This window comes from Aquarana catesbeiana, linkage group LG02, assembly GCF_042186555.1.
Source record: "Aquarana catesbeiana isolate 2022-GZ linkage group LG02, ASM4218655v1, whole genome shotgun sequence".
Taxonomy (NCBI): domain Eukaryota; kingdom Metazoa; phylum Chordata; class Amphibia; order Anura; family Ranidae; genus Aquarana; species Aquarana catesbeiana.
This window is the reverse complement of record NC_133325.1, coordinates 680,630,366-680,774,544: the sequence shown is the minus strand read 5'-3', so window position 1 is coordinate 680,774,544 and position 144,179 is coordinate 680,630,366.

The window sequence follows — 144,179 nt, the reverse complement described above, 5'->3', positions numbered from 1 at the left end:
AGCTGGCATCAACCACCTCTGAGCCTGCCCCTGCAGAGTTGCCAGAATCTCTGCCCCAGTGTGGCTCCTGTCCCCTAAGCAGACCAACTCAAGCACCGCATGGCATCTTTTTGCCTGAGTGCTTGCGTAGTCCCTTGAATGCCTATGGAGCACTGCTGAAGAAGAGGCCATAGAGGAAGAAGAAGAGGAGGGGGTGGAGGAGAGAGCCCTGGCAGAATCACCACTACTACCATTTTGGAGGAGTGGTGGCGGAACTAGCTCCAACAATACTGAACCCTGTCCTGCATCCTGCATCCCAGCTGCCAGTAGAGTTACCCAGTGCACTGTGAAAGAAAGGTTACGTCCCTGTCCATGCCTGCTGGACCACGAGTCAGCAGTAATATGCACCTTACTGCTGACTGCCCTGTCCAACGAGGCCAAGACATTGCCTTCCACATGCTGGTAGAGAGCCGGAATGGCCTTCCGTGAAAAGAAATGGCATTTGGGAACCTGCCACTGAATGAATGAAAGATTTGTATAGTGCTACAAATGCGAACTGAATCACCTCAAGGCACTTGATCCGTCCTGTGTTGTCCTGTTTCTTAGAAGAGATGGGTCTTGAGTTTTTTTCTGAAGGCCCAATGGTTTTCTTCCATGCAGATGTTTGAGGTACCGCACATTCCACAAATTCACAAAAGGGAGCAGAGCCTACCAGCTGAAAAGGCAGCAGTTGCAGTGCTAGCAATTTGGCCAAGCTAGCATTCAGACGCTGAGCATGCGGATGGCTGGTACCGAATTTCTTTCGACGGTTTAGCAACTGGGGTAGGGAAATTTGCCTGCTAAAATCAGATGTTGGTGTACCGTTAGCAGATTGACCGCAAGTACTTGGGACACCAATTTCTATACCTTCATTCCTCTCAGTGCAGGTTTCTGAGAGGACTGGAGGTATAGTGGGGTTGGAGATCCCAGCTGAAGAGGAGCAAGGAGAGGTCCGCCTTGTTCTTCGATGTGGGTCCTTTAAGTGCTGTTGCAAACGGACTGCATGGGAGGTCATCATATGTCTGGTGAAGCATGTGGTGCCCAAGGTGTTGGTGCTGCTGTTTTGGCCACGCTTGATACGCTTCAGACATATGTTGCAAACAGCAACGGTGCGATCTGCTGCACACGTGTCAAAAAAGGCCCACACCAAAGAACTTTTCAAAATATGCGGGGAGTCAGCAGCGCCCTGCACCTGCTTAGCTCTGCGGAGTGATGCAATAGGGTGGCTGCCCTGAAGCTGCCCCCTGGAGGGCATCCTACCTCGAGATGTGCCTCGTCCTCCTCCTCTCTTCTATCAGGCACCCAAGTAGAGTCAGTGACCTCATCATCCCCTCCCTCCTCATCACTGGAGCAAACTTGGCAGTATGCTGCAGCTGGGGGAACATGACTGCCAGTTTCTTGACCTTCTTGGGCACCCCCTCTCTCTAGGCTCACGTTACTCCCTTCCTCAACCTGGGTACCATCATCAGACCCTTCAAATCGCTGCTCATCCTCCTGCAGCACGTGAAAAAGAGGGGATAGGTATGGCATTGCTCTTATTAACCAGTTGACGACCGCCTCACGCAGATATACGTCTGCAGAATGGCACGGGCAGGCAAAATCACGTACCTGGTACGTGATTGCCTTCCCGCAGGCGGGGGGTCCTATCGGACCCCCCCCCCCGGTGCCTGAGGCGGTCGCCTTTGGTCTGGCAGCGATCAGAGATGAGGGGGAGGCCATCCAATCGTGGCCCCCACCTCGCGATCGCTCCCAGCCAATGAGGATCTTCCCCTGCCTCTGTGTAGTACTGATGGTGATGTCATCTCTCCTCAGCTCGGCAGTTTCCGTTCCGGCGCCGAGGAGAGAAGACATCTGAGTGAGTGCACAAACACACACACACACAGTAGAACATGCCAGGCACACTTTACACCCCCGATCCCCCCCCGATCGCCCCCCGATCACCCCCCAATCACCCCTCCCCCCCCGTCACACTGACACCAAGCAGTTTTTTTTTTTTTTCTGATTACTGCATGGTGTCAGTTTGTGACAGTTGGAAGTGGTAGGGCAGTTAGTATTAGCCCCCTTTAAGTCTAGGGTACCCCCCTAACCCCCCCTAATAAAGTTTTAACCCCTTGATCACCCCCCGTCACCAGTGTCACTAAGCGATCATTTTTCTGATCGCTATATTAGTGTCACTGGTGACGCTAGTTAGGGACGTAAATATTTAGGTTTGCCGTCAGCATTTTATAGCGACAGGGACCCCCATATACTACCTAATAAAGGTTTTAACCCCTTGATTGCCCCCTAGTTAACCCTTTCACCACTGATCACCGTATAACCGTTACGGTTGACGCTGGTTAGTTTGTTTATTTTTTATAGTGTCAGGGCACCCGCCGTTTATTACCGAATAAAGGTTTAGCCCCCTGGTCGCCCGGCGGTGATATGCGTCGCCCCAGGCAGCGTCAGATTAGCGCCAGTACCGCTAACACCCACGCACGCAGCATACGCCTCCCTTAGTGGTATAGTATCTGAACGGATCAATATCTGATCCGATCAGATCTATACTAGCGTCCCCAGCAGTTTAGGGTTCCCAAAAACGCAGTGTTAGCGAGATCAGCCCAGATACCTGCTAGCACCTGCGTTTTGCCCCTCCGCCCGGCCCAGCCCAGCCCAGCCCACCCAAGTGCAGTATCGATCGATCACTGTCACTTACAAAACATTAAACGCATAACTGCAGCGTTCGTAGAGTCAGGCCTGATCCCTGCGATCGCTAACAGTTTTTTTGGTAGCGTTTTGGTGAACTGGCAAGCACCAGCGGCCTAGTACACCCCGGTTGTAGTCAAACCAGCACTGCAGTAATACTTGGTGACGTGGCGAGTCCCATAAGTGCAGTTCAAGCTGGTGAGGTGGCAAGCACAAGTAGTGTCCCGCTGCCACCAAAAAGACAAACACAGGCCCGTCGTGCCCATAGTGCCCTTCCTGCTGCATTCGCCAATCCTAATTGGGAACCCACCGCTTCTGCAGCACCCGTACTTCCCCCATTCACATCCCCAACCAAATGCAGTCGGCTGCATGAGAGGCATTTTCTTTATGTCCTCCCGAGTACCCCTACCCAACGAACCCCCCCAAAAAAGATGTTGTGTCTGCAGCAAGCGCGGATATAGGCGTGACACCCGCTATTATTGTCCCTCCTGTCCTGATAATTCTGGTCTTTGCATTGGTGAATGTTTTGAACGCTACCATACACTAGTTGAGTATTAGCGTAGGGTACAGCATTGCACAGACTAGGCACACTTTCACAGGGTCTCCCAAGATGCCATCGCATTTTGAGAGACCCGAACCTGGAACCGGTTACAGTTATAAAAGTTACAGTTACAAATAAAAGTGTAAAAAAAAAACAAAAAACACAAACAAAAATATAAAATAAAGAAAAATAGTTGTCGTTTTATTGTTCTCTCTCTCTCTATTCTCTCTATTGTTCTGCTCTTTTTTACTGTATTCTATTCTGCAATGTTTTATTGTTATTATGTTTTATCATGTTTGCTTTTCAGGTATGCAATTTTTTATACTTTACTGTTTACTGTGCTTTATTGTTAACCATTTTTTTGTCTTCAGGTACGCCATTCACGACTTTGAGTGGTTATACCAGAATGATGCCTGCAGGTTTAGGTATCATCTTGGTATCATTCTTTTCAGCCAGCGGTCGGCTTTCATGTAAAAGCAATCCTAGTGGCTAATTAGCCTCTAGACTGCTTTTACAAGCAGTGGGAGGGAATGCCCCCCCACCGTCTTCCGTGTTTTTCTCTGGCTCTCCTGTCTCAACAGGGAACCTGAGAATGCAGCTGGTGATTCAGCCAGCTGACCATAGAGCTGATCAGAGACCAGAGTGGCTCCAAACATCTCTATGGCCTAAGAAACCGGAAGCTACGAGCATTTTATGACTTAGATTTCGCCGGATGTAAACAGCGCCATTGGGAAATTGGGAAAGCATTTTATCACACCGATCTTGGTGTGGTCAGATCCTTTGAGGGCAGAGGAGAAATCTAGGGTCTAATAGACCCCAATTTTTTCAAACAAGAGTACCTGTCACTACCTATTGCTATCATATGGGATATTTACATTCCCTGAGGTAACAATAAAAATGATTTAAAAAAAAATGAAAGGAACAGTTCAAAAATAAGATAAAAAAGCAAAAAAATAATAAAGAAAAAAAAACCAAAAAAAAAAGCACCCCTGTCTGCCCTGCTCTCGCGCTAAGGCGAACGCAAGCGTCGGTCTGGCGTCAAATGTAAACAGCAATTGCACCATGCATGTGAGGTATCACCGTGAAGGTCAGATTGAGGGCAGTAATTTTAGCAGTAGACCTCCTCTGTAAATCTAAAGTGGTAACCTGTAAAGGCTTTTAAAAATGTATTAATTTTGTTGCCACTGCACGTTTGTGCGCAATTTTAAAGCATGTCATGTTTGGTATCCATGTACTCATCTTTTTTATTCCATCAAACATTTGGGCAATATAGTGTGTTTTAGTGCATTAAAATTTAAAAAAGTGTGTTTTTTCCCCCAAAAAATGCATTTGAAAAATTGCTGCGCAAATACTGTGTGAAAAAAAAATGAAACACCCACCATTTTAATCTGTAGGGCATTTTCTTTTAAAAAAATATATAATGTTTGGGGGTTCAAAGTAATTTTCTTGCAAAAAAAAAAATGTTTTCATGTAATCAAAAAGTGTCAGAAAGGGCTTTGTCTTCAAGTGGTTAGAAGAGTGGGTGATATGTGACATAAGCTTCTAAATGTTGTGCATAAAATGCCAGGACAGTTCAAAACCCCCCAAATGACCCCATTTTGGAAAGTAGACACCCCAAGCTATTTGCTGAGAGGCATGTCGAGTCCATGGAATATTTTATATTGTGACACAAGTTGCGGGAAAGAGACAAATTTTTTTTTTTTTTTTTTTGCACAAAGTTGTCACTAAATGATATATTGCTCAAACATGCCATGGGAATATGTGAAATTACACCCCAAAATACATTCTGTTGCTTCTCCTGAGTACGGGGATACCACATGTGTGGCACTTTTTGGGAGCCTAGCCGCGCACGGGACCCCGAAAACCAAGCACCGCCTTCAGGCTTTCTAAGGGCGTAAATTTTTGATTTCACTCTTCACTGCCTATCACAGTTTCGGAGGCCATGGAATGCCCAGGTGGCAAAAAAAACCCCCAAATGACCCCATTTTGGAAAGTAGACACCCCAAGCTATTTGCTGAGAGGTATAGTGAGTATTTTGCAGACCTCACGTTTTGTCACAAAGTTTTGAAAATTGAAAAAAGAAAAAAAAAAAAAATTTTCTTGTCTCTCTTCATTTTCAAAAACAAATGAGAGTTCTTCCCTACTTCCTTCCTTGCCTCTGATTCTACGGGCAGGGCGGGAGTGGCAATTTTGATCAGGAAAACATGTCCTATTAAGGTTCGGAAGTCCCATGCAGATCCTCACGGGAGATTTCTTGTTCTAGAGTGTGAGTACATGTCTACCTCCTTTACACTGGTCAATTTGTATGCCCCGAACACGGGCCAGATTGATTTCCTTGACAAACTCTTTGATACCCCCCAATATTGCTCACAACCTTTTATGATAGTTGGTGGGGATTTCAATCTGGTCATGTCACCCACTAGAGACAGACAAACACTTTTTAGTCCTACCCCATCTAAAAGAGTATTGTCTCAGGCTAACGCCTTCCGTAAATGTATTAGGTCACATAGACTTTTCGACTCATGGAGGATAAAACACCCTTCTGCTAAACAATTTACGTTCTACTCACCAGCTCACAATATGTATTCCCGTCTAGATCATTTCTTTATTTCAGCCCCACTTATCCCTTATTTAGTTGATTCAGATATTTCTCCCATTACATGGTCAGACCACGCACCCATTATGCTGGATTTAATGTTATCTCAGACCTATACCAAATCCTGTCATTGGCGTTTTAATGATCATCTCTTGCAGTCTGAAATCTCACGCTCTACTCTAGCAAATAGCTTGAGTGAGTATTTCTTACTCAACACTGGATCTGTGTCTCGGATTTCCACACTATGGGAAGCACATAAGGCTGTTTTCCGAGGCACATGTATTGCTGAAGGTTCTCGACTGAAGAGAGATAGAAATAACCTATTACAGTCACTAATGTCTGCTCTGATAACTGCTGAGCGGAGACTTTTGGGTGGTCCCACAGTGCCAAAACTTCGCAAAGTCATTCAACTTAGAGAACAAATTAGATCAACAAAACTTAACAAAACAGCTAGATCCATGTTATGGACGAAGCAAAAATTTTATGAATTCTCCAATAAACCTCACAGAATGCTAGTCAATAAGTTATGCCCTCGTCCGTTTAACTCCTTGCCCGATTTTCTTATACGACCAGACGGATCTAGAACTCATTGTCCTCATGAGATGTCCAAAATTTTTGGCAACTTTTACAATAAACTGTACAATTGCCTGAATCCGGAGAGTCAATTTGAATTCACCCAGGAAAATTTTAAGTCTTTTTTTTCCAATATAAAGCTACCGAAACTATCTACAACGGATTTAGAAAGCTTAAATGTAGCAATTACAGCTGAAGAACTCTCTGCTATAATTAAAAATCTCCCATTACACAAAGCCCCTGGCCCGGACGGGTTGCCTTATTCATACTATAAATCTTTTATCGATATTTTATCTCCTCACATGCTAGCTTTATATGCCTCCTTTCTCAAAGGTACTCCCCCTCATTCACAGTTCTCCCATTCTTTCATATCAGTTATTCCTAAACCTGGAAAGGATCCCTCTCTCCCGGATAACTATAGGCCCATAGCCCTCTTAAACTCGGACTACAAGATTTTTACTAAAATCCTTGCTACCAGACTTTCTGTATTCATCCCCAAACTGATACACAGGGATCAGGTAGGTTTCGTCCTTGGGAGACATGCGGGAGATAACACCCGGCGTACTATATATCTGATAGATCTCTTGGACAGAACCTCCCGACCGGCACTGATCCTGAGTTTAGATGCACAAAAAGCTTTTGACAGGCTAAGCTGGCCCTACATGTTCGCCACCCTAAAGATATATGGTTTTGTTGGCCCTTTTTTAACAGCCCTAGAAGCCTTATATTCCAACGTCTCTGCGCAGGTACAAATGTCGTCTTTCCTGTCTCCTGGCTTTCCCATGACAAACGGAACTCGACAGGGTTGCCCCCTCTCGCCATTGCTTTTTATTCTATGCCTAGAACCCCTGGCTGAGTATATTCGGGTTCACCCAGATGTCAGTGGGGTGGTGATGAGACAGGGGGAATATAAATTATCGTTATTTGCAGACGACATTTTGCTTACAATCACTAACCCGCTAATATCCCTTCCCTCACTACATAAAGTACTGAACTCTTTTAGTGCTATCTCCGGGTACAAAATCAACACTTCTAAAACTGAAGCCCTTCCTATACACATTCCATCGCCATTAATATCTCAACTTAAAGAATCTTTCCCCTATAAATGGTGTAACACCTCTCTTAAATATTTAGGTGTATTACTTACTCCCTCTTATACTTCCCTATATGATACAAACTTCCCGCCCCTGATACTAGATATTAATAAATCTCTGTCGAACTGGACCAAATACCCCCTGTCTCTACTAGGCAGAATTAATGTTTTGAAAATGTCTATACTGCCTAGATTACTTTATTATTTTGAAACCCTTCCAGTAGCTGTACCTGCCACACAATTAAAAGCACTTCACAGAACTTTCCTGAGGTTTATATGGAATGGCGGAGCGCACCGTATAGCAAGCTCAGTGGTGTTTGCCATTAGATCCAGAGGGGGCTTAGGAGCTCCTGACATCACTAAATATTATTATGCTACACACCTGAGGGCCATTACCTCTTGGTCTTCCTTACATGCACCAAACCAATGGTCTGCTATTGAAAAGGGGGTACTTTACCCGGTCCACCCGGGATCCTTGGTATGGGGCGCTCCCCCTGCTCTGGATCCTATATATAAACGTCAGTGTACTGGACCAATGATACTGACTCTAAATATATGGCGTAACTGTCTTAAACGCTTTTCCCTTATGTCTCCCTGCTCCCCTCTTATAAACGTATTATTTAACCCTCTCATTCCGGATAGTATGTCCTTGGGCAGGATACTCCCATGGGTGAACGTTCACCTCTTTCAGCTCAGGAACCTTGTACATCCCATAACAGGGAAACTACATACCTTTAACACTTTAAGTGAGAAATTTGGCCTTACACCACATCACTTCCACTTCTATATGCAAATTAGACATTTCTTACATTCTAAATCACCATCCCTAATTCTAGATAAACCAACTACTTTTGAATATCAATGTGCCCAAGGCCCCCATCAATTACATTTAATTTCCTGTATATATAGTATCCTCCATGGGTCGTCTCCCGTCACAGAGACATTACATTTTTATATGCGCAAGTGGTCCCATCTAGTGGGCCGTCCTGTTACAATACAGATGTGGGATAGAATCTGGTCCTCTACATTTAAATCTTCCAAATGTGTCACCCAGAGAGAGACAACCATTAAAATTCTCATGTTCTGGTACAGAACACCCGATGTAATTCATAAGTATGACCCTTCAGTTTCGCAACATTGCTGGCGATGTGGAACTGAAATAGGCTCACTATTCCACATTTTTTGGCAGTGCTCTTTGATTCAACCTTTTTGGTGTGATGTACATTTTCTTATACAAAAGGTGACGGGGGTGTCCCTTCCGATGGATCCCTTGACCTATCTATTGGGCCTACCTCCTTCAGGGATATCTAAAAAGACAAACAAATTAATATCCTACATATTACTAGCCGCCAGAAGACTTATTCCGTTATTCTGGCTATCCAATGCTCCTCCCCCAAGGTCCAGATTACTACACCTGGTGGCTGAGATTCGGACAATGGAGTTTTTGACAGCCTCGGTACACGATTGTAATTCCAAGTTCTCTGAAATATGGGAACCATGGGATCTTTCGGAGTATGGGACCCCCATGACACCAGGCTCACCCTAATCTTAAGTCAACCCTATACTACCTGTGTATATGGCCTGAACTGATCTCAAGGATCCAGACTCCCTCCAATATTATGCTTATTTTCACACCATAGGGAATTGACCTAAATATATCTATGTGTTTTGTTACTGTGAACACTTTTTGTCACCTATATTTGTTACTTTATACTTTGTTTTTCTTTTTTTCTATAATGATTGCTGTATAATGCACATACATTGACAATGTAATGCTAGTTCTGCTAAAACTTTGTACTTAATTTTTGAAAATCAATAAAAAATACAATTATAAAAAAAACAAAAAACAAATGAGAGCTGCAAAATACTCACCATGCCTCTCAGCAAATAGCTTGGGGTGTCTACTTTCCAAAATGGGGTCATTTAGGGGGGGGTTTGTGCCACCTGGGCATTCCATGGCCTCCAAAACTGTGATAGGCAGTAAAGAGTGAAATCAAAAATTTACACCTTTAGAAATCCTGAAGGCGGTGATTGGTTTTCGGGGCCCCGTACGCGGCTAGGCTCCTAAAAAGTCCCACACATGTGGTATCCCCATACTCAGGAGAAGCAGCTAAATGTATTTTGGGGTGCAATTCCACATATGTCATTATTCAATCACTTGGGACAAAAAAATGAATATTCAATGGCCTCAACATGCCTCTCAGCAATTTCCTTGGGGTGTCTACTTTCCAAAATGGGGTCATTTGTGGGGGTTTTGTATTGCCCTGCCATTTTAGCACCTCAAGAAACGACATAGGCAGTCATAAATTAAAGGCTGTGTAAATTCCAGAAAATGTACCCTAGTTTGTAGGCGCTATAACTTTTGCGCAAACCAATAAATATACACTTATTGACATTTTTTTTACCAAAGACATGTGGCTGAATACATTTTGGCCTAAATGTATGACTAAAATTGAGTTTATTGGATTTTTTTTAGAACAAAAAGTAGAAAATATCTTTTTTTTTCAAAATTTTCGGTCTTTTTCCGTGTATAGCGCAAAAAATAAAAACGGCAGAGGTGATAAAATACCATCAAAAGAAAGCTCTATTTGTGAGAAGAAAAGGACGCAAATTTCCTTTGGGCACAGCATTGCATGACCGCGCAATTAGCAGTTAAAGCGACGCAGTGCCAAATTGGAAAAAGTCCTCTGGTCCTTAAGCAGCATAATGGTCCGGTCCTTAAGTGGTTAACAGGTGACCTATAACCTCTAAATACTTAAGGGGTGTGTGTCACGAGTGCATTTAGTGCAAAAAGTGATAATAAAAGTGCAGAAAATAAATATTTGTATATTCACAAAAATCCACAAAAAAAATCCTACTTTGTAAACTTCCTAACCGCTTATACATAATACATATTGTTATGTTCAAACGAAAATAAAATAAACACAATCCTGTGCAAAACCTGCAATTCAAAGTGGCATTTCTGTGCAAAAAAATCCAACATATATGTCTGATATAGATTGTTGCTGTGAAACTGGGTTCAGAAATATGCATATACCGTCCTTAAACCCTGATGTATAAAAAAAAAGTCCAAAAAAGTGACAATGTGCTCCTTCAAATTGTCCTGTGCTTCTTGGAAAACAGTGCCCCATAGGAAACGCACTCACTGCTATTATTTACCCCACAAGGAGGTGTTTTACCTTCACAGTATGAGCCACTGTGCAGCCTGTGGAGTGGGAGGAAACTTCCTGTCCTGTGTTCTCCAAGTACCTCCTTGTCTGCGATGTAAGTGGTCTCCTCACTGTTTACCTCTTAGATGTTGCCCACATGTAGAGAGGAAAGAGACCCCATAGTGTCATACTGTACAAATATCCAGAAATGTATTAATAATACTGATGGGCACTCACATTTAATAAAAATCATTAACAGCGAAAACAGTGTTTAAAAACAGGAAACTGGAGTGATCTGCGCTCCACGGCTCAAAACCAGAAGTGATGCAATGACGCTGTACAGTCTCATCCTATGCGTTTCGTCAATGGGACGTCATCTGGAGCGGTGACTGCTCATCTGGGGTGAACGGTAGCGTGTACACCACCAGAAGTCTATTGGCAACTATGGGAGCACTGTATGTATTGTGTACTGTGTACACCACCAGAAAAGTAGTAGCAACTGCACTAGGGGTGCATGGTACTGTGTACACCAACAGAAGTGTAATAACAACAATGGGTGCACTGTAAGTATTATGTACACTACCAGAAAAGTAGTAGTAACTGCACTATGGGTGAACAGTATTGTGTACACAACAGAAGTCTAATAGCAACTATGGGTGCACTGTATGTATTGTGTACTGTGTACACCACCAGAAAAGTAGTAGCAACTTCACTAGGGGTGCACAGTATTGTGTACACCACCAGAAGTCTAATAATAACTATGGGTGCACTGTATGTATTGTGTACTGTGTATACCACCATAAAAGTAGTAGCAACTGCACTATGGGTGGACAGTACAGTGTACACCAACAGCAGTGTAATAACAACTATGAGTGTACTGCATGTATTGTGTACTGTGTACACCACCAGAAAAGTAGTAGCAACTGCACTATGGGTGCACGGTACTGTGTACACCAACAGAAGTGTAATAACAACTATGGGTGTACTGTATGTATTGTGTACTTTGTACACCATCAGAAAAGTAGTAGCAACTGCACTATGGGTGCACGGTACTGTGTACACCACCAGAAGTGTAATAACAACTATGGGTGCACTGTATGTATTGTGTACACCACCAGAAAAGTAGTAGAAACTACACTAGGGGTGAATGGTATTGTGTATACCACCAGAAGTCTAATAGCAACTATGGATGCACTGTATGTATTGTGTACTATGTACACCACCAGAAAGGTAGTAGCAACTGCACTATGGGTGCACGGTACTGTGTACTCCAGCAGAAATGTAATAACAACTATGGGTGTACTGTATTGTGTACACCACCAGAAAAGTAGTAGCAACTGCACTATGGGTGCACGATACTGTGTACTGTGTACACCACCTGAAGTATATTAGAAAAAGTACACCAGAAATGGCCTGCAGTCAAATGATGCTATATATATATATATATATATATATATATATATATATATATATATATATATATATATATATATATACATATACACAAGACTGGCTGTATATATATTAAATACACTGCAGCTAACTGAATAAACTGTCTGCCTGAAGCATATTAGAAAAAGTACACCAGGAATGGCCTGCAGTCAGATATAGGCTTGGTAATCAGCCAAGCCAGAGTTCAGTATCCAGATCGGGTAATCAGCCAGGCCAGAAGTCAGGGATCCAAGTAGAGGAACAGCAAGCAGGATAAGGAGCCAGAAGGGATGTCAGCAAAGCCAGTCTTTAAACAGGAACACAGGAGATGGTTTCTTGTGATGTGACCAAGGCTAAGGCAGAAATGAAGTGAGCTGGAGATCTTTAAGTAGCCAGGACTGACGAGCAGATCCACAACAGCTGGTTAACTGTGGAGAGAGATGAGAGCTGGCAATTAGCCGACAGCTGAGCGGCCAGCTCAGAGAAGGAAGGGCTGAGCCAGCCCTGACAACACTGCAGCTAACAGAATAACCTGCCTGCCTGAAGTATATTAGAAAAAGTACACCAGGAATGGCCTGCAGTCAGATATAGGCTTGGCTACACTGGATGCAGTGGATATATATATATATATATATTAACCACCTCAATACAGGGCACTTTCACCCCCTTCCTGCCCAGGTCATTTTTCAGCTTTCAGTGCTGTCGCATTTTGAATGACAATTGCGCAGTCATGCTACACTGCACCCTAATGAAATTTTTAAAAAATTTTTCCCCACAAATAGAGCTTTCTTTTGGTGGTATTTGATCAACTCTGCGGTTTTTATTTATTACGCTATAAACAAAAGAAGAGGGACAAGTTTGAAAAAACACAATATTTTTTACTTTTTGCTATAATAAATATCCAATTTTTTTTTTTTTTTTTTTAGTTTTCAGTTTAGGCCGATATGTATTCTTCTACATATTTTTGGTAAAAAAAAAAATCGCAATAAGCGTATATTGATTGGTTTGCGCAAAAGTTATAGCATCTACAAAATAGGGAATAGATTTATATCATTTTTATTATTTTGTTTTTTACTAGTCATGGCAGCGATCTGCAATTTTTATTGTGACTGATATTGAGGCGGACATATTGCACACTTTTGACACATTTTTAGGACCATTCACATTTATACAGCGATCCGTGCTATAAAAATGCATTGATTACTGTGTAAATGTGACTGGCAGGGAAGAGGTTAACACTAGGGGGTGATCGAGGGGTTAATGTGTGTCCTAGGGAGGTGATTCTAACCGTGGGGGGAGGGGACTGACTGGGGGAGGTGACCGATCGGCGTCCCTATGTACAAGGGACACATCATCAGTCTCCTCTCCTCTGACAGGACATGGATCTGTGTGTTTACATACACAGATCTACGGTCCTGCTTGGTTGCTGGGCAATCGCGGGTGCCCGGCGGACGTCCCCAGTGACGCGGCAGCTAACTGAATAACCTGTCTGCCTGAAGTATATTAGAAAAAATACACCAGGAATGGCCTGCAGTCAGATATAGGCTTGGCTACACTGTATGCAGTGGATATATATATATATATATATATATATATATATAGACTCAATTCTACACTCTCTATTTCACATTTTCAATCTCTCCCTCTCTTGTGGCATCTTCCCAAACTCTCCAAAACATGCGGTAGTCACCCCCATACTTAAAAAGCCCTCACTGGACCACGCCATTCTTTTTTTTTCAATTAAAAGTTTTTATTGGTTTTAAACATTAACAAGGTTATAAACATAAAAGTCATAGCATATACAGACCGAGACATAGTCATGAAATATAGATTATATCTGTCTTATACGTACATTTGCTTTAAAAGACAACTGTCTGATTTAGATATCTGTATGTTGACCTTGTAGAAAACAAACTACATCTACTTAAAGAATATGGTAAAGAGTAAACAAATGGATAACCGTGAACAAATAAAAACAAAAAAAACAAAAAACATGTTACTACATCATAGTAATCATTAACTGCAATCATCAGTTGCGTTTATTAGACCCCCATCTTTTATCTGCAATCTGTAGTTTGCTTGCTGTTTAATAACCTGTTAGCGTGAAGTGATATCTTAAAGGAGATTGGTCAATTTATAAGTCTTAATCCATATTTCCCAATTTTTATTGAAAGTTTCCTTATTTCCGTGAGTGTTAGCAAAAGAGTATTCATATGGGCATTGTAAGGTTACTCTAGAAACAACATCTGTAGTAGTAGGAGCTATATCTTTTTTCCAATGACACATTATGGACATTCTTGTCACTATTAGAATATGAAGAATTACTGTTCTAAAATTTGTGGGAAAATTTCCTATAGAGAGACCTAGTAATGCCAGACCTGGTGAGGGTTGAGTTATGATCCCTGTAATCTTTGAGATCAGATGGAAGATTGACCTCCAAAAGCTAGTTATTGACTTGCAGTACCATAATATATGGATTAGGTTTCCTGGTTGTCCACAATTGAGCCAACAGTCTGGAGGATGTTCTTTAGAAATTTTAGCTAGGTGGACTGGTGTCATATACCATCTATAGAGTATTTTATAAACATTTTCCCAATGTAATACACAATGTGAGGCTTTTAAACTAGTTTTAATTGCTTGAGACCATTCTTGTGCAGATTAAGATCTATTTAATTCTAATTCCCATTTCAGTATTATTATTATTATTATTATACAGGATTATACAGTATTGCTGGTGATTGTTTTATTAGGGGATTGGGCTGCAGTAGCGAATAAAGGAATGAAATGCCTTTCTTTTGGGTAGAGTCTGTGTGGTAGAATTCCCATGATTTTTTGTTCAGAGTTATAGTATTAGATTTAAAGCGGGGGTCCACCTATCTATCGTTTTTTTTTTTGGAGTTCATTCACAAACTTTTCTTCTCATGATTATCTACTCACATGTTCTGTGTAATAAGTCCGCCTGTGTCTGATTTTGTTGTAAAGAATAACTTATAAAATTCACTGAAGGCAGTTTCCATCTTCAGTGTGGGAATTTGAAGCCCACAAGCATGTATTTCCTGGATGCAGTGAATGCTGTGCTCCCAGCATTCACCGAGATGTTGTGATGACGCTGTTGCGCAATGCATGCTGGGAAGCCTGAGACTAGCTCCCAGGGGACTGTGGGAGGTCTGGGAGAGGCTAGAAACATGCCTACTCCCATGGGAGGAAAACCAGGAAGTGCTAAGAAGATTAGAAAAAAAAAGGTAATTACGGCGATTTAAATTTTTTTACACAGCATGTCAGCATCTAGGCAAGGAAGAGAATGCATAGAGATAATGTTCAAAATTTGGGTGGAACCCCGCTTTAAAAGTGCGTAGGAGGTATTAAATTTGCAATATTTTAAATCTATCTTTATGTTTGATTTCTTCTGGAATTTCCCATAAGGTGTGATATCCCGCTTTTATCCAAGGTAAAACTGAAAGGTTTGGTATTAAGAATGTAAAGGACTGAAGCGGGATATCATACAGGGCTATATGTATGAATTCTTGACTTCTATTCAAAAGATCTTTCCAAGCCCCAAGAGAGGCAGAGATAAATGGATGATCTGTTATGTATAGTGGTTTATTAGTGGCCGCTGCTATTATCCACGATATTTCAAATTTAGCCAGTTGTATAAGTTCGGTCTAAACTGATTGTAATAGCTTTTTATAATTGACTTCATAAAGGTGGCTAGATTTAGCAGTTAGATAGATCCCTAAATATTGGATTTTGCTATTGTCCCAATTACATGGGAATAAAGTTTTCATTTTTGTCCTTATTTTATGATTAAGATTATTTGTGAGGACTTGACATTTAAATACGTTAATCTTATAGTAAGATATGGCACCAAAGGTTTCCATTAATTTACAAATTTCAGGTAAAGAATTAGTCACATCCGAAAGCGTCAAAATAACATCGTCTGTGAATAATCCTATTTTATGATTATTGCCATCTACTGTAATGCCTTTTATTGTGGAGGAGCTTCTGATGGCAGCCGCAAATGGTTCCATAGCCAGTGTGAATATTAAAGGTGAAAGGGGACAACCTTGTCTTGTTCCATTAGTTATAGCAAAGGCATTGGAGAGTACAGAGGAGGTATAAACTTGTGCTGATGGGTTGTTGTATAGCGCTGATATGGCCGATAGAATAGATCCTGTAAAACCACATTTTTTTAGAGTAGCTTGTAAATACCTCCAATGTACTCTATCGAAAGCCTTTTCAGCATCCAAAGCTATAAAGGCAGTGGGTAATTTGCGGCTTTCAGCTATACGAAGTAGATTAAGTATTCTACGGGTGCCATCAGGAGCTTGGTGTCCTTTTACAAATCCTACTTGATCTGGGGCTATTAAAGACGGCGTTACTGCTGCTATTCTATTGGCAATAACCTTTGCATAAATTTTGTATTAAGGAGAGATATTGGTCTAAAATCTTAACCAGCTACATCCCATCTCCTTACTCGCCTTCTCCTCCAAACTTCTTGAAAGACTGGTCTACAACCGACTAAGCGACCATCTGACCATGAATAAACTTTTTGATTCCCTTCAGTCCGGATTTCACCGACAACACTCCATGGAAACTGCTCTCCTTAAACTCTCAAATGACCTACTAACAGCTCAATCTAAATGACACTTTCTCTCCGTCCACGCCAATAACACACTACACGGGGCCGACATGCAGGCAGCCTTATATAGTGTGGGGTGTGGACTTAATCCCCCTGAGTCATGATTGGCCAAAGGCACCCTGCCTTTGGCCAATTATGGCTCTTTTAGCTGAGGGTGCTGGGATTGGCCAAAGCATGCAGGTCATGGTGCTTGCTTTGGCCAATCATCATACAGCAATGCACTGCACTCCGGCAGTGCATTATGGGGCGTCATGCGATGCTTGATTTTGTCTCGAACACCCTCATAATGTTCGTTTTTTCAATGAACGGTGAACAGCCCATGTTCTTGTCGAACTCATGTTCGACCCAAACATAAAGCTCATCCCTAGTCAGGGGCATATGGTTGTAATTGCGCAGGTTGTATGGCCTCAAGAATTCCATGGATTTTAACATTATTCCTGCATGATCTGTCCTCAAGGTCAGTTACTTTAGCTTTACGCCAGGTTACTTCATCAGACTGATCATTGTGGGCATCTACTAGGGAGTTATAGGAGGAAGCGTATTCACCCATTTTTTTTTCAACATGTCAGTTCTTCCTCCCAGCTCTCCCACTTCAGCTTTAAAGTTGCTCATGCATTCCATCATGTCCATCATGCATTCCATCATGTAATGAGCTGCGGAGGGAGACAAGCATGTCCTTTAAGGTTGTGTCTGAGATGGGCTGATTTGCAGTAGGAAAGTCATTGATTGTGTCCTTGAGCTCTCTTGTCCTTTGATTCCTGATATGTGCTCACCTTTATGTGCTGGATGTCAGCTGGGTTTGGACTTTGCTGGGCTGTGGGAGAGCGTTGTGGAGGTATCAGGAGATTTCCTAGTAGAGTCGCCTTGTGAGGCTTGGCTAGGAGTAGCTGTGATAGAGTCGCCGGAGGAAACAGGAGATCCGGCGCTGGTGCCATCTTGGCTTGTCCGCCGGCAGGAAGAAATGTTGTAAATTCTTTCCTCTTGCAGGTCATCCTGGAGGGTAGTGTCTGCTATCAGGCGGATAGCAGCATGTGTGGGCTCGGTCAGAAGCACCCCTGGTTGCTGTGATTCCCATCGCTGGAGCGGATCACACGTCCATACAGCAGCACGGTAGCCACGCCCCCATGTACAAGTTTTGTTTTGATGGACCCAGAATGGATTTACCTTTTTTAAACTGAAAGTTCAACTGGGATTTAAAAATGACAATACAATCTACTTATGGACTTATTAAATTAGCTGAGGACAGACAGTCTCTAAGGCTAGCCATAGAAGTATACATTTTTTTTCATCCAGCCTACAGGCTGATTGAGATACAGTAAATTTTACATTCCTCCATTCACGCTAAACATTATGGATGGAGGAATCTTCCCTGTGGGTCATTGTATTCAGCCAGCCAGCACCAATGGAATATCTGAGCAGTAACTGTCTGTAGCTGATTGGATGCAGTCACTAATCGGCCTGATTCTTTGATTTTTCAGTCAAAGTTTGTTAAACAGGGCCCAAATTTTGTCCGATTCCTGAATAAATTTGATCCATATATTACAGGGCTTATACTCTCACATGTCTTTAAAACTCACTAAAACTCACTAAAACACAATATATCACATTTTATCCCACAAAACACTTAAGCTGGCCATAGATGGATTGAAATTTGGCCAGGTGAAAAGCTGGCGGAATTTTGATCAAAGTGTGACCATTGGACATGTTGAGAACTTTTGTGGATCGGTGGCTGCAGCAAATGATCAGTGTTATTCTGATAGCACCAGGTCTCACTGTCAAAATACAATTTCCCAGAGGGGGGTGGTATTCCTTCATGCATCTCTGTGGATGGAAGAACCTGTAAATGTTTTTCTTATTCAGCCCACTGGCTGAACAAAAGAAAAATATACTTTACAATTTCACTAATTATTCTCAACCAAAAATAATCCCCCCAAGCAGATGGAACTGGTGGGTGAACTGATAAACTTCTGTAGCTCTTGATGCTTCTTTTATAATAACCTCAGGCAATTTTTCCCCTCTACAACAGACAATTTTCTTATCTTGTGCTCATCTTTACAGTCAGGGTTCCTACGCAGTGAGCTCTATAACACCTTAGTGAACTCCAAAATCAAATCTCCTTAGCTATGAAGTGGACACAAACAAAAGATAGCAATCCTAAGGCTAACCATACATGTATAGATTTCCCATGGGCTGAATGAGAGAAATATAATAGATTCCATCATCCCTGCATCAACAGCAGGGATGGAGGAATCAGGAACCTACGTGAATGGATGCAGGCACTGTGTGACTGACAATTTTCCACTCAGCTCCTTCAATAAAAGTTGATTAAAAGTTGATTGAAAAATTGACTTTTGTCGAGCTGGATGGTGGCAAAAGGTCCCCCCAAAGATCAGATTTCAGCAGGAATCGTCTGAAATTTGAACCATCTATGGCAGTCATAAATCCTTAGGCAAATTTCTGGCAAAACTTGTACACATTAGGGACTGTTTCTGCTAAAATATGTCAGTTCCTAGGTCTTCACATGAGAGATATTTTGCTTAGACCTGTGATTGGACCAGAAAATTAACTCAAAAGTGGCAGTGGCACAAAATGTTTCAAGAATTGTTCCTCCTACCTTTTACTTTAGGACATTTGATTGCAAAGTCATCAATATAAATGCTTTGTGCTTTTATGCTTAGCTAGGCCCCTATGGCATGCCTTTATTCTCAAGCCTTTTATTAACAGAAGTGGCTCTCCTATGTTATCTACAATGGCAAATATTAGATAGAAAACATAGGAAAACAGAAGGAACCAAGCAACAGAAACTTGATTCAATATGAAGCCAGATTAAGATTAAAAGCTTCATCTGAAAGAAATGAAGTATTTCATGTTATAAGCACAAAGAAAGGCTACAGGAAATGTTTCTGATCTAAGATCTAGTAATGGCAGAAACCTATCCAGACAATATAAAAGTAATCTGGTTTATACCATGCGATACCCTTATAGTCCAGTTAATATCCTTTGCTGCTGATAAGGAGATACAAATCAGTTTTTTTCTATGATTATTAATTATTCCATGGTTGATTCTTACTATCCTGCTCTTGGGGTAGATCATTCTCCAAATCAAAGAAGCTGCAAAGTGAGTATTTGGCGCCATTTAATAATTATTTTACATGCAGGACTTATAGTTCTGACCTTCGCATTTTAAGCTTGATGTTCTGCCATTAGGCTCTTCACCTCACCTGATCATAAAAAAAAAAATAAAAAAATAAAAAAAATATTTAATATATTTAATGCTTTGAAATGCACCTATTTTAGATCTGCCTGAACAGACTGGACAGACAGTTGAAACTTTCTAAGATAAATTATGCAAGTGCTGCCTAAATGTTAGAATGTATATAATTATAATATGTGTAACACATTATCTATATTGAATGCTGCTCAAGGTATGTTAAGCATTCTGGAAAAAGATAGGAGCACTGAGTGATAAGAAAATATATGCTACATTAGATGGGCAGAGACAGAAGTATTTCTATACCTCTTAGGAGGTTCAGTAACTAAATCTCCCTGCCATAATTACCATCTCTGTTCTTACCAATCATCTGATTCATTAATTTTAGGTAGAATAAATTAAAATTCCAAAATGTGGAATGGGACCACAGTATGTAGACACAGAAAATAAAGCACACAAATTTCCCATCTGCCTCTAACAGCTCAAACACAGGAATATTCCTGCTAAATCTCCCCAAAACATAAGAAACTGTAATCTGGAATAACTCTCTAGTAGATTTGAGCGAATGGTTCGGGCTGAGCAAAAGTTGTGGCATGTGGCCTGGTGTGGTTCAGGAGGGGGCACTCGCTCGTCCCCCCCCCATCCTGACCTCCTGGCTACTTGCTCGGATAAGGGTCTGGTATGGATTTTGGGGGGACCCTACACCAATTTTTTTTAAATGTTGGCGTGGAGTTCCCCTTAAAATCCATACCAGACCCGAAGGGCCTGGTATGGACTGGGGGGGGACAGGACCCTACTCATCTATATTGCTGAGAACCGGCATAAAAACATAAACATATACAGGTTAAAAATTCACAATTAAAGCAAGCTTGTATTGGCACCCTATGTTGGAAACTTGACGCGTTTCATGGCATGCAGCCACTCATCAGAAGTTTGATGCATTGTTAAACTAGAAGGTTAAATGGATAATAAATCTATTAATATATGATACCCTCTAGGGGGGAGAAAACAAGCCAGTTCTCAATTACTCACAAAGCAGCCCTTAGGACCAGCTCTAATGGGGGAGTGAGCGGTGGTCCTGAATAATGAGCATTGATTGGCAGCACTGGTGGGCATTGATAGGTGGCACTGTTGGGCAAAGGTTGGTGACACTGGTGGGTACTGATAGGTGGCACTAGCAGGTGGCACTGGTAGGCACAGATGAGGAAGCACTCTGTGTGAGGGGCCGATGTCCCTCTGACGGAAGCCATTGATCAGCTTTTTTCCCCCTCATGCTGACAGCGTGAGGGGAAAAAAATTATTACCGATTACTGATCTTCTGTTTACATCACGTGATCAGCTGTTGGTTGACAGCTGATCACGTGGTAAGGGGCCTGAAACAGCCCCTTACTCCGATCTGTGATCAGCCGAGTCTCATAGACTTAGGGATCACAGAGCATGCCGCGCATGCCACACAGGGGGGCGCACAGATAGCTCATGCACGGGAGAACATCATATGACAGCCTCCCAGCAATTAAGATCCACGCTGTAACCGTCATTCGACTATAGCGCAGACGGGAGAAGGTTAATGATTTTTAACCTAAGGATGTGTTATAAGTACATGGAGACCATCTTTAATTATAATAAAATGATGGTACATTTACATAAATATAAAATATATAAAATGCTGTCCAAATCTTCCTGCCTAATACACATTTCTGTAAACATGATAAATAGATAAGAAAATAAACTCTGTAGCAAGGTGTAAACAAAAAAAGAGTAAACTCTGTAGCAAGGTGTAAACAAAAAAAGAGGTCAGGCACTGATGTTGGACGAGAAGGCCTGGTTCACAGTCTCAGTTCCAATTCATCCCAAAGGTGTTCTATTGGGGTCAGGACTCTGTCCATGTCTTTATGGATCTTGCTTTGTGCACTGGTCCAAATAATTTGGTGCATGGGGTGGGGGGCATTATAGTGGGGTGTTTTTTTTTCAGGCATTGGGCTTGGCCCCTAAGTTTTAGTGGTGTCCACATACAAAGACATTTTGGACAATTTGGGGGAACAATTTTAGGGAACAGTTTGGGGATGGACCCTTCCTGTTCCAACATGACTGCACAAGAATGCACAACGCAAGGTCCATAAAGACATGGATGAGCGAATTTGGGGTGGAGGAACTTGACTGACCTACACAGAGTCCTGACCTCAACCCAATAGAACAACTTTGGGATGAATTAGAGCAGAGACTGCGAGCCAGGCCTTCTCGTCCATATCAGTGCCTGACCTCACAAATGCGCTTCTGGAAGAATGGTCAAACATTCCCATAGACACACTCCTAAACCTGGTGGACAGCCTTTCCAGAAGAGTTGAAGCTGTTATAGCTATAAAGCTATAGCTATAGCTATAAAGGGTGGGCCAACTCAATATTGAACCCTACAGACTAATACTGAGTTGCTATTAAAGTTCCTGTGTGTGTAAAGGCAGGCGTCCTAATACTTTTGACAATATAGTGTATAGGAACGTTCAGCATCAGAGCACTGCGATGTGTCCAGTATAAAACCTGTGCAGCTGTAGCTTTGGGCAAAAATATGGATCATGCTGCAGACATTCTGGAAAATCAAATACCACTGATGAGGGATAATATCTGGCCACTCTCACTCCTGTTAACTCACAAGGCATCCTAAAACTAGTTTTCAGAAAAACCTCCCCTTCGACTGGGGATGATAAGGAACTTTCAGTCTTGGCAAAAATGGACCACAAAAAAAAGGACAGGGCTGCCTTGGCTGTCAGTTAAAACATTTATTCAATTAAAAAAGAATGAGCGCAAGATGCCGAATGAGTACCATTTAAACAATCAAAATGTTTCCCATCTTAGCAGCATATACAATTTTCCAGGTAGCTGCTGCTTGCTAAAGAAAGCTGGTAAGCACCAGTTCCACCAAATTGTGATATTCAATTGCTTGTAGGCATGAACAAATTGGAAAATCTACCATCTTCTTAGATCTCTTGATAACTCAAGTGTCAAGATTTTAACTCAAGTTTTGTGTCTCTGCTGCTCCGCAATTATCTGTTTCTTTTGCAATATGAAAAATATGTAAGACAATCATAAAATAATCAATCGGTTTTATGATTACTGAGACAGCCAGGACAAAAACTCAACTCTTGAGTGTATATTTATATATTCATGCCAGCAAAACCATCCTATTAACATGTAGTCATATCTGTAGTGTACATAATTTAGCAGAATTCCACTTCACTCAATTTGTGGTCTTTAGTATAGCCTACATAATCATTTATATGGTTTTTGACCCTGTGTATGTGTTTGTGTAGTATATCAATCTCAAACAAGACAAGACCACTAGAAAAAAATTCAAGGCCATACCTCACTAACCTTTTGGAATCTGCTGTCAAAATGAGCAATGATGTCACCATCATCGAGAAGGCAACTGATAATAATTGATGTGAAGGATACAAACACCAATCCATATATCTGCATAAACAGAGTTTTGACAGTTGCTCCTTGATGGTTTCTTTTTAGTACTGTTTGCTTACACAGAATTTAACTTCAGTAAAACCATGATGCCAAGTCTATCTATCTATATATATACAGTATCTCACAAAAGTGAGTACACCCCTCACATTTTTGTAAATATTTTATTCTATCTTTTCATGTGACAACACTGAAAAAATGACACTTTGCTACAATGCAAAGTAGTGAGTGTACAGCTTGTATAACAGTGAAAATTTGCTGTCCCCTCAAAATAACTCAACACACAGCCATTAATGTCTAAACCGCTGGCAACAAAAGTGAGTACACCCCTAAGTGAAAATGTCTAAATTGGGGCCAAAGTGTCAATATTTTGTGTGGCCACCATTATTTTGCAGCACTGCCTTAACCCTCTTGGGCATGGAGTTCACCAGAGCTTCACAGGTTGCCACTGGGGTCCTCTTCCACTCCTCCATGACGACATCACGGAGCTGGTGGATGTTAGAGACCTTGTGCTCCTCCACCTTCCGTTTGAGGATGCCCCACAGATGCTTAATAGGGCTTAGGTCTGGAGACATGCTTGGCCAGTCCATCAGTTTTACCCTTAGCTTCTTTAGCAAGGCAGTGTTCATCTTGGAGGTGTGTTTGGGGTCGTTATCATGTTGGAATACTGCCCTGCGGCCCAGTCTCCGAAGGGAGGGGATCATGCTCTCTTTCAGTATGTCACAGGACATGTTGGCATTCATGGTTCCCTCAATGAACTGTAGCTCCCCAGTGCCGGCAGCACTTATGCAGCCCCAGACCATGACACTCCCACCACCATGCTTGACTGTAGACAAGACACACTTGTCTTTGTACTCCTCACCTGGTTGCTGCCACAGACGCTTGACACCATCTGAACCAAATACGTTTATCTTGGTCTCATCAGACCACAGGACATGATTCCAGTAATCCATGTCCTTAGTCTGCTTGTCTTCAGCAAACTGTTTGCGGGCTTTCTTGTGCATTATCTTTTGAAGAGGCTTCCTTCTAGGGCGACAGCCATGCATGCAGTGTGCGGCTTATGGTCTGAGCACTGACAGGCTGACCCCCCACCCCTTCAACCTCTGCAGCAATGCTGGCATCACTCTAGATATGACGCTGAGCATGTGCACTCAACTTCTTTGGTCTACCATGGCGAGGCCTGTTCTGAGTGGAACCTGTCCTGTTAAACCACTGTATGGTCCTGGCCACCATGCTGCAGATCAGTTTCAGGGTCTTGGAAATCTTCTTATAGCCTAGGCCATCTTTATGTAGAGCAACAATTCTTTTTTTCAGATCCTCAGAAAGTTCTTTGCCATGAGGTGCCATGTTGAACTTCCAGTGACCAGTATGAGAGAGTGAGAGCGATAACACCAAATTTAACACACCTGCTCCTCATTCACACCTGAGACTTTGTAACACAAACGAGTCACATGACACCGGGGAGGGAAAATGGCCAATGGGCCCAATTTGGACATTTTCACTTAGGGGTGTACTCACTTTTGGTGCCAGTGGTTTAGACATTAATGTCTGTGTGTTGAGTTATTTTGAGGAGACAGCAAAATTACACTGTTATACAAGCTGTACACTCGCTACTTTACATTATAGAAAAGTGTAATTTCTTCAGTGTTGTCACATGAAAAGATAGAATAAAATATTTACAAAAAAATAATTACTGTGTATATAGGCAGGTGCCAAATCCAAACCCTATTGAAGTTAATGTAAAAAAACAAGCAAAAACAGTAATGCCCATTTTCTAGCCTAATAGGTAAGGGATGGCCAAACAAATGACATGGGGAAGGCCTCTACTTTTGGGAATATTTACAGAAGCAAGGAATTCCAGTTTGCAGGAAGCAGTGATTTTAATAATGCATAAAGGGCAACATTAAAAATGCAAAATTCATTTAAATTACATGCCTGGGGGATGCTTTTAATTTGCTGTTTGCTAAATGATTGCACAGAGCAGGTAAGTATGACATGTTTGTAATTTAATTTAAAAGAAAATTCAAAATTTACAATCAATTTAAGGGGCTGATTTTCCACAGAAAGTAGTAAATACTAACCACTCTCTGTTATGCTATGCAGTATTACCCAATACCGTGACCTGCATTTTGCGGGATCCTATGGAGTGCTCCTTATTTAATGTAGTAGACTTACTAACTGGACGAGAGGCCTTCAAATAACTTTGGAGGTCAAGTGACCGGGCTCTCCTGTGGGCTTTTTTATTACCATGGAAAAGAACAACTAAGCACTTTGAAAAACACAAGATTGTGCTTTATAAATGTATTTTAATCCCATAAAAGTATTAGTAACCCCACCTCCTAAGAATATTGTGCTTGGTGTGCTAAGAATTCCCAACCTAAAATGATAAAAGATATTATTGGAGTTTACTCAGATCATTCTCTCTAATTTAATTCTACTTTTCGTAAAAACTGTACGTGAACAACTGATTTTGAATGTGGAAGAATTGTTCCACTTCACAGCTAAAAATCCTTTTAGAGCAGATGGCTAGGCTTTAAAATAAACACGAGCATTGGGTATAGAAAATGGCTTCCGTATTTTGATGTTAGTGTATACTGGTCTTAAATCTGTTCTATTTCGTATACCTGAAGGTTTATCACATCTCCTTTCAAGCATAATGTATTTCATATATGATATGAATTCATTCTTTTTCTCATTCTCATTCGTATCATTTTCATAGCTATAATATGCTGAAAATGATTATGGCCAATTAAATATGGTCTTCTAATATACCTCGCCTTTGTGTGCTTCATGCTTCTCGTAAACTACTTCATGCTTCCTAATTTGCCCATCTAGTTATGCTAATTAATGAACAAATACTATTTACTAAACAATGTTTTAAATAATGTAGGAATAATTTAATCAAGCATTTAAATGGCCCTGTAATTAATCATTAGTCTGTTAATGAACCAAGAGGCTCCATTCTGGAGTAATCTGATTTACTGCGTAGGCTTGACTTTTGAAAATGAACAAATGCAGAGCTTGATACTGAACTGACATGTTTTTAATTGCAGAGTGACCAATTGCTCCCTGCAGTATTCAAAAAAAGCCATGAAAAGACATTGTAATAACATATTTGTTGCTACTCTATACCTACATGGCAATATTTTTATATCTTCAATATTCCTTTAAATACTGTATGTCAATGTACTGCCAAGTTCCAATGCCCTGAATGACAACTGTGTTTTAAAGCTCCTACTTACGTTATGTGAAAAGTTGTACTTTGGCTTTTGTTTAATTGTGCAATATTTGTCATGATGTGAAATTATGCTTTGAATAAGAGTATTGTTCTTTTTTAGTCATATATGGATACAGATACCAAGAGAAATTTGCACAGCAGTGTGTCATTTATTCAGTGTTATAATGCAGCATTTGGTTAATATGAATCATGATGTTTATTTAACCACTTCCAGCCAAAGCCAATTCTGACACATGTAAAAATCATAATTTTTTTGCTAGAAAACTACTCAGAACCTCCAAACATTATATATGTTTTTTTAGCAGAGACCCTAAGGAATAAAATGGTGGTCATTGCAACTTTTTATGCCACATGGTATTTGCTCAGCAATTTTTCAAACAGGTTTTTTTGGGAGAAAAATTTCATGAATTAAAAAAAAAAAAAAAAAAAACACTAAAGTTAGCCCGATTGTTTTGTATAATATGAAAGCTGATGTTATGCCAAGTAAATAGATACCTAACATGTCACACTTTAAAATTGCGCACACTTGTGGAATGGCGCCAAACTTCACTACTTAAAAATCTCTATAGGCGATGCTTTAAACATTTTTACAGGTTACCTGTTTAAAGTTACAGAGGAGGTCTTGAACACCATTTACATATGCAGGCACGACATGCATACGGGGATGGGAGCACTTTAATTTTTTAATTTTTTTTAATTGTTTATTTTACTTTTTTTTTATTTTTAGACTTTCCCTTTAATTTTTTTTTTGCAAACATCCCTTGCAATAGGAATAGGGCGTGATAGGTCCTCTTTACAGAGAGATCTGGAGTCTATAGGACCCCACATCTCTCCTCTAGGCTGGAAAGCCTGAGCTCAAAACAAAAACAAGTGATCTCAAGCTCTCCAGGTAAAAACATGGCAGTGTTCACATCTGCCAAGGCCAGACGTGATGTCATAACATCACGTCCGGCCTCCGAAGGTCATAGAGATGACCAGGGGACACCTGGCCCTCAATCAGCTCTATAATAAACTTCCGCCGATGGCTGATTCATTATCCGGCTTGCAGATTGCACGGGTGAGCCGGTAGATGCACTGGACTGCGACGGAAGGGGGGGGGGGGGGTCGTTCCCTCCCACCGCCTGTAAAAACAATCATGCGGTTGAATAGCCTCTATGATTGTTTTTACTGTGCAGAGAATCGTCGGCAGAAAAAAAAGATGTCTGAATGATGCCTGCAGCTGTAGGCATCATTCAGATATCCACGCTCAAATTCCAGGATGTCATATGACGGCCTATGGGCTGGAAGTAGTTTAAATGCCAGTAATGTAAAGTGACTGACAAAAAAGAAAAAGCAGCCTGAAATGGGGGAGGAGACATTCTTATCTGTCTTTATGCACAACCACTAATCTCGCAAAGTCACACTGGCCATACTTCCAAAGTGTCAGACACCTGGGAACACCAGGGATTTCAAACAAAGGAAGCAATGCAAAGACAACAGGATTCATTCTCATACAAGTACATGGTACAGCTAGCACATATCAGGAATATGAAATGTTGGGGAAACAAACACTTTAAGGACCGGTTCACACGGGGATCACACAGGAATGCACACGTTTGAACATGTATGTTCAGTCTGATTCCCTCATGTTTCTGTGCATTGCGTTTTGACAGCTCATTAATATGAATGGGCTGCAAAATGCACCAAACTGTGGAAAATGTAACGCTTGCACTAAAAAAATGGATTGCACCAAACCACAAGCCATTTGGAACCTGCAAGCAGACTGCATATGCAATTTGTGTTTGGGGTGACATTAACAATACATAGGCACCTGCATGCAGATCGCAAAGGCAGCATGTTCACCTGTGGTGTGGGAAACATGCAGGTATTGTGTGTTTCCAGCACCGCCTTCTGATGTGAACTGGCCCTAAAGGAGAGTTTTTGTTTGAGTCACCTGTGTTGTTTTATTTATTTCTTTGGCATCTCTTAAAGATTTGGTGGCAAGGTTCCCATGCCACAGTTTGGTTCCCTTTCTACCCATGTCAAGGTTTTAGGCATTCCTTGATATTCCAGATCTAAAATTTCATACAGTTGCTGGTTCTGTTATTATTCATACCTTGCTGCACCAAAGCATTATCACTCTTCTTGTTGCACTTCTCTATAATATATATTATGGTATATAAAAATGTAAACAGATACAGTGGGAATCCTCGTAAAAGCCATGTTAATTGTGCAGACTTGGGAATTCTAAAGCAGAGATGTTCCTACATTAGTCAGAAATCATTAAGCCTTCCAATCTCTACCAACAACTGAAATATTAGTTCTGGTTAGCTTGACCTTTTTAATAGTATCAATAGCAATGTGTTATGACCTCTAACAGCCAATCACAGATAGGCTTCTTGTTAGTTTGGTGTAATCAAATAAATGGAAACTGATCTGTGATTGGTTCTTATGGGCTACTTCTTCTTGTATCATGTCAATAAATAAAACCCTGCAGATAATTACATTGAGAGGCTTTAAATAAATGCAGAATTTGATTAATATTAAAACTAGATATTGATTTTATTTTAATAAATGATTGGCCTTGGCAACTGTGATAATGCACAGTTTTGTTTTTAATAGACAAATTTAATAGATCAATGTATTAGAAAAACATTGTACAATAGCACAAGTTTGATTTCTGTAGGATAGCCTATATAATAGTTGATCTGTTTTCTGGTCCAGTACATATATGTAGTATATTAATCATAAACAAGACAAGTAAGACTACAATAATGCAAGGCCATACCTCACTAACCTCTTGAAAGTGACTGTCAAAATGAACAATGATGTGACCATGATAGAGAAGGTAAGTGATTATAATTGATGTGAAGGATAAAAAACACAGTTCTATCTGTCTGCATAATAAATACACGTTTGACATTTCTCCTTTGTGGATTCCCTGTAGTACTGTTTTCATCATTTCCATAGAGCTCTGATCACTCAAAGGATAAAAATACCTTAAACTTTCCACAATATTCAAAGTTTTAATCATATGCTGTTTTTGCTGTAGAGTTTTTCTAAAGTTGTGTTAGACAAAAAGAAAATATTTTTCACCTCTCAGTGCAAATTTATTGTTTCCTGATGAAGTTGTGGATGTGATGGGAAAAAAACATTTTGCTAAGAACAAAAACTGCCATTGGTTAAATACATCTTTTATACCAAGCTAGAGTAAAGCTGTCATAAATCTACGCAATTCAAACTGAGCATATGGTGAAAAGATGCATGAGCAGAGGTTACCTTCACTGAAAATGATCAGAGGATTTCACAAATATAGGCAGGGAAAGTTTTGTGTAAATCTCAACTTTTCCTGGAAAAGTAACATCTGTTTATGTATTTTTTTTATCATATGCTGTTAGAATTACTCAGGTTTATGGCAGTTTTTCTTTTAATATCATTTTTTTAGTGCCATGTTTTTAAGACAGCCAGTCACAAAATGTAAAGTCTACATTCAGATACTATACTATAATAAGTTATAGCACAGTGTAGCATAATTGAAGGCAGTGTGTAGATTGTACAGATAGAAGCAACAGTACAGTTTAAATGTAGTCAGTCAAACTGATACATAATAACAAAAGAATACCGTCTGCTTGTGTTACAAAGTACCCTAAATATTATGTGATTTCCCAGGGGGTTCTCTGTGGTCACAGATTTATATCACTAAAGCATATCTCATGAGATAACGGAAAATTGAATACTCACCTTTCCGTAATTTTCCTTTCCTGGTGCCTACCCATGGCAGCATACCAATGGTTGGTGGCTCCGCCCTCATCCAACCCACAGCACCACAAAACTCTATAAAAAAAAGAGTTACTCCCCCCCTCAGGTATTCTTGTAACTAGTCTTCAGAACTTTAAGGATTATTGAAGGGAGGGTGTATGCTGCCATGGGTAGGCACCAGGAAAGGAAAATTACGGAAAGGTGAGTATTCAATTTTCCATTTTCCTGGTGCCTCCCATGGCAGCATACCAATGGTAAATAACTCGCTTACAGGGAGGGTACTGCAATAATAATTTATAATGAGTTTACAGAACAGACAGTTCGACATGAAGGTATTGAAGGATGACCAACTAGCCGCTCTGCAAATTGTCTCGGGGAGACCCGAGCCAAAGCTGCCCAAGAAGAAGCCATTCCCCGCGTTGAGTGATCATTCACCACAGATGGGACCGAGAGACCACTAGCATGATATGCCTTTTGAATTAGTTTCACGGCCAAGGTCGTTTTGGAAGCCCCCATTCCTTTCCTTGCGCCCTTGGGAACAACAAATAGCGCAATAATCCTTGCGTAATTGTTGAGTCAGTTCTAAATCACGCCTCAGGGACCTGGCCACATCCAATTCATGTAGTCTTGAAGAGGTTGGATCTTCTCCGAAGGCCGGGAGAACCCATTCTTGATTGAGATGGTAAACTGAGGGTACCTTTGGGACAAACTGATGAATAGGCTGCAGCACTACCCTGTCTGGAAAAAAGGTGACTTAAGGCTCCTGTGTCCTTAGAGCTTGAATTTCTGACACCCTGCGCCCTGATGTGATGGCGATCAGAAAGGTCGTCTTCCAGGTAATATTCTCCAATGAACATACTGCAAAGGGTGGATTGGCCAAGGCATTGAGGACCACTGTCAGATCCCATTTGGGAAAGAGGGTTTTCCTGGGGGGGTGTAATCTTAGGACTGCCTTCAGGAAACGGTCTATGAGGGGATTTAGTGCCCACCGTGTGTCCATTAAGGCTGATAAGGCTGAAACCTGAACTTTCAGTGTGTTGAGGCCTAAGCCTAAATCTAGGCCCGACTGCAGAAAGAGAAGAATATTTTGGACTCCAGGCTCCAGCGGATTGAAATTGCTAGATTCTGCCAGCTGAGTGAATTTTTTCCATACCCTGTAATAGGTGGCATTGGTAGATGACTTCAAGGCTTGTAGTAATATTTGGATTACCTCATGTGAGCACCCTAAGTCGCCCAGCCTCTTCCGCTCAATTTCCAGACCTTCAAGTCCAGGATTTCCGGATGTGGGTGAAAGAAATTGCCCTGAGATAGGAGGTTGTCCGAGTGGGGAAGCAAAAGTGGGTCGCACAGAGCCAATTTGACTAACAGCGGAAACCATGGTCTCCTTGGCCAGTATGGGATGACCGCCTGGATAGTGACCTTCTCCGATGTCAAGCGCTGGAGGAACCTCAGAATCAGAGGAACCGGAGGGAATGCATACCCCTTCTGGAAGTCCCAGGGCTGAATTAGGGCATCCACCCCTGCTGACCTTGGGGATGGGAATCTCGAGAAGAACAGAGGGGTCTTCGTGTTGAACGGGGAAGCGAAAAGATCTATCTGTCGAGTTCCCCCCTGTTGGCATATCCAGTGAAAAACTTGAGGGTCCAGTGACCATTCGATGTTGTTGCGGAAGGATCTTGAAAGGTGATCGGCTAGCTGATTCTCGGGAGCTGGGAGGTACACAGCCCGCAGATCGACCAAATTGCTCTCGGTCCAAGATATAATTGGGGCTACCTCGCTGGTTAGGGACCTGCTGTGTGTCCCTCCTTGGTTTTGAACATAGGCCACTGCTGCTCGGTTGTCCAGCTGGAGCAGTATGGACTTGCCCTTGAGAAGTGGAGCTAGATGTAAAATTGCCATCCATGCTGCCCTTAGCTCTAGGATGTTGGAAGTCATCCCTTCCGCCTTGAACTGCCATCTTCCTTGTACCAGCTGGTTCTGGTAGTGTGCCCCCCATCCTAGTTGACTTGCGTCAGATGTAAGGACAGACCATGAGATGGGTCCCAGGGAATGATGGGTTAGAAGGTTGGGTGGTCTTGTCCACCACCACAGGCTGGCTTTCATGGCAAAGGTGATTAATATTAATTGGCTCAAGTGTTTCCTTCTCCACTGCACCAGAAACCCTGACTGGAAGTCTCGTAGATGCCACCTGGCCCATTTCACCATTGGTATGCAGGATGAAAGAGACCCTAGGAGGCTCAGGCAGTCTGATGCTGGTATGGAGTGGCTGCCTAATGCCTGCTTGACCTTCTGTATCAACTTCGGGATCTTTTCTGGAGGGAGTGACACAGCTTTCTCCGGGGTGTTGAATAAGGCTCCCAGGTATGTCATCTTTTGTGTAGGCGTCAGCTGACTTTTTGAGTAGTTGACAAGCCACCCGAAGCGGGACAAAGTATTCACGACTAGCTGCACTTGTGCCTCCAGGGTTCCTCTGTGTTGTGACAGAATTAGAACGTCGTCTAAGTAGTGCAAGACCCTGACCCCTTTCTCCCGGAGGGGAGCCAGGATGGCTACCAAAACTTTGGTAAAGGTTCTGGGGCCTGATGAAATTCCAAATGGGAGGCACTGAAACTGGAGGCGCAGGTCACCCACTTTGAACCTGAGAAAAGGCTGGAAATTGTGGTGGATGGGGATGTGAAGGTACGCATCTTGGAGATCTATAGAGACCATGCAATCCCCTGCTGCACCGACAGGATGACCGTGTTCAGGGATTCCATTTTGAAATGCTCTACCCGAATGTAATTGTTTAGCCTCTTCAGATCCAGTACGGGTCTCCAACCTCCTGATTTTTTTGGTACTAAAAAGATTGGGGAATAGAATCCCGAGCGCCTCTCTGAGTCCGGTACTGGCAGAACTGCCTGTTGGTGAAGAAGTATTTGGATATATTGAAAGAGGGCCTGCTTCTTTTCCTTGGAGGTCGGAATCTTGGTGGGCTGGAAAGAAAAGGGTGGAGGATGGCTTTTGAATTTCCAGAAATGTCCTCGCACAACCGTGGAGATTGCCTATGGATCTGTGCAATTTTCCACCCAAACCTGGGCAAAAGACCTGAGTCTTGCTCCTACTGGACCGGTTTGGGTGGGTAAGGAGTCAAAAGGACTTCTGGCTCTCAACCGCTGATGTTGAAGCTTTTGGTTTCCCTAACTTAAAAAAAGTGGCTTGTGAGCCCTTCCAGCCTCTCCTGTATTCCTTACCGGGACTGTATGTTCTGGCATCCCTAGATCTCTGCTGAGTGAATGGACGTGAAGCAAATCTCCTTTTCCTATTTCTATCCCTTAATTTCGTCTATTAGGGGAAAGTTTGAGACCTTCTTTGTCAGGTGAGGGAAATATTTTTTAGTTTTGGACGGAGGTTCTGAATCTTCCTCCCACTGAATCGCATCCTAAACAGCGATAATAAATGGATCTACTAAAGCAAAATCAAATGATGATGAACTCTCTTCGGGTGTAATGGATTCGTCCTCCGAATTGGCTTCCGAATTGGGTTGGAGCAAAGGCGTCTCCACTGCTCTCTCCTCCACCGGTGGGATCGGCTGATCTTGGGAAAAGGCTAGTTCCCGGATGGCTATAGCCTTATTCATTTTGAAATTGTAACAGTAGGTGAGCTATGATTTCAAATTATTGATGTCTGTTAGGATCTGATGTTGTGTATGACCATTGTATAATCTGAGACTGTTTATTATTTACACAGTTTAAATGAATCAATTGCATCGTGTCTAGCCCTGATGAAGCGAAATTTCTTTTGCGAAACATGTTGGCTTTAGTCACGCACGAATTTTGGATTCTACTACTGGATGGTCATATGTTTGTATATGTATTGATAATACTATCTTTTATTATATTTCAATAAACACTGTTAAAATTTTATCAAACCTGTTTGATTCTCACCTACGCAACTCAGTCTTTTTCCTTTAAAGTCCCATTTATTTTAGGAGGGGGATTGCCTGTTTTTTCCTCCCCCCCCCCCTCTTCCTTTCTATACAAGTTATACTATAACCAGGGATGGAAAAACTTTTGTTGTTTTCCTGATATAGTCCAACCATCTCTCCTTTATTACATAGTTCCCGGATGGAGTCTTTAATCAAATCTTTGATTGACTCTATGGACCCTTGCTTATCCGCTGTGGCTTCCAGGAGGCACTGACCACATACCAATTTTTACAGGAGGGCTTGTTTTCCACAGACCCAACAGGCCTTCATCCCAGGATGCGATGACCTGCCCCGGGAGGCATGCCTGCTTGAGATGCGCTGGTGTGACTTCCGACTGCTGCGGGAAGCATGCGCAGAAGATGAGTGTGAATGGCCAGAGCTTCTGTGACCTCCTGATCTATCAGCAGAATCTCTGTGGGAAGATCTGCGTGATGGTTCTCGGTGCGGGCTGTGGAAATAAAAAGAGTAATAAAGGATATTTTCGTATGCCCCCGAATGCTCTTTTAAAAGAAGAAACTTACCTGCTTGTTGCAGCCCTTACCTAGTGGTATGTTGAGGATCTTTCTTTGAATGCGGCCTTATGACGTCAGAGACAGCTAAGGTGTAAGGTGATGCAATGAAAATATATAAATATATACCCAAATACATTCATCCTACCACCAATGTAACGAGCCCCTGCTCGCTCGGTTCCACTCTCCCGACACTCCTCTGCGACCATAGAATCAGATTGCAGATCGCAACATCTGATTGTTCGGTCATCCGATGCTCCGGGATTAGAACTACAGCTATGTGCCTTTCTAATCCAGTTGTGTAGCTCAGAACAAACACCAGACAGGCTGTATGTAAGTTCAACCAGGAATCTCTTTTATTGAAAGGAATACAGGCTCTTTTATACAGTAAAAGAGGAGGTGCATACCTCCTGCTCATATTACTCTGAACGTACACCTGTGACCAGAAACCTAATTAACATGGGCTAATTAACTAATCCCTTTAGACAGCCTACATGACTCAGACATGACCTTTAGGCCAGACTGGCCGTCTTGTAGCTCAGAAAACCCAATCAACATTATCACAAATCCACACCGAACTCTTGTTCACACAATAGCAGAGTTAATTAACACAAACAACAATGGGGATCTAATGACTCTTAGATCCCATACTTGACTTATTTACAATACACATTCTAGCAGGCAACAGACAGACAGGTGGCTGGAATTGACATCAGCATCTCCTAACAGTATTTGTCCCAGCATTATGAATCAGCCACTATTTCTAATATGGAAAATCCAGGGTCCCCAGAGTCTGTGTGTCCTGGGGGACCAGGACCCCAATCCACAGTAATACCACCTCAAGGGTCCCCAGGCATACAGCTCACAAAGAGCACCATTCCCCCAAATGCCAGGGCCCACGATCAATCGGCAAGAGGCTAGCATTCAGTCCCCTCCAAAAGTCTCTCTCCCGGCTAGGTCTGTCACAACATACATATATATATACAAATACATACACCCAAAAGAACTCCCACCTTGGCCAGGATCCATCCTTAGGTCAGTAGGGGAAATAAAAGAGTGGAGAAGACACTGGGAGATGTCTTCCCTCTGACAGCCTAGTTCAAATGCTATCCCAGGCTGTTTAAATAGAGAAACCTGATAGGCTGTACCAAGATGGCCGCCGTTAAGCCTCAAAAGGTTACTGCGCATGCGCCGTGCGTTCCGCCGAAGCCCCGCCCCCGAGGTGAAGAAAATGCACCCAGAGGCGCGCGCGAAGTGTCCACTTCCACTGAGGGGGGGGCGGGAAGCAGAAGCTGACACAGGAACCGGCTGTTAGGAGCTGCTAATAGGTTCAGAAGGCATGCTATGGCAGGGAGAGCGGTACCTGCCTGGATGGAGGTAAAGACAGGCATGCAGCACTGGAGAGCCTATAAGATACCTCAGGTATAATCAGCCCCGGAGACAGAGGAGAGATCAATGCTCCTGGGTCTCTGCATATGCCCCAAAAAGATCCACAGAAAAACGGGCTCCCATTCTTATATGGTGCATTTAGCAACCCAAGACATGGGACTCCATACTGCAGGAGAGCATGAACCTGCAATGGTCGCACCATATGTCGGTGAGGTAGCGCTGGCTGTGATCCTGCAAGGATGAGGACAGGAAAAAGAAAAAGGATACCTGAGGGGGGAGTAACTCTTTTTTTTATAGAGTTACGTGGTCCTGTGGGTTGGATGAGGGCGGAGCCACCAACCATTGGTATGCTGCCATGGGAGGCACCAGGAAAATTAAATTATGTAACACATATTTTCCAATTATCTCATGCAATGCTGAAAATGTTAATTCACTACTACCTTATGTGGTATTTACCTCAAAAAGCAAAACACTTGGTAAATACCTCTTAAAACAGCGTTCACTAAGGAAATAAATAAATACATGCATGAGTTAAATAAGTAGTGGTACAGGCACACAGTATTTAACCACTTGCCGGCCGCGCTTTAGCCAAATGATGAAACACCTATATTACCCAATTGCTTCCAGTCGAACAGACTCCCACAGCCATGAGCCCGGCAATCTAGAGCATACATCAAAAATGAGGCAAATTAAAACATAAATCAAAGCCGTCAATCTGGTATTAGCTCAATACACTTTACATAAACAACACACAGGGCACACATTAATTCAAAAACAGATCATTATTGTAAACACTTACATTAAAAATCATAATTCTGATATCTGGCGCATCTGTAACCCTAATATTAAACAATTTTCTTGGTTTTCTAAGACACACGGATCTCCCTCCCGCATAGATCTTTATGTAGGCTCATCCAACATCATTAGTTATACGTCCAAAACAGAATATTCTCCTCGAGGGGTGTCCGATTATTCCCCTGTGGCTCTCTGGTTGGTTACTCAACCCCTTACCTCCCTACCCAGAGCTCCCTGGAAACTCAGTGCCTTCTGGCTTCAGCTTTTTCCCTCCCATGAGCGTATTGCTCACCAAATTGATAGCTTTTTTCGTACCCACCAACAGTATGATGATCTCCCGCAGAGATGGGAGGCCTTTAAAGCCTGTCTTAGAGGCACGTTCAAAGCTGAGATTAGTATAATTAAAAATAATTCATCAGCCCTACTTGAGCAGGTAGAGGACCAGGTACGACTGTTGAAGCTGACGTATGATTGATTCGGCGAGGGAGGCATGGATGTCGGCCCAAGACTCTCTGGATCGCCAGATATCATCTGCCGCAGAACAGAAATATTTTTTACAAAAATTGCATTTTATAAAGAGGGAGAAAAAATGGGCCACCTATTCGCTAAAATCGCCAGATCGCAAAATCCTCTCCTGCTATAGGGGCTATCCGCTCCCCCAATGAGTAATGAATAATCTTGAGCTAATTGTTACGGAGCTGGCTTCATTTTATACTGACTTATATAGTTTATGAAATACATATTCTGATGAGGCTTTGTTGAGCTACCTTCAGGATATACTCCTACCAACTCTATCTAGTACAGCTTGTTTAAATTTAGATGCTCGGCTGATGTTGGATCAACTGCAGAAGGCAGCCTGTTCTTTTCCCACCTGTAAAGCTCCCGGTGATGAGGGTATCCCCATGGAAGTATATACTACCTATGGGGAGACAATCCTGCCTAGATTGTTAGAAGTTTTCAATGCCTCAGTTGATGCGGGTCACCTCCCTGCGTCCATGTCCAGAGTGAATATCATACTGCTACTTAAGCTAGATAAAGACCCTGTTAGACCTTAGTTCATATAGACCAATTTTGCTACTCCAAAGCAATGTTAAAATCCTAGCCAAGGCACTAGCTCTGAGGATAGACAAGGTTAGTTTGCCCATTATTTATTCTGACCAAGCAGGGTTTATGCTGCGGAAATCTTTTGCCACCAATCTCAGGCGGCTCTTTCTGAACATGCAACACTGGCAGATAATGTAAGGCATTATCCCTCAACGCCAATAAGGTGGTATTACCCACTTTGGGTTTGGCGCCCGCTTTGATTGCTTGGGTCCCTTTATTGTATAGTTCACCTCAAGCAGCTATAAGGGTATCTGACAGAATATCACCCGCTTTTGCATTATGCAGGGAGACCAGGCAGCATTGCCCCCTGTCCCCCCTGCTCTTTGCTATAGCAATTGAACCCTTGGTGGCCCTGATTTACAACTATTCTCACATTACCAGGTTTAGATATGGCGAGTTAGAGAAGATCATGCTATATGCCGATGACATGCAACTTTTCCTGGGGGATGTCTCCACTTCCTTATCTAGGGTCATGTCCATTATCTCTGATTTTGGGCATTACACTGGCCTCACCATCAATTGGACCAAATCCGCACTGATGTTGCTGGATGATGCTGGATGATGCACCAGAGCAGACAATGGCAATTCCCTGTTCCATTCCCATTCTCCTCCTTCAGATACTTGGGCTTTAGATCTCTCTCATGCTTACTTAATATTGTCAGCTTATTGTCTATCCCTTACTAACCCGATCAATACAAGATACGATTAATATATGGAACAAACTTAAAATGTCTCTTGCAGGGAAGACTAACCTACTGTAATTAAAATGATACCCATGCCTCAATTTTTATATCTACTTCACAACTCCCAGGTGGTTATTCCATTAAATATATTTAAATTGAAACAATTGCAGTACCCCAAGGATGGCGGTGGACCCTAACCCCTGGCTTTACTATATAGCTGCCTAATTACAACATTTAATTGGTTCCATGTCCTTCACTCCTGCGGGTTTCCTCTGCCCACCTTATGCTCATAGGTTCTAAAGAAGATTCCATTCCAGAAGGCCCGGAAGCCCAAATGTTTCAGAAGACCAATAAACAGATTCCCACATTTGCACTTCTCCAATTGAAACAGGTGTCAGGATTTACCAGGTACAGCCCTATCTGGGGTAACAAAACCTATAAAGAACTGGCTAAACTACAACAGGGATCCAACAGGGATCAAGGTGGTGTGCTCTGGGAGTAACCAACTTATAACATATCTTTTCTGATGGGAGACTGCTATCCTTTCCAGATTTACAACACAGGTTTGCTTTGCTTCCCACCAAGTTTTACTACTATTTACAGCTTGGTTTGTGCCCATGGTGAGGCAGTAAAATGGGTGCAATCACCCACCCCTATTTTCCACATGCTTCAATCTATTACTAAAACTAAAGGTTTTATATCCCAATATTATTATATGCTTCTAACAAAATATTTACAGGCTTACCCTATGAAGGCCAGTGGGATTACTGGGAGTCCTTGAGGAGGCGATTCCAGAGGAGATGATTAGAATAGCCTTCTCACAAGCATTATTTCAGGAAAGGAAAGTGATTGTTATTTACTGAAAATCCACAACTCAACCAACCATTGAAACCTGGGTATGAGGAACACTCTTCTCCTTGAGATATATATATATATATATATATATATATATATATATATATATATATATATATATATATATATATATATATATATATATATATATATATATATATATATATATCAATCAATACATAGGTAGGCCGGGTACATATGGGACATATCCCCTTGGCAATATAACCCAGAGATACGTCCCAGAGAACACATTATGATGAGACTTTACAGTGACCTGCTTTATAAATCTAGCTAATAGTTTTTAATATTTATTAGACTTTATATGCTGTGTTTTTAAGGCCTTAAGTTTGCACTGAATAGTTTGTCTTTAGTATCCTCATTATGGACTTTATATAGTGTGTATGATGTATCTGGGTTTCTTTTTATGTCATGGTACATCAATACTTTTATTGTGACACATTTGAATGTATACTGCTTTCTTTCCTTTCCTGTATCATTTCACTGGACTTTTTTGTATTCTCAATAAAACCTTTTCAGATATAATTTTTTTTAATTCATCCATATATAATAGTAAAATATACTACAACATTTTGAAAAGCTTTCTTTTATTACCTGAGTCTGGGTAACACAATTAAAATAAGAGGAACGATTTCTTTTTACCAGCATAGTATGGCCCTAAGGTACAGTATCTCACAAAACTGAGTACACCCCTCATAATTTTGTAAATATTTTTTTATATCTTTTCATGTGACAACACTGAAGAAATTACACTTTGCTACAATGTAAAGTAGTGAGTGTACAGCTTGTATAACAGGGTAAATTTGCTGTCACCTCAAAATAACTTAACACACAGTCATTAATCTCTAAACCACTGGCAACAAAAGTGAGTACACTCCCTGGTTTCATTTGACTCATTAGTGTTGTGTTACAAGGTCTCAGGTGTGAATGGGGAGCAGGTGTGTTAAATTTGGTGTTTTCACTCTTACTCTCTTATACTGGTCACTGGAAGTTCAACATGGCACCTCATGGCAAAGAACTCTCTGAGGATCTGAAAAAAAGAATTGTTGCTCTACATAAAGATAGCATAGGCTATAAGAAGATTGCCAAGACCCTGAAACTGAGCTGCAGCACGGTGGCCAAGACCATACAGCGGTTTAACAGGACGAGTTCCACTCAGAACAGGCCTCGCCATTGTCAACGAAAGAAGTTCAGAGTGCACGTGCTCAGTGTCTTATCCAGAGGTTGCCTTCGGGAAATAGATGTATGAGTGCTGCCAGCATTGCTGCAGAGGTTGAAAGGGTCAGCCTGTCAATGCTCAGACCATATGCCACACACTGTATCAAATTGGTCTGCATGGCTGTCATCCCAGAAGGAAGCCTCTTCTAAGGATGATGCACAAGAAAGCCCGCAAACAGTTCGCTGAAGACAAGCAGACTAAGGACATGGATTACTGAAAACATGTCCTGTGGTCTGATGAGACCAAGATAAACGTATTTGGTTCAGATGGTGTCAAGCGTCTGTGGCGGCAAAGGCAAGTGTGTCTTGCCTACAGTCAAGCATGGTGATAGGAGTGTCATGGTCTGGGGCTGCATGAGTGCTGCCAGCACTGGGGAGCTACAGTTCATTGAGGGAACCTTTATTTCCAACATGTACTATGACATACTGAAGCAGAGCATGATCCCCTACCTTCGGAGACTGGGCCGCAGGGCAGTATTCCAACATGATAATGACACCAAACACACCTCCAAGATGACTAATGCCTTGCTAAAAAGCTGAGGGGAAAGGTGATGGACTGGCCAAGCATGTCTCCAGACCTAAACCCTATTGAGCATCTGTGGGGCATCCTCAAACGGAAGGTGGAGGAACGCAAGGTCTCTAACATCCACCAGTTCTGTGATGTTATCATGGAGGAGTGGAAGAGGACTCCAGTGGCAACCTGTGAAGCTCTGGTGAACTCCATGTTCAAGAGGGTTAAAGCAGTGCTGGAAACGAATGGTGGCCACATAAAATAGTGACACTTTGGGCCCACTTTGGTCATTTTCACTTAGGGGTGTATTTACTTTTGTTGCCAGCAGTTTAGACATTAATGGCTGTGTGTTGAGTTATTTTGAGGGGACAGCAAATTTACACTGTTATACAATCTGTACCCTCACTAGTTTACATTGTAGCAAAGTGTCATTTCTTCAATGTTGCCAATGAAAAGATATAATAAAGTATTTTCAAAAACGTAAGGGGTGTACTCACTTTTGTGAGATACTGTATATTCTTCAACCAGAGTGGGTAATGTCCACTCTGTAGAGGCAGGTAGCTATTACAGTCAGTCAGTTTAAAGTACATCTTAGTGCCCAAATTTTTTTCCCTGTCTATAAATGCTCACATCCAGATAATTGATAAAATCATTGCTCCACTGACACTCAAGTTTAATATTGTTATGATTAACATTTAATTCAGTTAGAAACTCCTGTAAAAGAGCTTTCTGTACCTGCCCAAATCAGAAATAAATTGTCAATAAATCTTCTGTAAAATACAAGTTCTTGTCTCCTTTCATCAAATAGAAATATATCTTCCCATAAAGAGATTCACGACACCTCTTCTTTGGGAATAAAACTGATTACTATAACAAAAATAGTTATGGGATAAGTAAAAGTCCCAAACTTTTCTCAAAAAACTTTATGGGCATGTGGGATATCTTCCCTCTGGCTAAGAGCCCAATTTAGGGCTAATGCCCTGTACACACGGTTGGATTTTCTGACAGAAAATGTGTGATAGGACCTTGTTGTCAGAAATTCTGACCGTGTGTGGGCTCCATCACACATTTTCCATCGGAATTTCCGACACACAAAGATGAGAGCTTGCTATAAAATTTTCCGACAACAAAATCCGTTGTTGGAAATTCCGATCGTGTGTACACAAATCCGACGGACAAAGTGCCACGCATGCTCAGAATAAATTAAGAGATGAAAGCTATTAGCTACTGCCCCGTTTATAGTCCCGACGTATGTGTTTTACGTCACCGCGTTCAGAACGATCGGATTTTCCGATAACTTTGTGTGACCGTGTGTATGCAAGACAAGTTTGAGCCAACATTCGTCAGAAAAAATCCATAGATTTTGTTGTCGGAATGTCCGATCAATGTCCGACCGTGTGTACGGGGCATAACAATGCGTCTTCATGTTGGATTATTGTGTATATAAAGACAAGTCAGCCGTCACTTAATATATATCACTGATATATCCAACAAATCCAACCCCTGCAATAGCTGTAAAAGATTTCTAGTGTCTTTCAAATGCACATTAATCTTTACGACACCGATTTGTAGGAACTTGTCTAAATACTGATACAATCTGGCTGTCACAGACCCAATACTATTTACAATAAGTTGAGCATTTATAGACCGGGAAATCAATTGAGCACTAAGGTGTACTTTAAACCGACTGATCATATTAGTTACCTGCCTCTACAAAGTGGGCATCACCCACTCTGGTTGAAGAATATACCTAAGGGCCTGAATATGCGGGTAAAAAGGAATTGTTCCTCTGATTCTGATTTTGTTACTCAGTCTCAGGTAATAAAAGAAAGATTCATGAAAAAGGGCTATAATGTCCATCAGATAAATGAAATTATACAAGAAGTTTTAGAAATACCACAGGAAGAATGCTGTGAATTCACAGTATAGGGAAGTAAAGGCCATATTAAAGAAACATTGGCATGTTCTTTGTATGGATACGGTGTTGAATTGCGCTCTTCCAAATAACCCTACTTTTATTTATAGGAAAGCCCAGAGTTTTAAGGATAAAGTAGTTAAAAAAGTCTTTGATCCGCCAGCCAGACCCCAAATGTTTTGGGATAGGGCTGTTTTTTTTTCTTGTAGAAAGTGCAAAGCATGTCGGCAGGTTAATAACACCATTAGAGGCTTGACTAACCTTAGATCCATGGTTAATACTAGGGAATCTAAAATTACCAAATTTATATCATGTAATACTACATATGTAGTTTGCACTTTGGAATGCCCTTGTGGGCTAAAAAAATGAATTGTTGAGCACATACATAGTATCCAATTTTGATTGATAGAACCCACCCAACTTGGAGAGGAGCAAATAGAGTAAGAGAACCATCCAGGAGAGAAACCAAATGGATATATATTTATTTATATGAACTCCAAAAGGAATGAATGCAGAATTAGGCATAACTTTGAAGGCTTTGATGTATGTTTTATATTGCCCAGTTTTCGATGTATGCTCTAGATTGCCCAGGCTCCTGGCTTGGAATGCTTCTAGTGTGATCAGCTAGAAGCAATTGGATAATATAGGGTTAAGTGCTATAACGTGCGTCTTACAAATACTGGTGCGCCGTGCCATATCTCCACACACTCAGACAAAGTCGTAATGATGAAACACTTCAGGACATGACCTTATGGCGACTGGAAGTTATAACAACACGCCACCTGAAGTGAGAGCACCTCCATTTATGGAGGAACAAAGTGTGCTGAGATGCCTAGTACAGACACCCAGTGGAAATTTGATTATGCTAGATGTGATTAATGCCTATTTCAATCGATTGTTTGTAAGTGTGTTTTTAGGGGAAAGTTTTATTAATAAACAATCTGAACAGAATTACGCTATGGAGTGTTGTTTTGTTTTGGAGAAGATTAACAGCACTTGATGCTGCCTGGGAGGGTGACCTACCAACCCCTGTTGAAATCTTAGAGCAACACTGCGAACAAATGTTTGTATATACTGCTTTCTGGTGAGTGTTAAAACTAAAGGGAGTATGACTCTTGTGGTCTGGTGTCGGTGCTTGGTTTCACGGAACATCAGAGTATCATCCCACTGAAGCAGTGGCGTAACTACCGCCATAGCGATCCACGCGGGCGCTATGGGGCCCGCAGCCGAGTGGGGCCCGGCGGTGGTGTACTAACTGGGGAGCGCACGCTGGGGGAATGTCAGGCGGCGTATGAAACAGTGACGATGGGCAGGCTTGGTAGCGGTAGCGGCGATGTGCGCAGGGACTGACCCATTGGGCATAAATATAGGGATGTCGGCTGTACTTGACACACTGCTGTGCATTCTACATTACGTTCTAACAGCCCAGCAAGTACAACTCCTCCCCCCCTCCACAGAAATGGAAGAGGCTGCATCGGCTCTGCCCCCTCCCTCCCCTCTGTTCCTGTGTCCGTCCATGCTCCGTGCAGCCTGTGTGCTGTGTCTCAAGGGAATGTGGGGGCGGAAACGTTTACACAAGTAGCCGACAGCTACAGAAGCTAGTGTGAGCAACCTGGGAACATCCAAGTGAGTTAGCAGCACTGTCAGTGTCCAGATTCTGCTCTCTCTCTCTCCCAAATCTCTTTCTCTCCCCCTCTTTCCTCTGTTACATAGTTACATAGTATATAGTTACATAGTAGGTGAGGTTGAAAAAAGACACAAGTCCATCAAGTCCAACCTATGTGTGTGATTATGTGTCAGTATTACATTACATATCCCTGTATATTGCGGTCATTCAGGTGATTATCTAATAGTTTCTTGAAGCTATCAATGCTCCCCGCTGAGACCACCGCCTGTGGAAGGGAATTCCACATCCTTGCCGCTCTTACAGTAAAGAACCCTCTACGTAGTTTAAGGTTAAACCTCTTTTCCTCTAATTGCAATGAGTGGCCACGAGTCTTATTAAACTCTCTTCTGCGAAAAAGTTTTATCCCTATTGTGGGGTCACCAGTACAGTATTTGTAAATTGAAATCATATCCCCTCTCAAGCGTCTCTTCTCCAGAGAGAATAAGTTCAGTGCTCGCAACCTTTCCTCATAACTAAGATCCTCCAGACCCTTTATTAGCTTTGTTGCCCTTCTTTGTACTCGCTCCATTTCCAGTACGTCCCTCCTGAGGACTGGTGCCCAGAACTGGACAGCATACTCCAGGTGCGGGCGGACCAGAGTCTTGTAGAGCGGGAGAATTATCGTTTTATCTCTGCAGTTGATCCCCCTTTTAATGCATGCCAATATTCTGTTTGCTTTATTAGCAGCAGCTTGGCATTGCATGCCGTTGCTGAGCCTATCATGCACTAGGACCCCCAAGTCCTTTTCCATCCTAGATTCCCCCAGAGGTTCTCCCCCCAGTGTATAGATTGCATTCATATTTTTGACACCCAAATGCATTATTTTAAATTTTTCTACATTGAACCTCATTTGCCATGTAGTCGCCCACCCCATTAATTTGTTCAGGTCTTTTTGCAAGATTTCCACATCCTGCGGAGAAGTTATTGCCCTGCTTAGCTTAGTATCGTCTGCAAATACAGAGATGGAACTGTTTATCCCATCCTCCAGGTCATTTATGAACAAATTAAATAGGATTGGTCCCAGCACAGAACCCTGGGGGACCCCACTACCCACCCCTGACCATTCTGAGTACTCCCCATTTATCACCACCCTCTGAACACGCCCTTGTAGCCAGTTTTCAATCCATGTACTCACCCTATGGTCCATGCCAACGCACCTTATTTTGTACAGTAAACGTTTATGGGGAACTGTGTCAAATGCTTTTGCAAAATCCAGATACACCACGTCTACGGGCCTTCCTTTATCTAGATGGCAACTCACCTCCTCATAGAAGGTTAATAGATTGGTTTGGCAAGAACGATTCTTCATGAATCCATGCTGATTACTGCTAATGATATCATTCTTATTACTAAAATCTTGTATATAGTCCCTTATCATCCCCTCCAAGAGTTTACATACTATTGATGTTAGGCTAACTGGTCTGTAATTCCCAGGGATGTTTTTTGGGCCCTTTTTAAATATTGGTGCTACATTGGCTTTTCTCCAATCAGCTGGCACCATTCCAGTCAATAGACTGTCTGTAAAAATTAGGAACAACGGTCTGGCAATCACCTGACTGAGTTCCCTAAGTACCCTCGGATGCAAGCCATCTGGTCCCGGTGATTTATTAATGTTAAGTTTCTCAAGTCTAATTTTAATTCCGTCCTCTGTTAACCATGTAGGTGCTTCCTGTGTTGTGTCATGAGGATAAACACTGCAGTTTTGGTTACTGAAGCCCCCCAATTCACTCGTGAATACTGAGGAGAAGAATAAATTCAATACCTCTGCCATCTCCCCATCCTTTGTAACCAGATGTCCTTCCTCATTCTTTATGGGGCCAATATGGTCTGTCCTCCCTTTTTTACTGTTTACATACTTAAAGAATTTCTTGGGATTTTTTTTGCTCTCCTCCGCTATGTGTCTTTCATGTTCTATCTTAGCCATCCTAATTGCACCCTTACATTTCTTATTGCATTCTTTATAAATTCTGAATGCTGTGGATGATCCCTCAACCTTGTATTTTTTGAAGGCCTTCTCCTTTGCTTTTATATGCATTTTTACATTGGAGTTAAGCCATCCAGGATGTTTGTTCGCTCTTTTAAATTTATTACCCAATGGGATACATTGGCTAATGCCCTTATTTAATATGCTCTTAAAGCAAACCCATCTCTCCTCTGTATTCTTTGTTCCTAATATTTTATCCCAATTTATGCCTTTTAGCAAGGTTTGTAGTTTAGGGAAGTTGGCTCTTTTGAAATTCAGTGTCTTTGTGTTCCCTTCATGTCTCCTATTTGTGTGATTTATACTGAAACTAATTGACCTGTGATCGCTGTTACCTAAATTGCCCCGTATTTCCACATCTGTTATCAGGTCTGTATTGTTGGTAATCAGTAGATCTAGTAATGTTTTATTTCTAGTTGGTGCGTCTACCATCTGACCCATAAAATTGTCCTGCAAGACATTAAGGAACTGGCGAGCCTTAAATGAATGCGCGGTTCCCTCCGCCCAGTCTATGTCTGGATAATTAAAATCCCCCATTATGATAACACTTCCCATCCTTGCTGCTAATCCAATTTGTGATAGGAGATCCGTCTCCACTTCCTCCCTCAGGTTAGGGGGCCTATAGCATACTCCCAGTATTATTTTCCCCTTAGCTTCATCCCTTTGGAGCTCTACCCATAAAGATTCCACCTCCTCCCTAGCCCCCTCAGTGATGTCATCTCTCACATTCACTTGTACATTATTCTTGATATATAGGCATACCCCTCCCCCTTTTTTACCCTCTCTATCCTTGCGGTATAGGGTATACCCTTGAATGTTTGCCAGCCAATCGTGAGAGCTGTTGAACCAGGTCTCTGAAATTCCCACAAAATCCAAATCCTCCTTGTACAACAGTATCTCTAGTTCACCCATCTTGTCCGCCAGGCTCCTGGCATTGGTGAACATGCCACATAGTTTAGACCGGTCGCATATTGTCCTCGTATTGGGTGTTTCAAGATTGCAACTTCGACTTGCTACTATACTCACCTTGTGTTTTTGTGCTTTGGTTAACCTACCACTAATGCCCCCAATACTACCCTCTGGAATATCTTCCGCGCTGGCTATCACTGTCTCTGGACCCTCCCCCCCATCGCCTAGTTTAAAAACCCCTCTAACTTTTTGGCCATCTTCATTCCCAGCAGATCTGCACCCTCCTCATTTAGGTGCAGTCCGTCCCTTCTATAGTACCGGTTACCGACTGAGAAGTCGGCCCAGTCCTCCAGGAACCCAAACCCCTCCTTACTACACCAGCTCTTCAGCCACTTGTTTACTTCCCTAATCTCCCTCTGCCTCTGTTGTCCTCCAGCAGAATGAACTCTATCCATAACATTTTCTTTTAACCAGCCCATACTAATATTTGGCCCATCAGGTTCCTTTAGCCAGGGTTTTCACTAGTGCGATCACAGATATTGCATGTGATTCGCACCGCATTGCTGTACAAATCACATGTGATGTCTGTGCAATGCAAGTTCAGCCATACAAACTGTATGGCTGAAATCACATTGCATTTGCTCCAAAATGGTGCAGGACCCTTTTTTTGGTCCGCACTGGAATCGGATCACATGGGTGTTCACACCTATGCGATCCCATTCCTGCACCATTTTACAGTTCGCACTGCGATCTGCAAACTGATCTGGGGATGTCATTAACTTTACATTGACACCCGTAGCAGTTTGCAAAGGGCAGCATGGTTGCCAGCAAACGACATGCAATGCAGGAATCCGCAGTAGAATTGTGCTAATTCCTGCATCGCATATATGTGAACCAGGACTCAAGTGGGTTCACACTGATGCACTGTGGTTCAGTTGCAGTGTTGGTGTATACGCAGTTTTCCTGCATTTAACTCCATTTTCACTACAGTCCCACAGACTTCTATTAGGTTACACATTTTTGCAACATTTTCTAAAAGCGCACCAAATGTCCTCTATACTGCAACTTTGGTGCGCTTTCAGAAAACACTATACCATTATACAAACTAATAGAAGACTGTGGGACTGCAGCTAAAAATGGGGATAAAATGCAGAAAAACTGCGTATACCCCAGCACTGCGACAAACTCCAGGACACCAGTGTGAACCCAAAGGCTTCAGGGTGCTGTGTAATGTAAAGGGGTCCAGATGTGCAGGGTGCTGTGTAATGTAAAGAGATCCAGAGGTGCGGGGGGCTGTGTAATGTAAAGGGGTCCAGTGGTGCGGGGGGCTGTGTAATGTAAAGGGGTCCAGATGTGCAGGGTGCTGTGTAATGTAAGGGGGTCCAGAGGTGCGGGGGGATGTGTAATGTAAAGGGGTCCAGAGGTGTGGGGGGCTGTGTAACATAAAGGGGTCCAGTTGTGGCGAGGGGGTACAAAGTAGTATGCAGGGGGCACAGTGGGGTGTTTTTACAATTTAAAGTTGGGGGGGTGCCAGATATAGGATCTGCCCCGGTTGCCAAATGCTCTAGGTACGCCCCTGGGGCCTGATGAGGAATGTAGGTTAACTGTTTACTGTTAAGCCTCCCGGGTCCCGACACATGCAGCCGCATACAGCGGGAGGCAGGAGCAGAGAGCAGAGTGGGTGGGAGCAGAGTGGGCGGGGCAGAACGCTCGAGCGTGCCTGCGAAGGGACATTGTTTTCGGCACATGAGGAGGCTCTGGAGTCTGGACAGAAGGTAGGAAGGGAGTGGGAGACTGTCATCTGTTTTGCACTGTTTTGCTATTTTTTGGGGGGGGCCATAAGACATTTTGCTATGGGGCCCTGTGATTTCTAGTTATGCCCCTGCACTGAAGTTACTCATTTGGAGACTGTTTTCCACTTTTTGGTTTTGGTGGACTTTATGTAAATACAAGACACCATCAGAAGTTGTGTGCATGCTTGCACAACGCCTCTTCATGGTTGAAGCACTGCTACTAGTGTTTTATGTTTTTTCTAGTAACACGTGTGTATGATTAATTGTTTATAGTTTATAGCAGCAGCTAAATTATTTTATTTTATTGTATTCTATTTTATTTAAACTTCCTGCCTGTGTGCACTTAGTAGAGTGTTTACATTTTTTATCTAGTTTGGAGATCATGTAAAAATATAATAGCCAATTTGGAGTAGGCTCTACTACTTTGGATTAGTTCCCTCAACACAGTAATGCATATAAACCTAAATATGGAAAGACAGTGGTGAAGGATTTGAATCCCTGTCAGATTCTTATCACTGTCTGTGTCCCTGTTAGGGAGATTCAACCTCTCTATTTTTCCTGTTTACTGTTATCATTGAAAGTGAAAGTAACAGAAAATCACAAATTTTGGGCTGTCAAAAGTAATAGAGAGGAAATCTTCCAATGAGGACGCTAACTCTGGTGACCTAGGGGTCCCCAAGGGATTTTTTTTAATTTGTAGGGATTTCCTCTCGCTTCCTGTTTTGGCTATGTGACAGGAAGAGAAGGGAGATTTCCCCAATGACAACATTGTCTTTTTTATTGGTGGAAGAAATGTATTTACATATGTGTGTGATTTTTTTTTATACTATTTTCATTTAATATTTTCCTTTTAAGATATTTTGTAATTACTTAATTTAACTTAGTTGTTTTTGATATGCTATGTGTGTCCTGTGAAAGCAGCTTCCATTTGACTAGTATTCCGGTCACCTTTTTACTTTTGTATTAATACATCTGCTGTAGGGGCTGTACTGACTTAGTGAGTTGGTATATATATATATATATATATATATATATATATATATATATATATATATATATTTTTTTTTTTTTTTTTAATTTCACATATTTTTATTAGAGTTTTCATGTAGAATGAATAAAAAAGTACAATTACATATCAGCCTACTAGGCAACATAGTATTACTGCAACAAAGTACCAACGCTAGTGTAATCTTGGAACCCAAGAGGAGGAAGTAGACCAAGGTTTGCATGTGCTTGTGTAGTGCATCTACCTTACGGTTCAGGAAAGCAATAGTGGGATCTTGAGGTATCGCCGCTCCAGAAATTTTTCTTAGGAGATGGAATACCTTGTTCCAGTAGGTTCTGACGCGGGGACATCATCACCAGACATGGAATATGCATCCCACCAGACTGCAGTTTCTAAAGCATACGGAAGAAGCATCTTTGTACGTTACTGCCAGTCTAGCAGGAACATAGTACCATCTGGTAAGGAGTTTAACATTGGCTTCAATTAGTGATACATTGAGGATTCCTTTGTATGTGCGTTGTAGAGCCTGAAACCAGGTATTGCTGTCCCAAGAAATCTCCATGTCATGCTCCCACACCCGGAAATATGAAGGCTTGTCATCCCTGTATGCCAGCAAGGCATATATAATCGATATGCCCCCCTCTGATCCATAAGGCTAGCACACCATTGTTCATAGAGAGTAGACTTGGGGGGTTTCGTTTTATTTGGCCAGGGAGAGGTTAGAAAGTGCCTAATTTGGGTGAGCCTGAACCTCTCTGAGGCGGGCATTTCCAGTTGCCTCGTGCAGTAGCTCAGGGAGAGTGGGCCTGTAGAATTGAGAAAATGACCTATGTGGAATAAGCCTTTGCTCAGCCACCAACGAAAGGCCTGTACGTTTATCCCGGGGGGGGGGGGGCAGGTTTATTGAATAAATTAGCTAATGGGCACATATTAGAGGTCACCTCGTGATGTTTGTGTTTGGTGTCGTATAGGGCTATTGAGTGAGAAAGAGTGGGCGATAGGATGGGGAGCCATGCTTTCGGGTTACACCACAGCAGGTAGTCAATTGCGTGTCGGGGGACTTCTACCCTTTCTATAGCTACCTAGTTAGGTTTGGGTCCTCTGGAGTATACCGCTGATATTTGTGCCAACTGTGCTGCCTGATAGTACCACCAAATATTAGGGAGACCCAGTCCCCCCTTGTGTTTTTAATCGGAAAAGTGTGTCTTTGGAGCATCTGTAACCTTTTCTACCCCATATAAAACATGTGATTCGGGATTGGACTTCAAGGAGGGCTTTTTTTGTTGATGGATATCGGGAGTGACCTAAAAAGGGAAAAAAAACGTGGCAATAATGTAATTTTGACTGCAGTTATTCTGCCCAGCCAGGATATACCAATCTTTGACCAAGCCTTCAGGTCCTCCCCACACTTGAGGAATATGGGAGGATAATTGGCTCTGTACAGTTTAATCCCCAGGTACGCTACGGAGTCAGATGCCCAGGTGAATGGGAAATGCTGTTTTAATTGCTCTACCAATTAGGGTGAGACAGACACATTTAGGGCAAAAGATTTGGAGACACTGACTTTAAGGCCTGAAATGTTGCCAAATTCCTGGAGCAGTTTGTAAACGTTTGGTGTAGATGTTAAACAGGACTTGAGGAATAGAAGCAAATCATCTGCGAACAAGGCACATTTATGTTCCTGGGCGCCACAGAGGACCCCCTTAATGTCGGGGTGAGATCTGATCACTATAGCTAGGGTGTGACAGACCTAGCCGGGAGAGAGAATTTTGGAGGGGACTGAATGCTAGCCTCTTGCCGATCGATTGTGGGCCCTGGCATTTGGGGGAACGGTGCTCTTTGTGAGCTGTATGCCTGGGGACTCTTGAGGTGGTATTACTGTGGATTCGGGTCCTGGTCCCCCAGGACACACAGACTCTGGGGACCCTGGATTTGCCATATTAGAAATAGTGGCTGATTCATAATGCTGAGACAAATACTGTTAGGAGATGCTGATGTCAATTCCAGCCATCTGTCTGTCTGTTGCCTGCTAGAATGTGTATTGTAAATAAGTCTAGTATGGGATCTAAGAGTCATTAGATCCCCATTGTTGTTTGTGTTAATTAACTCTGCTATTGTGTGAACAAGAGTTCGGTGTTGATTTGTGATAATGTTGATTGGGTTTTCTGAGCTACAAGACGGCCAGTCTGGCCTAAAGGTCATGTCTGAGTCATCTAGGCTGTCTAAAGGGATTAGTTAATTAGCCCATGTTAATTAGGTTTCTGGTCACAGGTGTATATTCAGAGTAATATGAGCAGGAGTTATACACCTCCTCTTTTACTGTATAAAAGAGCCTGTATTCCTTTCAATAAAAGAGATTCCTGGTTGAACTTACATACAGCCTGCCTGGTGTTTGTTCTGAGCTACACAACTGGATTAGAACGGCACATAGCTGTAGTTCTAATCCCGGAGCATCGGATGACTGAACCATCAAACGTGCGATCTGCAATCTGATTCTATAGCAGCAGAGGAGTGTCCGGAGAGTGGAACCGAGCGAGCAGGGGCTCGTTATATAGGGTTTCCATAGCAATGGCAAATATTAAGGGGGTAAGGGGGAGAGAGGACACCCTTGCCTTGCCCCTTTTCTAATCACTAGAGATTTGAAGTATTTGCCCATCAGGCGAACCTGTGCATTGAGAGTTGATTAGAGGGAGGTAACTATACCTCTGAAATTGGGGCCAAATTCCCATCTTTCCAGGATCTCAAAAAGGTAGGGCCACAAAAACCGAATCAAAAGCCTTCTGCAGGTCTACAGAGAGCAGGAATCCCTTTTGTGGGGGGGTCCCCTTCCCATTGGGAGTGAAGTATGGAGATTATGTCTATGGCTCTCCTGATTTAGAGATTTATGTCTATGGCTCTCCTGATTTCCAAGAATGAAGCCTACCTGGTCCTTATGGATGTAACATGGGATACAACTAGCCATCCTGGAGGCCAGGATTTTGCTCATGATTTTAAGGTCATTATTGATAAGGGATATCGGATGGTAGTTGCTAACGTCAGTCGTGCATTTCCCTGGTTTGGGGATTGCCGAAATGTATGCATTGTTTAGGTCCTTATCTATTGGAGTTCCATCCCTAAGTGAATTAAAAAACCGAGCTATGTAGGGGGCTGAGGAGGGGCCAAATTTTTTATAGTAGCAGACTGAAAATCCATCTGGGCCTGGGGAGGTGCCAATTTTAAGGGTTTTGATTGTCTCTAGAACCTCTGCAGTGGATATAGGGTAATCTAGCAGATCTCTATGACTCTTCAATATTACAAAAATAGGGAGATCTTTAAGGAAAGAGTTAATCGCGGCAGATGGAGGAGGAGGGTCTGCTTTATAGAGTCGCAAGAAAAACTGTTGAAATGATTCCATAATCCGAATTGGGTTATGGGTCAGGTCGCCTGATCGGGTGCAAATTTTGGGGAAGGCTATGGTTTGGGGTTTGGGGGTTAGCTTGGCTGCTAGTTTGGAGCCAGGTTTATCTTTTTGAAAGTAGAGTTTCGCTCCTGTCCATCGCAGATGCTTCTCAGCTTTGGTTGTTAAAGCTAAATTAAGATTAATTCGGGCTGTGTCCAAGCGGGACAGAATATCATGCGTGGGGTTTCGTTTGTGGGTTTTGCTCAGTGAAAGGAAATCCTCTGTGCATTTTTGGATATCCGCTCCATGTTCGCGTTTCAGTTTGGACTCTATCTGTATGAGTTTCCCTCTAATCACAGATATGTGGGCTGCCCATAGGGTTCCGGGTTTAACTGTGTTATTGTCTTTCTCCTTGAAATAGTCTTTCAACGTCTTTTCCAGTACTGTGCACTGTATCGGGTCACTTAGAAAGGCTTCATTAAGTCACCATTTAAAAGGGATGCATGTTCCTAAAGGGTGCTGAGTCCCAAGTACCACAATAGAGTGGTCTGAGCGGGAAGTGCCACTCATTTTGGCAAACAGGGCTATTGAAATTGAGTGCTATTGCATAAAGATATGGTCAATCCTGGCATGGGTGTTATGTGGTGCAGAAAAATGTGTATAGTCTTTTTATGTGGATTGAGTTCCCTCTAGATATCCACCAAACCTGTTAAATATAGTAGATGGGCGATTTTTAAACTTTGTCTGGATGGGCGCTTGTATCTAGGTTTCCCAGTCCCCATTTTGTCTTGAGAGGGGTCAAATGCTATATTCAAATTGCCTCCTACGAAAATCATGCCTTGACAGTGTTTCCATATTGTGTGTGACCCTGCTGGGCCCTTAAGAACCCTGGTTGGTGAGAAATGTAGGTGTTTTGAGAAGCAGATTGCTACCCCTTTGGTTTTGTTGTCTGCATTGGCGAGAAAAAATTGGGGGTACCATTGGTGTAGAAAGGCGGGCTGGTAGGAAATGGGGAAGTGGGTTTTCTGTAAGAGGAGTAACTGATTTCATAGAGTGGTACAGTTGGAGCAATTTCCACCTTTTAACCGGCAAGTTCAGCCCTTGTGTATTATGTGAGATTATGAGCAAGGTCGAGTTGGCAGGGGTCGTGCCCATATTCCCCATATCCCCCGTGAGTAGGAAAGGTCCAGCCTCTTCCTGACCCATAACCAAAATGTCGGAGGTCCTCTGGGTAGGGGCGCCTCTGTCAGCCTTCGAGAGAAAGTAAACACACCTCAAAGGCTGGTGGAGGTGCATTGCAACCGCCACTTGCAAACAAGTAATATTAATGACATATGAACTGAGTCTTATTCTCTGAAAGATAATTGGGCCAGAAACTGGGTGAATGGACTTTCAGATGGCCCAGACCCCCCCGCCAGGGGCACCTCCAGAACATGGATACCCCCTGTGAGGGTCTCGGGCCGCAGAGTGTCCACTATCCTGTACCCCACATAAATTCGGCAATAGGATCAACAGGCTTAGTGTACTATAAAGGAACTGTATAGTGGGATATAATAGTACATTCCTGGGGTCTCCTCCCTAAGGGGGAGAGCAAGGCCGTATTAAACTTCAGGGATATGTAGGCTTCGTAGCCAGAACATTTTTAAAGAAGGAGGGCCCCTGGTCAGCGGCCCTAGCTCGCTACTGTAACTGAAGTATAGTAGAAACAAAAAAAAGAGGGAGAAAGAGGGAAAAAATAAATAAAGTGCCTTAGATAACAGAGAGGGACTATTATGTGTGTCCCTTTTCCCTTCCCACCCCTCAGATTGTTCCCAATGGGTTGGTGAGTGTAGTTCAATTTGGATGGGGTCAGCAACAACAGGGGGAACAAAATAGGGTGTTCAGATCACATTGATTGAAGTTGTATCCGTCCTGCTGTCCTCAGGGTGGAAGGGAGTCCTTGGATCTTTTGGAGTGGTGCTTTTGCCACGCCGGCTTGAGAGGGCTTGCAGGGGGCGGGCATTTCACTGAGGGTATTGTGCCTTTGCCGGCTGATGAGGGTTGCATTTCTTGTAAAAATAAATCCAGGTGTAGTAGAATACGCTCACCTTCGGCAGACGATGAGAAGCCATAACTTTTGTTATGAAATGAGAAGTTCAGGTGGAGTGGAAAAGACCATCTGTAGGTAATTTCATTTTGTGTCAAGACTTGTAGAATGGGTTTCAAGGCTCTCTATTTCTGTACCGTGTAGGGTGAGAGGTCTGCAAAAATTTGGATAGGTTGTCCTTGGATTGTCAGGTTTTCTGCTGCATGTGACCGTTTCATTACCTCTTCTTTCACTGTGTAAAAATGTGGTTTTATAATGATATCCATTGGGAGGCCGTCTAAACGTGGAGGTTGTAGGGCCCGGATTTTCGGCTGAACCTCTTTCACGATTTTAGGAAGACCACCTACCCTAAAATTGTAATGCCTGGACCAGTTTTCCAAGTCATCGATTTTTGATAAAGCAGTCTCTAATTGGTCCTGTACATTGGTTAATTCTGACTACTGATTGATCTGCCTTTCTTTCAATGTGTTCCATCCGCATACCCAGTTGTTGTAAATCAGCATGGATTGATGAGGTTATTTGAGCAGCGTTTTTTTGCGTTAGGCCCCTGGCAAGTATTTTGGAGAATGCTGACATCATGGAAGAAAAGTCAGTAGGTGTAGGTGGCAGGCCCTGTATTGCCCCCTCACAAGCCTCTAGTGGTGCCATGAGGTCAGACATTGGGGTCAGGAGAAGGCTATCAAGTGTTCTCCCTATTAGGGATTCAGTGGATGTGGGTAAGGGAGTCATCCTGTGGGCTGTACTCACTGTGTCTATTTGTGGTAAGTGAGCCACGGTTCCCGGGGTGTCTTGGTGCGCAATGGAGTCTTGCTCCTCTGTCCCCTTGCCCTGTGTATTTGTGGCCGCCATCTTGGAATAGCTGTGGGGCTCAGAGGTCACGTTCAGCGAGCGGGATAGGTCCCATCTGGCAGTGCCTGCTGACATCAGGATGATCCTGGGGTGTGCCCCTCACTGTCGCTTGTAGAGTGGGCCCAGAACAAGCTCTCAGTCAGCTGCGGCGGGTGTCGTTAGACGGGTGGCACAGAACTTTAGATGATCATGGCCATCTTGGCAGCCTCCGTGCATTCGATTCGAGTTGGTATATTTTTACGGTTTAAACCATGTTAACTCTTTAGTAGCAATGAAAAATTAAAGAGGCTCTAATCTTTTTCCACTGTATCCATTCCATTGAATATCACATCATGAGATAAAAAAGCGAATGGTTTCATAAGATAAATACCTCACATTTTGACAAAAATAACTATTTTAGTAATTTTTTTTTAAGAATTGCAAACATTTTTTTAAAGAAACGCTAGGAGCTATTTTATCTTAAATTTTAAAGAGGAAAACACCAAGTCTGATCATTGAAGGAGAGCAGGCTCAGTTCCCAGCACAACTAGAGAACTGACACAGTGTGTTATCCTGCTTAGTGTTTAGTCAGTTTTAAATAGGAAATCAGAGAGAGGCTGGCAGGAACACCAGGTATTTCACACAAAGGTAGCAATACAAAGATAACAGGATACTTTTTCATACAAGTACATGGTACAACAGGCACATATCAGGAATATGAAATGTTGGGTTTACATATTCTTTAACTTAATGGTCGCGTCATAATATGTTAATAGCATTTCTTATATTTGCATAACACTTTGGGCAATAGCCACTGTATAATCTTGTCTTAAATAATTGTAAAGGTATATTCTAAACCCTGTATATCCAGCTTTTAAGACAGGAATTTTTGTGTTCCATTTAGAAAAAAAATGAAGGGACGGTTCTGATGTTCATCTGATATGGGGCCAATGTCTGAAAGTCAAGCCTTTTTAGCGAGATGCCAAAAAAAAAGTGCAAAACATGATTAGGTGATTCCTTTCTTTGTACTCTTCAAGATCTACAGCAGCTAACGTATCGTCAGTGTTTGACACACTACTCAGTGTGCTGGATGCTTTTCCCCCACAGAGTTCTATAGTTCCATTCACCAGCCCATATGTCACTGTTGTGCCACCAGCCCCTATGTAGCTATAGTGATGTAGGACTCTTGATAGTTGAATCTGAAGTTTAAAAAAATCCTTACAGTTCTGGTCACATCATTTACAGTGAAGGATGTCCCACGTTTAAAGATAAATAACAAGGGACATTACTTGCCTTTAAGCCCCATACACACAGGCTGAATGTCGGGAGACAACGATCGGTTAAAAAAAATGGCCACCATGCGGCCCTTGTGTATGCCACCCCGTGCAAAAGAAGCTGGCTGTTTGGCAAACTTCTGTCAGACCAGGATGCTGAAAAACCAGCAGCTGATCAACTCCCTATCAGTTCTCTGAGCCGAAAGTGGAGAGCACTGATCAAAGTGTTCTGGCGGGGAGGGGGGTATCCTACTGTCAGAACACAACAGCTCAGCAGGGGAGATTGCTATACTAATGTTGCATCGTTAGGACAGAGGCTCCAACCGGTGCTGACAGTTCTTTTTTCATTCAATGTGTTGGGATGAATTAAAAAAAGACTCATGGTGTGTACCAGGCTTTAGTGAGACGTGTCTCTTGTCCTCATTTAGCAGATCTTCCTCCCCTGATGCCCCGTCACTACTATCAATGCAATCTTGTGGGGAATAATTTAACTGAAGGAGCTGTCAGTATAGCTTCTATGAGTGAAACATATTCTATGAATGAAGGATGGAGGCGGAGTCACGCTCACACGTCATACCCGGAAGTGCAGGCTGGAACGCAAGGTGGGAAGCACGCTTACATCGCGTTCCTGGTCCCATCCTTGCATACAGTGGTGCCTGCAAATAGATGTATCTTTTCTTTAGCTTATACTTATGGACTTTTGGATTGTTTATATGCAATAATAAACTGGACATACTTCACGAAGGAAGCCCCCTGTTTTTCTTTCTCTGGGCATTTTGGAGAGTTTAACAGATACAAGGTGGCAAGCGGTGGAGGATCCTGGTCTATTTGGAACGCACAGCTCATCCTGGAACCATTGAAGGGGTCACACAGAATAGAGGAACAGCAGTAGGACCGGATTGAATAATACCCATCCCAAGGCACCCACTCTGTCGCTCGGTACCCCTGTGGGGGTGTTTGTCTCTGGTGAGTGGGGGAGCACTGGGGGGCGAGCACTTCAAGTCACCGTTTGAAATATACACAGAAGTCACTGCTTTATGTTCCTGAGGCTGAAAAACTGCATATATATTGAACTTTGCTTTTTACAACATCTGGCTATAGTAACTCTCTGGTTTTAAATGGATAATATATTTTAATAATGTTTTAAATGGATAATATATTTTAAGAGGCCCACTATTACCTGCTAAGATAAGCAATAGATTGAAAATAATTTTCCATTTATGATTTTCATGTGATCTAATATTTATTGGATTTATTGTAACCTCAATAGAGATCCTACCACTGACACACTGAATAATATCTCTGGGAGCGACATATTAGTTTTTGCATTGACACTTTATTTCACACATGTTTTTCACTTAAAAGGAAGCTTTTTCCTCTAGTAGGCGCCATACTGTCACAATACTTTTGAACTCTGGGGTTAATTTTAATTTAATCTAATATTTCTTATAGAATTTGGGAGCGACATAATAGTTTTTGCATTTCACACATGTTTTTCACTTAAAAGGAAGTTTTTTCCTCTAGTAGACGCCATACTGTCACAATACTTTTGAACTCTGGGGTTAATTTTAATTTTAATTTAATCTTATATTTTTTATAGAATCATTGTTTCTCACATTATTTACTATATTCTGTACAAAAGAGGCACCTTTTTTCACTGTGGTGATAGGAGTTTAATCTTTAATTAGTTTGTACTTATTTTTATTTTTTCACATATTTTTCTGGTCTAGACCATATTACGGCACATAGTGGTGGAGCTCCTACATGTCATACCTCATTGAACACAGCTTGTAGCTTATGACACTCATACCCACTACGAAGTAATTTATATATAATAGGGCAGCGCCATCTTTACTCCCAAATTATCTATTATATCTATGCAATTAGACCCCTCGGGGAACTAATTAGGGACAGGCAGCAGCTCTTACATTGTCCTAAGCGCGGATTCATCTATTTATATGATTGAATTTTTGCCCCCTCCATTCATAGATGATGTTTCATTCATAGAAGCTGTAGTACTTCCTCCTATGAATGGAGGAGCTGGGCAGAAATAGTGAGCATAGTTGGGCACTCTTGATAAGTGGCTGCAGTTCACTGAAAGTAAATAATGTCTCTTGTGCTTATTCTTTTTTTTTTGTTCTTTATTTTTTTTAATTAATTAGGCTTTAAAGTTGAGTTTTAGTTAGAAGCATTTGCTGTTTGTTCATTAGAAAGCTGGCAGACCATCAAGTTTCTGGTACAACAAAACGTAACAGGAAAATCAATAGATTTCTGTGCTTTTGTTATAAGGTTTAAAGATGATTTACACAATGAGTATAGCTACAGATGTAAATAAGGGTTTGTTTTTGGGTGCACTCATACTGGGCATGGTTAAACTGAGTTCAGTTATCCCCCCACCCTTTCATTGCTGGTGGTCAATCACACTAGGCTATAAGCAAGTTTTCCTGGGCACTCTAACATCAACACTTCTGCAACAATGATACTGTATCTGCTTCTGTGCTCAGTGATCTATAAAGAGTTCTGTGCTCAGGCAGTTTGCATTCACATTAAAGCAAACTCTACCAGACCATGTGAATCGTGCCCAGGATCACTTCTTCCAGTTGGTCCAAGGCACAGTATACTTAACTGTTCCTGGGAATAGTTTTAGAGCACTGACACCACACAAGCAAACCAGATGGTAGTGACCAGGGGGGTGAAACTATACTAGATATTGTTTGAGTTTCATGTGTATTCAGGTTAAAAAAGACACATGACCACCAAGTCCAACCAACAAATGAAAAAAAATTAAAATATCTTCCATTCTCAGAAACCTAAACTGGTAGTTGATCCAAAAAATGATAAAAACCCTCATAAAGCATTGTCTAGTTTTCTCTAACTATAAATCACATTAATAAATAATACTACTTATTTAAATCTTGTGAATTTATCCAGCCCTTTTTAGGCAATCTATTACATTTTAAGAAAGCATTTGCCATATAAATTGACCTTGACATTTTATAGACATTTTATAGATAGGCAACTCCTATCCTCATATTGATTAGTGGTTTCAAATTAATAATAACTACTGCAGTAGGGAACAGACACAAAAGATATGCTCAGCATCTTTCCAAATAACTGTTATGCTTTATTATGACGCAATTGAAGGTTTTTATACACACGATTACGTAAGTATCACATTAATATTACAATTGTACGTTTATGGTAACAAGGGGCGTTACATAGGCAGGCTAATTCTAATCAGGACTCGAAAGAATGCAAACGTACCGAAAACATTATTAGTGCTGTGTGCACAGTGAGGGCAGTGTGCAATACATACAAAATAGAATACAAGTATATACAGAACTTACAAATTTCCTTAACCACTTCAGCCCCGGAAGGTTTTACCCCCTTCCTGACCAGAGCACTTTTTACAATTCGGCACTGCGTCGCTTTAACTGCTAATTGCGCGGTCATGCAATGCTGTACCCAAACGAAATTTGCGTCCTTTTCTTCCCACAAATAGAGCTTTCTTTTGATAGTATTTGATCACCTCTGCCGTTTTTATTTTTTGCGCTATACACGGAAAAAGACCGAAAATTTTGAAAAAAAATGATATTTTCTACTTTTTGTTCTAAAAAAAATCCAATAAACTCAATTTTAGTCATACATTTAGGCCAAAATGTATTCGGCCACATGTCTTTGGTAAAAAAAATGTCAATAAGTGTATATTTATTGGTTTGCGCAAAAGTTATAGCGTCTACAAACTAGGGTACATTTTCTGGAATTTACACAGCCTTTAATTTATGACTGCCTATGTCGTTTCTTGAGGTGCTAAAATGGCAGGGCAGTACAAAACCCCCACAAATGACCCCATTTTGGAAAGTAGACACCCCAAGGAATTTGCTGAGAGGCATGTTGAGCCCATTGAATATTCATTTTTTTTGTCCCAAGTGATTGAACAATGACAAAAAAAAAAAAAAAAAATTACAAAAAGTTGTCACTAAATGATATATTGCTCACACAGGCCATGGGCATATGTGGAATTGCACCCCAAAATACATTTAGCTGCTTCTCCTGAGTATGGGGATACCACATGTGTGGGACTTTTTGGGAGCCTAGCCGCGTACGGGGCCCCGAAAACCAATCACTGCCTTCAGGATTTCTAAGGGCGTACATTTTTGATTTTACTCCTCACTACCTATCACAGTTTTGAAGGCCATAAAATGCCCAGATGACATAAAACCCCCCCAAATGACCCCATTTTGGAAAGTAGACACCCCAAGCTATTTGCTTTGAGGCATGTTGAGTCCATGGAATGTTTTATATTTTGACACAAGTTGCGGGAAAGTGACAAATTTTTTTTTTTTTTTGCACAAAGTTGTCACTAAATGATATATTGCTCACACAGGCCATGGGCATATGTGGAATTGCACCCCAAAATACATTTAGCTGCTTCTCCTGAGTACGGGGATACCACATGTGTGGGACTTTTTGGGAGCCTAGCCGCATACGGGGCCCCGAAAACCAAGCACTGCCTTCAGGATTTCTAAGGGCGTACATTTTTGATTTTACTCCTCACTGCCTATCACAGTTTCGGAGGCCATGGAATGCCCAGGTGGCACAAACCCCCCCCAAATGACCCCATTTTGGAAAGTAGACACCCCAAGCTATTTGCTGAGAGGCATGGTGAGTATTTTGCAGCTCTCATTTGTTTTTGAAAATAAAGAAAGACGAGAAAAAAAAATTTTTTTTTTTCTTTTTTCAATTTTCAAAACTTTGTGACAAAAAGTGAGGTCTGCAAAATACTCACTATACCTCTCATCAAATAGCTTGGGGTGTCTACTTTCCAAAATGGGGTCATTTGGGGGGTTTTTTTGCCACCTGGGCATTCCATGGCCTCCGAAACTGTGATAGGCAGTGAAGAGTGAAATCAAAAATTTACGGCCTTAGAAAGCCTGAAGGCGGTGCTTGGTTTTCGGGGTCCCGTACGCGGCTAGGCTCCCAAAAAGTCTCACACATGTGGTATCCCCATACTCAGGAGAAGCAGCAGAATGTATTTTGGGGTGTAATTTCACATATTCCCATGGCATGTTTGAGCAATATATCATTTAGTGACAACTTTGCGCAAAAAAAAATAAAAAAAATAAAAAATTGTCTCTTTCCCGCAACTTGTGTCACAATATAAATTATTCCATGGACTCAACATGACTCTCAACATATAGCTTGGGGTGTCTACTTTCCAAAATGGGGTCATTTGGGGGGGTTTTGAACTGTCCTGGCATTTTATGCACAACATCTAGAAGCTTATGTCACACATCACCCACACTTCTAACCACTTGAAGACAAAGCCCTTTCTGACACTTATTGTTTACATAAAAAAATAATTTTTTTTTGCAAGAAAATTACTTTGAACCCCCAAACATTATATATTTTTTTTAAAGCAAATGCCCTACAGATTAAAATGGTGGGTGTTTCATTTTTTTTTTTCACACAGTATTTGCGCAGCGATTTTTCAAACGCATTTTTTGGGGAAAAAACACACTTTTTTACATTTTAATGCACTAAAACACACTATATTGCCCAAATGTTTGATGAAATAAAAAAGATGATCTTAGGCCGAGTACATGGATACCAAACATGACATGCTTTAAAATTGCGCACAAACGTGCAGTGGCGACAAACTAAATACATTTTTAAAAGCCTTTAAAAGCCTTTACAGGTTACCACTTTAGATTTACAGAGGAGGTCTACTGCTAAACTTACTGCCCTCGATCTGACCTTCGCGGCGATACCTCACATGCATGGTGCAATTGCTGTTTACATTTGACGCCAGACCGACGCTTGCGTTCGCCTTAGCGCGAGAGCAGGGGGGACAGGGGTGCTTTTTTTTTTTTTTTTTCTTTATTATTATTATTTTTTTATCTTATTTTTAAACTGTTCCTTTCATTTTTTTTTTTTTAATCATTTTTATTGTTATCTCAGGGAATGTAAATATCCCCTATCATAGCAATAGGTAGTGACAGGTACTCTTTTTTGCAAAAATTGGGGTCTATTAGACCCTAGATTTCTCCTCTGCCCTCAAAGCATCTGACCACACCAAGATCGGTGTGATAAAATGCTTTCCCAATTTCCCAATGGCGCTGTTTACATCCGGCGAAATCTAAGTCATAAAATGCTCGTAGCTTCCGGTTTCTTAGGCCATAGAGATGTTTGGAGCCACTCTGGTCTCTGATCAGCTCTATGGTCAGCTGGCTGAATCACGGGCTGCATTTTCAGGTTCCCTGTTGAGACAGGAGAGCCAGAGAAAAACACGGAAGACGTTGGGGGGGAGGGGCATTCCCTCCCACTGCTTGTAAAAGCAGTCTAGAGGCTAATTAGCCGCTAGGATTGCTTTTACATGAAAGCCGACCGCTGGCTGAAAAGAATGATACCAAGATGATACCTAAACCTGCAGGCATCATTCTGGTATAACCACTCAAAGTCGTGAATGGCGTACCTGAAGACAAAAAAATGGTTAACAATAAAGCACAGTAAACGGTAAGGTATAAAAAATTGCATACCTGAAAAGCAAACATGATAAAACATAATAACAATAAAACATTGCAGAATAGAATACAGTAAAAAAGAGCAGAACAATAGAGAGAGAATAGAGAGAGAGAGAACAATAAAACGACAACTATTTTTTTTTATTTTATATTTTTGTATGTGTTTTTTTTTTTTTTTTTTTTTTTTTTACACTTTTTTTTGTAACTAACTTTTATAACTGTAACCGGTTCCAGGTTCGGGTCTCTCAAAATGCGATGGCATCTTGGGAGACCCTGTGAAAGTGTGCCTAGTCTGTGCAATGCTGTACCCTACGCTAATACTCAACTAGTGTATGGTAGCGTTCAAAACATTCACCAATGCAAAGACCAGGATTGTCAGGACAGGAGGGACAATAATAGAGGGTGTCACGCCTATATCCGCGCTTGCTGCAGACACGACATCTTTTTTGGGGGTTCGTTGGGTAGGGGTACTCGGGAGGACATAAAGAAAATGCCTCTCATGCAGCCGACTGCATTTGGTTGGGGATGTGAATGGGGGAAGTACGGGCGCTGCAGAAGCGGTGGGTTCCCAATTAGGATTGGCGAATGCAGCAGGAAGGGCACTATGGGCACGACGGGCCTGTGTTTGTCTTCTTGGTGGCAGCGGGACACTACTTGTGCTTGCCACCTCACCAGCTTGAACTGCACTTATGGGACTCGCCACGTCACCAAGTGTTACTGCAGTGCTGGTTTGACTACGACCGGGGTGTACTAGGCCGCTGGTGCTTGCCAGTTCACCAAAACGCTACCAAAAAAACTGTTAGCGATCGCAAGGATCAGGCCTGACTCTGCGAACGCTGCAGTTATGCGTTTAGTGTTTTGTAAGTGTCAGTGATCGATCGATACTGCACTTGGGTGGGCTGGGCTGGGCCGGGCGGAGGGGCAAAACGCAGGTGCTAGCAGGTATCTGGGCTGATCCCGCTAACACTGCATTTGTGGGAACCCTAAACTGCTGGGGACGCTAGTATAGATCTGATCGGATCAGATATTGATCCGATCAGATACTATACCACTAAGGGAGGCGTATGCTGCGTGCGTGGGTGTTAGTGGTACTGGCGCTAACCTGACACTGCTTGGGGCTGGTGCTTGCCAGTTCACCAAAACGCTACCAAAAAAACTGTTAGCGATCGCAGGGATCAGGCCTGACTCTGCGAACACTGCAGTTATGCGTTTAGTGTTTTGTAAGTGACAGTGATCGATCGATACTGCACTTGGGTGGGCCGGGCAGAGGGGCAAAACGCAGGTGCTAGCGGGTATCTGGGCTGATCCCGCTAACACTGCGTTTTTGGGAACCCTAAACTGCTGGGGACGCTAGTATAGATCTGATCGGATCAGATATTGATCCGTACAGATACTATACCACTAAGGGAGGCGTATGCTGCGTGCGTGGGTGTTAGCGGTACTGGCGCTAATCTGACGCTGCCTGGGGCGACGCATATCACCGCCGGGCGATCAGGGGGCTAAACTTTTATTCGGTAATAAACGGCGGGTGCCCTGACACTATAAAAAATAAACGAACTAACCAGCGTCACCCGTAACAGTTATACGGTGATCAGTGGTGAAAGGGTTAACTAGGGGGCAATCAAGGGGTTAAAACATTTATTAGGTAGTATATGGGGGTCCCTGTCGCTATAAAACGCTGACGGCAAACCTAAATATTTACCTCACTAACTAGCGTCACCAGCGACACTAATACAGCGATCAGAAAAATGATCGCTTAGTGACACTGGTGACAGGGGGTGATCAAGGGGTTAAAACTTTATTAGGGGGGGTTAGGGGGGTATCCTAGACCTAAAGGGGGCCTAACACTCACTGCCCTAACACAGTAACTGTCACAAACTGACACTATGCAGTAATCAGAAAAAAAAAAAAAAAAAAAAATACTGCTAATGTCAGTTTGTGACAGGGGGGGGGTGATTGGGGGGGGATCGGGGGGCGATCGGGGGGGGATCGGGGGTGTAAGGTATGCCTGGCATGTTCTACTGTGTGTGTTTGTGTTGTGTGCACTTACATGTCTTCTCTCCTCGGCGCTGGACGGAAACTGCCAGACCGAGGAGAGATGACATCACATCCTCTGCCTGTGTGAAACTACACACAGGCAGAGGAGGATTCCCATTGGCTGGGAGCGATCGCGAGGGGGGGGGCCACGATCGGATGGTCTCCCCCTCGCCTCCCGACGCTCCCAGTCAGATGCCGACCGCCGCTGGCACCGGGGGGGGGTCCGATAGGACCCCCCGCCCGCGGGAGGCAGATCACGTATATATACGTGATTCTGCCTGCCCGTGCCACTCTGCCGACGTATATCTACGTTAGGCGGTCGGCAAGTGGTTAAGTCTCCTCTCTTTTGATCAATATTTTGATCACTAACCATACCTGCTATGACCTTTAACCTGGTACCTCCACTCGTGGAGGTAGTTCTGGCCAAAGAGGCAAAAACTCCATTGTGGAGAAAATAATAGCTGAGCAGATTTTCATTACAAAATGACTTCTTGTTGTGAAAAACAAATGATTGATAAGACATATTTACAGAGTACTGGCTGTACACTCCTGTGGCCAGAATGGCCTTCTAGCTTAATTGTTGGCATGCTGACTTATCAGCATATGTAAACACAGACAATTCTACATAAAATGGAAGATGTACAAAAGACAAATATGACTTCAACATGGCTAAACTAGTTTTCAAATCACATTATATATACAGTGGGGACGGAAAGTATTCAGACCCCCTTAAATTTTTCACTCTTAGTTATATTGCAGGAATTTGCTAAAATCATTTAAGTTCATTTTTTTCATCATTAATGTACACACAGCACCCCATATTGACAGAAAAACACAGAATTGTTGAAAATTATTAAAAAAGAAAAACTGAAATATCACATGGTCCTAAGTATTCAGACCCTTTGCTCAGTATTTAGTAGAAGCACCCTTTTAATCCAATACAGCCATGAGTCTTTTTGGGAAGGATGTAACAAGTTTTTCACACCTGGATTTGGGGATCCTCTGCCATTCCTCCTTGCAGATCCTCTCCAGTTCTGTCAGGTTGGATGGTAAACGTTGGTGGACAGCCATTTTTAGGTCTCTCCAGAGATGCTCAATTGGGTTTAAGTTAGGGCTCTGGCTGGGCCATTTAAGAACAGTCACGGAATTGTTGTGAAGCCACTCCTTCGTTATTTTAGCTGCGTGCTTAGGGTCATTTTCTTGTTGGAAGGTAAACCTTTGGCCCAGTCTGAGGTCCGGAGCACTCTGGAGAAGGCTTTCATCCAGGATATCCCTGTACTTGGCTGCATTCATCTTTCCCTCATTTTCAACCAGTCATCCTGTCCCTGCAGCTGAAAAACACCCCCACAGCATGATGCTGCCACCACCATGCTTCACTGTTTAGACTGTATTGGACAGGTGATGAGCAGTGCCTGGTTTTCTCCACACATACTGCTTAGAATTAAGGCCAAAAAGTTCTATCTTGGTCAGACCAAAGAATCCTATTTCTCACCATCTTGGAGTCCTTCAGGTGTTTTTTTAGCAAACTCCATGTGGGCTTTCATGTGTCTTGCACTGAGGAGAGGCTTCCGTCAGGCCACTTTGCCATAAAGCCCCGACTGGTGCAGGGCTGCAGTGATGGTTGACTTTCTACAACTTTCTCCCAGCCACAGTGATCTTTGAGTTCTTCTTTACCTCTCTTTTCCTCTCTCACCAAGGCTCTTCTCCCCCAATAGCTCAGTTTGGCCGGACGGCCAGCTCTAGGAAGGGTTCTGGTCATCCCAAACGTCTTCCATTTAAGGATTATGGAGGCCACTGTGCTCTTAGGAACCTTAAGTGTAGCAGAAATTTTTTGTAACCTTGGCCAGATCTGTGCCTTGCCACAATTCTGTCTTTGAGCTCTTCAGGTAGTTCCTTTGACCTCATGGTTCTCATTTGCTCTGACATGCACTGTGAGCTGTAAGGTCTTATATAGACAGGTATGTGGCTTTCCTAATCAAGTCCAATCAGTATAATCAAACACAGCTGGACTCAAATGAAGGTGTAGAACCATCTCAAGGATGATCAGAAGAAATGGACAGCACTTGAGTTAAATATATGAGTGTCACAGCAAAGGGTCTAAATACAATAGAGGCATTCATTGTTAGATTTGTATTCATTGTTAGATTTGTACATAAACAAACAAAACAAATTCATATTTTGTACCTTTCATTAGACAAACATTTAGTTAGCTGTATATTTGCTGTGCAGAATGTGGGACCATTAAAAATTAAATATTTGACCAAAATAATGTCTAACTTTGTCTAATAGCACCTTTGCATAAAAGCTACAGCTCTGATATATCGGGGTGAACCCTTCATCACTGGGTCCAGCTTACATAAATTTATTACAAAGGCTTGTTTTCTATCATACTGTTTATGTAAAAACTTCAGTTTCACGTTTCAGAAAGACAACTTTTTCCTGACAATATTATAATAAATGATAACAATACCCTGCGGTCATGGAGAGATGTCCATAAATCCAAAATATTCTTCTGCTTATACCACTGCACTTACAAGGAAAAGGGGCACATCATTTCACAATCCACACATTCTGCTTTGGATTTAAAAAAAAAAAAACAAAAACAAAGGGACCAACAATCTGTATATAATGGACCAGAAAGCTCTCAGCCACATCAAAAACTATACAATTGGCTGCAGGTGGCATCTATCCTAACATGGTGTGTGAAATTGATGTGATGGGTCTGTTATATTTAAATTTTATTTATTATTACTCTCACATCATGGACCACACATCAAGTTATTATAAGACCTTTAGATTTCATTTTTGTAGAAAAACTTCTTATGTATCCCATCCATCTTGGCTTTGTTAAATATTATGGCAGCTGTATTCCAATTAACAACCTCATCTTAATCTTTTTTTCACTCAATAAATGCAAAATTACAAAATTGTTATTATATATGAGACTGCATATATGTGTTACGTTGGTGTGAAGGGATTAATTCCATTACAGTGTACAGGTTTTTTCAAAAATCAGTTTTCATTAGAAGAGTTAAAACACCTTGAGGGAGATTTACTAAAACTGGTGTACACAAAATCTGTGGCAGCAGTGCCTAGCAACCAATCAGCTTTTAGGTTTCATTGTCAAAGCTTAATTGAACCAGCTGAAGTTAGAAGCTGATTGATTACTTTGCACAGCTGCACCAGATTATTCTGTGTGTTCCAGTTTTAGTAAATCTCCCACTTATGTTTAGAAGAGAGCCAGAATTACGGTAGGTGAAATTCATCACTACCACCACACCAGGTTTTCCTTTTTACTGAAAATATCACTTTTGAGTTGGCAGTCCCATGAAAAAATGATATAGCTAGAGATCAAATAATATGCAGTTTTGTTATTTGATCTTCCTTCCATTCTCCTGTCCATATTGTAACACTCATCTATACAGAACAGAAGACCAGGGTTAGTACACCTTTGTCAATTAGGAATAAACCATGTAACAGTATTTTCAGAAGGCATCAAAGGAGCTCTGAAAAGTTACTTTGTAACTGGTTGCAAACAGCAAAAGGTTTACAGTTGCTCTTCATTGTACTGAGAGTGTGTTAAAGCTGTTGTCCATGGTGGAAATAAAATGCACTTGTTCATTTAGCTGATGTCTACTGAAAATTTTCTAGAACCATTTCTAGAACCATTCACAAATAAACAGTTATATCTAAATTCTAAAATATAAGTTCTAAATTGAAACATAGTTTTCAAATATACCGGTTTAATAAAATATCTTTAATTCTTCATACAATAGGAAAAGTGTACACACAAAGTATACAGTAAAATTAACATTGTGGTGATTACATGAAAGGGGTATTTTTGTGTTCATATAAAATATTTCAGGCAGTTATCTATTATATTATACATATACATACTCTGACTTTATTTATAAGCTGGACATTGGAGGTATTCCAGCTCAAAATTGAAAATACTGAAGATATTTTTGGAAGATCTGAGATGGTTTAGCCTGGGGGTAAACACTATTAATAGTCGTATCATCTTTATGGCACTACAGATATGTGGCTTGTTTGTACTCATTAAGATTGATGAGCAGTATTTTGTTCTGAAGGTGAATTGTGGAATGGAAAAGGTTACCCTTGCAGTGGGGCTCCCTCAACACTGCAAGGGTTGAACAATAATTTAATCTAGGGGCATAGGCATAAGGTGAAGAAATTGACCCTATTCTTCACTCCTGTAGGCTTTCCACTCTTCCTAAAACTGGTCTTCTGAAGATTTCTCTTCTCTGCCAAGCCTGACACAGCTCTCTGATGTCATCACATACAATGCAGGCCCAGTAACCCTGCTTTGTCTGTGAGGATGCAGAAATTCTGCCTGCATTCTGAAAGCATCAGAGAGCAAAGAAGCACTGGCTGCTGGGAGAACAAGGAATATGGTAAGTCATTTACCCTGTTCATTATCCCCTAGACAAAATAAGCATTTAACCTTATGTAATGCAGAGGGGAGTCCACTGTAAGGATAACTTTTTCTCTAACTCAGTGTTTAAAGTGGAACTATGCTCACTGTCACTCCACTGTCATCTTTGGCCAAGTGGCTTGTGGGTACCAATCTCTGGCCATGAGGTGCCATCACTCAGTGTACGGCAACAGACAGGCAGGTATGAAACTTAAATGCTGGCAGGTAAAATTTTAATTTTTTTTTTTTTTTTTACCTAAAGCTCCACTTTAACTGTAAATTTATACTTCACTGTCATAGGGCTGTCATACATTTGGCTGCACACATTTTTATGTTTTTTTTTTCTGTCTAGTGTACTAAAATAATTCCTTTTTTGATAGCTTTGCCTCTACAGTAAATGAATGTTACAATTAGATGGAGATCCTTCACTTATTATTTCTGGCTAGCCCATCGTAAACTACCACTTTCCTATGTGAAATCATCAAAAATATTTTAAGCCGTGTACACACGGGCAGACTTTTCTGCATCAAACGTCCGACAGTCTTTCCGACTGACTTTTGACGGAGTTACAACGGACTTTCGGACGACCGGACTTGCCCACACACGAGCGGACTAAAGTCCGTTCGAAAGTCGGTAGGTATGAACGTTATGACGTACAAAGGGACTAGAACAAGGAAGTTCATAGCCAGTAGCCAATAGTTGCCATTGCGTCCTTTTTTGTCCGTCGGACTAGCATACAGACGAATGGATTTTTTTTTTTTTTTTCAAATATAAAGTTTATTAAACTCCATTCAAGGGCGGGGAACCCACCAATACAGACAGTTACATTTGAGAAGAAGTCATGTTACAGTTGAAGTGCATGTAGAAAAAGTATACAGTGCAAAGTGGTGCAGGTTTGATAACATAAAGTACACAGACATATGCATTGTCTACTATTAAGGTATGTTCTATGGCAATCCTCATCTCGTAATGGGGATACCTATTAATGGTGGTCCTCGCCCAACTTTCCACTTTGCTTTTTTAAAAACAAAAGAAAAAAGAAGAGAAAAAAAAGAACCAAGGTACCTATAAGGTAGTTAAGAAATAAAAGAAAAAGGAAAAGAAAAAACAGGGGGAGAACGGGAAAGAGATGTGAGGGGGGGGGTAAGAAGGGGGGATGGGAGGTACAGGAGTAGTGGGGGGGGGAGAAAGAGGGGGGGGAAGGAAGGAAGACACGGCGGTGGACGGGTGCTCTCACTATTCTCAGCCAAGGGGGCACTGTCCGTTCAGTTAGACCAGAAGTCGTTGACCCTCATCAGAAAATATAAACATATTCCAGTTATCCCAAGTCTGCTTAAACATCTCCTGCTTATGTTGTGCCGTCAGTATCAGATCCTCCATCTGCTTAATTTCCTCCACTCTTTGAAGCCAGAGTTTTATGGGAGGAGGGAGGGTCCGCTTCCAGAAAAGGGGAATGCAGCCCTTCGCTGCATTAAGCAGATGTCGAACCAGTGATTTTTTGTATGTCTTAATGGGTACCGTGGAAAGGTGGAGAAGAAAAAACGCGGGGTCTTCCGGGACCTCGTAATCCGTAAATTTCTGTGTGATTCGCCTAACTTCGCCCCAGAAGGTCTGTATCTTAGGGCATGTCCAAAAGACATGGATCAGGGTTCCCTCCCCCTCTTCACATCGCCAACATAGCCCGGAGGAATCCGGGTAACATTTTCTTAGTCTGGAAGGTGTCATGTACCACCTCGTGAGTAGTTTAAAATTAGATTCCTGTATTTTAGCGCAGAGCGAGGATTTGAGGGAGAGGGAGATGATCCGCGAATGGATTTTTTAACCAGACTCGAGTCCGTCGGAAAGATTTGAAACATGTTCCGAATCTAAAGTCCATCTGATTTTCGACACTGAAGGTCCGATGAAGCCCACACATGGTCGGATTGCCCGACGGATTCGTTCCTATGGACCAGTTCGGTTGAAAAGTCCACCGTGTGTACACGGCATTACACTCTTTCTGTGTACCAGGTGATTTCAGCATAACCTCAATTTGAGGTAGATTAATAAGACTACAGTTAACCTTCAACTCAAAAATGTTTGTGATTTGTATGAGAATTTCCAGGGATTTCTAGTTATAATGAGAACATAGATACCAGAAATAGATGTACAGGGTAGATTATCATTGCAAGAAACTCTCATTTATCACGTATCAATTATGCATTAAATTATGCTGTATCGCATTCTTCTCATGTACTTCACAAAACCTTTATGTGTCAATTACATTATGTTTGATAAAAAAAACAATCTAATATAGTATGATTTCTTTTGCTCACAATTGTTCCTGCAATATCATGCTGACAATTGAAAAAGAATGCATTGTTTTAAAATATAGATGTATATTGTGCTGTGCAAAAGTTTTAGGCAGGTGTGAAAAAATGCAGTGAATTAAGAATGCTTTCAGATATAGAATCAATAGTTTATTTTTATCTATTATGTGAACAAAGTGCCTCCTGCTACAGTTAAATATTAAAATATTTTGACTCATCAGCCCAGAGTACCTACTGCTATTTTTATACACCCAAGTTCCTATGTTTTCATGCATAGTTGAGTCGCTTAGCCTTGTTTCCATGTCGGAGTTATGGCTTCCATGAAGATCACTTCTGGCCAAACTTCTCTGGACAGTAGATGGGTGTACCTGGGTACCACTTGTTTCTGCCAGGTCTGTGCTGATGGCACTACTGGACATCTTCTGATGTCAAAGGGAAGCAGGCAGGTTTCTTTCATCTGCTGCATTACGTTTCCTTGCTCGGCCACTGCCTCTGCAGCCTTCAACATTGCATGTCTTCAAAAGAGCTTGAACAGCATAGCTTGAAACCCCATTTTGCTTTGAAATCTGGGAGTGACCTTGCTGATGCAGTATCCTTTGGTCCTGTTGCTGTGCTCAGTCATTCCATAGTGTATGACCTGTGACAGGAAACTGTCTTCCATAACCTCACCTTAGCAGGAGAGTTAGATTGTTCTTCGCCCAGTTTTAAGCTTCCTACACAGCTGTTTCTTTTTCAGCTAATGACTGTGTTTTAACCTACATATGACATTGATGATCATTAGCACCTGCTTGGTATAAATTGGTAATCATACACCTGACTTTAATCCCTCAAAATCCCTGAATTGTGCAAATATGCAAGGGGTGGATTTACTAAAACCGCAGCTTGAAAAATCTGGTGCTGCATAGAAACCAATCAGCTTCCAGGTTTTTTGGCAAACCTTAATTGAACAAGCTGAAATTAGAAGCTACCATGCACAGCTGCACCAGATTTTGAACTCTCCAGGTTTCGTAAATTAAGCCCAAAGAGTGCAAGTATAAGAATTCATGCTCGTTTAAAGCCAAAGGGTAGTCATGCCAAATATTGATTTGATTGAGATTTTTCTTCTGTTTGTTCACTTTGCATTTTATACATTGATAAAGTAAAAGTCATTCTTGCTTTACAGCATTTCTTCACACCTGCCAAAAACTTTATATATATATGTATAGTGCAACATTAGATCTGGAAAAGTAATAGTTGTAGGTGATGTACAGTCATATGCTGGAGGTAACAGGAACTTCTTTCTCAATATGTCTCAGGGACCAGCTGTGCATCTGTTACATCCATTAAAGTAACACACCTACAGTGCATGTGTAATAGTTATCTTTGTCTCTGCAGTCTCATTAAAACGTATATTACCCTGCCTACTTTTATTGGGGTCAGCAAGGAAGAACAGTACAGCTCCTTATTCAGCTTCCAGAAGTCAAGCCATTCATGATTACTAATTCTGAGACCCTTATGCCGCGTACACATGAGCGGACTTTATGGCAGACTTGATCCGGCGGACCGGAGTCCGTCGGATGATTAGATCATGTGTGGACTCCAGCAGACTTTTTTTCCCAAAAGTTTGACGGACCTAGAAATGAAACATGTTTCAAATCTTTCCGATGGACTACGAATCCTTCGGACTTTGGTTGATCGTGTGTAGGCAAGTCCATTCATTCGGAAAGTCCATCGGAAAGTCCATCGAAAAGTCTACCAGACCTAGTCCGTCGAAAAGTCCGCCCGTGTGTACGCGGCATTACCCATCTTGGAACATTATGCTCTGGTGGTGGCCAAGAAATGCTTTTTTTGCATGAAGGGAAGATACTGTGTATAGTATCCCTCCACACTGATCCACACAAGAACAGTAAGCACAGTAATGTACTTGTATCCTGAGTTTTCAGATGCATAGCTCATAAGAGCAGCTTTATTTAATGCACAGCTCAATGCCTATAGCTAGCAAGTGTTTACTGCCTATACTCATTCCTTTAAGGCAAGCAGGCCTACCATTACTTGGTTTCCCTTCGGGTTTTAATAAACAATGCTATATTTCCATGGCACCAGGACTGGACAGAGATAACAGGTTGGGTCCCTGTAGTCTAGAGGCTGGTCCATCAGGGCACATGGCACCACCTGAGAGAATTGGTGCAACAGTCCAAGGTCAGGCCAGGCTATGGGCAAGCATGATCAAGTAAGCAGTTGTGAGGTAAAAGCTGGCAGTGGACAAATGTAATCCATTTGACAGTTAAAAGGGCAGGGTGCGTGGCAGATAAGTACAGACCAGTAAACAATCTGAGGTGAAGACAGATGGCAATCTGAAAGAATAGTCAGTAATCCAAGCAGGGATCAGCAACATGAAATCCAAGACAAATAGATAGGGCAGAAAGTAGCAGATATACAGATGGGGAACCTGAAAGAAGGAACACTACCACAAGCCAAGAGCACTGTGTTTGTGATGTTTAAATAAGGTGCAAGGGTAGTGTTCAGAGATTAAAAACTCCCACCGTGCCACATCCGAAACTCAAGAGAAAAAGAAGCAACATATTGCAAAGACAAACCCCAACTCTGGAATGGGTTTGGGCTACCCATACATTTACTGTACATATAATCATTGAAAATATACACAGAATATTGCTTGAAAGAAGTATCGCTCCAAATTCAAGCCATTAACATGTTTTGCTATAAATATAGCTTCTTCAGGACAAGTTGGGTTATACGTTGCACTAAATATAGTGCACATGCATGCGGAAGCTGACGGTCATGGCACAGGCCCTGAAAAAATGACACCTGTGGAGCCGTATCTTAGTTCAATTTTATTTTATTGAAAGGAACAAAATGGGAAATGCAGTCCGCATATATTTAACATTAGCAGTAGTAAGTAATGACAATAAAACATATGTATAAGGAGGTTACAGAAATGTAGTATTGTATCATGTTTGTTATGTGTGTCAAAAAACAGCAATTGGAGCAACATGTTGAGGCATAACATGGAGAACTAAAGGGCCCTCCCACTTCAAAGGAGAAGATTACGTGTAAACATCATGTATTACTACAATCAAACTTATTCTAAAAACCTGTTATGCTGTAGAGAAGTTCGCTGTGAGGATCATATTTTGCATCAGGAGTAAGTGTTTAATGGAGTACATTTATACGAAAAGGAGAAGGATTTAAGAGAAAGTAGGGGAAGCAGAAAGATTAGGAACAGAAATCGCTCCAACATGGTTATGAGGTGGTGTTGCCTAGGTCACCCTCTGCCCAGGACATGAAGTCCGATGAGTAGCGGAACATGGACCATGAAGTGCCAGTGGGAGAGAACTGTTTGTCTTTATTAGATTCCTCGGCCAACAGACATTCAAGGTCACTAATGCGGTCCACTTCAGTAGCCCATTCCCCCAGGGAAGGTACAGTCTTCGATTTCCAATAACGTGGAATCACTATTTTGGCCATAGACCGTTAAGAGGCATAAAAAAATATCATAGGTTCGGGCATAGTCGGATAAAAGAGGGGTTTTCGGGGTGTTATCTCTTGCTTCACGGTTACTCACAAATCCCACTTTATCTAAGTGGATCAAACTGGGCAACAACAGTTGTATTCTGTTGGCCAACACTTTAGCGAAGATCTTCAAATCAACCCCAATCAGGGATATTGGCCTATACTTTGCGCATAAAGTCGGGTCCTTCTCCGGTTTTGGGATAAGGGATATATGAGCTTCAAGTGTTTGTGGAGGGAACACTGAGCCTTCTGACACAGAGTTGAACACTTTAATGAGGAAGGGAATAAGAAGGGGAGCAAATAGTTTATAAAACTTAGGAATAAAGCCGTCCGGCCCTGGGCTCTTGCCAGTTGGTGTACCTGCAATGGCCCTCGCAACTTCATCTGCTGTAATAGGTGTTTCAAGTTCATTAACGGCTTCTTCATCCAAAGTGGGGAGTGCAGTTTCCATGACTTAAAAGAACTTGTCCTCGTGGATCCTCACGGGAGATTTCTTATCCTAGAGTGTGAGTATATGTCCGCTTCTTTTACGCTGGTGAATCTATACGCTCCTAATACGGGTCAGATTGATTTCCTCAACAAGCTTTTTGATACTCCTCAATATCGCTCACAACCTTTTATGATTGTTGGTGGGGACTTCAATCTGGTCATGTCACCCACTAGGGATAGACAAACCCTTTTTGGTGCTACCCTATCTAAAAAAATCTTGCCCCAAGCCAACGCCTTTCATAAATGTATTAGATTAAACAGGCTTTTCGACTCGTGAAGGATAAAACACCTCTCTGCTAAACAATTTACATTCTACTCGCCAGCCCATAAAATGTACTCTCGCCTTGATCACTTTTTTGTTTCAGCTCCACTCATTCCCTATGTGGTTGAATCGGATATTTCTCCCATTACATGGTCGGACCATGCGCCCATTATGTTAGGTCTTATGCTTTCTCAGACTTATACCATGTCCTGTCATTGGCATCTTAACAAACACCTTTTACAGTCGGACGTATCCCACTCCATTCTAGCAAATGGCTTGAAAGAGTACTTTCTGCTAAACGCAGCATCTGTATCTCAGGTTTCTACACTGTGGGAAGCACACAAGGCTGTTTTCCGAGGTGCATGTATAGCTGAAAGCTCTCGGCTGAAAAGGGATAGAAATAGCCTTATCCAGTCTTTGACGTCTACTCTGGTAATTGCTGAGCAGAGGCTTTTGAGTGGTCCTACAGTGATGAAATTACGCAAAGTCATCCATCTCAGGGAACAAATTAAATCAACAAAACTTGATAAAACAGCCAGGTCCATACTGTGGACGAAACAAAAATTTTATGAATATTCCAATAAACCTCACAGAATGTTAGTTAATAAGCTATGCCCACGACCGTTTAATTAACTCCCTGACTTTCTTCAACAGTCAGATGGATCTAGAACACACTGCCCCCGTGAGATGTCCAAAATCTTTGGCAAATTTTATAGCAATTTGTATAATTGCTTGACCCCGGAGAACCATTTTAACTTTACCCAGGAAAAGTTTGAGTCCTTTTTCTCCAATTTAAAGCTACCGAAACTATCTACAACAGATTTAGAGAGTTTGAATGGGGCGGTTTCAGCTGAGGAACTCTTAGCTATAATCAAAAATCTCCCATTACACAAATCCCCCGGTCCCGATGACTTGCCCTATTCCTATTACAGATCTTTTTTTGACATTTTATCTCCCCATATGTTGGCTTTATATGATTCCCTCCTTAAAGGTACTCCTCCACACTCACATTTCTCCCATTCATTCATTACGGTCATCCCAAAACCTGGAAAGGATCCCTCTGTCCCTGATAACTACAGACCCATAGCCCTTTTAAATTCGGACTACAAAATATTTACTAAAATCCTTGCTTCTCGACTCTCTGGACTAATACCCAAATTGATCCACAGAGACCAGGTGGGTTTTGTGCTTGGTAGGCATGCTGGAGACAACACCCAGGGTACAATAGATCTAATAGATATTTTAGATAGAACTTCTCGTTCGGCAATAATTCTGAGTTTAGACGCACAGAAGGCTTTTGACAGGCTGAGTTGGCCCTACATGTTTGCAACTTTGAAAATATTTGGTTTTAAAGGCATCTTTTTAAAAGCCTTAGAGGCCCTATACTCGACTGTCACAGCTCAGGTGCAAATGTCATCCTTCCTGTCTCCCGGCTTCCCCATGACAAACGGGACTCGGCAGGGTTGTCCTCTTTCGCCACTCCTTTTTATTTTATGTCTGGAACCCCTGGCCGAGTCTATCCGTGTTCACCCAGATATTTGTGGAGTGGTGATGAGACAGGGGGAATATAAATTATCGTTATTTGCAGGCAATATTTTGCTTACTATCACTAACCCGTTGATATCTCTCCCCTCACTACATAAACTACTGGCTTCTTTTAGTGCTATTTCCGGATATAAAGTCAACACCTCCAAAACTGAAGCCCTTCCTATACACATTCTACCGCCCTTATTATCCCAACTTAAAGAATCATACCCTTATAAATGGTGTAACGCCTCTCTTAAATATTTAGGTGTTCTACTAAATCCTTCCTACGCATCTCTTTATAACACTAACTTTCCTCCTCTGATATTGGATATTAATAAATCCCTGTCAAATTGGACCAAATACCCCCTGTCTCTCTTAGGCAGGATTAATGTTTTAAAAATGTCTATCTTACCCAGATTGCTCTATCACTTTGAAACTCTTCCAGTAGCTGTACCCGTCCCACAACTAAAAGCACTCCACAGGAATTTTCTAAAATTGATATGGAATGGTAGAGCCCATCGCATAGCGAGCTCTGTGATATTTTCCCTTAGGTCCAGGGGAGGTCTGGGAGCTCCAGATATTACTAAGTACTACTATGCCACACACAGGGCCATTACGTCCTGGACTTTCTTTCATGCGCAGAGTCAGTGGGCAGCCATTAAAAAAGGAGTACTCTATCCGGTTCACCCATGTTCCTTGATTTGGGGTGCCCCCCCTAGATCCCATATATAAACATCAGTGCACAGGATCAATTATATTAACTTTAACCATTTGGCGCCATTGCCTCAAGCACTACCCCCTTGTGTCGCCCTGTTCTCCTCTTGCGAATGTACTATTTAATCCACTCATTCCAGACAGCATGTCCCTGGGAAGGATTTTTCCATGGATCAATGCTCATCTCTTTCAGCTCCGGAACCTGGTACATCCCATAACAAGGATACTTCATACTTTTGACACTTTAGGTGAAAAATTCGATATTCCACCAGATCTTTTTCATTTTTACCTGCAGGTTAGACACTTCTTCCACTCTAAATCGCCAACCCTGACCCTAGACAAGCCTACTACCTTTGAATATCTATGTGCACAGGGCCCTTATCAACTACATTTAATTTCATGTATTTACCGTATCCTCCATGAGTCGACTCCTATCACGGAGACCTTGCACCATTATATGAGCAGGTGGTCCCACTTAATGGGCCGTCTTATCACAGTACAGATGTGGGACAGGATTTGGTCCTCTACATTTAGATCCTCCAAGTGTGTCACCCAGAGGGAGACATCCATTAAAATTCTCATGTTTTGGTATAGAACTCCTGACGTAATTCATAAATACAAACCCTCGATTCCACCATATTGTTGGAGGTGTGGGACTGGCATAGGCTCTTTATTTCATATCTTCTGGCAATGTTCCCTGATACAACCCTTTTGGCTTGATGTGCATTTACTTATACAAAAGGTGGTCAGGGTGTCCTTTCCGATGGATCCCTTAAATTATCTAGGATTACCTTCTTTAGGTGTATCTAAAAAGACAAACAGACTAATATCCTATATTTTGTTGGCCGCCAAGAGGCTTATCACCATGTCCTGGTTATCCAATATGCCTCCTTCATGGTCCGGATTTCTCCATCTGGTGGGCGAGATTCGGACCATGGAGTTTTTGATGGCCTCAGTACATGACTGCATCTCCCAATTTAATAAAATATGGGAACCGTGGGATCTCTCGGGATTCGGGAATTCTGTGCCACCAAACATGCCCTAACTCCCTAGTGTTTCTATCGTAGAATGTTTTACCTATTATATAGCTCTAATTAATCTTGAGGCCCTAGATTTTTATCCATATTGCTTTTTTTGTGTGCACGAAAGGGAAATGATATAATTCACATGTGTGTCTATTATCTGTGAACATTTTTCTTTCTCCTTTTTACTTATAAATGTTACCTCCTATTTTGTTTTTTGTTTTTTTCTTTTCTATTATGATTGTTTATGATACACTTTCATTGATAGTATATTGTACAATTTGCTACAATTTTGTACCTGTTATTTGATATCTTAATAAAAATACAATTTAAAAAAAAAAGAAAAAAAAGAGAACTTGTCCTCTGAAATAGAAGGGTTAATCTGATGCCTGGGCCGCAGGTATGTTGTACAGGGATTGGTAAAAATCCCTAAACGTCTGTGCTATCTTAAAAGGTGAGGAGATACTTTTGGGTGTAGGGAGCGGGCCAGTGACCTGCCACGTTTGTCATGGAATTTATATTGGTGGAAAGAGAGCTTTTCCACGAATATACGCGCAGAGGTCTCATACAGTCCCCTGAGATGTAATCGGTGTTGGAGGAAACCTCCGTGAGCATTTCAGTTGTTGGGGAATGCTTATGGTCAGTTTCTAGGTTTCTGAGCTTTTGAATTTGAGCCACTATAGCAGCTGAGTGTTCCTTTTTCAGGCGAGATCCTAATTGAATAAAGGTTCCACGTAACAATGCCTTCAGTGCCTCCCATTGGATTGGAAATGACGTGGTATCTTATGCGTGGTAATAAGTTAGAGATTGTCTCTGAGACACGTGTAACACAGTCCGAATTAGCCAGCAACGAGTTGTTCAAGCACCATGTCCACTCCTTCACCGGCGTGGAGGGGAGCGAGAATGTCAAGTATATAGGGGAATGGTCCGACCAGATCATAGAGCCTATTTCGCACTCAGGAGACCAATCCAGACAGCTGTGATCACTCAATAGATAGTCAATGCGACTAAAGGTCTGGTGTACCTGAAAAAAAGTGCACGTAGTTTCGAGACTTAGGGTAGAGTACCCTCCAAACATCTACAAGGTGCAAGTCGTATAGTGCGCGTTTCAGGGCCCTCAGTTTGGGGGATGAAATACATGACCTTGAGGTGGAGTTGTCCAATAGTGGCTCCAAAGGGATATTGAAATCCCCACCCAGGATGAGCTTACCCTCCATGAACTCAGATAGAATCTTCAGATACTGCAAAGCTGATGGGATTTGGTTGATATTTGGTAAGTAACTGTTAACTACCGTAATACATTTCACAAAGACATACCTTCCCTGAGGGTCAGAGAGATGATCAAGCAATTCAACAGGGAGTGCTTTGTAAAAAGCAATATATACTCCCTTAGTTTCTGGGACAGATTAGTACTATGGAACCATCTGTTGAAACATCTGTTGGAACAAGGAGTAAAGGCAGATTAAAAGTGTGTTTCCTGTAGGAGTACATTAACTTGGCTCTTATGCATTTGATATAGGATTTGTCCACGCTTAGAGGCTACATTGAGTCCATTTACATTGTATGAACACAGTTTTAGTCGAGGGTGAGATAATACCATATGGGCCACTGGGGGCCGCAACTACAGGTGAGAGGCTGGGGGAAACGATCAGCGCACTCCGGAACTTGATTGGATCGATAGACTCACTATCGGATATTGGCCGTCACAGAGCTCTGGTTACTGCACTTGCACTTTTCTCATCATCTTCAGGGAATTTGTACCGTGCTGTTATCGGGAGTCGCACGTTACTATTCTTGAACTGCACTTTGCGTTTGTTTGGAAATGTATTCCTTAGCCTCAGGGTTACCAGTACATCTGCATTTGTTTGCACACTCAATATTGCACTTGCACTTTTATATCACTTGCTAATATTATTTCTCGGGTTGCTATTTGTTGCACCTCATGTAGAATTATTCTGTATTACATATTATTTTGATTTTATGTGTATGGTACTATTATTAGGCGTTCACACATTTTATTGTTTATCATTGCTTTATATGCACGATGCACTTTGATTAGTGAGGTCATGATATTATAGTTTTTGCACATTTTCAATGCCATTTCTACTTACCTGATTATCGCATGCTACATGGAGTATATTTTGTGCATTTAATCACTTTTATATTAGGAGTCCACACATTACGTTTATTTTATTGTTTATTATTGTTCTATATACATAATGCGTTTTGATTAGTGAGGTCACTTTATTTCATACCTTTTTATACATTTTATCGCCACTTACTTGATTATTGCACGCTACATTGGAGATTTTTTATTCAATCACTTTTATTGATTATCATAATTCAGTACTAGCTATTTGATTGTAGATGAGGTAGCGTCACATATCCATTTATCCAATTATTTTTGAGTTATGTGAGTATACTTTTTATGTTGGCGGATTCCTGTGTTTATTTATAAGTGTGGTTCTTGCGCACTAGTTATATCGTTTGTTACATTGGCTACAGGGACTACCCCAGGAACTTAATGGTGGGCTCCATTCGGCCGCATCCTAATTAAGAGAATCATAAGGTACTGGAGAATTAGATAACAGAGGAAAGTTTCTAATGGAAACGATGCTCAGAGAGTATTCATTTCAAACTCAGTATGGCCCATGCATGGGAAAGTATACGAATAGGGCCAGGACAGTCAGGTGTCAAATGGAGCCCCCAAGCATTAATAAAGAGCAGCAACATTGTCAACATTTTATCTACATCCCTGTTAGATGCATCAGCCCCAGTAGAGGCAATAGAAAAACCCCTGATCTCAGCAAACATCTATATAGCCCCTGGGAGCAAAATGGTATGATTAGCATCATTAGTTCATAGGAGGGAGGCATATAGAAAAAACAGTACCAAGGCAAACCTGACCAAGTCCCATAATGAAAACTGTGGATTGAAAGGTGTAAACCCACTGTAAAACATGAAACAGAGAGAAAAAGAAAAAGTGATGCGCTAACGTGGGGAGCCGAATCAGTCTTTCGGCGATATTGGACACCTTGTTCCAGGACCATAAGAAGCAGATTCAGATTTCGGACATCTGCAACTTTGCGGGAGAGAGCCCAATAGTTTTTGATGGTGCTCTGGAGGGTCCAGCCAGTTCGGAATGCTGATAGGGTCTTGTGCAAGGAAAATGAAGAAGGCAGGAAGTTGGTCAGGGTCAGACAAAACAAACTTGTAATTATCATCTCGGGTTATTTTGACGCTGAAAGTATGGCCTGGTTTAGGTAGCCCCAGCTTGACGGATCAAATCCAACAGCGGGTGGACCACCTGTCTCATGTATAAGGTGTTGCGGGAGAGGTCCGGATAGAGGTATATTGTAGATCCATCGAAATCCACAGGACCCAAACACCAGGCCTTACGCATAATCTCTTCCTTTAGGTTATAGTAATGGACCCGGCATAGGACATTGCGAGGGGGGGGGGGGTCACTGCGGTCTCCTCCCATGCCTCCTACTCTATGCACTTTGTCCAGTTCAATAGGGGATGTACGTTCCCTGCCCAAGACCTGGTTGATGATAGAGATGAGAGTGGGATTTAGATCAGTGCCTGAGGTTGCTTCCGGGACTCCTCGCATCCTAATGTTGTTCCTGCAGCTCCTGTTTTCACTGTCCTCTATGCGGAGTTGGTGCTTCCAAGAACAGGAGAGATGTGTAATGGTTGCAGATTCGAGGGCCACAATACAAGCCGTATGGTCATCCTGGGTAGTAACCACGGTCTCTGTTGTTGAAACCCGGTGTTGGAGGGCTTGCAATTCTACATGGAGGGAGGCTTCCATCCTGGATGCCCAAGATTCAAAGTCTGCCCTAAAGGCAGAGAGAAGGGCTGTGGTCGCGGAGCCCGCTGATACGCCCGAGACCGGAGGAAGTAGCTCCACTGGGCCATCTCCGGTGGAAATGACAGGAGGCATAGCTGACCCAGTGACCAGGGCTGGAGGGGCCATCGGAGGAGCCGAGAGCTCACCTGCAGTGTCCCTGTACATAGAGGAGTCAATTGGAACCTGGGGAGGAGATTTAGGTTTGCCCAGGAATCGACAGACGCCAGCTTGTTCTTTCCCGTGTGGGAGTCTAGCGAGGATGTACGAAGTAGGTAGCTCTGGACTGTACCTTGCTGCAACTCAGCGGAGTCAGCAGGGTGAGAGATTGAAGATGACATAGAGATTTCGGGTGTAGATAACCGCGAACACAGACTGTTAATGATGGGAGAGCACAGAGCAGCCCATGTCTTCACCTGCCCATCATCGGCCAGGAAGCATGGTATTTAGTAGGGGTCAGGATGCTCGCTACACGTGACTCTGGAGCTAGGACCGCATTCCTTACTAGTCTCCTTTAACATGGAATGAGATGGAGACGGGCTGCAATACTATGGTGGGGCAGCAAACTGTTAGCTGAGGAGTTCTTTTGATGAGGACTACAGGTGGCAGCTGAACCTGCTGGGCAGCTCTGGTGTCAGTATAAGGAGTGATCCAGGTGAAGAGAGGTTAAGGAGACCAGGATCATATGCAGATACTGCAGCAGGGTGGAGCAAGATGGCCGCCACACATGGCCCCGGGCCAGGGCCTCGGCTGCAACCCGAGCCACAGATGGGGGTGGATACCTGCTTCTATCCCCGTCGGGGACCATGATCCACCAGCCCGGTGGTTAGGTGGGACCTGGATCAGGCACAGAGGAGACAGGGAGGCTGCTGGCGTGTAGCAAGATGGCTGCCACTTACTGTCTAGGTCTGTGGTGTTCTTCAGGCTGGCATACAGGAGCGGCACAGGGAGGATTGCAGGCCACGGTTGGCAGGCTGGATAGCTCCGGTGTCCGTGGGGGGCACAGGATAGGCAGGAGGGCCTGGAGGCAGCGTTGGTATAGTAGCTGGGTGGAGCAAGATGGCCGCCGCTCCCCATGCTAAGGCTGGAGCTGCGGTCTGTTCCTTAGGTGGCTGGAACACGGGATCGCCGCGTTAACGGTCCCAGGTGGTGCCCTGACAGTCGGGGGGACCCTGTGGTCCATGGAGAAAGCAGGGCAGGTCTGCTGGGGAAGAAAAGCCCAAGATGTGCTCCAGGACGGCAGGAGCTCTCCACAGGTACATCCGCTCAGACCTCTGTAATGGAAATTTCTGTATATAATTGTATTGTATTTTGTATGTATTGCACACTGCCCTCACTGTGCACACAGCACTAATAATATTTTCAGTACATGTTTACATTCTTTCGAGTCCTGATTAGAATTAGCCTGCCTATGTAACGCCCCTTGTTACCATAAACGTACAATTGTAATATTAATGTGATACCTATGTAATCATGTGCATAAAAACCTTCAATTGCGTCATAATAAAGAAGAACAGTTATTTGGAAAGATGCTGAGTGTATCTTTTGTGTCTGTTCCCTACTGCAGTAGTTATTATTAATTTGGAACCACTAATCAATATGAGGATAGGAGTTGCCTATCATCAATTTAACCGAGTCAGCATGGCGAGCTTTGCCTTAAGAGGGGATTCCAGGTAACCCTGAGTATCCGAAACGAGGAGCTTGAGACGATCTGGGAATTTCTGATAATCAGCCGGCTGAGGTAAGCCTTTTGCTTACAATTCAGTTATCAGACTTCCTTGATCAGTAAGGCATTTTCGGGACAAAGGGTACCTATTTTACTCCCCTTAATCGAACTGTATTGATTGGTGGTTATATGTTATGTTGTCCCTGTCTATTGTCAATTGGAGTGTTTATAGATAAGAAAGGGAAGAAGAATAGTGCTGTTCACAGGTATATGTAGTAAATCTGCTAGATAAAGTAGTTTAGAGGCAAGTGGGTATAGGCACACGTAGAGAAGAGAGAAGACTGGCCAGTCATTATGGGCATTGAATTAAGTAAGGGAATGAAGGGTGAGAGACCCTCAAAAATGCCCAGCACAAGAGGAGCGCTATATATCAACCAAACGTGCGGTTCCGCCTATACTGAGCCCCTAGATTAATGGTTAGAGTGGACATGGATCCACAATGGGTAACTGGGTTACCAAAGGCAATAGGGACTAAGAATCATGCAGAGTAAACAGCTAGAGAAACAGCTATCTATGTGAGCAGGATGGATCAAGGGTGACATTAACACAGACAGAAAGGGACATTTTCATTTCAAGTTGTGGGATGAATTTGGGGTCAGGCACTACAACTAGTAAAAGTCAGAAACAGAGAAATGAGAGGTAAAACAGAACACTTTATATGTTGCCAGAGAGGGAAGATGGGATGAGCAATCTGTCTGCCCATCTGATCATAGAAGCTAGATATAAAAGATATCTGAACAAAATAAGGAAAGCAGAATTTAGGCAGGGAAATATTAATGAGAGTTAAAAGAAAGTGAGAGAATGATATGCATGTGTTATGTACAAATGGGAAAAAGTAAACGATTTTAGAGAGATATTGGTGTATGTGTGTGCGAATGCTGGGACCTTTAGTTCTATTGGTTGTGTGTGTCATGTACGCAGATGTGACCCCCTCCTTTGTGCTCTCCTGAAAGAATGTCCCTGAGAGGTCAGTGATAAGCTGGAAGGACACCATGCCAATTCCAGTTTTTTAGACAAAACATGTGCTGGGTTAACAAATCTAATGGTAAACAATGTGATCACAATTATTTTTTGAATCTGTTTTCCAAACATGGTAAAATGAAGGTTACATTTAACCGTGTATTACACGAATTGAATATCCTTTGATAGTGGAAACACTGCATTTAAAAAAGGGAAATTAAGTAAAATTAAGTAATAATGAGTATTAATTTCTAATATGAGTTTAACAATTTTATTAATAATATAGATATATTGAAACTGGTTTAGACAACCTTTGGTTGGAAATGAAATTCAGGTTAATGGGGAAATTTGTAATGAATGAGATTAGTTTAGATTAAGATAACAATTTTGTAATTTTACATTTATACAATAAGCCCTTATTGAGAGAGAAAAAAGATTAAGATGAGGTTGTTATTTTGAATAAAGCTGCCATAATATTTAACAAAGCCAAGATGGATGGGATACATAAGAAGTTCTTCTACAAAAATGAAATTTTAAGGTTTTTGATAATAACTTGATGTGCGGTCCATGATGTGAGAGTAATAATAAATAAAATTTAAATATAACAGACCCATCACATCAAGTCCACACACCCTGTTAGGATAGATGCCACCTGCAGCCAGTTGTTTTATAGTTTTTGATGCTTTTTGGTCCGTCCATCATACAGATTGTTGATCCTTTTGTTTTATTTATTTTTATTTTTGAAATCCAAAGCAGAATGTGTGGATTGTGAAATGATGTGCCCCTTTTCCTTGTAAGTGCAGTGGTATAAGCAGAAGAATATTTTGGATTTATGGGCATCTCTGCATGACCGCAGGGTATTGTTATCATTTATTATAATATTGCCAGGAAAAAGTTGTCTTTTGAAACATGAAACTGGAGTTCTTACACAAACAGTGTGATAGAAAACAAGCCATTGTAATATATTTATGCAAGCTGGACCCAGTAATGAAGGGTTCACCCCGATATATCAGAGCTGTAGCTTTTATGCAAAGGTGATATTAGACAAAGTTAGATATTGTTTTGGTCAAACATTTAATTTTTAATGGTCCGACATTCTGCGCAGCAAATATACAGCTAACTAAATGTTTGTCTAATGAAAGGTTTAAAATATGAGTTTGTTTATGTACAAATCTAACAATGAAAAATGCGTACATTTGAATCCAGACACCTTATTGCCTCTATTGGAGGAGGCTGGAGACAAAGGAAGACACATGTGTTAAATTGATGACGTAGGAAACAGCTGCTGTGAGCCCAGTGCAGGACACACTCCCTAAAGACCCAGATATTACATTTTTTGTAGATTTGAGTATGCAGATTATCACCCAGAAGGATACTCTGTATTCAGAGTCATTGGATCCTTTTTCCCCAGCTCAAGAAGCAGAGCTCCATGTTTTAGCAAAGCCTGTGAGCTACAAAAAGAGTGTATATTTATATAGATAGTCAAGATATAGAGAGCATTTGGTTCCATTTAAAGGGCCAGAAGCTTGTTTTCACTTCAGCAGGTAAACCAATAAAGCATGCCAAGTTAATTTGATCGGCTGTTTTCAGCCTTCCAGGTTCTTGCTGAGGTAGCCATATTAACTTTCACACATGGAAGCAGATCAGGTGACTCTAATGCCCCGTACACACGGTCGGATTTTCCGATGGACAATGTCCGATCGGAGCGTGTTGTCGGAAATTCCGACCGTGTGTGGGCGCCATCGGACATTTTCCATTGGATTTTCCGACACACAAAGTTGGACAGCAGGAGATAAAATTTTCCGACAACAAAATCCGATCGCGTCAATTCCGACCGTGTGTGGCCTGTTCCGACGCACAAAGTGCCACGCATGCTCAGAAGAAATTCCGACACGGGACAGCTCGTTCTGGTAAACTTAGCGTTCGTAATGGATAAAGCACTTTCGTCACGCTGCAATGTTCAAAATGGTTTAATACAGCGCACTCTCTTCTTCTTTATAATGTGACAAGAATTAAGTCGTTTTGATGCTCATATTCATACACACTTCTCACAAAGTTTTTTCGTTACTATTTATCGGGATTCCCTCAATATATTTTGATTTCTCACATCTGACAACATATTTTTTTTTTTTTGTTTTTTTACTTTAATGTAGAATCTTTTTTTGTGTTTCTCTTTTTATTTTTTTTTTTTTTGGTGATTTTGATTTGTACTCCTGAAAATGTTTGTGTGTTTTTTGTGACAAGTTCCCACAACACCATTGATATGTTGTTCTATTTAATCTGTAGGAGATTGTTTGGTGTTGTTGTCCCTTGTTAATTTCACATTGTACTTTAGAAATGTACCTGAATACTCACCAACAAACTGTCCTTTTTGGATGAAAACACACACAGGAGAGTAGAATTTACCGAAAAATATTTTATTAAGGGGTCACAACTATAAACAAAGAGGGAGGCAACGCTGGAGAAACTGCAGAAGTGGGCGAAGCCTTGGACCCCCGGGGCAGACATCAATTATTTAAAAGCAAAATTGGTGGCCTGAGGAGTCCTTATCTAAGGGAGGGCAGTCTGGTCCAGAAGTCCCAGAGATCCGGAAAGCAGCAGATGACATCTGTGTCCCCAGGCTGTGGTCATACGAGAGACTGCAGCTTTTGTCAGACCAGACTGAACCCAGGGCCATCACTCTTTGGTCTTCCTTCCACGCTTCCTTACAGGCTTTGGCTGTGGTGGTGGAGTTGTGGCAGCAGGAGGAGGAGGAGGAGGAGGAGGAGGATCGTCCCTCTCCATGACATCCGTCTTGTGTGTCAGTTCCCCACTCTCCCCCTTACGTAGGACTTTATAAATCAGGTCCTCAGAAATCTTGCGTTGGCCCTCCTGCATGCCCTGCAATTTGGTGGCAGCCATGCAGGCAAAGGCCTCTTCAGGACTGGGGAAGGCTCTGAGGGACGCCGAAGCCTCCTGGATCAGCCTGTACGCTGAATCCTGCACAGGACTGGGAGTGGCCTTCCTGGCCCTTTTATATGGCAGGCGGAGGGGAGGGACCTGAGACTCAGTCAGGCTGCGACTGGTCCCTGGCTTCTCTTGGCTGACACTTAGCCCCGCCTCCTCCTGGCTGCCACTAATCCCCGCCTCCTCCTGGCTGACACTAATAATCCCCGCCTCCTCCTGACTGCCACATTCCACAGCCTCCTCCTGGCTGAGGTCTTCCTGTGTATGAAAAAGGGACATAGTTTTAGTATTGTTTTCATCAATCACACACAATTTTCACCTCCTGACTGCTGCAAATTCAATGTTAACAAATATAACAGACTATCCTTCTGAGCCCAGCATTTTGCATTCTTGTCCCAATTTTGGGTGCCCACTACTGTCTATTGATATGTAAAACACTTTTTTCAAGCAGCAATTAGTGTTCAATAATAACATCTAGTAAACATCATTTATTTATTGACCAGAAATCTGTAGAAGAATGCTATACCTGACTCAAGCTGGGCTCCTCCACTTCTTCCTGGCTGGAAGGCCCAGGTTGGACATCAGAAGCCTCAGCTGGTATGGAAGGAAGAGTGGAAGGAAGAGTGGAGAGGGATTCCCTGACTTCAGTGTGGTCTGACAGAAATCGCAGTCTCTCATAGTACCACAGCCTGGGGACATAAATGTCATCTGCTGCAGCTCCGGACCTCAGGGAATCCGTGACCTTCTTGCGCTCCCTAAGATAAGTGCTCCTCAGGCCACCAATTTTAGCTTTCAAATAGGGGATGGTTGCTGTGGGGACCACCGGCTTCACCAACTCCAGCAGTTTCTCCAGCGCTGCCTGCCTCTTCTGTTTGTGGTTATAGTGGGGGTGTCTCACCTGCCACAGACAGGGCAGCTCTCTGTACTTGTCAATAAACAGGGGCAGGAAATTGTGGTCGTTGAACCCATCCATTTTCTCTGCAAGACACAACACAAGACAAACCCTAATGTCAGGTCAAACTCCCCTAATCTTGTTACAATATAGGCTTCCATTTCGAAGCAGTATAGGCCCAAGTTTAGATCCTACCTTCGTTAGCACGATCGGCGTCTCCGATGCTCCTTCCTCCGCTCACAGATCGTACGTAAGACGCGCGCGTTACGATTTATACACACTGCGCATGCGTATAACTCCGCCCGCCCCTGACGTTCTTTCTATTCTATTCCCCGCCCCTTTTCGTTCAGCGCAGTGGAGGAAGAGCACATGGCGGATAGACAGCAGGATCGTGATAAGTACAGCAACGAGGAGGAGGGGGAGGAAAGGCCGGAGCCTGAAACGTCCCGATCCAGAAGGAGATTAAAGGACTCAAATATGTCCTTTGGGGAGATGTTGGAGATGGTGGACATCCTGAAGAAGGCCGACTATGATGGAAAGTATGGGCCTTACCCCAACCCCAATGTCAGAAAGGCCAAGATCATGGCGAAAGTGGTCAGGAGTCTGCACAGGAAATTCGGGGTACGACGATCGAAAGATCAGCTCAGGAAGCTGTGGTCGGACCTGAAATTACGAGAACATGAGCAGTACATAAAGATCCGGAGAGTGCTGCAAAAAGGTAAGTAGTTGTGCTGTGTTCCTATTCTTTATGTTTATTACGTTCGTGCTGCTCCATGTGCTTTTAGGAACTGTTGTACAGTTTAAAATGGCAACTTTCATGTTCATGGGCACATTATTCGTTCGGATCACACATTTTTTTTTCGGACTATAAAATACCATTGTTTAGCCCATATGCATTTGGCCACCATTTTGAGGCCCTATACTTGTCTTCAAAGAATTGGGTTGTGTAGATGGCTTTGTTACTAGAATGAAATGCAAACTAGATTGTGTGTAAGGAGAGGACACTGAGCAGCTGTTTTCACATCTGGACACTGGAGCACTAGTGTGGGACACAAGAACACCATTTTTATTAGGGGGCCACACAGGTGCTCCAGTGTATACTATAGGGGGGGATACATCTGTGAAGCTTGTACCAAACAGGTAAAGTATTGCAGCTTGACAAAGGACACTAAAAAAGCTACATCTTGGAACTCTGCTAAAATAGACAATTGTACCCCACTTCCAAGCAATGTTTCATCTTTATAGTTCTGCCATCAAATATCTGTGTGCTAATTATACCATTTTTGTTTTACATAGGGGAGAAAAGACTCGGAGGACACCCCTCATCCGAGGAGAACAGAGCCCCCCCCCCTCTGGAAGAAGGGGAAATCCCACCAACACAAGATGAGCAGGAGGAAGAAGACGTGGTGGAACTAGTCACCACAACAGGTGAGTGTCTGCAACCACAGGCTCAGATAAGAGATGGATGGCGGCATTTTTTTTAGACCTAATTTATTTTGTGTTTCCTCTCTTTTTAGGTGATCGTGAGGTTGTGGATCCAGATCCTTTCACATCCGAAAGTGCCCAGATCCTGATCGGGGAGATCATGGGGTGTAATTTACAATTGGAAAACATCAAGCAAAACATCAATGATGTTATTCCCAAATATAAAAACATCATTGATGTTTTGGGGCGAGTTTAAAGCCCCTCCAAATCACTTTCTTCTTTTGTCTGCTACAATGTGCTAAATGTTTTTGTGATTTTGCACAAAGCCAAATTTGGAGGATGCACACAATGTGTCAACATGTGCTATCTGCCATCACGGGAGATCAATGGACGCGTTTTGGGGGTGCAACCCCTTCCTCAATTATAAAGTAGCGGTGAGGAAGGGCTTTCTCCCCCAAAACACGTCCCTTGATCCCCCCTGATGGCAGATAGCACATGTTGACATTGGGAAATTTGTGTGCATCTTCCAAATTTGGCTTTTCCAGGGGTGATTTCCCCCCATCTGAACGCAATATCAAACACAGTTCCTAAATACTCATGTCTGATATTGCCTTCAAGTTCTACCAAATGTGAACTTTGTAAGATCAAGATTTGTGTCTTTCTTGTGGGTTTTACACAGGCCTGTTTTCTATAAAATGCACATTTTGATTTTGGATAATGACACCACAAAAATTGTTAGACAACAAACATGTTGGTTTGTCAGAAAAACCTTTGGTAAATGCACATGTGATTGTGCAGGTATTAAAAAGATTGTTCATCAAGAATGTGTGGATTATTGTCTCAACGCTACAACACTTTTGGGGTGATGTAATTGTTGTTTTATGAGAAAATGGGGGTAATTTCCTAAGGGGAAATCCACTTTGCACTACAAGTGCAGTTTCAGTGCAGTTGCAAGTGTACTTGTAGTGAAAAGTGTCTTTGCATTTAGTAAATAACAGCCAACAGTGCTTTGTATAAGGTTACACAATCACGACATTTTCTGCACTCCACACATTTCTGTCAGGGTCAGCTCAAACAAACACAAGCAGTAAATGTCCACAAAGAAGAGCCTGGGGGGAGATGCCTGTCGAGAACTTGAGGTCCTGCAGGCTTCTCCCTGTGGCCAAATACCGCAGGGTAGCGACCAACCTCTGCTCCGGAGTGATGGCTTGCCTCATGCAGGTATCCTGTCTGCTGATATAGGGGGTCAGCGAAGCCAACAAACGGTGAAATACGGGGTCCGTCATCCTGAGAAAGTTCCTGAAATCATCAGGATTATTCTCACGGATCTCACGGAGCAAAGGCATATGACAGAACTGGTCACACTGAAGCAACCAATTCTTGGTCCATGAACTCCTCCCCACCCTGTTCATGGACTGGACTTGTGTCAAGGTCAGGACCATAAACACCAAGCCCCCGCACAGCACGAACTGTACGAGGAGTACGCATACGAAACATGGCTAGAAAACGGTCGGCTGCTCAGAACGAAGTAACAGAACGCACTGAAGAACAGCAAGGCCTGTGAAGAGCGACCTGAAAAACAGCAACGAGCGGACAAGATCGCACAGAAAACTCCGATACGAACTGACTGCACGCACTGAAGAGCAAATACAAACCCACAAGCACAAACTGAACGTCAGAAAACGATCTGAAAGCCACGAGTCTGAAAAAGCGCGAATCGTCTCTCACCAAACTTTTACTAACACGAGATTAGCAAAAGGAGCCCAAAGGGTGCCGCGCTTGCTTCTGAACCGGCCTTTTCTAGTCTCATCGTACGTGGTGTACGTGACCGCGTGGTTGTCGATCGGAAATTCCGACAACTTTGTGCGACCGTGTGTAGGCAAAACAAGTTTGAGCCAACATCCGTCGGAAAAAATCCTAGGATTTTGTTGTCGGAATGTCCGAACAAAGTCCGACCGTGTGTACGGGGCATGAGGATGCTGTATTTACAGCCCTGGACACTTGATGGGTCTGTGCAACTCACAGATTCCACCCTAGTTCTGGCCCAGTATAGCTGGGATTAATAATTCAACTTTAAGGCCCCCAGAACGAGAAGAACAAGTGGTCCACAGGGGGCAACTTCTTATGAAACAGGACTATGGAAAAGGTGATCATTTATGTCTGCCAGCCACTCTTTTCCCTCCAGCTTGACACATGGACCGTGTCATCAGTCACAAGCAGTTATGGCTGCCTTAGTAAATGAGCGTGGGATAGAGCCAGGGCTTCTCCACAGTTGTTTTTACAACATACCACTTCTTGTTTTACCTGTTACCAAAAGTGTTACCAAAAGCTGAACATCCCTTCCAGAGATCACAAAAAAGATATATCCAGATGCCCAAGTCAGGATCTTACGAGTATGCATTTTGTCTGTACGGACATGTTTTTTGGATGTCCAGTGGCAAATGCTACTGCAAAGGCCACAGTAAAAAGTGTTATCAGAAGTAGTTTGTAAGTACAGAGTGCCAGAAAGTACAGAGAGTAACAGAGGAAATCATTTTTTATAGGAGAGTCCTTACTAGAAGTTTTGAGGTTTTATTTTTACACCCCTTACTGTCTACAATGTAGCGGACAATGTAGAGTAAGAAACTAGAAAACTTTTGCCTGAATGTTTTCTTATATTTTATCAAGACCCTAAGGGGAATGTTAAACTCTCTCCCTATGGGATTTGGTTTGGGAGGGTGTTACTCACTTGCTTATATTTTGTCTCAGCAGCTGAAGTCCTCCATTCGGATCTCACAGAGAATGTTGCTGATCTTTTAAGGTTTTTTGACAAACTCATTTATGTGTTTTCTCCCCAATTCCAGATCCTAAAAGTTTGGAAGGATCTAAAACTAAAGCCAGGTGACTTGTGGATTGTTAAGAGACATTTATATATAAGGAAATGTTTGGAGACTCAATACAACATCTATTTCATGTACAATTTTTGCAAAACTTGAAGGAAAAGTCACCTGGATCCACACCAGACACTGCAAAAATGACTAAATTAAAGAAATCTCTGTGTTTAATTTGTTTCCCTCTTGTGATCACAGTCTAGGGTACTTTTTGATTCAATTGCTTTAATTGTAAGGGATATATATATTTGAAAAGTAGTTAGCCATGTTGAAGTCATATTTTGTCTTTTGTACGTTTTCCATTTTAAGTAGAATTGTCTGTGTTTACATATGCTGATAAGTCAGCATGCCCACAATTCAGCTAGAAGGCCATTCCGGCCACAGGAGTGTACAGCCAGTACTCTGTAAATATGTCTTATCAATCATTTGTTTTTCACAATGAAAAGTCATTTGGTAATGAAAAAGTTGCTCAGCTATTATTTTCTCCACAATGGAGTTTTTTGCCTCTTTGGCCAGGACTACCTCCACCTAAGCGTGTGAAGGTTCCAGGTTAAAGGTGATAGCAGGTATGGTTAGTGATCAAAATATTGATCAAAAGAGGGGAGACTGTAATGGAAATTTCTGTATATAATTGTATTGTATTTTGTATGTATTGCACTCTGCCCTCACTGTGCACACGGCACTAATAATGTTTTCAGTACATGTTTACATTCTTTCGAGTCCTGATTAGAATTAGCCTGCCTATGTAACGCCCCTTGTTACCATAAACGTACAATTGTAATATTAATGTGATACCTACGTAATCATGTGCATAAAAACCTTCAATTGCGTCATAATAAAGCAGAACAGTTATTTGGAAAGATGCTGTGTGTATCTGTTGTGTCTGTTCCCTACTGCAGTAGTTATTATTAATTTGGAACCACTAATCAATATGAGGATAGGAGTTGCCTATCATCAATTTAACCGAGTCACCTCCATCTGGTCAACCCCCCCCCCGCGGAGCTGTATCTTCAGTGCGCATGCGCCGATGACGTCGGCAGCAGGGTATATAGTGAATATCTCCTAAACTGTGCAAGTTTAGGAGATATTTACAATACCTGCAGGTAAGCCTTTTTATAGGCTTACCTGTAGGTACAAGTGGTGTAACAGAATTAACAACCACTTTAAGGAACAATAAAATGTAATAGCCAATTTTATGTAGTGTCTGCCTTTTTGGATCAGTTATCTCAACAGTAATGCATAGAAACCTAAATATGAAAATATGCTTAAATCCCAAATTTTGGGTTGTCCACAGAAAAGTACTAGAAGGGAAATCTTTCAATAGGGACACAGATGGCAAACATTTTGAAAATTAATAAAAATAAAAACTGACAGGTTATAACCCTCCCTTACTCTATCCCAAATGAAAAAAGTTGTGGCTATAGTTCTACTTTACAGCAAATAGACTGTGCAATCTTTAAGTTGCTCCAGATCTTAGTACACAAGGTAAAGTTTGACTTTACAAAGAATACCCAACCACATGCAAGGAAAAAACGTTTTGCTGGCACATAATTGGATGATGGAAGTCATCAGAGCTCTCCCTCATTTACTAAGCTCTAAAGCAACTTCATTTGCAAAGTGCTCAGTCTATGTGCCATTTGTAAATCAACCCTATTACATTTAGTAAATACCCCCCCATTACAATATACTTATTTTCTCCTATCATTTTGCCCGATTTTTAGAGAATGTGAATATACAAGCATATACATAATTTGCTGCAAAAAAAACTCCCAATCACTCCAAAACATAATGCAATGTCCATGCATGTCATTATGATCTAATCCCTTGTTAGAACATATATCATGTTTAGTGAGGATACTTTACTTTTTACATAAATAGTAATAGACAAATAGAGACAGCTTTTTTTCCATTCCATTAAACCAATGAGCACATCCATAAACAACTCACAATTCAAGCATATCAGGTACAATAGCATGTTGCAATTTCCTCGGCTGTGCACCCAGATGGGTGGATATTTGGTATTCTATTTATAGGACCAACCTTTGACTGTATGTCCCTTTGTTTCACCACCTCAGCAGTTCTAGGATTCTCTCAGAATACACTCAGCCAGTGGGACACTGCAACACCCTCATCAGGACTAGCTCCCTAGGTGCTAGTTCAGGGACATTGAGCCATGGAGACCAGAGTTTTTCATATTTATTAAGTCGACCCCTATGTTGGTATTTGTACTTTTCCAAAAGGAGCGTGTTCCCCAGCTAAGTCACCCACGTTTTGACTGATAGAGGAGTCAGGGACTTCCAGACCAGTAGAATGACCTTCCTAGCCTGAAATAGGGCCCTTGAGAAAGCCACTGTAGTTGCTTCATTGGGTATCACCTCTTCAAGGGTTTCAAGTAAGCAATGAATGGGGTTTAAGGGAACATTCACCTGGAATACGCTATTAAGCGTGGAAAGGACTAAACTCCAATAGTGATGTACCTTTGGGCATCGCCAAAGGTTATAAATAAGATCCCCAACTGTACGTCGGCATCTACTACACAGTGGGTTTTGGAGTCTTCCCATCTTGTGGAGTTTCACTGGGGTATAGTGCACTCTGAGTAAAATATATAATTGCGAGACCTTCTGTGAGACATTGAGGGAGCACATATTGGCCGACTGAAAAGCTTCCTCCCATTGATCCCCTGTCCAGGTTCCTACATCCTCCTCCCACTGAGACATTGCCCTGGTGTGGTAGGCACTCAAATATTCCATTAAGAGCATGTGATAACACGGGGATATAAAACCTTTTGTTTTGGTTGCAGACTGAAGTAAATGGAATATAGGGGTGGGTGTGAGTGACCAATCCGTAGCATTGCCCTGTGCTTTGACTGCATGGGATAGCTGTAGATAGTAATAGAACATGTAATCCGGTAGGGCAAATTTACATTGGAGTCCCACAAAGGACATCAGCTTTCCATGTTGGAACACCTGGGATACAAGAGTTATCCCCCAGGCATGCCATCTGTTCCTCTGCTGAATTTTAGCTAGTTTAGCATATGTGTGGTTTCCCCAAAGTGGACTATATGCAGTGTACCCTGTCACACTTTGCAGTTGTTTTGATTTATTCCACACTTTCTAGAGTAATGCATAGGTAGGCTTTTGTTTGTTGGATTTCTGGAATACCTTGGCCTCTAATCCCTCTGGGATGGAGTCAGCACCGGTGCCAACAAGCAAGAGACGGGCAGAAGAACCCACATGGGTAGGGGACATGGAGCCTATGAGGTGTTGGAGTTGAGCGGCTAGATAATAAATCCAAGGGTTTGGGAGGGCAAGGCCTCTGCCGTCCTTAGGAAATTGCAAATGCTCCAGTCTGATTCTAGCAACCGGAAAAGGGAGTTAACCACTCGCAACGTTTTCAATAGGACCGCCACATGGTGATTATGAAGAACATATAGGAGTTGGGGCATAAGTATAATTTTAATTAAATTATCTTCCCTACCAAAGACAATATGAGGTTGTTCATTAACACGGCAGTAGTCTGTGATAACAGGGGAAACATGATACCCAAGTATCTAAAAGAAGTCACTAAGGAGATAGAGCAGGGGACAGAAGCTGCCTGTCCAGGTGCGTTATCTAATAGCATTAATGTCAACTTGGTCCAATTAATAGTGACGCCCGAGAACTGCCCAAACTCCAAAATTATAGACATGACACTAGTCAATGATGAGGAAGTGTCTCCTAGAAATAGCAACATATCATCGGCGTATAGCATGATCTTCTCATGCAATTCACCATACTGAAACCCGGTGATATGTGGACTAATACGCACTAAAGTGGCCAGGCGTTCAATCACTATGACAAAGAGCAGGGGTGACAAGTGGCAACCATGCCTGGTTTCTCTACCCAATGTAAACGCCGGGGACTGCCTGTCAGATACTCTAATCGCAGCTAAGGGTAAGCTGTATAGGAGGCAAGCCCATGAAATAAAACAATCATGGAATCCAAGCTTGGACAGAATTGCCCAGAGGTACAGCCAGCTGATTAGGGATGACCCCAATGTTCGAGTCGAATGTAAGTTGGACTTGAACATCGGGTGTTCGTCTGTTCGCTGAACACCGAACAATATGCGGTGTTCCCGACAAATTCGAAAGCCGCCGGAACACCGTTAAAGTCTATGGGACACTAACATGAAAAATCAAAAGTGCTCATTTTAAAGGCTTATATGCAAGTTATTGTCATAAAAAGTGTTTGGGGACCTGGGTCCTGCCCCCAGGGTACATGTATCAATGCAAATTGTTTTTTTTAAAAACTGACGTTTTTTCAGGAGCAGTGATTTTTCAAATATCTAATATATAATATAATATCATTTAAATATCATGTCTGGGGGTGTCTATAGTATGCCTGTAAAGTGGTGCATTTTTCCCGTGTTTAGAACAGTACCACAGTAAAATGACATTTCTAAAGGAAAAATTGTCATTTAAACTGATCGCGGCTGTAATGAATTGTCGGGTCTTGGTAATATAGATAAAACTCATTGAAAAATAGAGCATGGGTTCCGACCCCCTGTCCATTACCAGGCCCTTTGGGTCTGGTATGAATATTAAGGGGAACCCCCGAACCAAAATTAAAAAAAAAAAATTGTGTGGGGGTCCCCCCAAAATCCATACCAGACCTTTATCCGAGCACGCAACCTGGCAGGCCACAGGAAAAGAGGGGGGATGAGAGAGCACCCCCCCTACTGAACCGTACCAGGCCACATGCCCTCAACATGGTGAGGGTGCTTTGGGGTCTGACCCCAAAGCACCTTGTCCCCATATTGATGGGGACAAAGGCCTCATCCCCACAACCCTTGCCCGGTGGTTGTGGGGGTATGCGGGCGGGGGCTTATCGGAATCTGGAAGCCCCCTTTAACAAGGGGACCCCCAGATCCCGACATCCCCCCTATGTAAATTGGTAATGGGGTACATTGTACCCCTACTATTTCACAAAAAAAGTGTAAGAAAAGGTAAAAAAGACAAGAGACAGCTTGGGACAAGTCCTTTATTAAAAAATAAAAATGTCCCGCGATGTAAATTCATGCTGCCCGACGGACCGAAAAAAAAGCCATAACCGTTTCGCCTCCATGGGCGTCAGAGGGGGGCAGGGTCACTTGTTTACGTCACTGGGTGGCCCCGCCCTCAGCTATACAAGAACTATCACAGAGAAAACAGGTCAGTCGGCGGGAGCCTCCCATGGAGGTGGAATGGTTGTGGGTTTTTTTTTCTTTTTAGGTCCTTCGGGCGGCATGATAGAAGATGAATGGACATCGCTGGACATTTTTATTTTTTTATTTTATAATAAAGGACTTGTCCCAAGCTGTCTTGTCTTTTTTACCATTTGTGACACTTTTTTTGTGAAATGGTAGGGGTACAATGTACCCCATTACCAATTCACATAGGTGAGAGGCCAGGATCTGTGGGTCCCCTTGTTAAAGGGGGCTTCCAGATTCCGATAAGCCCCCCGCCTGCATAGCCCCACAACCACCGGGCAAGGGTTGTGGGGATGAGGCTCTTGTCCACATTAACATGGGGAGAGGGTGCTTTGAGGTCAGACCCCAAAGCACCCTCCCCATGTTGAGGGCATATGGCCTGGTACGGTTCAGGATTGGGGGGTCACTCTCTTGCCTGTCAGGTTGCGTGCTCGGATAAGAGTCTGGTATGGATTTCGGGGGGACCCCTGCGCCATTTCTTTTTAAATTTTGGCAAAGGGTTCCCCTTAATTTCCATGTCAGACCTGAAGGGCCTGGTATGGATTTTAGGGGGACCCCCACGCAATTTTTTTAAAAATTTTGGTTCGGGGTTCCCCTTAATATTCATACCAGACCCAAATCTTTTGCCTGTTAGGTATGTTCTAGTGCATACCGAACCGGGGGGTGTTCGGCCTATCCCTACAGCTGATACTATCAAACACTTTATTTCACTCAGGTGAATAATTATCTCGGGAGCTATATAAGAGCCCTTTCACACTGCCAACGCCTGGGCATCTGCAGTAAAGCGCATATTGGCTCAAATTAAAGAGAATATTGGCTAAATTGATTAAGAAATTTGATTTTTTACATTTTTTTATTGGATATGTTTTATGGCAGAAAATTGTCACTTTTTTTTGTTTATAGCGCAAAAAATTAAAACCACAGAGGTGATCAAATACAACCAAAAGAAAGCTCTATTTGTGAAGGAAAAAGGGACATCAACTTTATTTGGGTACAGCGTCGCAGGACCATGCAATTGTCAGTTAAAATAACGTAGTGCTGTATCGCAAAAAAAATGGCCTGGTCTTGAAGGGGGTAAAACCTTCTGGAGTTGAAGTGATTAACCTAACTCGAAAACTGGATTTCAAACAGTAGCCATACCACTACTATCAACACGGCGAGGCCATCCCAAGCAAGAAAAAGAATGAGGCAACCCCCCTCCAAAATAAAGGGGAAATGAGATAGCAGGCTTGTCAGGTGTTCAGTGGAGACCTCCTAGCTGGTGACGATCACTGTTCTAAGCATAGTGGTGAAAGGGGGCGAGTCGCAGGACGTGGAGGTGAGGACGTCTGTGGTTCCCTGGAGATGATGCCCAGCTCCAACAATGAGGCTTCTTCATCATGAAAGGTGGTAAAGGAGTGGGATTTGCCTTTGTGTGTAAATGACAATTTAAATGGACAAGGCCATCTACATTTAATCAATTCAGTAGCTGTTGCAATAAAGGCTTCAGGTTTCTCAATTTCTGAACTGTAGACAGAGCGAGGTCATTGAACAACTGCAAAAAGGGGAGTGAAGGCCTCCTTGCCATATATTTCGTGCAGCCATTGCTCCACAAATTCAGTGGGGTCGTGGCCCTTAACCTTCTCAGGCAGCCCAACTATCTGGACATTATTTTGCCGGAGGCAATTCTCAATGTCGTCAGCTCTATTATTAGCTTGAATAACTTGTTTGGCAGCCATTCTGGCATCTTGGACTAGAGGCGATAACTGGTCCTCCAAGTCACTGACCCGACCCTCCACTGCTGTGGCTCTCTCTCTAATCTTTCGGAGGTCCTGAGGAGGAGTGACACGGTTTCTTTAAGAGTCCCAAATTGCTCTTTAAGTATGTGTGCAGTATGTCACTCAGTGTAGGTTGCGCAGTTCCATCAGTGGGCATATTGAAAATATCTGGGGTTGGTATAGGGGAAGTGTCCAAGGGCACAGTGTCATCCAGTGCACCAAGCCCCTCTTGGTCATCAAGCTCAGGATCACACAGGGGGGCTGGTGGATCGAGAAGCAGGGAGCAGCCTGCACCTCACAGCTTCTGTGTATAGAACAGCATGGCCCTGGGCTGCTCCTTCCCCTGGTGCTTGGTGGATTTATGGGACTTACCCCCAGTATCCTTCAGCTTTTCTGTGCCTCGTATGCTTTGAGGGGACTCCAGGGCCGCCGCAATCATGGCATCTTTTTCCCCTCTGCGGACTATCATCTGCTCCGAGCGTGACGGTGACAGGTCCTGGTGGGCCTGGAAGTCAGCAGCCAGCAATGGAGGTTGGTACAGAGTGACAGAGTGAGTAAGATGGCAAGGGAAGGATCAGTAAAGGATGAACTGCAGGAGCTCTGTGATCAGCTTCCTCTCACATGCCACTGCAGGTCACGCCTCCTCCACTTCTTGCTGTTAAATCATGCTTTACCGGTTACATTTAGTCCTTGCAGCCAGTTGGATGAGTTTACCCTGAATTGCAGCCTTATGGGCAGCCCAGTTTATAGTGGGAGATGTAATTGAAGATTGATTAACCTGAAAAAACGTACGTAATTCTGTTTCTATTTCGGTGTACAAAACAGGATCATTTAGCATGGACGCATTGAGGCGCCATGGGAAAGGGTGTGGCTTCGTCCAGATGTCAGAGAGAGACAATTTAACCAGGGAATAATCCGACCAGGGGACAGACAGGATTCTTGTTGATGTTGCATAAGGTGGTAGCGCTGTGCATGTAAATATTTGATCAATGCGCGAATACATATGCACGTGTGAAAAGTGAGTGTAATCTCTAGTGGAAGGGTTGTCCTCCCACCATGCATCAATCAGACCATAGAGGTGTAGCAAATAAGCTATCTTGCAGCTGTTCTTGGGTACATTTTTGAATATAGCCCTAACAGGATCAAATTTATCTAAAATCCAGTCAAGTGGGATGTTACTGTTCCTGCCTAAAACCACGTGCCCCTGAGCCTTAGACAGCAATACCTTGAGCGTGGTGCTGAAAAATTCCACCTGTCCCCAAAATTGGGGTGTAAAAAGAAATGAGAGAGATAAGTTGATCATTAATGCGGTCTACCGTCATAATGTATCTGCCGATCTTGTCTTTTACTACGGTGATAGGAGTTAAGGGAGTGCTTTTCGAGAATATTGCCACCCCCCATTTCTTTTCACAGCCAGTAAATAAGTAGTGTTGTGGATACCTAGCTCTAAGGAGTCTAGGGGCCGAAGTTCTAGAAAAATGAGTTTCCTGCATTAACAGGATATCAGCTCTTTGCTTATGGTAATATTGAAAAGCTTTAGTTCTTTTGATTGGGGAGTTAAATCTGTGCACATTATGGGTGTGAATGGAGTATGTACAGGCCCGGATTGGCCATAGGGCCGCTGGGGCTGCCAGGCTGCAAGTCCTTGCCGGGCCCAAGGCAGCTGGGCTGCTCTTTGAGCCAGTGCTGCTCATCCAGCCTCTCCGCGGCCGCCCAGCTGCCAGTTAAGCTCAGCCATCGGTGACGGGGGGAGGAGCTAAATGAGACGCCTTCATTGTCTCTGCAGCCGCACGGCGCCCGTATAGGTCAGCCGTCCATGTAGGGGGGCATGACTGCGAAAAGGGGAGGAACCAAAGCAGACACCTGCTGCAGACACCTTGGAGGAGCAGTGGGGGCGGCTGCATATAGAACAATCATTCTCTTCATCTTCCTCCTGCAGTATCGGAATGCCTGTGAGAGGTAGAGGAGAATCAGGCATTCCGAGACTGGAGGAGGAAGATGGAGAGAATAATTGTTCTATATGCAGCTGCCCCCCACTGCTCCTCCTATCCTGTTTCTTTCTGCTGCCCCCCGGGCTCTTCACCCCACCCATACTCTTTGCCTCCTTGTGCTCTCCACATCCCCCATGCACTCTGCCACCCCCCAGTGCTCTCCACCTCCCCCCATGCTCTCCGCCGCCTCCCCAGTGCTCTCCACCTCCCCCCATGCTCTCTGCTGCCCCCTGTACTCTGCACCTCCCCCCATGCTCTCCACCTCCCCCCATGCTCTCTGCCACCCTGTGCTCTCCATATAACCCCCATGCTCTCTGCTTCCCCCCCCCCCTGTGCTCTCCACATTACCCCAACGCTCTCCGCTTCCCCCTGTGCTCTCCACATCCCCCCATGCTCTCCGCTGCCCCCACTTGCTCTCCACCTCCCCCATGCTCTCTGCCGCCCTCCCTGTGCTCTCCACCTCCCCCATGCTCTCCGCCACCCTCCCTGTGCTCTCCACCTCCCCCATGCTCTCCGCCACCATCCCTGTGCTCTCCGCTGCCCCCCCATGCTCTCCGCTGCCCCCCTGTGCTCTCCAACTCCCCCCATGCAATCCGCCACCCACCCTGTGCTCTCCACCTTACCCCAAGCTCTTCGCCGCCCTCCCTGTGCTCTCCGTCTCCCCCCATGCTCTCTGCTGCTCCCCCATGCTCTCCGCTGCCCCCGTGCTCTCCACCTCCCCCCATGCTCTCCGCCACCCTCCCTGTGCTCTCCACCTCCCCCCATGCTCTCCGCACCACCCTCCCTGTGCTGTCCCTCTCCCCCCATGCCCTCCGCTGCCCCCTTGCTCTCCAACTCCCCCATGCAATCCACCACCCTCCCTGTGCTCTCCACCTTCCCCCAAGCTCTCCGCCGCCCTCCCTGTGCTCTCTGTCTCCCCCATGCTCTCTGCTGCCCCCCCATGCTCTCCGCTGCCTCTGTGCTCTCCACCTCCCCATGCTCTCCGCCGCCCTCCCTGTGCTCTCCACCTCCCCCCATGCTCTCCGCTGCCCTCCCTGTGGTCTCTGCCTCCCCCATGCTCTCCACTGCCCCCCCATGCTCTACGCTGCCACTGTCCTTTCCACCTCCCCCATGCTCTCCGCCGCCCTCGCTGTGCTCTCCACCTCCCCCCATGTTCTCTGCTATCCCCCATGCTCTCCGCTGCCTCCCCATGCTCTCCACCTCCCCCCATGCAATCCACCACCCTCCCTGTGCTCTCCACCTCCCCCCATGCTCTCCACCTCCCCCCATGCAATCCACCACCCTCCCTGTGCTCTCCACCTGCCCCCCTGTGCTCTCCTCTTCCTCCCTGTGTTCTCTGCCTCTCCCCTGTGCTCTTGCCCCACCCCATGTTCTCAAGGTTCTTCCTTGTGCTCTCCATCCCCCCATGCTCTTTCCTGGTCCCACCTCACCCGCCCCACACCTCTTCTAGGTTCCCCCTCCCCTCTCTCAGGGGATCTGTCAGGGTGGAGAGTGGGGAAGGGGCCAGTAACATGTCATGGGCTGCTCAATCCAAAATGCCCGGGCCTATTTTTTGTCCCAGTCCGGGCTTGAGTATGTAGTAGTATATGTCTTAGCCATCGTGGTCTGGCAGAGTACACTCACCCTGGTATATGTGATGTAAGGCCAAGCACCAAAGACAGGAATTAATCGCCCTCTCTTTTCTCCAAAGTGAGTCAACGGGGTCAGAGTCCAACAGGGGGATAGGAAAGAGAACAAGAAGATAAGGTAAGAAGGTAAAATTAAGGACATAGTACATGGCCAATGGCCTAATATGCAAAATGTTATGATCATTAAATTATTTGGATCAAAACCTAGGGCACAAAGTGTGAAGTTGTCCTCGCCATCGGATGAAGGCAATATCACAGGAGGGTCCTGTGTGTTCACCCTGACTCAATGTCCATAATGCTGAAGTATGAACAGGAGGTAAGGCAGGTATGCATTAGCTAGAAAACATTGTAAACTGAACATTACCACAGTCCAGTCCTTGTGGAACCCGACAACTATCCAAGATCCATTCGGAGAAATTACTAGCAGGCAATGTTTTGCAAAAGAGCCACAGAACAGTCACTTATACTGGATTCTAATGCCCAGAGCTAGATTGCGGGCAACTGGTAAGTCTACGAGACAGTTAACTTGTTCACCTTCTTAAAGACCGCCCACCGCAGATATACTGCGGCAGGGCATCGGCTCTATTGCACAAATCAACGTACCTGTACATCATTTCGTGCAATAGACAGCGGGAGTGTGCGCCAGAGGGGGAGCCAATCAGCGGATCCGGTGGGACCCATCAATCACTCTCCAGAGAGGCAGACCGGTGATCTGCCTATGTAACATTGCTGATCGCCATTCTGACAGGGAAAAACACAGTGATCTTGTGTTCCTGCTAAGCAAGAACACGGATCTCTCCCAGCCAGTCCATCCCCCACACAGTTAGAAAGCATCCCCTTTGGCCTGGTCATGAAGGGGGTAAAACCTTCCATGGCTGAAGTTGTTAACCTAACTGGAAAACTGGATTTCAAACAGTAGCCATACCACTACTATCAACATGGCGAGGCCATCCCAAGCAAGAAAAAGAATGAGGCAACCCCCTGCAAAATAAAGGGGAAATGAGATAGCAGGCCTGTCAGGTGTTCAGTGGAGACCTTCTAGCTGGTGATGATCACTGTTCTGACCATAGTGGTGAAAGGGGGGCGGGTCACCAGACGTGGAGGTGAGGGCGTCTGTGGTTCCCTGGAGATGATGCCCAGCTCCAACAATAAGGCTTCTTCATCATGGGATTGATAAAGGAGTGGGATTTGCCTTTGTTTGTTAATGACAATTTAAATGCACAAGACCATCTACTTTTAATCAATTCAGTAGCTGTTGCAATAAAGGCTTCAGGTTTCTCCATTTCTGAACTGTAGACGGAGCGAGTTCATTGAACAACTGTATAGGTACGCCAAAGAGGGACAGATCCTGTCTGTTTCTAGCAGCCATCATCTATTTTTCCTTTATTTTGTAGTAGTGCGGTTTAGCTATCAGGTCCTGCGGCAGGCCATCAGACCTAGGAGCAGTCAAGTTCTTCATTAACTTATCAATGGCCCCCTCCAGATCAATGTGGGTTTCTAGGATCCCCCTGATACGAACATTATAGAGACGTGACCTGTTCTCCAGGTCCTTTATTTTAGCATTGGCTTCCTCCAGTTTGTCCTGAAGCTCTGAGATCATGGTGGAGTTCTGATTAACCTGTGTGACTGTATTAACAACTTTAGATTCAATTGTATCAAATCTGTCTACTATGCTCTAAATATCTCTTTTGAGTGCAGTGGTTAAAATGGAATAGGCCTTAGACTGCTCTTGCTGGAGCAGAGTTGAGAACCGGACCAGGAGGACCGTGTCCCCTGCATAAGGAGCTGATTGTGGTGTAGGCACATCTTGGTCAGGGCTTGGTTGTCTGAATAGCAGGTCAGCCATTTTAGCCATGTTCTTGTCCACGGAGAATGCCGGGGAATCTGCAGGCTTTGGAGTGCGCAAGGGAATGGCAGTAGATGGGGGCAACTAGAAAGACTCACCCTGCTGGTCAATGTCCTGTTCTCCTGAGGACTGAGAGGAGAAAGGGTCCCATATAGCCTCTTGCTGCTGATTGTGTGTGGGCGGAGGTGATGAGGGCTGAGAGGAGTCCGGGCTGCCTCATGACTCCCTTCACCCCAGTGCCATCTTGGGAGTTGGTGCTGGTCCAGAGTGGGCGCACCACTCCAATCTCCCTGCTTATACACCCGCTTTTTATGCTGACCTGATCCCCACCACTGCATTGTCCTCCGAGGGTACCTGGCAGGTGGATGGTGTCTCCCTGCCCTCGCTCCTGAAGCTGATGATAGCTGTGTAGCTCGCTCAGAGCATGTCTGAACCTGAGGCTGCACGCATGCACAATCTATCACACACACATTTAATGGAAAAGAAGAAGATAAAAAAGGAAAGGTAAGGGAATGTGGAGTGTTTATCATGAGTTAAAAAAGAATTTTAACATGTAATGGTTGAGCAGATGTAAAATTAGGCCAAGGATCTCAGATGTTGTGGAAATCATCTATTTTACCATTTAAAAATAACTTATTTGTAGCTGCAGCCACTGTGGAGCAATTCATTCTCAAAGTTCACAAGAGAGCTCAAAAAGCTTAAAGCTTAAATTTTGTCTCAGCACTCTGATTCCCCTTTCCCCTCTCGCCACCCTTATGCCTTTGCACATGCTCATTTACAATACAGATTGGATGCCTGAAAAACTGCTGAATCACTGCTGTCAGGGAGGAACAAAATAATCTACAGAAAACAAAAGTGAGAAAAAAATTCAGATCTTTGAGGACAAATTACTCAATGGTGTCCATAGATACAGAGGGCAATAAGTCTTGTTTTAAAACACTTTGCTAGGTGTTAAGAATATGTACAGCATTGCATATCCAAAGCCTGACAACGGTTTTACTTAAAATTGTAACTATGGCCAAAATAAAAAAATGGCACATGCTCTATGATACAGTCTGTCAGTAATATTAGTACAGCAGTCTTTGTTTTTCTGAGGTTGCCCTGTAACATAGTTGTATTACCTGTTTATTCTGCCAGTAACTCTGTTATTTATGTTGTTATAATTCCTTTAAGTAGACCAAGCTACCCACAAATAGTGGTATTTACTTGATTAAGATAAACCATTTGCCGCTGACAGAGGTGCTTACAGTTGTCAGCTTATTATACACCAAAGTCTGGCGAAACCCAGAGCATCATGAAAGCTGGACTTTTTAGGTGGGGATTCTCTCAAAGAAACATTACAACTTTTATTTGAATTAAAACATGGCCTTTATTTACAACATCGTTTAAGTCCTTTGGGCCCTATTTAAAAAAAACAGAGTGGGTTATCAAGAGCCCAACATCATTAAAATCTATTTAAAGAAATACAGCACAAAGACCACCCTCTAAATATATTGCAATCCTTTTGGGAATATACATATGTTGTTTGTGAAAATACTTGTAAATCCAGCAAGTAATTTATAGTCCATCCAGAGGTAATGAATCCCCAGAGTTCTGGTGTAAATTATCCAAAGAGAGCTGTTTGTGGATGAATAGAGGATCTCAACATGTTTTGCTGGTGTGGCTTCTTCAGGGAAAAAGCAAATTAGGAGATTGCAATCTACAAAACCATAATTAAATACAAATGTGTAGATAAATAAAAACACATATAAAGCAAGAATAGTGGCCGGCAACTCCAACTTCGGTATAAATGTCTTTATTTCTTGCACAGGAGTAGATAAAATGCTTACATGTTTCTTTTGCAAAGTTTGCTGTGAACAAGGCTACTCGCCGAAACAAGTAAGAATTTTATCTACTCCTGTGTAAGAAAAAAAGACGTTTATAGGGATGTTGGAGTTGTCGGCCACTATTCTTGCCTTATGTTGATTTCTGGTGTATTGAGGACACTATAGCGATCTAGAGCACCTGTTTTTGGATTTCATGTGTAACCCACGGATCTGTTCCCCGTTGTGAGTGCTGCACTTGTTCTCAAATAAAAATACTCACATATCTACATGTAGATGTAGATACATGTGCATGTACATCTACTGATCACAAGTGCAATTTTTTACATTTTTTTACCTGCAATAAAATGTGCATACATTACTTTTAAAGGTGAACTTAGCCTTTAAGGCAGAAATGTGTCAGTTTTTTCTCTAGGCTGAATTCAAATGTACATTCATTCTGCAGATGTCTTCCCTGTGAGACTTTTGCCTTGATGTGTACGATGATGCTCTCCAAGAATCTGTCCATCATTTATTTTTAAGTGTGTAGTTCCCAACTACCTGGAAACTGGACAGCTGTTCTCACCACAACCCAGAGGAACCTTTTGTTAAGGTGATAACTGCAAACAGCAGACTCCCTCAGCTGCGTGTATAAACCACTGTTTTACTAAGCAGATGCAAGAGATCATATTATTACTGATTACAATATGTTGCATCTGCATCCTGCAGAGAAGTGGACTGAGAGTATTAAAGGCTACTTATTGTTTTATAAATTATATCACTGTATGTGATTTGAGTAGGGATGTACATACATTAAACAATGCCCTTGTTTTACTACTTAAAATAAATATTTAGAAGGTTTAAACTCATTTCTAAATTAAACCTTTAAAGCCTAACTCCATCTTTCTGTCACTTTCTGTCACAAAATAGTAGTAAAGTATGAAAAACCTTACATTTTTAGTGAATGAGGACCTTTTGCAAATCTAGTGCTAGTTCAATTAGCTGCCAGCACTATAATTTGAACACAAAAACGAAAAACAAAACCTATGAAGCCTATGAAAAACATATGACTTGTAGACATGTTTGATTCATTTTGTTACTAATCGAATTTCAGACATTTTCATTAGTTGGAGATTGTGATAGTTTGGGCCTTTTGTTAATGTTTAAAGCTTTCAAAATAAAGTAACAACATAACAAATGATCCGAATTGGTTCAGATCCATTCCATTTTTATTTTGTGATGCTGTTTGGGTCTAGGGCTGCTACCTTTCTGATAACATGCCTCGGTGAACACTTGGGTGATTGGAGAGGAACAGAAGTAGTAAGTAAATCACTTTTGATGGAGGAGCACAATTGTTTATGGACTTTTCATATATGGCACAGTGTTATAGGTCCGAGAGGGCTACTTTTTATGATATTAATTAGATTGTTTGTGTTATGGGTTTTATGAAGGAGGGTGTGGTATCTATCGCACAGATTCAGTTGTGCTGCACTATAATTATTAACGGCCCAAACTATCGCAATCTTGAAATAATGAAAATTTTGTCTGAATTTTGATTTATAACGAAACAAATCACACATGATTCCCACATGAATTACACATCACAAAATATCAAGTTTGAGTGGAAGACAGCACTGGACTGGTACTGCTCGAGGTTGCCAAGTGGCAAGTTACTGTGTGGAGGGTATAAAAAGATTTGCTTCCAATGGGTTGTATCCCAACTGTAGGTGGTAAGTGGTAGATTCCGTTGGTTCCTAGTGTGACGAACACGGGTGTCAGATCCCTGCCCTCCTCGCTAACTTGCAACGAAGGACCGGCAAACCTCACACCACGCTGTCACTTACGTAACAATGCCACTCTCAGCTGCGCCCAGCACAAAGATTTTCCAGCTTGCGGGACCACAATCTAGGTGCGAGCAGCCTGAGAGTGATTGTCACTGGGCTAATTACACAATGAACCCTTTAACTGCCACCACCCCCGTTTAAAAGACCGAGCCGGGGGAGACTCGTAATTTTAGCAATACCAATTATAATTTTAGAATAAGCGTCTGCCACACACACTGCCACCACAGACAGGTCTGCTCAGAGTCTTACTCTACAACAGTAGCGCCCTTCAAGAGGCAGGTTCGTTTATAGCTTGCATTAAGAGCTTTAGAGACAAGGTTAACACTTTTCAACATAAGGGTTTATTATGAAAAGGTCAAAGTTGATGCAAATAAAACATTTACAGAAAAAAGATGTTTCAAAAGATAAAGACAATATACAGCCACAGAGCAATAAGGTAGAATTGGGAAGGAAGAATACTTGCAATTAATGTCCGAGGGTTGATCAGAGTTCGATCGATGAGCTAGGTAATCAGTTCTCGACTTGGCAGATGTTTCTTCTTGGATGGTAAAAGGAGAACTGCCCATTGTCTTGGCATCTCCTCTTTTCTGTCAAATCAAAGGGGGTGTTGACAGTGACCAGTAACCATTCGTCTGGTCATCTTGTTTAGGGGTTGGTTGCTGGGAGGTGTCTACACTCATGACCACGTCCCAGGTAGATTTTGTAATACATATTCATATATCTTCATCTATAGTGTTTACAGACTCCAAATATCCATATCATTATTCAACTTGAGATTTCCTTCAAAACAAGTCTAAGCATGCCATATCTATAATGTATAGCCTGCTTAGGAGGAATAAGTGGTCCCAGGGGTTTCCCATATGACCTGACATGGGGGTGTCTGGCCTTGAAACGTTACATATTATCTGAGGAAACTCAATAACTCAACCGGGGCCTGTTAGGTCTCTGAATGGAGAGGGTGACAGTTTTACGACAGGCCTGAACACTTCCCTTTCAACAAGCTGTTTTTCTACTGACCTAGCCTGGTTCTGTTTTCTCTGTTGAGATAACCTTTTCTGTTGAACTTAAAAAGCTTTGAATTCCTAAGACAAGGGAGGAGGGAGTTCAGATTTCTCTGTAATGTTACATGGTTAGCCAAACTATCATGGCTACTTCCACACAAGATGGCAGCTAGCTACAGCTTTTCATGTCCTGTACGTGATATCGTTACACCTCCCCCTTAGGTGGTTGCATGGGCGGGAACTACAATTTCCCTCCTGGCGCAACCGACTCCTGCGGGCTCAGCTTGTCGTGACAGCCCATCAGCATTGCCACGGGCGCTGCCTTTCTTATGCTGGATGGTGAAATCGTATTGCTGTAGAATTAGGCTCCACCTAAGTAGTTTGCCATTCTCCCCAGCAACACGATTTAGCCAGCTCAAGGGATTGTGATCCGTGATCACAGTGAAGTGCCGTCCATAAAGGTACGTTTGTAACTTCTGGAGAGCCCACACGATCGCAAGACACTCCTTTTCGATCATGGCATATGCTACCTGCCTGGGAAGCAGCTTCCTGCTCAGGTAGAGGATAGGATGCTCCTCTCCGGCCTCGTCCACCTGGCTCAGGACTGCACCCAATCCATAGGCAGAGGCATCCGTCTGCACTAGGAAACGGGGGGTGAAGTCTGGAGCCTGCAGCACAGGGGCGCTGGCCAGCGCCTCCTTCAAGGTCTGAAATGCCTGCTCACATTCTGGTGTCCAAGACACCACCTTGGGCAGTTTCTTTTTGGTTAGGTCAGTCAGAGGTTTGGCCAGGCTACTATAGTTACATACAAACTTCCTATAGTAGCCAGCGGTCCCCAAGAAAGACATAACCTGCTTTTTGGTTTGAGGGGTAGGCCAGGATGGCCTTAACCTTCCCTGTCTCGGATTTCAGGGTACCTCCTCCTACCTGGTGTCCCAAGTACTGCACATCAGTCATGCCAATCTGACACTTACTGGGTTTTACAGTCAGATTGGCAGCTGTCAGTTGGTCCAGGACCTGTGACAGGTGCACCAGGTGTTCTTCCCAGGTAGGGCTGAACATCCAGGTAGGCTACGGCAAAGGTTTCCAGCCCCTCCAGTAAGTCATTCATGACTCTCTGGAAGGTAGCTCGGGCATTCTTCATCCCAAACGGCATGACGGTAAACTCGAACAATCCGAATGGGGTGATGAAGGCCGACTTTTCCCGAGCCTCAGGGGCCAGAGGAATTTGCCAGTACCCCCTGCTCAGATCCATGATTGTTATATAACGGGCGGCCGCCAGCCTATCTAACAACTCATCAATCCGGGGCATGGGGTAGGCATCTGCAGTAGTGATGGCATTCAGCTTCCGGTAGTCCACACAGAACCTGGTCGTCTGGTTCTTTTTGGGGACCAAGACTACCAGTGGCGCCCAGACTGTCCGAGCTCCCTAAACGACCCCTAACTGCATAATTTCCTCAGTCTCCTTTGCCCCGCCTGTCTGCGCCTCCTGCAAGGCAAGGTGGGCTGTAAGGGTGAGGGGAGGATACACCCGGTCTCCCACCTTGTGCACGCCATGGGGTGCCCTCCCAGGGTTTCCCATGACCCAGACACGGCATGCTGTAAGCACTGCCAGCATCATGGGTCCCTGGAGGGGAAGGAAAGGTGAGTGGGACTGAAGGCCTAAGCCCACTCCCTGAGTGTCAGCTATCACTTCTAGCAGGGCCCCTAACTCTTTCCGTTCAGGTATACGGTCTCTGCTAATGACAGGCGCTGTGCTGGGACATTGTGTGAACATCAAGCTAGGCCACAAACCATTGTGTTTCACTCCAGCTCTGGCCTTCCTGATTTCACCTGGACCTTTACAGACCATATCAGGTGACACCTTCAACACATTCCCCTTAGGCTGACTGAACACAGTGAGCAACTGTTTAACCCTTTCAGTCTCCAGGCCTCCTACCTGTAGACCAGTACAGCCTCTCTGCCCACTGTCCCTGTCACGCTTTGGTTTATTTTTCTCAGCAGGGGAGCTAACAGCTGGCCTGCTGAACACTGCAAAGCCTTTGTCTCTCAGCAGTGCTGGCTGAGGCGTGGGACTACAAGTACCAACCAGCCGTCCTGTGACACACAAGGACAACTGCTGGGGTGTAGTCAAGGCAGAATACTCTGGGTCAGAGTCAGGAATGGGGCCCCCTGGGCCACTCCTGGGCTCTGCCGCCAGAGACTCTATCTTCTCCACCCTTCCAGCATTGTGGGTGACCTCCAACAAAGACATAACATCATTACATTCAGTAATTACATTGTTAACATCAACTACACATGCATTTGATATTGGCACATGCAAGGGGGGCTCCTCTCCTTCTGTAGGTGAAGAAGACCCCTGTACCTCCACTCCACCCTCCCCCTCCCTCTGTCCAGCCACAGGTTGCCCAGATATTACCCCAACATCTGTAAACAGTACCTTGATAGGTCCAGAGAGTTCCGTGGGAGCATCCTGGGTGCTTTTAGTAGGGGCATAGTAAGAAACAAGGGTACCTAAATCAGCACCCAACAACACAGCAGTGGGGATCTCCTCTGAGACTCCCACTTCTCTCATCCCACTTCCGGCACCCCAATCAATGAAAAGATAGGCACGGGGTACTCGTGAGCGGGTCCCCCCGACTCCGGTGAGGGTAAAAAACTTTCCAGGGATGATGTCCCTTCTTTCTATCACTTCTGGTCTGACCAAAGTGACTTCAGCTCCTGTGTCCCAGAAACCAGTAACGATCCGGTGGCCCACGGTGACTGGCTGCAAGTTGGCGGTGGTTACCCGAGTTTTCCTGCGGACGAACAGCACGGAAGAAGGGTTGCTGGCCGGATGGCCAGGTGATGTCATCTTCTTCTGCTCAGGGCACTGCGTCCTGAGATGTCCGGCTTCCCCACAGTTGTAGCATTTGCGTTTGTCAGTTAGGAAGGCCTTGGTTCCAGGAGCTGCAGGTTCCGGCTGCTGAGGAACTTGGTTGGTAGGCAGAGGAGGGGTTGCCGTGTGCGATTTCCCTCCTTTCCAGCCATTCGGAGGAGCCTTGCGATGGTCGGATACCCAAGTGGATATAGGTATCTGCCAGTTCTGCTGCTGCTTTGGCAGAGGTTGGCTTTCGCTCCAGCACAAACTGTCTGACGTCTGTAGGACAGATGTGCAAAAGTTGATCTTCAATCATAAGATCTTCCAGGGATTCAAAAGAATCAGCTTTCAAGCCTTTAGTCCACTGCCAGAATGTGGTGCATAAGCGACTTACCACATCCAAGTATGAGTCCCCAGGCCCCTTTTGCAAGGACCTAAAATGCTTCCGGTACACTTCCGGGGTTAGCTGAAACTTTTGGATGATTGCAGCCTTTAGGGCCTCATAATCATCGCACTGCTCTTCTGACAGTTCGACATAAGCATCCAGGACCTTGCCTCGTAGCCCTGGCGTCAGGTACCGGGCCCATTGGGCTGGGGGCAGATGGTACTGACGGCAAGACGGCAAGCATTTGAGGAGAGACTATGATGGTTTCAGGCAATCTGCTGCTGGCCTTCTCTTGTGGTGGCTTGGAGGTAACAATCCATGGTATTCCAGTCTCAGTCTCTGCTTGCCCATCTGGTGAGGCCACCTCTGAACCACTGGGCTCTGGAGTAGCGGAAACCCTTTCTGGTCCAGTTTCCCCCAGGTTCTGGTCTGCACGGATATCAAACTCCTGTAAGGCATGTATCAAGCTTTCACGATTTTTGTCACCGACGTCAATTCCTCTTCCTGTGCACTCAACAGCCAGTTCATTCTTGCTCATCTTTTTATATGCTGATAACCCAGACATTTTGCAAGCAGAAAAGATAGAACAGAAAGAAGAGATAGGAAGAAGGTGTAGGAAAGAGCTGTTGCTGTATGTCTCTCTTGAAAAAATAAAAATCAAAAAAATATGCACCAGCTTGTCTCTAAGGACTGTTTCCACAAAGGTTACAATCTTTCAGTGCAGAGCTAATTCCTAACAATGCACTGAATGCTCTTAATGTGAAACTATCCTGCTACGCTGCCAGCCAATATGTGACGAACGCGGGTGTCAGATCCCTGCCCTCCTCGCTAACTTGCAATGAAGGACCGGCCAACCACACACCATGCTATCACTTACGTAACAATGCCACTCTCAGCTGCGCCCAGCACAAAGATTTTCCAGCTTGCGGGACCACAATCTAGGTGCGAGCAGCCTGAGAGTGATTGTCACTGGGCTAATTACACAATGAACCCTTTAACTGCCACCACCCCCGTTTAAAAGACTGAGCCGGGGGAGACTCGTAATTTTAGCAATACCAATTATAATTTTAGAATAAGTGTCTGCCACACACACTGCCATCACAGACAGGTCTGCTCAGAGTCTTACTCTACAACAGTAGTGTCCTTCAAGAGGCAGGTTCGTTTATAGCTTGCATTAAGAGCTTTAGAGACAAGGTTAACACTTTTCAACATAAGAGTTTATTATGAAAAGATCAAAGTTGATGCAAATAAAACATTTACAGAAAAAAGATGTTTCAAAAGATAAAGACAATATACAGCCACAGAGCAATAAGGTAGAATTGGGGAGGAAGAATACTTGCAATTAATGTCCGAGGGTTGATCAGAGTTCGATCGATGAGCTAGGTAATCGGTTTTCGACTTGGCAGATGTTTCTTCTTGGATGGTAAAAGGAGAACTGCCCATTGTCTTGGCATCTCCTCTTTTCTGTCAAATCAAAGGGGGTGTTGACAGTGACCAGGAACCAATCGTCTGGTCATCTTGTTTACGGGTTGGTTGCTGGGAGGTGTCTACACTCATGACCACGTCCCAGGTAGATTTTGTAATACATATTCATATATCTGCATCTATAGTGTTTACAGACTCCAAATATCCATATTATTATTCAACTTGCGATTTCCTTCAAAACAAGTCTAAACATGCCATATCTATAATGTATAGCCTGCTTAGGAGGAATAAGTGGTCCCAGGGGTTTCCCATATGACCTGACATGGGGGTGTCTGGACTTGAAACGTTACATATTATCTGAGGAAACTAAATACGTCCATATTATGGCTGTGCTATTACTAAGTCAGAAGTTATGAAACATGCTGAAATTTCATACTTATTCCACGGTTTTAAGTTGGATGTGTATTCAGACAATTTACAACCGGGGCCTGTTAGGTCTCTGAATGGAGAGGGTGACAGTTTTACGACAGGCCTGAACACTGCCTTTTCAACAAGCTGTTTTTCTACTGACCTAGCCTGGTTCTGTTTTCTCTGTTGAGATAACCTTTTCTGTTGAACTTAAAAAGCTTTGAATTCCTAAGACAAGGGAGGAGGGAGGAGGGAGTTCAGATTTCTCTGTAATGTTACATGGTTAGCCAAACTGTCATGGCTACTTCCACACAAGATGGCAGCTAGCTACAGCTTTTCATGTCCCGTACGTGATATCGTTACACCTAGGGCTGCTACCTTTCTGATAACGACAATGGAGGCATGATTGGAGTGATTGGAGAGGAGCGCCCGATGCCCAAAAAAGGTTTCACTGCATTTCATAGTTGTTTATTGAAGATAGAAGTAAACAAGTAGAGCCAACGTGTTTCAAGGAAATTGCTTCCCCCTTCTTCAGAGCTAGTATATAGAGAAAAAGATACTTAGTAAAAACCCATAGCCAGTCATAGAATTTGTACAAAGTGCAAAGGAAAAAATGTGTTTAGTTAAATATAGTTTCAAGATAAATGAGAATCCTTATTCGGTCTCTAGAATCATATTGCAAATGGTATATAGAATGAAAGCATATCCACATTGAATTTTAAATGATACCAGATAAAAAGCTGTGAATAAAAAAAGAAAGCAAAAAAAAAAAAAACACAACTATATCTTCATGTAAAAAACAAACTATAGCTCATCAGTAATAAATAATAAATCCTTTCCCTTTGCATTTTGCACTAACATTTTTCATTATTATAAAAAATTAACTAAATATTAAATGGATACATATTGTAATAAATACAGGAAGGTATAAAAGTGAAATAAGATGATTCCGTCTTATTGTGTTTGGGTTGGACAGAGGTGGATCCATCAGAATCTTCAAATCTCAACAATATTAATGAATCCAAAATTAATTTTGTTCCATTTGTTCTTTCAGATGCATGCAATTCTATTTTGCTTTGTGGGTTAGACTAGCGGGGATGACTCAGAGTGCATCAATAGTGTCCCAATATAACAAATTTACACGTTAAAACAAATATAACCAATCTTCCGAAAATACTAATCAGTTCGGAGCAATGAATAAAACACACGAATCCGAATATACAAAACAATGCTGAACATATGAAACAAATTTCAAAAACGAATCATACTAACAACAAATATGACAAAACAAAATACATGACGAATTCAAAAGCAAAACAAATTTGAAGCAAAACAGAACACATTTTTCCATGTGAAGCGATATTGTTACCTAAACATTTTTTTACTATAATGTAGGAAAATTATTACATTAAAACTTCACTCTCTCAATCAGCATTGAGTATTGTTATTCCTTATGCTGTTAGCATTAGTAAATAGATAGCAAAGTATATCGTATTTACTTCTTTTAAACTATTTTTTTACATCTCTTCAGTTACTTCCCGGTCTCCAGGCCTAGACAAATCAGGTCCTACATATCAGGATCCTTCAGGAGGGGAGGAGGGGTTTTCTCAGCTATGCACACCCTTTTGCAGGCATGCCTAAGCTAATGAGAGACGGCTTCCAGGCCTTACTCAGAATGGCCATGACCATAAATACTAGGGGGTGTTTTTCAAAGTAATAGAGCATGGGGACACGGATAAATGGAGGAGTTTACTTTGAATATTGTTATATTTGAATATTATTATTACTAAATAAATTGCATTTTTGGTTTGTGGTGCTCAAGTGCACCGTAGTTCTGCTTTAGGCCCCTTTCACACCAGTGGACCGATCGAACCGAGCGAACTCGACTGGACCTCCCATTGTTCTCTGTGGGGCGGCAGATGTCAGCGCACATGTGTCTGTTGACACCCGCCAGCATCTGATCCAATCTGGTCCACTAAAAACAGATGGATGGGGATCTGTTCCCCATCTGTCCGGCGGATCAGATTGGATGATAATCGGGTTGAAACGGATAGGCAGTACGTTTCCATCCAGCTGCCCCATAGAAAACAGCAGGCTTTAAGTTGCTTAAGTAGTTCTAAAGCCTAAACATTTTTTTACCTTAAAGTGGTTGTTAACCCACGGGGTTAAATTGACATTATCCTCTCGGTTGATTCATGTAATGTCCCCTGTGACTGTGCTTTATATATATAAAAAAAAAAATACCTATATACCTATTTACAAAGTGCCGATCGGTGCTCATGTGACCTGCCGGCTCTCTCCTCTCTCAGCCTGACAGCTGCAGCGGGTGGGGCCGAGGATCCTCCGCTGACGTCACTCAGGATGGAAGGAGAAGATGAGGTGAGAGGCGGCCCGCCCGCTGCAGGTGTCATGAGAGAGAGGAGAGATGCGGCGGGTCACGTGAGCGCCGAACAGTGCTTTGTAAACAGGTACAGTGTCTTGAAAAAGTATTCACACCCTTTGATATTTTCCACATTTTGTCATGCTACAACCAAAAATGTAAATGTATTTTTTGGGAGTGTTTGTAGAGTAGAAGGAAAATGATAAATGGTTTTCCAAATTTTTTACAAATAAATATCTAAAAAGTGTGGCGTTCATTTGTATTCAGCCCCCTTAACTCTGATACCCCTAACTAAAATCTAGTGGAATCAACTGCCTTCAGAAGTCACCTAATAAGTAAATAGAGTCCACCTGTGTATAATTTAATCTCAGTATAAATACGGCTGTTCTCTGAAGCCCTCAGAGGTTTGTTAGAGAACCTTAGTGAACAAACAGCATCATGAAGGCCAAGGAACACACCAGACAGGTTGGGGATAAAGTTGTGGACAAGTTTAAAGCAGGGTTAGGTTATAAAATAAATCAAAAGTAAAAATGTATTTTTTTAACATTTTTGACACTTTTTTTTGTGAAATGGTAGGGGTACATATGTATCCCATTACCAATTCACATGGGGGGGGCGGGATCTAGGGGTCCCCTTGTTAAAGGGGGCTGCCAGATTCTGATAAGCCCTCCGCCTTGCAGACCCCCACAAGCACCGGGCAAGGGTTAGGCCTGGTTCCTAATCATCTGATTGCTGTGATAGCCTCTGATTGGCTATGACAGTGATCAGTAGGGATGAGCTGAACACCCCCTGGTTCGGTTCACACCAGAACATCTGAACATGCAAAAAAGTATGTTCGAAACACGCAAACACCGTTAAAGTCTATGGGACACGTGAACGTGAAAAATCTAAAGTGCTAATTATAAAGGCTTATGTGCAAGTTTTTGCCCTAAAACGTGTTTGGAGACCCGGGTCCTGACCCAGGGGACATGTATTAATGCAAAAAAAGTTTTTAAAACGGCCTTTTTTTCGGGAGCAGTGATTTTATGAATGCTTAAAGTGAAACAAGAAAAATTCAATATTCCTTTAAATATCATGCCTGTGGGATGTCTATAGTATGCCTGTAAAGTGGCAAAGTTTTCCCATGTTTAGAACAATACCACAGCAAAATGACATTTCTAAAGGAAAAAAGTCATTTAAAACTGCTTGCGGCTGTAATGTATTTTTGGGTCCCAAGAATATACATGAAAATCATTGAGAAAAACGGCATGGGTCCCCCCAGCCCATTACAAGGATCTTTGGGTCCGTTATGGATATTAAGGGGAACCCCGCACACAAATTTTTTAAAAAATGGTGTGGGGGGGCCCCCAGGCACTATATACTCTGAACAGAAGTATATATAGTCTACGGCCTTCCCTAAATACTCTGCAGAAAATTAGGCCTTAGGTGCCAGAACACTGTAATGTCCTGTACACACTGTCGGATTTTCTGACAGAAAACGTGTGATAGGACCTTGTTGTCGGAAAATCCAACCGTGTGTGGGCTCCATCACACATTTTCCATCAGAATTGCTGACACACAAAATTTGAGAGCAGGCTATAAAATTTTCCAACAACAAAATCCGTTGTCGGAAATTCTGATCGCGTGTACACAAATATGATGCACAAAGTGCCACGCATGCTCAGAATAAATTAAGAGACGAAAGCTATTGGCTACTGCCCTGTTTATAGACCCGACGTACGTGTTTTACGTCACCACGTTCAGAACGGTCGGATTTTCCGACAACTTTGTGTGACCGTGTGTATGCAAGACAAGTTTGAGCCAACATCTGTTGGAAAAAATCCGTGGATTTTGTTGTCGGAATGTCCGATCTATGTCCGACCGTGTGTACGGGGCATAACCCCTCACAGTTACGCTTGTTGGGCGCAGGAACAGGCCCTGCTATGAAATATTACATCAAGAATTGTAATTACATGCCCCTGTTAAACAGGGGCAGAAAAATTGGGCCTTAGGCAATGGTGGTGCCACAACACTGTAACCCCTGACAGTTACGCTTGTTGGGCGCAGGAACTGGCCCTGCTATGAAATATTTGATCAAAAATTATAATTACATGCCCCTGTTAAACAGGGGCAGAAAAATTAGGCCTTAGGCGGTGATGGTGGTGCCACAACACTGTAACCCCTCACAGTTACACTTGTTGGGTGCGCCCTGCTATGAAATATTATATCAAGAATTGTAATTACATGCCCCTGTTAAACAGGGGCAGAAAAATTGGGCCTTGGGTGGTGGTGGTGGTGCCACAACACTGTAAGCCCTCACAGTTACTCTTGGTGGGCACAGGAAAGGGCCCTTCTGTGAAATATTATATCAAGAGTTGTAATTACATGCCTCTGTTAAACAGGGGCAGAAAACTGGGCCTTAGGCAGTGGTGGTGGTGGTGCCACAACACTGTTACCCTTCACAGATACTCTTGTTGGGCGCAGGAACGGGCCCTGCTGTGAAATATTTAATCAAAAATTATATATGCATGTCCCTGTTAAACAGGGGCAGAAAAATTGGGCCTTAGGCAGTGGTGGTGGTGGTGGTGCCACAACACTGTAACCCCTCACAGATACTCTTGTTGGGCACAGGAACAGGCCTTGCTGTGAAATATTTGATCAAAAGTTGTAATTACATGCCCGTGTTAAACAGGGGCAGAAAAATTGGGCCTTAGGCAGTGGTGGTGGTGGTGCCACAACACTGTAACCCCTGACAGTTATGCTTGTTCGGAGCAGGAACGGGACCTGACACATATAGAGCACAGCACTTGAAAGAAGGTTTTTCCCTTTCTTTCAAGTTTTTTTTTCCCTCTCTCCTTTAACATGTATTAAGTCAACAATGTATATTGAGTACAATATTGGAAAATTTTATATTATTTTTATAGCACTCTTATAAAACTGGGGCTTTTTTTTTCTCTTTTTTTTAGGGTATGGGGGAGGGGGTGTAGAGGGAGCCATCCCTGTTGTTGGCATGTATATATAAACCAGGATATTGAATATTGTCCTCTGTCTTGGGGAGATGAGTCATGTAAATGTTTATTGTAATAAGAGAAAAATGTTTAATAAAGAATGAATTATAAAAAAATGTCACTACGGTTGCTGTGTATTGTGTGCTGTGTACACCACCAGAAAAGTAGTAGCAACTGCACTACGGCTGCACTATATTGTGTAATATGTACACCACCAGAAAAAGAGTAGCAACTACACTACAGTTGCACTGTATTGTGCAATGTGTACACCGCCAGAAAAGTAGTAGCAACTGCACTACAGTTGCACTGTATTGTGTGGTGTGTACACCACCAGAAAAGTAGTAGAAACTGCACTACAGCTGCACTGTATTGTGTGCTGTGTACACCACCAGAAAAGTAGTAGCAACTGCACTATGGCTGCACTGTATTGTGTAATGTGTACACCACCAGAAAAGTAGTAGCAACTACACTACGGTTGCACTGTACTATGCAATGTGTACACCACCAGAAAAGTAGTAGCAACTGCACTATGGTTGCACTGTATTGTGTGCTGTGTACACCACAAGAAAAGTAGTAGCAATTACTTTTATAGCACTCTTATAAAACTGGGGCTTTTTTTTTTCTCTTTTTTTAGGGTATGGGGGAGAGGGTGTAGAGGGAGCCATCCCTGTTGTTGGCATGTATATATAAACCAGGATATTGAATATTATCCTCTGTCTTGGGGAGATGAGTCATGTAAATGTTTATTGTAATAAGAGAAAAATGTTTAATAAAGAATGAATTATAAAAAAATGTCACTACGGTTGCTGTGTATTCTGTGCTGTGTACACCACCAGAAAAGTAGTAGCAACTGCACTACGGCTGCACTGTATTGTGTAATATGTACACCACCAGAAAAAGAGTAGCAACTACACTACAGTTGCACTGTATTGTGCAATGTGTACACCACCAGAAAAGTAGTAGCAACTGCACTACAGTTGCACTGTATTGTGTGGTGTGTACACCACCAGAAAAGTAGTAGAAACTGCACTACAGCTGCACTGTATTGTGTGCTGTGTACACCACCAGAAAAGTAGTAGCAACTGCACTATGGCTGCACTGTATTGTGTAATGTGTACACCACCAGAAAAGTAGTAGCAACTACACTACGGTTGCACTGTACTGTGCAATGTGTACACCACCAGAAAAGTAGTAGAAACTGCACTACAGCTGCACTGTATTGTGTGCTGTGTACACCACCAGAAAAGTAGTAGCAACTACACTATGGTTGCACTGTATTGTGTGCTGTGTACACCACAAGAAAAGTAGTAGCAACTACACTACGGTTGCACTGTAGATATACGCTACTCTGGATGCCGCAGAGTGTGTGTGTGTGTGTGTATATATATATATATATATATATATATATATATATATGTCTGTATATATATATATATATATATATATATATATATATATATATATATCTCAAATACACCGCCTGAAGTAGATTAGAAATAGCACACCATGGAATGCACTGTAGATTTAGGTTGCTACACTGACTGGATGCTGCAGAATATATATATATATATATATATATATATATATATATATATATATATATATATATATATATATATATATATATATAAAATACACTGCCTGAAGTAGATTAGAAATAGTACACCATGGAATGCACTGTAGAATGTAGAGCTCTAAGCTACACTGACTGGATGCAGAGTGTATATATATATATATATATATATATATATATATATATATATATATATATATATATATACTAGACTAAACTAGACTGACTGTCACTAATTGAATAACCTGCCTGCTGAAATCTAAATCAAGCTATGTCTCCGTCCATGCCAACAACACTACACAGGCAGCCTTATATAGTGTGGGGCATGGACTTAGTCCCCCTGAGCCATGATTGGCCAAAGGCACCCTACTTTGGCCAATTATGGTGCTATTAGCAGAGGGCGCTGGGATTGGCCAATCATCATACAGCAATACATTGCAATCTCGTAGTGCATTATGGGGCGTTCCATGAGCACTCAAATTTCCCGCAGACGTCCCATAATATTCGATATTCGCGAACGTGCGAACACCGAATGTTCGAGTCGAACTCATGTTCGACCCGAACATCAAGCTCATCCTTAGTGATCAGTCACTGTTTAGCCCACCCTTTTTCCTCCTCTTGAATGGAGAAAAAGTAACATTGTATTTTTTTCTCCTTGCTAGAGGAAATACATGTAAACAAAGCAGTGTATGTGTATAAAAAAAATAAAAATAAATAAATAAATAAATAAAACATAAAAATGAGCTGAATCAGGGTTTGATCTAGGTCAGGGTTAGGGTCCAGGGTTTTGGAAAAAAAAGGTAAAGGACTTCTTTCTCCGTGTTTCTTGCGGGTAGTGCAGCCCATTAAAATGGGCTGACCTAGACATGTGCACACTGAAATATTTTGTTTCGGAATTTCGTTTTCGTCTGAAAAATACATTTATTTAGTTACTCCCGAAATTCGTTTTTATTTTCTTCGTTTTTCGTTAAAAATTGCATTTGTCTGAAAATCCAAATTAAGGTTGAATCTGTCATTGAAGGCTTATGGTGTCTGTTGAATGTTCAAAGAAGATTTGACGAAGCAGCTAAACTGTACGACGCCGTATAGTTTACCTGCTCGGTCGAATCTTCTTTGAACTTTCAACAGATACCATAAGCCAAAGTACGTGTGTACTTAGCTATTTTACTGCTCCTCCTCTTTGGTTACAATCAGTCAATAGCATTCATCATCATCATTATTTTTATTTATCTTTTCTCCCCTACGTCGAATCTTTCTCCCCTACGTCGCGTCTTTTCTCTCTATGTAGAATAATCTTGGACTAATAGAGTTAAGGTTAGGCACATTCGACCACAGGTTTGATGGACACAGATTGTTATTGTCATCATCATGTCGAATCTCCTATCTATATCGAACTGTTGTAGCAACGAAAACGAAAATAAAGCATTTGTTTAAGCATTTGGAGCTCTCGTTTTTCGGATTCTGTACTTTCGTTATCGTTTGTTAAAACGATAACGAAAATACCTGAAATTCGGACGAAAATGCATTCGGACGAAAACCAATGCACATGTCTACTACCCACAGCATGTGCACCTAATGCACATGCACAGATCTAAACCCATTCTTAAATCAGCGTCCTCAGTCTCCACTGCACATCACAGTCCCCTCCCTCTTCACATCAAGATTCTCTCTTGATGAGTGTCCTCAGCTCCCCCTTTACATCACCCCCTCCACCCTTTTCACAGTAATGTTCTCACACTTCCATGACATCAACCCCTGACAGTACTGTTCTCTGCTCCCCACATTATTGTCCTCAGTCCCCTTCACATTACTGTCCTCATTGCTCCCCACATTACATTTATTAGCCCCCCCACATCACAGTCCTTAGCCTCCCCCAATTTAAATCATCAGCGCCCACTTTAACGTCCTCAGCCCCCCTCAAATTACAATCCTCAGCCCACCACATCATGCCCTCAGCCGCCCACATTACAGTCCTCAGCCCCCCCAACATCACAGTCCTCAGCCCACCACATCATGTCCTCAGCCCCCCACATTACAATCCTCAGCCCCCACATCACTGTCCTCAGCCCACCACTTCGTTTCCTCAGCCCCCACATCACATCCTCAGCCCCCCCATATTACAGTCCTCAGCCCCCCACATCACAGTCCTCAGCCCCCCACATCACAGTCCTCAGCCCCCCCACATTACAGTACTCAGGCTCCTCCAACTTTAATGTCATCAGCTCCAAATATCATTGTCCTTAGCACACTCATTCCTCAGCTCCTTTATTAGCCTTTCACACTAGTGCCCTCACCCCCTGTAACTTCGCCCCAATTTGTACTGAAGGAAAAAAAAAAACAAGGTATAATTCAGCTGTAATGATATGTACAGTTTTACTAATGCATGTAAAAGTTACAAAACTGCGTTCAGGTGTTAATATTTATTTTACCGTCATCATGAAAGGGTTAATGATCATGCCAACTTTCTCCATCCATTCCATCTTTCCTCTTCTCCATTATTTAAATGATTATGCCACTACTGTACAGGACAACATATGTAAATTAAACAAACTGTTTCTCTTTCTTCAACACATTGGAAGGGAATTAACAGACAGAAAAAGCATTTTCTAAAATAAATTACCGTACATAGTTATACTATTATGACACATGGGAAGTCAAATCAGTTTTGTAGATGCACATATATATGTAAACATTTACAACTATTTTTTGCCTACATTCAGTGCACATTTTTGCTCAGGGCTAAGCTTACTGTTGATGACAACAGCGAAGGCATGCCTGCACTGGGAGACAGGGGGCAGAGCGTGGTCACCTGATAACAGGATGTGCCCGAACAAGGAATTTCTTGGTAGGATCACTAAGTAATATTTTATAGAAAGCTGTAGATTTAAATTAATTTAAAATTACTTTTGAAATTACACCAACATGTTAAATATTTTGTAAGATTTTTTGTGATAGGGTTTCCATCTAGGTTAAAGAAGACCTTCATTTTCATGCTTATCTCAAATATTAATTCAAGATAGATTTTTGGAAAAAATTAAACCCAGACAATCTAGTTTTCTTAAAGCAATTAATTATCATTCATTAAGATCTGTCACGGTTTTTCACGCACCATACATATGCTGTCAGTCAACAGATCGTTCGCATGGTATCTTTAGCCTTTCATGCAATGTCTATGGATGCTTTAAGGGTAAAGGGAAATTAACTTGTTGGCACCCTGCAGCTTTCTTGATTGAAGATCACAGCAGGATTTCTCTATGCTGACATAGCTTTTATCAATTCAGCTTAAGGAAAGTGTACTGCAATCTTCAATTACAAATGTCACAACACGCAAAATGCTTGTTTGACATTGCCCATATTTGTTACTGCTTTCTACAATCATTGGAACAATCCCAATGTAATCTCTGGGTATACTTTGATATATTTGGGTTTGATATCTTGAATCCTATCTGGGTCATATCCTGATTAGTAATGTGTGAATCTCCCTGGAATCGATTTGACGGTGCATTCAGTGAACATGTCCATAACTCCACAAATGGCAATCTTTAATGCAAACCCCATTGAAATCAATGGCCACTATTCACTAAGCGATATTTTATCGCATCCGAGTTTAAAAAATAAAACTGTGTAATTCACCAAGAAATTCTCCTTAAAATCTTGCATGCGCTTATATTTCTGAATTATGCCTCAAATACTGCATAAAACCGTGCGGTAAGTTATCACAAGCATCTCGCTTGTGTAAGTTTAAAAGTGTAATGCCCCGTATACACGATCAGATGTGTGATAGGACCTTGTTGTCGGAAATTCCGATCGTGTGTGGGCTCCATCACACATTTTCCATCGGATTTTCCGACACACAAAGTTTGAGAGCTTGCTATAAAATTTTCCCACAACAAAATCCGTTGTCGGAAATTCCGATCGTGTGTACACAAATCCGACGCACAAAGTGCCACGCATGCTCAGAATAAATAAAGAGATGAAAGCTATTGGCTACTGCCCCGTTTATAGTCCCGACGTACGTGTTTTACGTCACCGCGTTCAGAACGATCGGGTTTTCCGACAACTTTGTGTGACCGTGTGTATGCAAGACAAGTTTAAGCCAACATCCGTCGAAAAAATCCTAGGATTTTGTTGTCGGAATGTCCGATCAATGTCTGTCCGTGTGTACGGGGCATTAGTGTAAGGCAGACAACAGTTTAATTTAATCATGGCTGGTATGGCATGGTTGCTCTGGGTTGAGGGCTCAAGGTACCCTATGAGTTGGGTATACAGCTCCACGATTAGTGCCTTGGATAAGTGGAACTTCGTCAACTTATCAGCATCCTTGAATTTATCCAGCAATTTCCTTTAAAAGGACCACCTGAGATCTTCTCCCCCTCCTCTTCTGCATTACTTTAAATTCCAGAGGACTGAAGTCAAAGGGCCCCATCCTCTGTGCTATGTCGTCTGCCAGTAGAATCTAGCTGACACCTGCTCCAGCTTGTAATTTCCTGTCTATTTTTTTAAACCAATCACTTACCTCAAACCCAGGATCTGACCATTATCTGACCGTTATCATGGTTATAGCAAGCTTGGACCAGTACTTAATTACTGCATGCATTTATTTATTTATTTCCTTCTGTAAATTGACTTTAATGCCTTTTCAAAAGTGGAACTTCCGCTCATTTGTCTCCGCCCCCCTCCGGTGCCACATTTGGCACCGGAGGGGGGCAGTCTTTGACAGGTACCATGTCCCCCCTTCCGGGTGACCTGTCGGCAGCGCTTAACATCAGCAGCTCGGCTCCCCTCCTCCTTCCTCCTTCCCCCACTGCCAGCCAGTAGGAGAGCGCAGCAGTCCCTCATGCATGCGCAGTAGGGATTATTAAAAGTCAGCAGCTGCAGTATGTGTAGCTGCTGGCTTTTAATTTTTGCAGGGATGGGCGGACTTCTGCTTTAATGATTCACATGGGGAAGGATCTCAGGGGGCTCCTTTATTTTATGGTGGCTCTCAGATTAAAGTAAGTCCCCCCCCACAGACCTTAACATCTACTAGACAAGGGTTATGGAAAAGAGGCCCTTGTCCCCATCAACCTGGTGACGAGGAGCTCTGCCAGTGTCCCGTACCCACATTGAGGGCACAAAATTATGTTATGGTCCAGGAGAGGGGCTGCATACTCTCTTTTGTTATATTTAGATTTCTGTTTAAAGAAAAGATCCAAAATAAAAGTTTGAACCTTATACCTCCTATGCTCATTTTTGTAAAGGTGCAACCGCTTTATTGAGTTCTGTACACAAGGTTTTGAGCTGTATTCTCTTTGTTGTCTGTGGTTTGCGGTTGAATATATATATATATATATATATATATATATATATATATATATATATATATATATATATATATATATATGTGCAGTGTTAGTTTTCTGCCACACATAGCACTTTGCTTCTAGGCCAAAAAGTTCAATTCAGGTCTCATCTGACCAGAACTCCTTCTTCCACGTTTGCTGTACCCCCCACATGGCTTCTCGAAAACTGCAAATGGGACTTCTTATGGCTTTCTTTTAACAATGGCTTTCTTCTTGCCACTCTTCCATAAAGGCCAGATTTGTGGAGTGCAGGACTAATAGTTGTCCTGTGGACAGATTCTCCCACCTCAGCTGTGGATTTCTGCAGCTCCAACTTGCCTAGAGTGTCAGTTTAGATGAACGGCCATGTCTTGATAGGTTTGCAGTTGTCCATACTCTTTCCGTTTTCGGATGATGTGAGATGTTCAAAGCTCGGGATATTTATTTATCACCTAACCCTGCTTTAAACTTGTCCACAACTTTATCCCTAACCTGTCTAGTGTGTTCCCTGGCCTTCATGATGCTGCTTGTTCACTAAGGTTCTCTAACAAACCTCTTAGGACTTTATAGAACAGCTTTATTTACTCTGAAATTACATTACACACAGGTGGACTCTATTTACTAAGTAGGTGACTTCTGAAGGCAATTGGTTCCACTAGATTTTAGTTAGGGGTATCAGAGTAAAGGGGGCTGAATATAAATGCACAACACACTTTTTAGATATTTATTTGTAAAAAAATGTGAAAACCATTTATAATTTCCCTTCCACTTCATAATTATGTGTCACTTTGTGTTGCTCTACCACACAAAATCTCAATAAAATGCATTTACATTTTTGGTTGTAACATGACAAAATGTGGAAAATTTAAAAAGGTAGGTATACTTTTTCAAGACACTGTCTATATAGATTTATATATATCTATATCTATATAAAGGTGTGTATATATATATATATATATATATATATATATATGTGTTATTCCCTGTAGCTTTACTGTAACTTATTAACTACTTGCCGCCCGCCCGGGGCGGTGCAGCTCTCATTCTACGACAATGTCATATGGCAGCAGCGCTGTGTTGCTAGGACAAGGCGCAATCTTGATCTCTGTTAAGAGCCATGTCCGTGGCTCTTTAACCATGTGATCGACTGTGTCCAATCACAGCTGGTCACATGTAAACACGGAAATGTCGGTAGTCGGCAACCACGCCTCACACTGACAGAGTGTGTGGTGAGGAGAGACGATCAGCTGCATCTCCTCGCAGGGGACAACAAAACGTAATCAGGGCATTAATCTTCAGTGCCTTGATTACATTATAGCGCCACAAGTGTCACCAATGAGTTGGTAAAAGAACCGAGTGGTTAACGCTGCGCTTGAAAATAGTATATATGAAAAATGCAAAATGAAAAGATAAATAAAGCTGCCGGCACCAAAAGTCCTAAATACTAAACTCAAATCAGTGAAAAACATGGGGTGGGTGCAGCGCTAAATGTGTTGATCCAAAAGTGAAAAAAGCAAAAAAACTAGATAAAATAGTATTTCAAATATTCAGTAGTGGGGAAAAATTATGTGAGTGGAAAACTAAGGCAGAGTCCCTATGTCTCAAAACAGGAAAACTGACAAAAGCAGTCCAATGAATCAAATCATAATGACAATAGTGAATCATATAAACCACAAATGTTAGGATAAAGTGTCATAAACTTTGAAATAATTACACATCAAAAAAGCGATCCCAAAAATTATGCAGAACATCACTTATATAAATAGTTCAGTAATAAAAACATGAAAATCTAAAAAAAAAGCAAAAAAACCTACAAATGAAGTCCCAAATTAATGTGACAGTGAATAAAGGGTATCCATGCAGGTGTAAAAACACATTATAAACATGATGCCGTGAAGAAAAAAGTAAGGGCCCTTCCTCCAGACAGGCTTGACACCCAGGGTGAGTATGTAGTCTCCTTACCCGCAGGAATGACCACAATGGCAGTCTCACCAAACTCAGGGAATTCGGTCTTCCAAAAACCTATGTGGATGTCCCGATCTGCTGGATCCTTATCACTCAGAAACATAAGCAAAGAATTGCGCCCATAGTGCAGTATGTATAAATGATTTATTATGATCAAAATGGTTGCACTTACAAGATGAAGCTGATATTAGCGCGTTGTATAATCGAAAGTAGCGGCGTCTCCTCGGGCTCCCTCCGCCTGTTGTTCGCTGTACCATAAATCTAGAGTCTTCAAAGAGACAAAACGTGATGATGTCAGGATCACAGGCAATCAGTGCCCACCATTGCCCACCAGTGCCAGCAATCAGTGCCCACCAGTGCCCACCAGTGACAGCAATCAGTGCCCACCAGTGCCCACCAGTGACAGCAATCAGTGCCCACAAGTGCCACCAATCAGTGCCCATTAGTGATGCCAGTCAGTGCTGGCTATCAGTGCCGCCTATCAGTGCTGCCCATCACTGCTGTCCATCAATGCTCATCAGTGCCACCCATCAATACCCATCAGTGCTGCCTACCCATGCTGCCTAGTAGTGCCCATCAGTGCCGCCTATCAGTGCCAATCAGAGCCACCTATCAGTGCCCATCAGTGCCACCTATTAGTGCCCATCAGTGCCGCCTATCAGTGCTGCCTATCAGTGCTCATCAGTGCTACATATCAGTTTCACCTATCAGTGCCCATAAATGTGGCATATTAGTGCCTCCTCATCAGTGCCACCTAATCAGTGCCCATAAGTGCCACCTTATCAATGACTACCAGTTCAGCCTATCGGTGCCCATCAGTGCCACCTCATCAGCGCACATCAGTGAAGGAGAAAAATTACTTATTTACAAAATTTACTGACAGAAACTAAACTAAACTCACTCATCCATGTCTTTATCGACCTTGCTTTGTGCACTGGTCCAAATCATTTGGTGGAGGGGGGAGTATGGTGTGGGCTTGGCCCCTTAATTTCAGTAAAGGGAACTCTTAAGGCGTCAGTATACCAAGACATTTTGGCCAATTTCATGCCCCCAACTTTGTGGGAACAGTTTGGGGATGTCCCCTTCCTGTTCCAATATGACTGCACACCAGTGAACAAAGCAAGGTCCAGAATTCCAGCCAGCAAAAGATTGAGAGCAGGTTCTCTATTTTTCGGTCGGAAAAAGTCCCTATCCGAAAATGCGTTTGTCTGTATGCAATTCGGACGCGCAAAAAATCACGCATGCTCGGAAACAATTCGATGCATGCTTGGAAGCATTCATTAATTTAATATTAATTTAATATATAATTTTCTCGACTCGTCGTAGTGTTGTACGTCACTGCATTTTTGACGGTCGAAAGTTCAGAGAACTTTTGTGTGACCATGTGTATCCAAGGTATTGAGCGGAACTCCGTCGGAAAAAAACAGTAAGTTTTTTCTGATGCAATTTCTGATCTGTGTATGGGGCATCAGTGCATGTTATGTATTTTGGGGGGTATGTCATTTTTTTCTGAAGATCTTAAGGGTCTGGTATTGATTTTGGGGGGAAACCTCCTTGGTGAGGGTATGGCATGTAATTTGGGGGGTTACCACTTGGTTATTTACAAAATAAGGGATGCTTGCAGGGATCTGTGAATTAGCAGCATTTTTATTCGCTTTTTTCAATTGTAAGTGTCACTTTTGTTACAATATTTTTTTACGTGGCATTTTTTGTTTTTGTTTTTTTGCATTGGTACATGTCCCAGGGGGAAGTGCACAGTGCCCATGCACTTTTTTTGGAAATCCCAAAGCTTTTAGACCTAAAACATTAAGATAGAGGATTTGACAGATTCGGCTCCCTTTGACTTCAATGGGATTCATATTAGGCATCCTAATGCCACGTACACACGAGCGGATTTTCCAGCAGACTTGGTCCGGCGGACCGGACTCCGTCAGACAATTCGATCATGTGTGGGCTCCAGTGGACTTTTTTTCCCAAAAGTCCGATGGACCTAAAAATAAAACATGTTTCAAATCTTTCCGACGGACTCAAGTCCGGTCGAAAAATCCACTCGTCTGTATGCTAGTCCGACGGACTAAAACCGACACTAGGGCAGCTATTGGCTACTGGCTATTATTTTCCTTATTTTAGTCCGGTCATATGTCATCACGTACGAATCCGTCGGACTTTGGTGTGATCGTGTGTAGGCAAGTCCGTTCATTCGATTAGTCCATTGGAAGTCTGTTGAAAGTCCGTCGTATAGTCCGTCGGACAAGTCCGGTCGAAAAATCCACTCGTCTGTATGCTAGTCCGACGGACTAAAACCGACACTAGGGCAGCTATTGGCTACTGGCTATTATTTTCCTTATTTTAGTCCGGTCATATGTCATCACGTACGAATCCGTCTGACTTTGGTGTGATCGTGTGTAGGCAAGTCCGTTCATTCGATTAGTCCGTTGGAAGTCCGTTGAAAGTCCGTCGTATAGTCCGTCGGACCAGTCCAGTCGAAAAGTCCGCTCGTGTGTATGCGGCATAACTTTTGATATATTCAGCTAAACCTCCACGAACCAAACCCAAGTGTGTTTGCCTCATCCCTATCATTAAAGTAGTATTGTCTGCACTAGTTTTATTATTTAGGCTTTTTTAGGCTTTTTTCCTTTATTTTCACCTGGTGAGCCAGCCAGTAGTAATGTTATTTTTCAACTTTAACAGAGCTGTCTAAATAAAGTAGCAGTTGGAGTGTTGAGGCAAACTATTTAACACTGACAGCAGTGCTTACAATGATCAGCTTTTTTTCATTTATGTAAACCCTATATTCCAAAAGGAAATAAACTGTTTGCTGCAACTACTTATAAAGTGTTAGCTGGAGTTAAGCTTTAAGCTGTTATGCCGCGTACACACGGTCGGACTTTCTATCCTACTTGGTCCGGCACACTTTCCGACGGACTTTGTCCGCCAGGTGCGCCGGACTTTAAAACGGACGGACTTGCCCACACACGACCGGACTTTCCGGCGGGCTAAGTCCGCCCGTCTTTCCGACGGACTTTCGCCGGAGTTACGGCGGACTTTCAGAATGAACGGACTTGCCCACACACGGACAAGTCCGTTCATTTTGAACGTGACTCAGGTGCGACGGGACTAGAAAAGGATGTCAATCTTGCCGCTTTTATCGGCGAGATTGACACCTTGCGAGCCCCGTCGCGGGGCATACCAGGCCCTTAGGTCTGGTATGGATTATAAAGGGAACCCCCTACGCCGAAAAAACGGCGTGGGGTCCCCCCTAAAATCCATACCAGACCCCGATCCGAGCACGCAGCCTGGCCGGTCAGGAAAGGGGGTGGGGACGAGCGAGCGCCCCCCCCTCCTGAACCGTACCAGGCCGCATGCCCTCAACATGGGGGGGTGGGTGCTTTGGGGGAGGGGGGCGCCCTGCGGGGCCCCCCACCCCAAAGCACCTTGTCCCCATGTTGATGAGGACAAGGGCCTCTTCCCGACAACCCTGGCCGTTGGTTGTCGGGGTCTGCGGGCGGGGGCTTATCGGAATCTGGGAGCCCCCTTTAATAAGGGGGCCCTCAGATCCCGGCCCCCCACCCTATGTGAATGAGTATGGGGTACATGGTACCCCTACCTATTCACCTAGGGAAAAAGTGTAATAAAACACACTACACAGGTTTTTAAAATATTTTATTAAACAGCTCCGGGGGGGAGATCTTCCTCCGGCTTCGGGGGTCTTCTTCCGGCTTCGGGGGTCCCTGCGCTTCATCTTCTCCCGGCGTCCAGTTGGTTCTTCTCCCGGTGTTCCAGTTCTTCGGCCGGCTCCTCTGCTGTCTTCAGGTAGCTCTCTTGCCAGCAGAGGTCCGGACTCCTGGGCTTCTGGTCTTCTGGGCTTCTTCTCTTCTCTTTTCCCGAAGCCGGAAGAAGACCCCCGAAGCCGGAGGAAGATCTCCCCCCCGGAGCTGTTTAATAAAATATTTTAAAAACCTGTGTAGTGTGTTTTATTACACTTTTTCCCTAGGTGAATGGGTAGGGGTACCATGTTATTAAAGGGGGCTCCCAGATTCCGATAAGCCCCCGCCCGCAGACCCCGACAACCAACGGCCAGGGTTGTCGGGAAGAGGCCCTTGTCCTCATCAACATGGGGACAAGGTGCTTTGGGGTGGGGGGCCCCGCAGGGCGCCCCCCTCCCCCAAAGCACCCACCCCCCCATGTTGAGGGCATGCGGCCTGGTACGGTTCAGGAGGGGGGGGGCGCTCGCTCGTCCCCACCCCCTTTCCTGACCGGCCAGGCTGCGTGCTCGGATCGGGGTCTGGTATGGATTTTAGGGGGACCCCACGCCGTTTTTTCGGCGTAGGGGGTTCCCTTTATAATCCATACCAGACCTAAGGGCCTGGTATGCCCCGCGCTCGCCGCAATAGGAAAATGTGTTTTTCCTATTGCAGCGAGCGCGAGATGCAATACCCTGCCCTCGTGTCGTATCTGGTCCGTCGGACCAGCATACACACGAGCGGGCTTTCCGTCGGACCAGCACACACACGAGCGGACTTTCCGCCCGAAACTGAGTCCGGCGGAAAGATTTAAAACTTTTTTCAAATCTAGGTCCGGCGGGCTTTTGGGAAAAAGTCCGCCGGAAAAGTCCGCCGGCGCCTACACACGGGCGGATTGTCCGGCACACTCTGGTCCGCCAGACCAAGTATGCCGGAAAGTCCGACCGTGTGTACGCGGCATTAGTCAAGTCCATCTAAATTTGCTAGTCAAATGCCGCGTACACACGAGCGGAATGTCCGACAGAAAAAGTTCGACGGAAGCTTTTCATCGTGTGTATGCCTCATCGGAATTTTTTTTTTCTAAAATTCTGACGGACCTAGAAATAGAACATGTTCTAAATATTTCCGACGGAACCAATTCCTATCGGGAAATCGCTCATCTGTATGCTGTTCCATGCTCTGAAGCAAGTACGAGACGGAAGCTATTGGCTATTGCACTTCCTTTTTCTAGTCCCGTCGTACATGTTGTACTTCACCGCGTTCTTGATGATCGGACTTTGGTGTGATCGTGTGTACGCAAGACAGTTTCAGCGGAATTCTGCCGGAACTCCGTCAGAAAGACCTTCAGAGTTTATTCTGACGGGAAAACTGGTCGTGTGTACACGGCATAACAGTGTACTCTCCCCAGACTAACAATGCTGCTGTCCAAAGATGTCTGCTTTTATACTTCATCCATAATGCAGACACCCTAATGCCGCGTACAGACGATCGGAATTTCCGACAACCAAACCGTGGATTTTTTTTCCGACAGATGTTGGCTCAAACTTGTCTTGCATACACACGGTCGCACAAATGTTGTCGGAAATTCCAATCGGCAAGAACACGCTGACGTACAACACGTACAACGGCACTAGAAAAAGGAAGTTCAATAGCCAGTGCGCCACCCTTTGGGCTCCTTCTGCTAATCTCGTGTTAGTAGAAGTTCGGTGAGAGATGATTCGCGCTTTTCAGCCTCCTGCTTTCCAGTTCGTTACTGCTCTTCAGTTTGTGCTTGTGGGTTTGTATCTGTTTTTCAGTGCGTGTAGTCATGTCGTATCTGTTTTTTTCAGTGTTCTTGTCTGCTCGTTTCTGATTTTCAGCTCGCTCTTCTCAGGCCTTTCTGATTTTAAGTGCATTCTGTTAGTTTGTTCTGACCAGCCGACCGTTTTGAAGCCATGTTGCGTTCATGTACTCGTCATAGAGTTCGTGCTATGCAGGGGCTTGGTGTTGGGGTTCTTACTTTGACCCAAGCCCAGTCCATGAACAGGGGTAGGAGGAGTTCATGGACGAAGAATTTGTTGCTCCAGCGTGACCAATTCTTGCACATGCTTTTGTTGCAGGAGATCCAGGAGTATAATACTGATGATTTCAGGAATTATCTCCGGATGACGGACCCAATTTTTCACCGTCTGTTGGCTTTGCTGTCCCCCTATATTACCAAGCAGGATACCTGCATGCGACAAGCCATCACTCTGGAACAAAGGCTAGTTGCCACCTTGTGGTACTTGGCGACGAGGAGAAGTCTGCAGGACATCAAGTTCTCAACAGGCATCTCCCCCCAGGCTGTGGGATTCATTATTCCAAAGACCTGTTCTGCCATCATACAGGTCCTGCAGAAGGACTATATTAAGATAGGTTTTATCCTTCAACATCACATTATATGTATTTAATGTTTGCTAATGTAGTGTATTTATTTCATCATTGCCTAAATACCATGAATGTACTATGATGTGAATGTCCTCTTTGTCCTCATGCATGCTGGAAGCTTTTAATGCTTATTTTTTGTCCTTCATGCATATTTGCCTTCACTAACCTCCCCAGCATGCTATCCTGGGCCCATACACACCTAGCCTAGTCACTTAACAATGTATTCTGTTAGCTCCATTGTAGTGCTTTACCCTAAACACCCTCTAAAATGTGTACAAATGTTATTTTTGTCCTTAAATTCATGCATAGTGCAAGAGGCTTTTTTGGGGAGGGGCCCAAACTCATTTGGAACCCTCCCTCCCCCCCAACCGCTAAGTTAACCGATACCAATCCTCTATCTGCTGACTTTTCCAAACCCATACACACTATACCTACCTGTTTTGTGGTCAGCTTTATGGGTGAATTCACCAAAGCATGTAGTGCAAGGGCCTGCCTGAATACTTTTAAATGTTACTGTTTAAAGTTTTGTTCTCCTATTATCTTGATAGGTAATTGCAGAATGTAAAATTGTGCTCCAATTTGGACATAGTGTAATAATATTTTTGTATTATGACACTTCTTACCTGTCCAGTGGCCTGCCAATAGTGTAAGAAAGGAGGGGCTGGCCAAAGTAACACACATTATTTATGCATTCAGCTCTCAATAAAGTGGCGAGGGTTACCTGTCCAAAACATCTCCCCCCCACCCCCACCATAACATTTTTACACCCATCAGAGGGCCATCAGAGGGGAGGAGGAATCTGATAAGTGGACCTTATACTTTTGCCTTTAAATACTCCTGAAAATAAATGTTATACTTATGTTGGCCAGGAATGTTTGTGTCTAATCTGCTTGCAATGTTTATGTTCAAAAGTCCTAATTTTTTTTTTCTTTGACTCCACAGTTTCCTTCAACCCCACAGGAATGGCAGACTGTGGCATCCCACTTTGCCCAGCGGTGGGATTTTCCTAACTGCGAAGGGGCAATCGATGGGAAACATCCACGTCATCCCACCCCCCAACTCGGGGTCATACTATTATAATTACAAGGGGTTTAATAGTATAGTGATGTTGGCAGTGGTGTCAGTGACATACGAGTTCCTGTATGTGGACGTGGGGAAGAATGGCCGGATGTTGGATGGTGGAGTCATCGCCCAGATGGAGTTTTACAGACAGCTCCAGAATGGTGGCTTGGGCTTGCCACCTGTGGAATACAATGTGGCGGGTCTGCAGTTTGTGTTCGTCACTGATGAAGCGTATGGGCTAGGTGACCATCTCATGAGGCCATTTCCAATGAGGACCCTCACCCCGGACCAGAGGGTTTTTAACTACCGGCTGGCCAGAGCCAGAAGAGTGGTGGAAAATGCTTTTGTGATAATGGCCAGCCGGTTCCACCTATTTCTAACACCCATACACATGGCGGAATATAAACTCAACCATATAGTGCTTGCATGCTGCATTTTGCACAATTTTCTAGGGAAAAATGCTACAAACTATGTGGCCTTAGTTGGGCCTTAGGCCGGATTTCCAGATCAAGCAACCCTGATGGCACTTGAAGCTGGCCTTCCTGGCTTGCCCCCCCAAAGCGCCCACAAAGTCAAACAAAAATATCTGGAGTACTTTGCGGGTAGGGGGGCCATTGATATGCCAGCAAAAATGTATAAAACATTTCTAAAATACATTTTTATTTTAAAATGAACGAATATTTCATTTGATTTCCTGCTTGTGTTACTTTTAGCTGTCTCCTAGGTTCTCCAATGGGCTTTTCTTTTTGGAAATTTTCTTCAATAGTGCAAATGTAATTTATTTGATACATGAGGTCACAATCTCTTCTTCAGCTAACTATTATGTTGTGGGTCTGCTACACACACACACATTGTTTTTGTTGTTAATGTATGTAATGCATTTATGATAAAAATAATCATACTTTTCAGCACCATTAATTAATTGTTTGAGGCCAATTTTAGAGCACTGTGTGGGTTATTTCCAAAGACAATTCCACTTTGCACTACAAGTGCACTGCAAGTGCACTTGAAAGAGCACTGAGAGTGCACTTGTAGTGCTAAGTGGCTTTGCCTTTAGTAAACAACCCCTAATGTCACTGTAAACACAATTTTACATCAAAATCTGGTATTGAGCATTGAAAGAAGAAGCCACACATTGTCGAGTATAAAATTTGAACAAACCAACATCTTTGGTGTATAACATTTTTATGTTTGACATTATAAATATCCTTTTTTGGTTAAACAGGTATGTTTAAAACCATAACATACACAACTCAGGAACTTACAAAGTTCAACTTTGAAAAAGTGAAATCAATATCAGACATTAGTATGTTAAAAATGTGTTGATCTTGCCTTCACCAGATGGGGTGATGTAAAAGCCAAATTTTGAAGATGCACACAAATTGGGAGTGAAAATGTGGATTTCCCTCCTGATCCCATGCCTAATGTCAACATGTGCTAGCTCCCATCATGGGGGATCAATGGACGTGTTTTGGGGGTGCAACCCCTTCCTCTCACCTACTTGGGTTGCGAGGAAGGGGTTGCACCCCCAAAACGAGTATCTTAATATCCCGTGATGGCAGATAGCACATGTTGACACACTGTGTGCATCTTCAAAATTTGGCTTTTAAAATACTTTAAAACTTGAATTAAAATTAAAAAGTCCTCGACAAAACGGTACAATTTTTGTGTGTCTTAGATTCTGCCTAAAACATCAGTGATGTTCTTTATTTTTTGTTGAACAGCATTGATGTTTTCCTTTATCTTTTCTAAATCACGATTGCACACCATGATCTCCCCCATGAGGACGTGTGCACTTGTGAAATTAGTTTCTTCTTCCACAACATACACATCACCTAAAAAGAATAAAACACACCATGTGTTTTAAATATGCAGGCATACATCTATTACCTGAAGCTGTGGTCTCAGACACTCACCTGTTGTGGTCACTATTTCAATCACGTCATGAACCTCTCCTCCCTCCACATCCTCAGGTTGTGGTGTGGTGACTTCCCCTTCTTTAGGATGTTGGGGGTCCCTGGTGTCCTCCGATGTCCCGAGTCTTTTCTCCCCTATGTGAGTAAAAAAAAGGCATACTTAGCACACAGATATTTGAGGCAAGAAATATGAATATGAAACATTGCTTGAAGTGTCGTACAATTGTCTGTTTTGGCAGAGTTCCAAGCTGAAGACATGATTTTTTCCCTTCCTTCAAGCTGGAACACTTACCTTTTTTGGTAAAGTTTCCCACATGGAGAGACCCCTAGTATCCACTGGAGCACCTGTGTGGGACACCCTAAAAGGGTGTTCTGGTGTCCCACACTAGTGCTCCTGCGTCCAGATGTGTAAACAGCTGCTGAGTGTCCTCTCCTTACACTGAATCAAGTTTGCAGTTCATTCTAGTTACAAACCCATCTAGACAACAAACTTCTTTTAATACAAATAGACCTGAACAAATGTAGTTAACCTGCATCTGCCAAAAACATTGTATTAGTGAGCAAACGAACAATGTTTGCTATGAATGATTACTGTGCCCACAAACCTGAAACTTGCCATTTTAAACACAATTTTAAAGTGTACAACAGTAAAGAAAAGCACATGGAGCAGCACTAAAGTAATAATAATAATAGGAACACACAACAAAATACTTACTTTTTTGCAGCACTCTCTTGATTCTTCTGTACTGATCCTGCTCCCTCAATTTGAGGTCGGACCATTGTTTCCTCAGTTGATCCTTGGATCACCCTACCCCAAAATTCTTCTGCAGGCTTTTCACAACTTTACTCATGATTTTGGCTTTTCTCACATTTGGGTTTCTGTACGGTCCATATTTCCCATCATAGTCGGCCCTCTTCAAGATGTCCACCATCTCCACCATCTCACCAAAGGACATGTTTGAGGCCTTAAATCTCCTGGATCTGGACGTTTGTGGCTCCGGGCTTTCCTCGTCATTGCTGCTACTCTCATGCACCTGCTCTGTCTCCGCCATGTGCTCTCCCACTGCACCAAAAGGGAAGGGGCGGGGAATATACTAGAAAGGGACAGGCGGAGTTTCACGCATGCGCAGTGCATATAAAGCGTAACATGCGTGCGTCTTACGTACGATCTGTGAGCGGAAGACAGAGTTGCGTAAGCGCCGATCGTGCTAACACAGGTACAATTTTAACTCAGGGCATCAGTGGCCTATACTGCTTGTAGATTGAGTCCTATATTGGGACAAGTTTAAGAGAGTTTAGCCTGACATTAGGGTTTGTCTTGTGTTGTGTATTGCAGATAAAATGGATAGATTCAACGATCATGACTTTATTTGTGAGGAAGTCATGTATCAGGCCCTAAATAAGGGGGTGATGGATAAACTCACAAAAAAAGTCACGTATGTGAGTTGGACCATACACCTCCTCCACCTCTTGACACAACTCCAACACCACAGCCTGGAAGGAAGCGTGGAAGGAAGATAAGAGTGTGATGGCCTGGGTTCTGTCTGGTCTGGCAAAAGACGCAGGCTGTTGTAAGACCACAGCCTGGGGACATATATGTCATCTACTGCTGCTCCCGATCTCTCGGAGTCCTGGACCGGATTGTGCTCCCTATTAAATGGACTCCTCAGGCTACCAATTTGGCCTGTCAAATAATTGATGTCTGCCCTGGGGTACAAAGGCTTTGCCAATTTAAACAGTTTATCCAGCATTGTCTTCCTCTTTATTTTGTTATGACCCCTAATAAATGTCTAGTTTTTTTCACAAATACTTGGCTATGTGTTTTAGTCCAAAAAGGACAGTTTGTTTGTGAGTAGGCAGGTACATTTAAAAAATACAATGTCAAATTAACAAGGCACACCAACACCAACCAATCTCCTTGAGGTTAAAAAATATAAGATAATAATGGTATTGTGGTTACACAAAATGACAAAAAATATTATGGAGATAACTAGAAAAAAAACATTAAAAAAATAAATCAGGAGATCTTGATAAAAAAAAAAAATACAAACATTATTCTGGAGATCGGGCAAAAAAAAAAAAAGATTATTCAGGAGATCACGAGAAATAATAAAGAAATCAGTTTGTCAGAACTCTGTGTGAATATCAGCAGCAAAACAACTTTATTATTCTAGCATTATAAAGAAGAAGAGAATGCGCTGCATTAAAAGATTAAGAAATTTGCATAAGACTGTGCGTCATAGCTATGTCATGCCTCTGAAGAGGCCGGGTTGCTGTTTGGCGGCTCCCTCTCGGCCTGGACCTCTTACTGATCCTGGCAGATTCATTATAGACTGCCATGGGTATTAAAATAATTTCCCATAATGTTAAAGGGTTTAATACCCCTCAAAAAAGAAGAAAAGCATTCAAAATGTACAAAGCTCTTGGCGCAGATGTTATCTTGCTCCAGGAGACTCATTTCTCTAGAGATAATCACCCATCATACTTTGACAAATCTTTTAATCAAAGCTATTTTACCACGAGTGGGTCCAGGTCTAGAGGGGCGGCCATTTTTATCAAAAACTCAGTGATGTTTCAAGCTCAAAAGATTTATAAAGATCCCAACAGTCGTTTCGTTATAGTTCAGGGCACCATCCAAAATAAACTTCTTACTATGGCTTCAGTGTATGCCCCAAATGCCTCACAGGCTACATTCTTTAAGGAATTCTTTCAGACCCTAGATAGGTTCCATTCCCCCCATATGTTAATCGGTGGGGACTTTAATTTAGTAGCCCACTCAGGACTTGATAGAAGCTGAACATGCCCGACATCTAAGGCCTTTCCCAAATCCCTTCAACATTCCTTGAAATCCTCCCAACTCATAGATATCTGGAGAGCCCACAATGTCGGCTCTAGGGAATA